The 144,179-nt window shown below is 35.6% G+C and overlaps 1 long non-coding RNA gene across 1 annotated transcript; it reads left to right on the forward strand.

Moving 5' to 3' along the window:
* The first annotated feature begins 18,267 nt into the window (after positions 1-18,267).
* Positions 18,268-102,759, forward strand: LOC119540343. The gene is made up of 3 exons (XR_005218073.1): positions 18,268-18,432; positions 21,202-21,359; positions 102,672-102,759. It is a non-coding gene; the product is annotated as an uncharacterized LOC119540343 (long non-coding RNA).
* The last annotated feature ends 41,420 nt before the right edge of the window (positions 102,760-144,179 follow it).

Genomic DNA, 144,179 nt, shown 5'->3' on the forward strand with positions numbered 1-144,179 from the left:
CCAATATGACTGGAGTCCTTACAATCAAAGGAAATTTGGGCATAGTAGTAAAAGTGAGGAGAAGATAGAATGGGATAGATCACCATACAACAGAGGCAGAAATGGAATTATGGATCACTGGCAAGCTAACAGCAGAACACTACAGACTTCAGAGAAAGCATGGGTTTGCCTGCCAACACTTTGATTTTGAACTTCTAGCCTCTAAAATTTTGAGAGAATAAATTTCTGTTTTTCAAGCAAACTAGTCCATGGTATATGTTTTTATAGCAGTACTGAGAAACTAAGGCAAGGAATTTGTGACTAATGAGGAATGATTAAAAATATTTGTGATTCTTGCACAATCACATTAAATATAAATGCAAATAGGGCCATGTCATAGTCATAGTTTTCTATTGTCACTGTATGTCTTGATATAACTAAAGTGAAACTGATGGATCTAATGACCTGATTCTCTGTGCCTCAAGAAACATATACATGAATATATGAATATTTAAATATTTTGGGTTTTCAACAGTTCATATAAATAATACTTTTTTCATGTTTTATGTAAAATGATTACATATCTATTGTTCCATATGATCTTGATAACAGTTCAATGTGGTAGGAATTGAAGATATTATTAACCATATTTCTCTAAAGAAAATAAAACTTCTGTTTTTACACAAGTTAGTGGTGGATCTAGACTAAAATTCCCTGTTGTTTCCATTAGAGATATCCATGTAATTCTTAAAATTTATGCTGATTACCATCTTCATATATATACATATTCCCTGAAAATCAAAGACAGGTGGAGGTTTGGATAGACAGAGTAAGTGATCTGACCTTAATACTTTAAATCAGTAGTGATAAAGAAAGACTTACGTGTGGAATGGTGAAATAAATAAATGTCTTAGTTTGCCAGTTCTGCTCTAACAAACTCCCAAAGACTAGTTGGCTTAAACTACAGAAATGTATTATCGCATGTTATGTAGGCCACAAGTTCAAAATCAAGTTGTTGGCAAGGCCATGCTTCCTCTTAAAGGGGAGAATATGTTCTATTCCTGTACCCCAGTTTCTGTTGGGTAGTCAGCAATTCAGGGTGTTCCAGGCTTGTGGCATGGCTTTATCTCTGCCTCCATCACTTGTCCATCTCTCTCTGTGCCTCTGTCTTCATGTGTCCAAACTTCCTCTGCTTATAAGAGTACCAGGGCATCTTAACATTGTTAAAAATCCCATTTACAAATATATTCACATTCACAGAATTGGGTGTTAGGACTTGAATAAGTCTTTTGGAGGGACACAATTCAATCCAAAATAATAGATAAATAAAGAAAATACGTCCACAAGTAAGAATTGCTCAGATTTCTATGATCCAGTAGTTTTGCATGGGGGTGGGTATCTGGGAGGGTGGACAGGTGTGTGGAGGATGGGCAATGGAGTAGTATCTCCCTCAGGAGGCACTTTCTGACTCTCAAAACGAACAGGGGTACAGTATTGTGTTACTGGGTGGGATCCCGGAACGCTCAACTTCCTCCAATGACTGGGGCAACTCCCAACCATAAATAGTTATCCCACTCAAATTCCCCAAAATATCTCAAAATTGGCGTCATTTTTCCTAACAAATTTTAAGGGATGTGAATAGTCCATGGACTAGGAATTTTTATAGAAATTATTTTACCCTACATGTTTTTTGTTGTGTTCTTTGAAATCTTCTTCACTCTTCATTAGTCACCAGTAGTTTTCACAAGCAAATAGGAAACAGTTTGCTTAGGAGTTAATTTCCTCTGATTCTTTTGGCAACTCAAATAACTGGCAACCGTTTCTGCCTTGATGGCCATTCTGTAATTGAACTAAATAAAAAAAATTGTGTACTAGAAAGAGTTCTGTGGAAAATTATAGGATCTATAACAACATTATCAGAACTATTTTTATCTGAGTCACCACTGCTAGAATAATGTATCTGTTAAGTGTTGTGCTGGACTCTAAGTAACAGAGAGCAGATGATAATATTTACAATAAGATGTGGGCTCATATTTCCCTAAAATAATAAAATGTACAGTTTGGTGTTCCAGGCCTAATGCACCTGCTCAGTGATATTATCAATTTCCCACTTTCTTCCCCACATGCATTTTGTCATTCTTGGGCTTCTGTCTCAAGCTGTCCTCACGGTTATAATATGGCCACTAGGACTCTCACCATCCTTTATGTTTTATAGACAGTAACAACGGGGAATGAAATATAGCACATCCAATTGATTCATCCCTTCTTTAAAAGGAGATTTCACATTTGCTTTCACCATAATATACGATTAAAGCTCCTTGGCCAGGACTTAATCACAAGCCATTCCTATTTGAAAAGGGGGTTAGGAAACACAGTTCTCTTTGCAAGGCACATTCTACTACCAATAAAATCAGCATTTTGTTGTTAAGGAAGAAAGTGAGAATGGGTAAATGATTGACAAATTAGAGTGTCTACCACAGGGATTAATGCTGTAGGGATTAAAGGCAATAATTAGATAATTCCTAGTAAGTGATTTAAAAAATTGTGGGATAGGATAAAGGAGATCAGGTCACTAGGCATGGAGCACAGGCCTCTGAATGCCAGAAGGCATGAAGGCCGGGCCATGGCAGTGACTGTTCAGGTCTGCCAGTTTGTCCACATGATCCAGTCAGGCAGGGCATCTGGCAGAGGAAATACTGGCTCTATAAAAGAGCAGGTCTGTCATGCTAATTGTGAGTAGTTGGTAATTTGAATTATAAAGATCTGGCCGGCCATAGAATCTGATTCCCAGTATACACAGTAATTTACCAAGCAGCTACAATTATATTTTTAATTTTATTTCTTTTAATTTTCCTCCACTGGAAGTTCCATAAATATAAAACAGAAATTTTCATTCAAGAGACATATTAACATCGTTGCTATAATTTTTTTTCCAATGTCTGTTCCAAAAATAAAATGAATTTAAAACATCTGAAAATATTCTTCACCTTTTATAGACATATAAAATTCCTGGCTAATTTCAGATAGCTAAGTAACAGAGTCAGAATTCAAACCCATTTCTATCTCAGACCAAATTTCATGCATTTAGCCACTATATTATACTGAAAGCTCTCTAACACTTGGCTGTACTGTTATATTAATGGAAATAAAATGACCAGATGATGAGAGGTGGTCAAACTGCACTACTCATGCAACAGAGCATGAAGAGAACTGTGTTTGAACCTGGGCAAAGATCACTGTGAGTGTTATAAGCAAGTTGCTGGAAGACTTAGATGCAGGGATTTAAACCTATTTAAGGTACACCAATTTAAGGGTTATGTATTAAAGAAAAGAGCTTATTTAAAAAGAAAAAAAAAAGGCAGATTTTTCTGTGAAGAGGGATTACAATTATTTGGGCTCATCCTAAAGCACAGAACTAGGTCTAGTTGGTAGAATCTATGGATAAATTGCCTTGACTCATAAAATCACCAAAAGTACCACAGGGCATCAGAAGTCCCCTATTACTGGCGTTGCACAAATTCTAGGTAATTATTTGTATGAAATTAACTATAGCAAGAATTCTTATAAAGGGTTAGATATTGGCCAAGTTCCTCACATTTTTACTGGTCAAATGCTATATCATTTCAATAAATTATCTAGTTGCTTGCCATTTTCAATCCTCAAGGGAAAATGAAAAGTTTGTTATAAAGAACAATGCTTTGAAAATGTCATTAGCATTCCACTGGTGTTAAATTTGCATGGAAGCTTGATATAAATATCTGTTAGTGGCCCTATCCCAATCCTACTAAATAATTTCTGGGAATGGATGCCAGCAATCTGAATTTTTATGAGCTTACAAGATGACTCTTGGAATACTAAAGGTTGAGAAATGTTGGTATTGAGGATTGTCATTCTTCTATTGCTTGTCCATTGCTATCATATAATAGCAAATATGTGACATTCAGTCTCTTTCTTATTCTCCCATGCCAATAGGTCAGTGTCGCTAACATGGCACTCTACCTACTGTACCCAGATTAGTCTTGGAATCCTTCTCAACACTGTATGCTACACAACAGTTCCTACCTTTGGGTACATGATTTGAAGAAAGATAGACAATGTTGGGCCCTGGAGCTCTGGAATAACCAAGAAATTGGGGAGAGGATATGGACTTTGGGAATCCAGAGTCTTGTACAAACCAGACTGTTGTAGGGTAGATAATGAGGGTGTTCTGAGCAAAAGTAAATCTCAACAGGTGACGCTAACTAAAACCATTCCCAACTGAGTGACAAACAAGAAGTTAAGATGGGGTTGCCATAAGGTCCTGCAACCCATTATTAGGTATATACCTGGAAGAACCGAGAGCAGGGATACTTATGTTCATTTGCACACTGGTGTTTATGGTGGCAGTATTCACAGTTTGTAATGGATGGATGTGGCCTAAGGGTACACTGACTGATGAACAGAATAGTGAACTGCAGTGTATGCATACAATAGAATACTGAGTGGCTGCAAGAAGGAATGAAGTAGTGAGGCATGCAACTAAGTGAATGGGCCTTGAGGCAGCATTTTAAGTGAAATAAGCCAGAAATGAAAAGACAAATATCATAATGCCTCACTAATATGGACCAACTATAATGTGCAAACTTTAAGAATTGAACCTTAGAGAACAGGTTATCAGGAGAAAGTTTTATTGTAAAGTTCCTAGATTGTAAGCTCTTACAGCAGTCCTGAGTTGTAATGGTTATCTCTAAATTCAAAGATGCTGAGATCTTTGTGTACAACCTGGTCGATCTCTGGAACTTTGGGTATCTGTGTGACACCTGAGGCTTAGAGCTAGAGTCGGCAGCTATGAATGTCAGTATTACCTCATAGAGCAACTGTTAAAACACCTGAAAAAGAGTTCATACTTCAATTAGAGATATGAAGGAAGTTGCTCTGGTTAGGACTAAGGTAAATCAGACTAAAGGGTGAAAGACGATTCTGACAGTGTTTTAAAACTTCAACTTCTGTGAGACCAAAGGAAGAGTTATTTATTTGGTGCAAAATCTATATTTTCTTTATCACACTAAGTAATTTAACTTGCATGGCCAGTTTATTCAAGCACCTTAATTACATGGGAACTTCAATGGAGTGTGAGATCTTGTTGGTTTGTACAGGTTAGTGTAAAGCCCTGATACATCCTAAAGTAATTTGGGCAGAGAATAAAAATGTATTTGCCTAGCCCCCTTGATGGACTGGGGAAAAATGTGGAAATTTTAAACTTCCCCACCTGGGGGATTACTGATATTCTCACAAGTGTTGGGGGCTACGAATTTAGAAGCCAAGCCCTTGATTTAGGGGCTTGCCCTTATGAAATTTGTTATTGCAAAGGAGAGGTTAAGGCTACTTATAATTGTGCCTCAGTCACCCCCAAGAGAACCTCTTTGTTTCTCAGATGTGGCCTCTCTGCCTATGCCAACGTGGCAAGTATTCTCACTGCCCTCCTGCCACGTGACTCCCAGGGGTGTAAATCTCCCTGATAATGTGGGACATGACTCCTGGGGATGAGCTTGGATGAGCTTGGGACTGAGAAAGGCTTTTTGACCAAAAGGGGAGGAGAAATGAAACAAAAGTTTCAGTGGCTGAGAGATTTCAAATGGAGTCAAGAGGTCATTGTGGAGGTTATCTTATACATTATATAGATAACCCTTTTTAGGTTTTAGTACATTAGAATAGCCTGAAGGAAATACCTGAAATTGTTGAACTGCAAACCAATAGCTTTGATTCTTAAAGATGATTGTATAACTATGTAGCTTACATGATATGATTGTGTGATTGTGAAAACCTTGTGGCCCACGCTCCCTTTATCCAGTGTATGGACAGACGAGTAGATAAATGGGGACAAAAATTCAATGAATAATAGGGGAGGATGGGATGTTTTGGGTATTCTTTTTTACTTGGATTTTAATTCTCATTTAAAAATTTTTTTGGAGTAATGAAAATGTTCAAAAATTGTGGTGATGAATATATGATGGTATGTGAAAACTGTACACTGTGGATGATAGTATAGTATGTGATTATATCTCAGTAAGACTGAATTTTAAAAAAAATGAGTGAAAATAAACCACCAGCTCTAGGGATTCTGTGAAATGACTTGACTTTACTTCACATTATACTTCATTTCATGTACTTGGATGCCCATAAAAAAATACCCATAAGGTCATTTAAAAAAAAAAATTCAATGCCTCAATACTTCTGTCTATATGCTGATTTGAGACGATTTTTTTGTTCCTTGTTACCAAACATGCTAAGAAAAAGAAAACAATTTCATATTTATTGAAGTAAACTAAAGCTATATAAAAGTAAAAGGTCTTTAGGTTTCAATGTAGTTAGGTAATTTCCTTGCCACTGAAATGGAATACATATATATGTATGTATACATGCACACATAAATATCTGAAGTGGGACATATTAGTATTTCACTTTCATGCTTTGCGGAGATGTTACTCAAATGGTAAACTATGTAATTTTGAGATCTAGATAGTAGTTATATTATTTCAAAGCACTTTAAAAGCCTGGAGTAAATAACATAATTCTTCTCAACAGATCATTAAGCATGAAAGCTTCACCTAGCTCTCCTAAGACAAGTCAAGATCAACCACTGATGTGAATTATTTATTACCATCTATATTTTGAGTAGAAATAATCATATTGGTCAATTTCTCTTTATAATAACTGCATTTAATTTTAAGAATAATAAATATTTAATAAGTAAAATTTAAGAAACTTCTAACACCTGCATGTACATTGATAAAAGATAGTAGAAACACTCTTTAAGAAGTGTAATTTGTTTGAATGACTTGAAAATAACTTACTTTACAAAATGACAACCAAAATAAAAATTTTTTCTACAATTCTGGTGAGTTGTAATATGTATTTGGTTTCATTAGTTTTCACATGAATTTCTCTGTTAAGGATATAATTTCTCAAGGTTTGGTCCTGAAACCACTCAATATTAATTTACACCAATTTTTTGGTTTTATTTTGTTTTTCTTTTCTAAGCCAGAATATTTTGGATCACTTTCTTTAACTAATACATTACAACTAACAATGTTTTTAATTATGAAATGATAAGTATTCACTCTGAGAAATCACTCAGCGAAATATTTTGAAATAGGAATATAGAAGAATATACATACTCTAGCCATCCAGAAATAATTTTTTTCTCTCCTGTTTCGGTTTGCTAAAACTGCCAAAACGCAATATACCAGAAATAGACTGGGTTTTAACAATGTGAGGCTATTAACTTACAATTTATGGTTCTTAGGCCATGGAAATGTCCAAATTAAGACATCAGCAGGATGATACCTGGACTCTGAAGAAAAGCTGCCAGCATCTAGGACACCTCTGTCACATGGGAAGGCAAATGGCTGGCAAATGCTGGTCTTTGCTCCCTGGTTTCATTGCCTTTAGCTTCTAATTTCAGTGGCTTTCTCTCTGAGCACATGTGGGTACTCTCTTAGCGTCTCCAAGGCTTTTCTCCTTCTATGAGCTCTCTCTCTCTGGGTATTCTCTTCCTCAGCACCCTCAGCTTTTTCTGCCCTCATAAAGGACTCCAGTAAAAATGATGAAGACTCACCTTGAATTGGGTGGGTCACATCTCAATTGAAACAACCTAAACAAAAGGTACTACCCACAATAGGTCTTCACCAATAGGAATGGATTAAAAGAACATGGCATTTTCTGGGGTACATAACAGCTTCAAACTGTCATACTCCACCCCCTGGACCCCTGTGATGGTTGGGTTCATGTGTCAACTTGGCTAGGTGGCCTAGCTGTCTGGTCAAGCGGGCACTGGCCTGACGATTGCTGTGAGGCTATTTGAGGCTGGTTGGTTTGTCGGATCATCAGTCAATTGACTGCAGCTGACTGATGACTCATCAAGGGGCGTGCTTCCACAGTGAGAGAATGCAATTGGCTGGATTTGGTCCGGGTGATCAGTTGGAGGCTTACAAGCCGGACGGTTAGAGAACCTTCACTTCTTCTTCAGCTGCTCAGTGAAGCTTTTCCTGGGGAGCTCGTCGAAGTTGCCAGTTCGTTTCCTGAGGAGTTCGTCAAAGTTGCCGGTTAGTTTCCTGAGGAGTTTGTCAAAGTTGTCGGTTCGTTTCCCGAGGAGTTCGTCGGACGTCTTCCTTGGAGTTGACAGCTTGTTGACGGCTCTGCAGAATTTGGACTTGTGCGCTCCCGCAGTTGCGTGAGTCACTTTTACAATTTGATAATAAGAGACATCTCTCATTGATTCTGTTTCCAAGGAGAACCCTAACTAATACAACCCCCAAAATACATGTTCTTTCCATATGCAAAATACATTCATTCCATCATATTACAAAAACCTTAAATCATTTCATCAAAAATATTAAGTAGAAAGACTCAGCAAAATCAGTTACAGGCAATGTCTGTCCTAAGGCAAAATTCTCCTCTACCTGTGGATCTCTGAAACTTAGAATAAGTTATCTGCTTCCAGTATACAAAGAAAGGGCAGTCATAGGATAACTGTACCCATCTCCATAGCGAGAAATTAGAAGGAAAACAGGGGTCAAAGGTACCAAACAATTCCAAAAACCTGCAGGGCAGCTTCATTAGATTTCCAGATCTAAGAGTCATCAACAGAATGACATTTTATCCTCGGGGCTTGAGAGAATAGCAGTCCCACCCTTTCCAAGGGCTTGCACAGCAGCCCTGCTCTCTCCAAACACTGAGGTGAGTGCTTCAGCATCTCTAAGCACTAGGGAGAATGGTCCCACCTCCTCAAGCATCTGGGTGGCAGCCAGATGCTCTGCCATCTCCGGAACACAAACTCAGCCCCTTCAGAACAGTGGGGTGGTGGCCAGGCTCTCCCAAATCCCCAGTGAATGTTCTCCACCCTCTCTGAGGGCTGGGGTGGCAGCATTCTTCCTGAACAATGGGGAGGAAGGGCCACTCTCTGCAAACTCTGAAGCAGACTTACCCTTTTCATGTGCACGGGAGGGTCTGCACTCCTGGCCCAAGGTTTCTTTGTTCTAGACCTTGGTTTCCATGGTTCTACCTTTGAAATCATTTTTCCTTTAATCTGTCCTTTTTCTGTCCCTTTTAGTCCAAACTGGCAGTGGTTCCCTTTATACAGATCCTGCAACAAACTTGTCAGTTTTGCATGCAGCACACAGGGATCCCAACCATCTGGCTGTAGGACTTCCACAAATCCTTTCTGGTTAACTCCATCTCCAAGCCTGGCTCACTCTGAAATGGCTCACTGGTTCTTCCATGTTTGGTTAAATCCTCACATGTGGCACTAGCTTTGGGGTCTCACTTTCTGGAAGCCCAGAATTTTCCAAATCATCAATTTCTGGTTTCTTTGAATCTAAGAGTTCAGTTCTCAGCTTATCTCGTTCCTCTCTATAAGCTTTGAGGAGATGCCAGGGTGCACTTTCCACACTTAATTTGGAAATCTCTTTCGCTAAGTATCCAAGCTCATCACTTTCAAATTCTGCCTTCCATCTGACATCAGGATCAATTTTGCCAAATTCTCTGCCACTTTAAAACAAAGGTTGCCTTTCTTCCAGTTTGCAACAACACATTCATCATTTCTGTCTAAAACCTCATCAGAAGTACTTTTACTGTCCGTATTTCTACCAACAGTCTCTTCAAAGCAATCTAGGACTTTTCTATCAAGAATCTCACTGTTCTTCCAGAATCTTCCCCTTATCCATTTATAAAGCTGTTCCAGTATTTTTGGTATTTGAAAATCACAGCACCATCCCACTTCTTGGTACCAAAGCTGTATCAGTCAGGGTTCTCTAGGGAAACAGAACCAACAGGAGATATCTGTGAAGAGTATGATATTTTATAAAAGTGTCACACAATTATGGGGATTCATGCATCCAAATTCCATAGGGCAGGCTGCAAGCTGGCAACTCCGATGAAGGTTTTTGATGAATTTTCCAGTAGAAGCTAACTGGCTAAAGAGAGAACTTTTATCTTTTATAACATCTCATCCTATTTACAAATATCTCCTGTTGGTTCTGTTTCTCTAGAGAACCCTGACTAATACGTCTCCCATATCTCTTCTCCATGTCAGAAATATTGCCACATCTATTTAACTAACAAAAGGGAAATCAAGCCTGCCACATGTGAGACAGTATACCATGACAATGGTTAGAGGAAGAAAGTCACACAGTCTCAAATAAATAAATAAATAAATAAAAAGATATATCTTGAATGTTCTACTGGACAGAACTTTTTAATTCATAGCTCTAGCATAGTTTTCAAATAGACTTCTTAAAAATAAATTTATTGAAAAGTCTACTTTCTCCCCTCTCCTGCTGAGTTACATGAGGCCTTGCTTGCCATTGATCCTTAATTTTCCACCATGGCTGACCACAAAGTAATTCTTTGAGGGTGAGTATGCTCCTCATTCCTTCTTAAAAGACCAAACAAAAAGCCTCCTCAAATGGTTACAGCATTGGTCATTGGCTGTCCTTTCAGCTGGACTCCTATGTTCTTTAGACAGGCCCCCATCTTGTTTTATTTATTTGTTTTTGTTTTGTTTTGTAGAGCTTCCTTCCTTTCTGGAACCATAAGAAGTCCCAGGCCCATTGTTAAGTCACAAACTGTGAAGGGTCTTGGATGTTACCCCACTTCCATGATATATATCAGGAACAAGAAGAGAGCTTTATTTTAACCACAGCATAGTCAACCTCCAGAGTAACATTGCAGCATCAATCCCCTCATACTCAACAACCCTACAAAGAGATGCAGGGGGAACCAGATGGAAAAGCATCCTAGAGATTGGTGGATTCACTTCTTAGGCAAGGGATGAAAAAATATGAATTTCTCCCAGTTATAAAGGGAAACTAGATCATTCACCCCCCTCACCCCTCCTTTCTGAGAGAGTCTCCCAAGAAACAGGATGGAAAGGATCCTTACTGTAACACTCTGATATGTAGATGTATCTCTCCAAAAGAGAAGATGAGCCCAGTATCTGCAGCATTTACAGCCTGGATGTCTTGATGTTTCTAGGTTCCAGCCCTTTTGAAAGATAATGCTATAACCTGAATGCCTACCCCAGAATACAACTATTTGGGTCTTTGGAAAGTAAGAGAAGATTTATTGAATGGAAGCAATTTCCCTACCATCAGGGGAAAAATGGCTTCCCATCTAATCATCATGGTATGAAAAAAGTAAACAACTTTTGGGGAAATGAAAGCAGACAGTCTCTCTCTTTATTATTTATATTTATCAATGGCTCAGGAAGCTGAGACCGTCGCAATAACACTGAGGAGTCCAGGGAAAATTTATTTTTTCAGATTCAGTTTGTAATTTCCCTGTCCTGGGCCTGGATTCAAAGAGCTCTCTAAGGAGCTCTGGCAACTTTTATTGGATGATGGTAGTCAGACACCAAGATGGGCACCAGGTGTTCTCATTGCTACCATATTATCTAGAGTGTCATTTCTTCTGGATGCTCTCAGAAAACAAAGTATTCCCTCTTTGCTTCCTTGCAATTTCTTTCTCTAACAGTGAGAAACCTGTCTCAGGGTATGTGTGTGTGTGTGTATTAATATGGACACTATACATATTATACACAAACATATTAATATGGACACACTTCTTTTCATTATGACTTTTGAGCATAACTAACATGTTTCCTCGATTAAAACAGGACTTACAAAAAATGACAAGTAACTATTAGTCATCATTTTTGCCAATTAAGTATAATCTATTCAAGATATTCAATTTGAGTTTTAACTCCCTAGTTAGCAATTTGGTTAGCAATTTTTTTTGTCAAGGGAATATATAAATATTATGGTAGGCAAAATAATGACTCCCCTCCCCCAAGGATGCTCACAACCTAATTCCCAGAACCTGTGAATATGTTACTTTACATGAAAAAGGGATATTGCAGATGTAATTAAGGTTACAGACTTTGAAAGGAAGAGATTATTTTGGATTGTACAATGGAACCAATCTAATTATGGGAATACTTAAAGTTAGAAAAATTTTCCCAGTTGTAGTCAACCAGAGAGAAATGTGACCACTGAGAAATTGTAAGAGTATTGCTGGCATTGATGATGGAGGAGCAGAACCACAAACCAAGGAATATAGATAGCCTCTAGAAACTGGAAAGGCAAGGAAATGGATTCTTTTCTAGAGTTTTCAGAAAGGAATGCTGTCCTGCTGACACCTTAATTTTAGCCCATTGAGACCTTATCAGACTTCTGACCTTCAGAACCATAGGATAATCATCTGTTTTGTTTTAAACCACTGTTTGTGGAATTTATTACAACTGCAATATATATGTCATTAGCCACAGTTCTTAATATCTGGAGCAAAATTATATTATCATTACTTTAAGTGTTCATAAAAATTGAAAAAGCATTAATTTGAAACCTAATGCAAGATATGTGCTTGCACTACACTTCATGTTGGAAAGCAAAGCTGTATGAATACTGGACAGAAAAAGAAAAGATACATCAGATATTTTGGGGGAGGCTATCAAGCCTCTGCATATTTCCGTTAAATCCATAGGGAAATGTGGGTACAGTGTCTGGCCTTCAACTAGAGAATACTAACTAGAACATTGTTCCTTTTCACAGCATCTGCACCCTGGAAAGTTTATAGCCTTGGGAAGCTGTAGATGAGCAATGCAATGGCTAGTGCTCCAGAAAGAACATCACACTCCAGTGGCACGGAAGACAATATGCACTAGGGGGCCATCATCCTAAACAGACTCTTGGATATATGTTATGTCTTTTGATTTGTGTCTCATGTCTGCAACTGGATAGTCAGATAATAGATTCTATTGACTTCCTTATAGATTTCCAATGATTCTTTATTCCAGCAGAAGTTAGAGAACTTGTTTTATGTTTTTGGTATTGAGAATGCTAACTGGAACATTTCTTCCCCCATCCTACCAGAAACCCAATGTGCCCTGTCCCTAAATCCAGCAGTGAGCCTTAATTGTCTTATATCAATTAGTAAATCCCAGGTTGTACCATGGTGATTTGTTAGTCTATATATGTATGGCCCAAAGTGGGATGTATAGAAATTCAGCAGGTTGGAGGTTAGTATAACTGTCTTTGTTACCTACGACTGTAACACTCTGAAATGATGAAGTTTAGGAAAAAAATATAATATTCATCATTTGAGGGATGAAATAGAATGTCTATAACTTTATTTTGGAGTCATAAAATCCTGGATTATGTACCCTTCAGTATTCTAGATATGAGAACAAACTGTACACAAAATATGTGTGCCTGTGTGTTAATGTAAAATTACCATCAAGAACCTAATGTAAGGAGGTTTTAACAATAACCTAAGTAAAGCAGTAATGTATGTTTGCAATGGGAAAAGATATAAAGAAAATAAATGGGCTGGAAAAGGATACAGGGAGCACAGTTGGCATTCAACATAAAATAAGATGATAGTAGGCTAGGTTAGGTAATAGCAGACCAAGAATCTTACTATAGTAACCGATAAAATAAGAGAATAATTTGCAAGAAAAAATTTTGTTTGTAAGGACATCAGAGACCAATGGAAGAACAAGGACCAGATGAATTAAAATCCCAAAGAGAGAAAAGCTCTTTGAGATAAGCTAGTGGTTGTTAGCTATTTTATTGACTCTGGGCATGTGCCAGTTCTGGGCACAAGCTATGTTTCTATTGGCTCAAGAAGAAAGACTCTACAGGGACAAAAAAACAGCAGAGATTTTGGCAGTCTTATGGCTGGCACCATATACTAGAAACTAGATGTTCTAGTTATCTATTTTCCTGTAACAAATTATCCCAAAATTTAGTGATTTAAACCAACAGTAACAATCATTTTCTTATGTATTATACTTTCTGTTGGACAAGAGTTCAGAAAAGACTCAGGTGGGTGACATTTCTGGCTCAGTCTCTTCGTTGGCTGCAATCACAGATGTGACTGGAGCTGGAAAAATAGAGGAATAAAATAGCTGAGGTCTATATGTGCATCTCTCTCTCTATGTGGACTCAGAGCTTCTCCCTGTGTAGTCTCTCTGCATAGAATTTCCTCTCAGCATGATGGCCTCAGGGCAGTTGGACTGCTTACAGAGGAGCTGAAGACTTTACAGGTGACCATTCCAGGAAGAAAGGCAGGAGCTGAATCATTTTCTGTGACCTAGCCTTGGAAGTCACATAGTCACTTTCATCATACTCTGTTGTTGAAACAAAGCCTGCCCAGTTTCAAGGGGAGGAGACATAGATCTAACTACTCAATGGAAAGAGTATCAAAGTCCATTGCAAGAAGAACATGTTAATGGGAGATATTGTTTTGGCATCTTTCGAAAGCACAATCTGACACACTACTTAAGCCCCAGACACAAAGTGGCTTTTCACTATGAGGAAATTGCTAAGTCCTGGGTCAATGAGGAAGGGTAAGAAACCAAGACAGAAATATGAAGTAACATTTCCCATAATATTACAGTGCTTTGAAGATAAGTGCTAGCTAGAGGGAAAGGATTTGCCATAAATCCTAGAGAGATATATCCTCAAGTCATTCATCAGGTTTTTAATCTATTTGGGGAGTGAAGTTAAAAAAATTTCAGTTCAGAACTTCTGAAGGGCAGAAAGATCAACATCTTACCCTATCTTTCCAACAAAGGAGATGATATGCACCTGCTCCTAGAAGATACCATGTAGAGTCTCTACAGCCACTACTATGCACTGTTCTTGTTGCTTCTACATGCGAATACGTAGTAGGAATTGATAAGTTAAATGCATGTATTTCCTTACTATAATACGAGAGGGAGTTCTCCCAATGGGAAAAAACTGCATGTAAAGAAGTACTAGAACTTTTGTGACTCCACAACTCTAATAACTTCTAAATACAAGACTCTGTTCCTGAAGATTTTGCTAATTGGAACCTCTGGCAAAAGAACACAGCCTCCTCCTTGATAATTTGAACTCGTCACCCCCTTAGCATGGCTACCAGGTACATTCCTTTTGAATAGGTCTTAGCACAAGGCTCTTGAAGAAACTGAACATATGATGCAAAGATTATTCAGTCAAATACTCCTATTTTGGGTGGGCCAACTCAAACTTAATGACTAATAAGGTAGGAAAGGCCCAAGAACTCTTGCTAGTCAAGTGAAAAAGTTATATTCCAGCCCCAGTGGCTCCTCAGCTTTATATGAAAAAAAGTGGTAACTTTCTCACTGGGGAAACATTGTTCCCCACTCCACTGCCTAAACAAAAGCTACTGGCTCAATGGGATCTCATTCACAGAGATTCCACTAAATGCTTGTCCTGGTTCATTGATGAACAAGATAAAACTTGTTGGTGCCTACTATTCAACTGCTTCAAGCAGTTCAAGCAAAACTGAAATGGTCATTCTGTTTAGTTGGTGGAACCCAAGGAAATTCTTATTTATCTGGCCAATACTCCGCTTGAAGAAACTTATGTTTTACTGACTATGGGGCTATTGCCTAAGAGTTTGGACTCTTGTTGGGCCTGCCACTTGGAAAACTATAGACTGGTACATTAAAAACAACATTCTTGGGGAATGCAAACAAACTATGGTACTGATCAAACTGGGTCATACTCATAGATATCCACAGAAATGTTCTTTTCTCTGAAGAGACTAAAGGGAATCAAGCTGGTGATTGAGAGACTTCAATGCCCAGATTGTCACCATTACTGCATGTATCCACCATTAAACTGGACATGACAACACAAACATAATCCTAGAATAGGCACATAGCAAGTGACTCTGCGTTTCTGATGAAGAGGCCACAACTGCATGCCAGATTTATGAGTCCTGAAAAAAGTCAGCCCATTTATTTCATGATGAGGGAGACCACAGGTGCAAAATGTGGCCCTTCCACTCCTGACAAACTGACAATATCAGAACTTTGAGCTCTCTCAGGACTACCGGTGGTGGTACATTTGACACATTTTCATGTTATAGTGCTGCTGTTCTGGGCTTATCAGCTGATTCTGGTGAACTTGTTTGTGTCTTGAAACAAATCTTCAGATTTCTGGACCATTTGCCATCTAATAATGATGGATCTTTTTTCACAAAAGCCACTTGACAATGAGCTGGTAGTCAACATTTTCCATGACTTTTCACACACTCTAACATCCACAGCCATCCGATATCACTGAGTATTGAAACATAAAAAGTGACCCCAAATGATTTCTGATTCTCCCTTCCTCACCTTCTCCTGGTGCACAAGAGGCCATCCTTAGATGGGAAAATCTTGGTCATTTCCTGGATAATGATCAGAATGAAAGGAGTGGGGATTTTATATATAGCTCTTCTGAAAATTTGAGATTTCTGTCCTGATCGTTCCAAGGTATGATATTTTTTTCTGTTCCCTAATATCAACCCCAGATTGGACAGTTTGGTACACAATCCAGGTAGCAGGCTGACAAAATGGTGGTGGGATAATTCTTGTTAAGTAATCTGGATATTCTTAATGGCTGGACATGATACTAGATCATAAAATAATGGCCACTTGGTTATATACATGATTGCTGAGTTCCTATACAATGGCCCACATGGGCCAAAATAAAGGACAAAATAGGTGTCTAAATTTTATAAAAAGTACTTTTTTTTCATTTTGTACCTTATCTTCTAGTTGAGACATCTGGTTTCTAAATAAGCGATGATTGGGAAGGAGAAAAAATAAAAGAAAAGTTATGGCTACTGAAATAAGACATATGGATTTGAGGGCAGTAGAGGGAGAGTAAAAAGTCCACTTCCTGGGGAGGGAAATGCTTCAGACTCCAGTAGGTACCAGAAAGAGAGGGAGGGACATTAATGGTATTTCTTTTATAATCATGATTGAAATCCTATCCACAAATAAAATGTCCTTTTGAAGTTTTCCCAAACCATTGCAAACTCCTTAAATGTAATTGATTGCTTGGTCTGCCATCCTCAACCAGACAACTCTGACCATGGTTTGATCACCATTTCCCTTAAACTATCAGACATGTGCATTGGAAATAGGAGGAGATGGCCCCAGCTATGACACATCCCAGGCAAAATACTCATCAACACATCCAGTTGTCTTCCTCATTCCCATTCCCATAGCCATCTCCTAGTCATTCTAGGGGAGGAACAATGATACCTGGCTGATGGTTGTTGACAAAGAGGATAGGTTGAAATGAAAGCCCTTGGGCAGTCAGTCCAAAAACAAAGTAAAACAAAACCAAAAGACTGGACCCAGTTATTTGAATTGAAATGGAAATCTTAAGGTTTACCAGTCAGTTGGGAGGCCACATGGAGGCATGTAAACCTGTGCCCTGATTGATAGAGACCCCTCTAGGTGGGCACCAAGATTTGTCAGTATTCTCTTCCAGGTTGAATAATGCGTACCCTTGGAACTGTATTTTCTGTGTAGGACCAGACATTAACTTGCCTCCTTTCCAAAAACATGCTGATTTGCACTTTAGCAGTATTCCTAAGAGATTTGCATGTGTTTATTAAAACACTACCAGTAGATCATATATTCCTCAGGCAACTGGGAAATTCTGTCCAAAGTGAAACTAGACTTGGTTCCTCAGGGACGACCCCCAGAGGGATAACTAACTCATTTTGTGTACAGACCCCATAGGCTGTTACCCCTAACGTGGGAGACATCCAATTAGAAAAGGTGATAAAAAAAATGTGTCCCTTATATTAGATGAAATAATCAATGATACTATCTTAACCCTGAAGGATATTGAACTCAGCCTGAACTCTCTAGCCTGTGTTTTTATGGAGAATTGTCATAGACTGCTTTCTTTCTGGCCAAGACAGAGTCAGTGTGATTACTAACACATTTTTCTATACCGGGATTAGTGCCTCAGGCCAAGTGAAAAGGTCATTAGAGAAACTTAAGTAGAACACCAATTGCCTTTATTAGGTAGATACTGATGATTTATGGAATTCGTATACCTGGCTGGGTCTGGAAACCTGGAAAACATTGGGGAGGTTAGTACTGCTCCTAGGAGACCAGCTGGGAGTATCCTTGATTAAATACTGTAAACAAATTAAACAGATTTGGTCCCAGTCCCTGTCCATCAGATTAATCATAGTGGCCAATAAAGTGGTATATTCATAGGACAACTCTCCAGAAGCCAAAACGGTATAAAAATAAAGGGTAGACTTTTTTTTTTGTAGACTATTTTCTATGTGTTCCTCACATTTCAGCATGTCTTACAAGCAGAGGCACTGATGTGTTTTATTATAGTCCATCTTTCCCAGGATATTGTGTAGCGACATGCCTTGTGATATAGTCTCCTTCCAAAACAAACAGCAGATTTGCTGATAGTCTTGGTGGATAGAGAGCGTATCTTCCTCTGGAGCCACAGGCTGAATTGCTCACGGCGTATTCTAAAACATTTGAGCTCCCTAATCTCAGGGTTCTTTATCTGTTACGTAACCCGTTGAGTTTATAGGTGTCTGCTGGCTTTCATCTTGTTGCCCTTTGGGAACTGGAACTTCTGGAACCACCAGGTAAATGATGATTCTCTGTCTACTTCTGTTGCTGTGAGTAATAAAATGTCTTTTGTCACTGACCCTGAGTCTTACGCCAGCTGCATAAAATTGACAAGTTAACTTGTAAGTTTGCAGGTAATGTAAAATCTCATGTACTTCACAGTTGTTTTTTTAATGACATTCCAATCCTAATTTTCCAAGTTGCTGTTAGCCTTTTACTTTATTAGTATTATAATGGGAAGTTAAAAGAGATTGCATCAGGGAGAGCTAAACCCCATTTTAAACCATACGTTTCTTACTAAAGATATACATTTATAACATAATGAATTATAGTGTCCATGAAATCTGCAAGAAATGGATATGACATTTTTCTACTAATGGGAAGATATTACTTTTCTATAAAACATCTTGCTCATCCAGGCGAGCTTGTTAAAATTCTCATTAATATTAATGTTTTCTCATATGTCATAAAAATAAAATATGTAATTGAAGCCGAGTAAAAATATTTGAGGGATTACAAAAAGCATTTTGTATACAGAAAGTAGCCTAAAATTAAAATCACTCACTCAAAATAACTATAACAACTTTGTCATAGAAGTTTCTTGCATTATAGTTATTACTTATCAATAATCATCTGAATGTTTACACATTTTGTAATTAGATTGCCATAGTGACCTGAGAGCTATATAAGTCAGATATTATCCACCCCATTTTATAGAGAAGAAAACTAGAATTGGGAGTTGTTAAGTGAATTAAAAACCATACAACTAATACAATATATTAGAGCAGTGATTAGAATCAATTTCAATTCTAATTCTAATTCTAATCTAATATATACTTTATATATTAGATTAGATTATTCTAATTCTAATTCTAATCTAATATATACTTTATATATAGTACACTTTATATGCTATAGCAACATATAAAATGCTCTCTATGACACTGAGTTGCCCTTCAAGAAAATCAGTGTTATAGTTATTTTATTTATTTTCCTAATCCATAATTTGTAAAAGTTTCCTTTTCTTTATAAACAATCTGTCAGATTTGGAAACAGAAGCTGATAAAATAAAATCCATTGTCAAGTCTCCAAACTGAATAGCTGACTTGGTAGAATCAGTCTAGAATAATTACATTAATATATGTGTCTGTGTATGGATGTATTTGTTTCTGTGTGTGTGTACATTTGTAAACTTCAATCTCCTCTTCCACCTTCCAAAAAAAATCTTAAAAATGACTTACTTGGAGCTCAACACTCATTTTCCATAAAAATAATGCCATTAAAAATAACAAAATGCAAGACATGTATAGATTTAACTGGGCTCTAAACTGATAGCTGGCAATCTGGTTTTGGGGTTCAGGGAGTCCAGTGGCACAAAATGGAGGAAGAGGTAGAAAAGGGTATCATCAGCTCTCTGGGTCCAAAACTGGCCACTGAAAACATTTCAAAATGCATACAGCTAATCTTTGGCACTCAGGACCAGGGCTATGGTGAAGAAAGTAGGCTCTCACTTCAGGCACAAAATTTAAGAAGGCACCAAAAGAACTCAGTAACCTAGATAAATAATCTTTGACACAGTCAATTTTAAAAATCAAATTGTTAAACCATCTCCCCATGGCTGGATATTTGCTTTTATAAATAGCATTTTATTGGGGTACCCTCCCAGATACATGTATGCATCTCTTTCTGATATCCTGGTAATGAAATTCTACACATTTCAGGATCTTACATTGCTCTAATATTCCCATGAGGAACAACTATTTGGAAGAGGGAAGGCTGAGTAAGGGGTTTTGTTAAAGATCATAATCTGCATACCCCAAATGAATATCTTATACTTTGGGCTTCAAAGAAAATAAAAAAGAAATGTGTTTATTATGGCATTGTCAAAGGGAGATAGTTTTCCCCTGTCACCACCCAGAATTTGGATTTGGACTCAAGAATGTAAAAAAAATCACCTCTGTCTTTGAATCTGCACTTGCTGCTGTTACTGAATTCACATATTTTTTGAAACTTGGATTTCATGTGTGTTACTTCTTTGCTCTCTCAGTACTTACCATGACAAAGGTAGCAATATCTCTGACATGAGGAACAAGGGAGAGAGTATGATATGAGTCATGGTTAGGAGTGATAATTAGTAATTTAGGAGTTTATTTGGGTAAGGTCTAAATACAGCATGAATTCCTACTGTGGTCCATCGGAGCTGAAGGAGTGTGAATTATTGGATAGAAATCCACTTTGTTATTACTTATGTGGACAATCTGGCAATTGCAGGTTTGCTGTGCAGCATTCTTTATAAAACTGACAATTCCTCCATGAGTAATGGCACAGGTAGGGAAACTGAAATGCTGCTTATTAAACAAGAGTGAGAGCCCTTAAATTTTTCTGTTACTCAAGATTTGTTACCTTCAAGGCTAAAAGAGTTCCGATATTAATATTAGTGAAATAATATCCTTATAAGTCCTTATTTCCTAAATTGTGAAAGCCCTACACATTCTTATTCAGATTATTACATTTATGTTGAATTGTAAAATAACCATCCTAGAGACTAGTGGTAAACCAATTTTTAAGCTGCGGAAATTTTTATGTCGAGTGATTATTTTCAGGAAGCAAAAATCAAATTCTATCTGGTATGCAGCAGGATGGTATTTTATGATAGTTCAAGACACTGGCAAACAAGTCTTACTATAGTTTTAAACATTAGCTATTTCTTTACTTATGAACATCATTATAAATGATCCTTTCTCCCCACTTCTAACTTCACTGTCTCTTTCTCATTTTTTTTTTAGTCCAGATGTTTATGATACTTAAAGGAACTAGAGATGCTGAAACTCTTAGAAGCTGACATATTAAGAGCACCAACTAGAAGAACTCACATCTTTAAATTGCATCATTTTGCCCACCCTACTGCAGCTGTGAGAAGGATAGCAGTCCAACATCTTTTCAGGTTAGAAAATGTCTTTTTTTTGTTTGTTTGTTTTTGTTTTTGTTTGTTTGTTTTTGTATTTTGTTTTTTTTTTATCCCTGATTCTAGAAAATATTTAAATACTTAGCACTTCAGAAAGAGGGAGAAGAGACACAACTGGAGAAGTAGGGGTGCTGCATGTTCCCAGAAACTACAAATTTTTTCCAGATTAAAGAAGAGTGATAAAGAAGCATTTGTAGTTTAAAATGAGAAAGAACAGGACTAGTATTGAATTGAAACAGGCAATAAGATAAGGTGAAGTACTGCTTGGAAAATTTATCCTTGTCTGCCAGAGTTACTGTGGGAGTGGTCCACAGAAAACTGCAAGTGAGGCTTCTTCATAATAAAAGGAGGAAGAATGAGAAAACATGGGCTAGCACTGGGAAGGAAGATCAGACAGCCAGGCTAGGATTAGCCTTACTCAGGAAGCTGGAGTTGATGCAGATATGACTCAGTCTATCACTTCTTCACCCTGCCATCCTTCTACAAGCAATGTTTTCCCACTATCAGAGTTCTTAAATTAAGCCTGGCATTCTGGTGTGTGTGTGTGTGTGTGTGTGTGTGTGTGTGTGTGTGTGTGTGTGTGTGTGAAAGTAGATAAGGCCTCATAATTTTTGTAATTAAGAAAACTCTTCTAGCTTTTTTAGTGACAGTGAAGATAGACATTACGAGGCAGCATACACCAGTGAATTCTTTCATAGTCCTACAGAAGAGGAGTTAAGGAGTTAGTAGGACATGTGATTCTGACCCACATAAGAAAATACTCCGTAGACAGGCTGTGCCTGTTTGAGTGTATTGTGTCCCCCAAATGCCATTATCTTTGTGGCTTTGTGTGGGGCAGGTGTTTGGTGATGGTTGGATTTGCTTGGAATGTGCCCCACCCAGCTGTGGGTGATGACTCTGATGAGATATTCCCATGGAGGCATGGCCCCACCCATTCAGGGTGGGCCTTGATCAGTGGAGCTATATAAATGAGCTGACTGGGGGGAGGAAAGAGAGTGCAGCTGGGAGTGATGTTTTGAAGAGAAGCAAGCTTGCTAGAAAGGAACGTCCTGGGAGAAAGCCGTTTTGAGGCCGGAGCTTTGGAGCAGACGCCAGCTGCCTTCCTAGCTAACAGAGGTTTTCCGGACACCACTGGCCGTCCTCCGGTGAAGGTACCCGATTGCTGAGGTGCTACCTTGGATGCTTTGTGGCCTTAAGACCGTAACTGTGTAGTGAAATAAACCCCCGTTTTATAAAAGCCTGTCCATCTCTGGTGTTTTGCATTCTGCAGCATTAGCAAACTAGAACACAGGCATTCCACTCAACAATTTATTGAGAACTTAATATGTGTCAGGCATTTTTCTAGTCCCTGGGATTTGACAAAGGACAAAACAAACAAACAAAAATCTATATATCATGAGAATTTCCATTCTTATGGAACAAGCAGTCTCTACAGTAGTACTTTCAGGACAGAATTATTTGCATTTGAAATAAATTCCTTAACAAGTCCATTTGGATTAGAAGACAAATTGTAGATGTATGCAAGTACATCTGTGGGAAAAAAAGGAAAGGGAAGTGAGCACAGGTTTCGCAGAAGACTGTTTGCTATCCCTGAGAACTCTTCAACATCTAATTAAGTAAAGAATTTATAAATTTTTCTGGTTGAGAAGACTTTCATCATGTCAATGTTAGGACAACACTTTGGATCTGGATGGCATAAATAAAATCTGAAACTGCAGCTGCCAGAATAGACTTGAGCAGGTAAGGAAACATGAGTGTGGAAAAGTACCACAGTTAGATGGAAGTCCGTGTGCCCAAATAGCAATATCAGCAACATGATCTCCACCTGCTCCCCCCTCCAATCCCCACCCCTGTCCCAGTGTGAATTGTGTTGACTCAGCAATCAAGCACCTTAAAGACAGATTAGGCCATCTCTGATTGCCTTATCCTACCTAGAGTTTCCCTTCTGCCACCCAATCACCTGCTTTCTTCAGTAATTCTTGAACAAGTGAAAGCATTGAAAGCGAATTTGTTCCTGTCTTTGGGGACAGAAGTAACACTCACACTTAGCAACTTTTACTCTAAATAACTACTTTTTTAAGTTGTGAAGCTATTATTCCCAAATAGTAAGTCTACCATTTGCTCCACCTTGCTTTTGTTGATACAAGTGATGGAACCATTTAAATAATTTCTGTGGACTAACAGCATAGGTGAGTTTTTAATCTTCTCAATCAGACAAATCTTTTTTTTGGGGGGATAAGACAACTTTTTAAAGTTTATATATATATATATATATATATTTCAGAATAATTGAACATGATTTGCTCACTTTGTAACTGTTGCACTTATGTTTAATTTATTTATTTTTTTATTGCCCCTGACATAAGACTTGAATATGTCTTTTATATTAGTCAGGGTTCTCTAGGGAAACAGAACTGAAAAGAGGAATCTGTAAATATTATAAGCTTTTTATAAGAATTGTCTCATATGACTGCAGGGATGTGCAGGCCCAATTTCCATAGGGCAGGCCATAAGCTAGGAAATACAATGAGTATTTTTGATGAATTCCTCTGGAGAATAAGGCTAGCTGAAGTAAAGATGGAAATTTTCTCTTCTGACTACTGAAATTATCACTTCTTTTAAAGCCCTCAGTTGATTAGATAAGACTTCTCTCATTGTTGAAAGCAGTCTCCTCAGCTGATTGTAGCTGTAATCAGCCATATATGCAATCAATTCATTGACAATTTAAGTCCACAAAACATCTTCACAATAACTACCAAGCCAGTGCTTGCTTGACCAAACAACTGGACACAAGAACCTGGCAAAGTTGACCTTTAAACTTAACCATCACATCTTTTTTTTTTTTTTAATGCATTTTTATTGAAATATATATTCACATACAATATAATCATCCGAAGTGTACAGTCAGTTGTTCACAGTATCATCATATACTTGTACACTCATCACCACAATTTTTGAACATTCCATTACTCCAAAAAATAAAAATAAAAGTAAAAAAGAACACATAAAACATACTATACCCCTCCTCTCCCCCGATTCTTCATTTACTTTTTGTCTCCCATTTTTCTACTCATCTGTCCATACACTGGACAAAGTGAGTATAAGCCACAAGGTTTTTGCAATCACATGGTCACACTACATAAACTATATGGTTTATATATATATATATATATTCTTGATCATCTTCAAGAATCAAGGATACTGGATTGCGATTCAATAGTTTCAGGTATTTCCTTCTAAATATTCTAATATACTAAAAATTAAAAGGGATATCTATATAATGCATAAGAGTAACCTCCTGAATGAATTCTCAACTCCATTTGAAATCTCTCAGCCACTGAAACTTTATTTTGTTTCATTTTTGTTCCAACTTTTGGTGCAGTGGGCTTTCTCAATCCCATGATGCTGGGTCCAGGCTCATTTCTGGGAGTCATGTCCCATGTAGGGGGAGGGAAGTGAGTCCACCTGCCAAGATGGCTTAGAGAGAAAGGCCACATTCGAGCAACAAAAGTATCAAGCTTCATAAGGGCAAACCCCAAGACCAAGAGCCTGGCCTACTACAATGGTAGTCCCCAATACTTGCGAGAATATCAGGAATTCCCCAGGTAGGGAAGTTTAATATTTCCACATTTTTCCCCAGTCCCTCAAGGGGGCTTTGCATATACTTTTTATTCTCTGCCCAAATTACTCTGGGATGTATCGGGGCTTCACAGTAACCTAGACAAACCTACCAGATTTCACTTCCTATTCAAAGTTTCCTGTAATTATGGTGTCTAAATAAACATACAAGTTAAATTATATACTGTGCTACAGAAATTTTAAATTTTGCACCAAATAAACATCTCTTCCTTTGGTCCCACACACAAGTTGAAGTTTTAAAACACAGTCAATATTGCGCTTTACAACCTTTAGTCTGATTTACCTTAGTCCTAACCAACTCCATTCTGTTCATAGCTCTAATTGAAGTCTGATCTCTTTTTCAGCTCCTTTAACATTTGCTGTATGGGGTAATGCTGACATTCATAGCTGCTGAGCTCTGGCTATGAGTCTCAGGTGTCATACAGATACCTGAAGTTCCACGGACCAACCAGGTTATACACAAACAACTCAGCATCTCAGAAATTAGAAATAACTGTCACAACTCATGAATGGATATGACTGTTTTTAAGAGCTGACAATCTAGGAACCTTTACAATAAGCCTTCCCCTGATAATCTATGCTCTCAGATTCAATTCTCAGAGTTTGCACATTATAGTTAGTACATATTAGTGAGGCAATATGATGTTTGTCTTTTTGATTTTGGCTTATTTCATTTAATATACTGTCCTCAAGGTCCCATCACCTAGTTGCATACCTCACAACTTCATCCCTCCTTGCTTCCTCTCAATATTCCATTGTATGTATACACCATAGTTCACCATTCCATCTATCAGTCGATGTACCCTTAGGCCACCTCTTTCCATTGAAAATTGAGAATATTGCTGCCATAAACACCGCTATGCAAGTGTTCATTCATGTCCCTGCTCTCAGCTCCTCCTAGTACATACCCAATAACAGGGTTGCAGGACCATATAGCAATCCCATGATTAGATTCCTGTGGAACCACCACACTGCCCTCCAGATGGGCTGCGCCATTGTACTTCCCCACCACCAGTAAATAAGTACATCCCTGTCTCCATATTTTCTCCAGCACTTGTATCCCTGTGTTTATTTTTTAAACATAGTTTTGTTCACATACCATATAATCCTTCCTCAGTAAACAAGCAATGATTCCTGGTATTATCACATAGTTATGCATTCACACAACAATCTATATGAGGACATTTCCATTTTTCCACAAAGAGGAAGAGAAAAAGAAAAAAGAGGAAGAGTTAAAAAAAATTAAAAGAAGAAAAAATAAAAATAAAATAAATTAAAATACAATGAAAAGGTCAGACAATAACAACACCACCAAGAATTCCATACCACTCCCTTACATCCCCCTCTTACAGACAGTTAGCTTTGGTATATTGCCTTCATTACAATTAATGGAAGCTAATTACAATGTTACTGTTAACTATAGACTCTAGTTTGCATTGACTGTATTTTTTCCCCTATACCATCCAATTTTCAACACCTTGGAATGTGCCTTCCCACATGACAGAGGTGTCCTGGATGTTGGCAGCCTGTCTTCAGAGTCCAGGCATCGTCCTGTTGATGCCTCGGACTGGACATTTCCATGGCCTAAGAACTCTAAATTGTAAGTTAATAACTCCCCATTATAAAAGCCAACCTACTTCCAGTATATTGCCTTCCAAAAGCTTTAGCAAACCAAAACACCAGGATATATTTGAAAATTATCCATCATACTACAAAGCAGGAAAATCACAACTTCAATAAAGAATATCAGTCTTCAAATGCCAACACTAAAAAGAGTCATCTGTTGGAATTATCTGACAAGGATTTTAAAGTAGCCATCAAAAGTCTTTCAACAATTATAAATTTTTGAAACAAATTGAAGCATATAAAATCTCAGTCAGAAGTAGAAATTATAAAAAAGAACCAAACTGAAATTACGGAAATCTACAGTTGTACATTATCTAAAAAACCCAGATAAAATAAAACTAGGAGAAAATTGTGTGTGCAAAAGTTCAAATTTTGAAACACTTAGTGTTGGAAAAGGCAGCATTGTATTCTTCTGGGTGAACAAAAGTTACAAGCAACCACAAACCAAGAAAAATATACCCGTCTGAGACAAGGAAGAGTGCAATCTGAAATCTCAGTAAGTTGCCCTCTGGTCACAAAGCATCACCATTTCAGAGCTGAAAAGGAAGAATCGCTTTTCCACCTCCACAATTAGGAGACTCATGCTGAAAGGCTGCATGATCACATTTCCTGGAGTTCTGTTTTTCTCATTCAGTTAACACATTGAAGAAATAGCTGATAGATTTCTGAAGCCAAAGTTGTAGTGTATTTGTGCTTTCTTTCATCTATGAATTGTATCATTTTCAGTCCCATATTTCTTCTATATGTATTCTGTTGAATGATTTATAATATATGGTAGCTACACCTATCTCCACCAATGTTCAATACCATGCAGCACTATCTGTTTTCTATAAGGAATTATGCTACAGAATTCCTGTGGTTTTCCTGTAATATTTTTTAAACCCTGGATTTAGAAATGGATATTCTTTAATTCAAGTTCAATAATAGTTTGTTCTATTAAAAAAACTGTTCTGCAGTGTTTGTAACTGAAATTAGAGCATGGACTTTTTATTTCTCTGTGTAACAGCAAATGAAAATATATTAGCTTCTCTTGAAAAATTTAGAAACATCCTTAATAATTTCTGCAATACAGGTTCAGAATGAAGAGAAGGTCATGAATACAGTTTTGCTATGCCCTTAGAGTAAGTAATTATCTACCTGCTTATATATCTATTCACTTTCCTGGCTATGGCAGTCAATATATAGTATGTTCATATAGTTAAGATTCTAACAATAAGACAGGTGTATCCAGACAAGGATCATGATTTGTGTTTTATAGTCCAAAATCCCTTCCCGTTTCTTTTTAATTGTAGTAAGCAAAATAATGATGTGTAAAAACTAGCAGCTTTGTATTAAATGTTTATGAAACTCAGATCATGTAAGACAAGTTTTAGAAAGATGGACTCAATATCAGAAGAGGAAACTGGATTATGTTATATTATGTTATCAAAATTCCCCCACCTTTGCCATCATTAACTAATTAATGTTGTCAAGTGCTGATTGGATGGGGATTCTCTACTCCCACATTAACCTTCTTGCCTGAGTGGGGGCTTCCATCAATGTCCCAAACACATGTGAAACTAGACTGAAAGCATTGACAGTTTACTGAATGCTAGGGAATAAGAAACAGCAAATAACTTCTGGAAGACTAGGCTATAAGGCAAATGACAGATAACCTGATATTTAGGTCTCAGAAGTTCCCTTCTGTCCATGTAAGATGTCAGGATGTGTTCAAACTGTGACAGAGAAAAGTAGCTTCTCCTATACAATAGAGTCGTTTTTCAAGTAGTTGCTTAACAGGAACTACTTTTCCAAGCTTTGCCTCTAGGCGGGGCCATTTTAGTGAGGTTTGGCCAAATATATGTACCGCTTCTGTTCCTGGGCCTACAGACATCTTCCACATTGGCTTCTATTCTTTCCCTCTTTTTCTCATCTGCTGGCTAAATACTGATACCTATTCAGGGAGACCTTAGAAGGCACAGGAACAAAAGTCAGAGTCTACCTTAATTGAAAACTTAATGCAGCAATATCATCCTTTTCCTCTGCCATTGATTAAACTTGAACAGATCAAGAAAATTAAACTTCTATATAAATAACATGTTTCTTTAAGTTATTTTATCATAACAACTAACTAACCTAATGTGTCAATCCATGTTTTTCAGTGCAAAAAAAAAAAAAAAAAAAAAATCTACATTATTTATTTCCTGCAATAACAAAGTCACTAGGAGAAACAACTTGTCTAACCCTCCTAGACATTCTTAATAGTAGATGAACAAATTTGCAGAAAAACCAAGTCTTCTCAGTCTTTATCCTTCTTTGACTCTACCCAGGTCATCCATACTCTCTTCTAGTTAGACCCTGAGTGAGTGTTCCCTACTTGTAAGCCCGCCCTTACACAGCCACCACCTCCTTGTATGATCAGGTCATTACAAAATGGGGGGTGGTTTGGTGTCCTTATTTAACTTGCTTGCAGCGTACTCAGAAATTCTTGAAGATAACTACAAAACACAGTATACACAAAACATGTTAAGCTTCTGTGATTAAACTATGCTAAGAACCAAATCTTCACATTTTATTATGAAGATGCTGTTAATTAACACATCTTCTTTTTCACTGCTCTTGTACTTGTGATTTTGGGTACATGTATATATGTAATATGTGTGTTTACACATGCACAGGCAATTTTGCCAATCAGTGAAGTCAGGTTTCTTATAAACACTGTTTCAATGTGAATATTCTAATACCTTTTTTGTTAATTTTACAATCATTTCACAGTCCCAACCTCACACACACGTATAACTATCAGTAATATAATTAAAGTTGAATTTTACCCAAACCATTTTGTTTCTCTTTGCAGTTCCCCCTCTAAGAAAAGTGGAAATTATTTCATCAGATCTTTATATACATTTCTGAGCATATATTCCTGAAAGACTATGAACAGAAACAGGCTAGAAAAAGGAAAGCATCTCACAGGCTCTCACAGATGTGTGTGTGCATAGCAGTGTTGACCATGTCAAACAGGACCATGTGCATGAAGACTATGTAGGCATTTCCATTCCCAATTTACCTGTTAATATCAGTAGAAATTTAACGTTCCCCAAAAGCCAGATATTCTGAATTCTTTAGATAAAGTGTACTTCCACATGTTTCATTTGCAGTTAACAATTATTCGTTTCCATCTTCTGTTTAAATTTTAGCAACATAGTAAATAATACCATCATAATTTCTAGGTGAAAAGATATAAACCCCCAAGCAATAAACTAAAGAAGAGCAATACTACCAAAAATAAATAAACAACATGTACAACACCCCCTCCATGCACATGCACACACACACACATACACAGTGTCTTCAGAGATAATGCTCTACCTACATAATGATAGAAAACTTTTCCAGGCCACAAATAACTGTTTAACTTCTTAGATACTCAAGTTTTCAAACAGCTGGTTAACTAAGGTAAGACTTGTCCTTATTCAAATAATACCCTACCACAAATGCTACCTAAAGTGATTCTTTAGGTCTTTGGCTTATATTTGTGTTACTGAATGGCCCATCCAAGTGGTTTTAAAAAACAAGGGACATTTCTTTTTTAACAAAAGGGTAATCAAGTCCTTACATATTTTATACTTCAGAAAAAAATGCTAGCCATTTGGAAACAAATTGTTTTTTTTCAATTTCACCACTCTCCTGATGATGTAAATACACATACATGTTTGATTTTGGATAAGAAATTATATTTCTGTGAAATCAAACTCATCATGACACAGTTCACATTCCTTTGAGCATTTTCTGCCATAATTAAGCAGCTCTCTGTAGGTGGACTGGGGTTTTTGTTGGGGAGGATGATTGTCAAAGATTTGAAGCAGCCTCTTTTCACCATTTTTTTCCTATTTCACAATATGTTGAAGATGACCTAATCTTTTCCCCATTTCCTTTTTATTTGTAACTAAGTGTTTTGTGAAGTTTTGCCTGGTCCATTGTGAACAAATAAGAATCTGCCTTGCATTTTCTGATACTTCTATCACTCCTCAAGACAGTATTCTCATATTAAGAGCAAATTTTAAAGCCAGCTCCTAGTGCCAACTTAGTCACTGCTTTGCTCCCACTGACAGGTCCTCATCTCTCAAACTCTATTTGCTTTTTCTTAGATCATTTCTCCTGCCTCAACAGCACAGAGCTTTTACCAGAGTTTATTCTTAAAGCCAGATCCCTGAAATGACATTTCTATGGCATAAGTATTGTGACTAGTTTCCTCTTAAATATTTGCTCTTTGATTATATGGGAATAACAAGGTCATTTTTTTTCTTTTAATTTTTATTCTAGTAACATATATACAACCTAAAATTTCCCCTTTTAATCACATTCACATCTGTAATTCAGTTCTGTTAATTACACTCACAATGTTGTGCTACCATCACCACCAACCATTCCAAAACCTACAACCAAATCTTATAGAAATTCTGTACAATTTAAGCATTAACTTACTATTCCCTACCACCAACCCAGCCCCTGGAAACTGATATTCTGAATTATAAGTCTGGAGATTTTCTTATTCTAATGATTTCATATCAGAGAAATCATGCAATATTTGTCCTTTTGTGTCTGACTTATTTCACTCAATATAATATCTTCAAGGTTCATCCATGTTGCCACATAAATCAGAATTTATTCCTTTTTAATGTTAAATAATATTCCTGTGTGTGTGTGTGTATGTGTGTGCATGTGTGTGTTTATACCACGTTTTGCTTATCCATTCCTCAGCTGATGGACACTTGGTTGATGACAATTTTTGGCAACTGTGAATAATGAGGTTATGAACATTGGTGTGCAAATATCTGTTTCAGTCCCTGCTTCCAATTCTTTTGGCTATATACCTTGTAGGGGGATTGCCAGGTCATGTGGTAATTCTATACTTAACTTTCTGTCTTCCATAGAGACTGCAATATTTTACATTCCCAAAAGCAATGAATGAGTGTTCCTATTTCTCCACATCCTCTCCAATACGTGTAATTTTCTGTTGTTTTTTTAATAATAGCCATTCTAGTGGGTGCGAAATGGTATCTCATTGTTAATGCAGTCATTTTTAATAGTGACAAATGTTATTTTTCTTTATCTTGACCAAGCTATCGCCTTGCTCCTTAATCACTGCTACCTGCTCCCTCACCCACCCTGACTACCTGGAAACTAATCTAGCAGTTGTGGAACTGGAGGAAAAATCAACCAGCACTGTAGGGGAAAAAAAAAAAATAGATGGGGAGAGACAATTTCAGATACCAGCTATTCCAGGTTATCAACCTTGACCCAGCCTGCCTGCCCTTCTTTGATCAGACATCCTACTGGTACTTTCCCTCTGCCCTTGTCCTGAGTATAAAATTCAACCACCCCCTTGCCTTCCTCAAATTGAGTTCTACTTTCTCTCTCCTACCACATTAGCTATGAATAATGGCATACTCGTCTGGTTAACAATGTCTGGTAAAGTTTTTCTCTGACAATAGAGTAGTATTCCATTGAATTTTCATGGAGAATAAATCATTTGGGCTGAGATTCTCTAGCTCACCTCCTCAGGATAACTCCTGTGGAGACTTGAATTGTGTAACCCAATTTTGAAGTGTTCTCAGTTTTGATATGCATTCCTGGGGGTGTGAACCCATTGTAAATAGGCTCTCTGGAAGATGTTTGTTCAGTTAAGGTGTGGCCCAACCTAATGAGATTGACCCTCAATCCAGACTACAAGGGTCCTTTATAAACAGGAGAAATTCAGATGTGGAGAGAGAAAGCCATGGGAAGATGCTAAAAGCGAAGAGAAAGGAGGGGACATGCCATGTTATGCGAATACTAAGGAACCTAAGGATTGCCAGCCAGGCAGAATTCCTTCCACAATTAAAGGAATCCTGGGAGGAAGTAAGCCTTCCAGCCTCTGATCCATGAGTGAATACATTCCTGTTTTTAAAGCCAAAACCAGTTTGTGGTATTTGTGATAGGAGTCTAGCAAAACTAATACATCTCCCAAACAAGTTGTGACTCTCCAACTGCTACTAGATTAAATGTGGCAACATTTGCCAGGATAGGGAAAATTTGTAAAAGAAGAAATTTGATTGGACAGAATTTAAAGTCCAATCTGGGTGTATTAATTTCCAATTGCTACTGTACAAAACTACCACAAACTTAGTGGCTGAAAATAATGCAAACTTATTATCTTAACTTACAGTTCTGGAAGTAACAAGTCATAAAACAAAGGTATTGCCAGAGTTGTGTTCCTTCTGGAAGCTCTAGAGGAGAATCTGTTTCCTTTTTCCAGGTTCTAGAGGCTGTCTGCATTCCTTGGCTTGCAGTCTCTTTCCAGAAATGACATCACTCTGACCTCTGATTTCTTCATCACCTCTCTTTCCTGGATACTGACCTTTCTGCCTCCATTTTTAGGACCCATATAATCCAGAGTTATGTCCCTATGTCAATATCCTTAGCTTAACCACACATGTTGTATCCTTTTTTCCATGTAAGGTGATACATGGGGATTTGGATATAGACATTAGGTTGGGGGCATTATTCTGCCTATCAAACTGGGGATTATTAATTGTGGGATATCTAGACACCCAGGAAGACATGCTGCAAGGTAGTTGGATATACAACTGCTTATTTTACTGAACCTAATGAGTTCAAGTTCTTCCATGTTGCAGCATGCCTCATAATTTCATTCTTTCTTATGGCCCAATAATATTCTATGATATGTTTGTACCACATTATCTGTTCATTTGTTGATGGACACTTGGATTGTTTCCACCTTTTGGCTATTGTGAATAATGTTGCTTTAAATATTGGTGCACAATCTATTTGAGACACTTTTTTCACTTTGAATATTTATTTAGAAGTAGAATTTCTGGGTCATATGGTAATTCTATATTTAATTTTTTGAGGAACAGTTATATTGCTTTCTACAATGGCTGTACCATTTTACATATTTTACATTCACAGCAACAATGTACCTGAGTTCTAATTTCTCCACACCCCCACATCCTATCCAATACTTGGTATTTCATTTTTTTATTATTATTATAAATAGATATCCTTGTGGGTGTGAAATGGTCTCATATTATGGTCTTGATTTTCATTTACTTAATAGCTAACAATGTTGAACATCTTTTCATGTGCTTATTGGCCATTTGTATATCTTCTTTGGAAAAATTTCTATTCAAACACTTTGCCCATTTTCCTTCTTGTTCCACTGTACAAGTTTTTTGAATATTCCGGATATTAAACCCTTATCCAATATATAGTTTGCAACATTTTTCTCCAATTTTATAGAAATTGTACAAGAAGTTATTCATGTTCAAAAGTTGAAAGTGACAACACAGGAAAAAGTCTGGACAGTATGAAAAAGTACAAAATAGAGAGTACATTTTCTATGGAAATATAGTCCAATTATGAAGCATATCTGAGAGCTCTTTTGAGGTTATAGCCATAAATTTAAAGTTAAGCTATTTAACAATGTTGACTGTTTTTATCCAGGCAAATTATTTCAATGTTAGGTAAAGAGTAAGCATGTTTTTTTTTGCAATTTTTAATGCAATTTTATTGAGATAAATACACATACCATACAATGATTCAAAGTGCACAATCAATTGTTCAGAGTATCATCATATAGTTATGCATTCATCACCACAATTAGCTTTTTTAATTCAATTTTACTGAGATATATTCACATACCATGCAGTGATACAAAGTGTACAATCAATTGTTCACAGTACAATTATATAGTTGTGCATTCATCACCAAAATTAATTTTTGAACATTTTCATTACCACACAAACACAAATAATAAGAATAAAAATTAAAGTGAAAAAGAACAATTAAAGTAAAAATGAACATTGGGTGCCTTTTTTTTTTTGCCATCATTTTTCTACTCACCCATCCATACACTGGACAAAGAGAGTGTGATCCACATGCCTTTCCCAATCACATTGTCACACCTCATAAGCTACAATCGTCTTCAAGATTCAAGGGTTCTGTATTGTAGTTTGATAGTTTCAGGTATTTACTGATAGCTATTCCAATTCATTAGAGACTAAAAAGGGTTATCTGTGTTGTGCATAAGACTGCCCACCAGAGTGAACTCTCAGCAATTTTTGGAATCTCTCAGCCACAGAAACTTATTTCATTTCATTTCACATCCCCCTTTTGGTCAAGAAGATGTTCTCCATCCCATGATGCCGGGTCTAAATTCCTCCCTGGGAGTCATAATCCACATTGCCAGGGAGATTTACACCCCTGGGTGTCAGATCCCATGTAGGGGGGAAGGACAGTGATTTCACTTGCCAAATTGGCTTAGGTAGAGAGAGAGGGCCACATCTGAGCAACAAAGGGGCATTCAGAAGGAGACACATAGGAACAATTATAAACAGGCCTAGCCTCTCCTTTGCAGTAACAGTCTTCCCAAGGACAGGTCCCATGATAGAGGGCAAAGCTCATCAAACCACCATTCCCCAACATCTGTGAGCACTTCAGCAACCATCGAGGTGGGGAAGCCCAACACCCCTGCAGTCTTCCCCCAGCTTCTCATTGGGGCTCTACATATTTTTTCATTTTCTTTTTAATTAACCCCTTTTTAAAAAATTAACTATTAACTAGATCAAAAAAATTAAAAAAAAAAATACAATTAAAAAAAAAACATTTCAAGCAAACCATAACAAGGGAGTAAGAAAAAGACAACTAACCCAAAATAACCACTTTACTTCCAACATGTTCCTACTCTACCTCAAGAAAATAGCCTAATATAGCAGCATTTCTGTGAACTTGTTCCTGCCATACCCACCAGGAAATAACAAAACCATTGTCATACCTGGGCATTCCCAGAACGTTAAATTACCCATGATAGCTTATCTGTTCTTATTGGCCTATCGTTCCACCTTCATTAATTGCTCTCTATCACTTGTTCCCCTACTTTCTACATTAAAAAACATTTATTTTACATTTTTCAATGTTCACATTAGTGGTAGCATATAATACTTCTCTTTTTTGTGCCTGGCTTATTTCACTCAGCATTATGTGTTCAAGGTTCATCCACATTGCGATATGTTTCATGACATCATTCCTTCTTACTGCCGCGTAGTATTCCACCATGTGTATATACCAACTTTTATTTATCCACTCATCTGTTGAAGGACATTTGGGTTGTTTCTGTCTCTTGGCAATTGTGAATAATGCTGCTGTGAACATTGGTGTGCCGATATCTGTTCGTGTCACTGCTTTCAGAGCTTCTGGGTATATACCAAGAAGTGCAATCGCCGGATCGAAGGGTAACTCTATAGTAGTTCCCTAAGGAACTGCCAAACTGTCTTCCAAGTGTCTGAACCATTCATTATACAGTCCCACCAACAATGAATAAAGTTCTAATTTCTCCAACATCCACTCCAGCATTTGTAGTTTCCTGTTTGTTTATTGGCAGCCATTCTAATTGGTGTGAGATGGTATCTCATTGTGGTCTTAATTTGCATCTCTCTAATAGCTAGTGAAGCTGAACATTTTTTCATGTGTTTCTTGACCATTTGTATTTCCTCTTCAGAGAATTGTATTTTCATATCTTTTGCCCATTTTATAATTAGGCTGTCTGTACTATTGTCATGGAGTTGTAGGATTTCTTTATATATGCAAGATATCAGTTTTTTGTCAGATACACGGCTTCCAAAAATTTTTTCCCATTGAGTTGGCTGCCTCTTTACCTTTTTGGCAAATTCCTTTGAGATACAGAAACTTCTAAGCTTAAGGAATTCCCTTTAATCTATTTTTTTTCTTTTGTTGCTTGTGCTTTGGGTGTAAGGTCTAGGAAGTGACCACCTAATACAAGGTCTTGAAGATGTTTCCTTACATTATCTTCTAGGAGTTTTATGGTACTGTCTTTTATATTGAGGTCTTTGATCCACTTTGAGTTAATTTTTGTGTAGGCTGTGAGGTGGGGTCCTCTTTCATTCTTTTGGATATGGATATCCAACTCTCCCAGCCCCATTTGTTGAAAAGACCATTGTGTCTCAGTTCAGTGGCTTTGGGGGCCTTATCAATGATCAGTCGGCCATAGATCTGGGGGTCTATCTCCAGATTCTCAATTCAATTCCATTGATCAATATGTCTATCTTTGTGCCAGTACCATGCTGTTTTGACAACTGTGGCTTTATAATAAGCTTCAAAGTCAGGGAGTGTAAGTCCTCTGCTTTATTTTTCTTTTTTAAAGTGTTTTTAGTAATTTGAGGCATCTTCCCTTTCCAAATATATGATAACTGGCTTTTCCAAGTCTGCAAAGTAGGTTGTTGGAATTTTGATTCAGATTGCTTTGAATCTGTAGATGAGTTTGGGTAGAATTGACATCTTAATGATATTTAGCCTGCCTATCCATGAACATGGAATATTTTTCCAACTTTTAAGTTCCCTTTCTATTTCTTTTAGTAGAATTATGTAGTTTTCTTTGTGTACATATTTTACATCTTTGGTTAAGTTTATTCCTACTTACTTGATTTTTTTAGTTGCTATTGAAAATGATATCTTTTTCTTGTGTCTCTTCACTCTTTAGCTCTTTCTTCCTTTTTAATGTATGCATTTAGTGCTATAAATTTCCCCCTCAGTACTGCTTCTGCTGCATCCCATAAGTTTTGATATGTTGGGTTCTCATTTTTGTGTATCTTTATATATTTAGCAATTTCTCTTGCTATTTCTTCTTTAACCCACTGATTGTTTAGGTGGATGTTGTTTAACCTCCAGGTATTTGTGAATTTTCTAAGTCTCTGATGGATATTGACTTCTAATTTTATTTCATTGTGGTCAGAGAATGTGCTGTGAATAATTTCAATTTTTTAAAATTTACTGAGGCTTGTTTTATGGCCCAGAATATGATCTATTCTGGAGAAAGTTCCATGGGCACTAGGAAAGAATGAGTATCCTGCTGATTTGGGACATAATGTTCTATATATGTCTGCTAATTCACATTCATTTATCAGATTGTTTAGATTTTCAATTTCCTATTGCTCTTTGGTCTGTTTGATTTATCTATAGGAGTGAGTGATGTATTGAAGTCTCCCACAATTATTGTGGAAACATCAATTGCTTCCTTTGGTTTTGCCAATGTTTTTCTCATGTATTTTGGGGCACCTTGACTGGGTGAAAAACATTGATGATTGTTATTTCTTCCTGTTGAATTCTCCCTTTCATTAGCATGTAGTAGCCTTCTTTGTCTCTCATAACATCCTTGCATTTAAAGTCTATTTTATCTGAGATTAATATTGCTACTCCTGCTTACTTTTGGCTGTAGCTTGCATGAAATATTTTTTTCCATCCTTTCACTTTCAGTTTCTTTATGTCCCTATGTTTAAGATGAGTCTCTTGAATGCAACATATTAAGGATTCATATTTTTGGACCCATTTTGTCAAGCTGTATCTTTTAATTGGGGAGTTTAATCCATTTACGTTCAGTGTTATTACTGTGAAGGCATTTATTGAATCAGCCATCCTATCCTTTGGTTTATGTTTCTCAGATATATTTTTTCCCTCTCTCTTAATGTCCTTTAATGTACCCATACTGAATCTCTTTAGTACTAAACCTTTCTCCATATCTCTCTCTCCATTCTTTCTCTGTCTGTAGGGCTCCCTTTAGTATCTCAAGTAGGACAGGTCTCTTGTTAGCAAATTCTCTCAGCATTTGTTTGTCTGTGAAAAATTTAAGCTCTCCCTCAAATTTGAAGGGGAGCTTTGGTGGATAAAGAATTCTTGGTTGGCAATTTTTCTCTCTCAGAGATATCATGCCACTTCCCTCTCACCTCCATGGTGGCCACTGAGTAGTCACTACTTAGTCTTATGCTGTTTCCTTTATTTAAGTAGTGAATTGCTTTTCTCTTGCTGCTTTCAGAACTTGCCCCTTGTCTTCAGTATCTTACATTCTGATCAGAATATGTCTTGGAGTAGGTTTATTTGGATTTATTCTATTTGGAGTTTGCTGGGCATTTATGCTTTCTGTATTTATGTTGTTTAGAAGGTTTGGGAAGTTTTCCCTAACAATTTCTTTGAATACTCTTCCTAGACATTTACCCTTCTCTTCCCCTATTGGAACACCAATGAGTCTTATATTTGGATGTTTTATATTATCTATCTTACCCTTGAGGTCCATTTTGATTTTTTCAATTTTTTCCCCATTCTTTCTTTTGTTCTTTCATTTTCCATTCTGTCTTCCTCGAGGTCACTGATTTGCTGTTCAGCTTCCTCTAGTCTTTTACTATGAGTATACAGAATCTTTTTAATTTGGTCAATAATTTCTTTTATTTCCATAAGATTGTCTATTTTTTATTTACTCTTGCAATTTCTTCTTTATGCTCTTCTAGGGTCTTCTTCATGTCCTTTACATGCTGTGCCATGCTCTCATTGTTTGTCTTTAGTTCTTTGATTAATTGCTCCAAATACTGTGTCTCCTCTGATCTTTTGATTTGGGTGTTTGGGTTTGGGTTATCCATAACATCTCGTTTCTTCATACGCTTTAAAATCTTCTGTTGTTTTTGGCCTCTTGGCATTTGCTTAACTTCATAGGGTTCTTTTAGGGTGTGTAGCTTATTCAAACACTTATCTCTAATTTGTCAGATCTACAGCTTGGTGGCATGCACTTTTTCTAACTAACCAGCATGTGATGTTCACGAGCCACCTATTCCCCTCAAGCCAGTTCTCCCCAACTTTGTTTTTGTTGTGAGTGGGGGTCTGAGTCTTGTGGGGGTCCAATTGGTGCACCAAGTTTACATGTGTAGTTGGTGTTGCCCGCCCTGAATGTCAGGCATGTATCTGTGCAGTTAGGGAGGGAGGGTGGCTTTAATAATCAAATCTCACAGGTGTTCCTGGAGATTTAAAGCTGTTGCAAGAGTCTAAACCTTAAGTTCAGTCTTGCCACAGTTTGTCTCTGTAGCTGACTCACAAGTCCTTGTTACTGGCTTATGGTCCCTGGGACTTCGGAGTGGGTCCCTTGTCCAAGCTGTGCCCTGCTAGGGCCTCTGCTGAGGGAAGACTGTGCTGCATCACAAGTGAGCACTGTCCCTGAAGGGAAGTTCTGGGCCATAGGGCCATGTAGGGGCTTTCCCAGCCTGCTGAAAGGATGACTGTATTGGGCATGTTAATTTCCCCCTTTTCACATAGCTCTGCCTTCCCAGCTCCAGGACAATTAGCTGTGGATGTGTGAAAGGCTATTTTCCATGCCAGTTATTGTTGTGTGCATGTGTTGCTGGAAACATTTCCCATTGTGCTGGGTTTTTGGCACTGCTCTGTGCTGCAGTGCTGGTGCTGAGCAGGAGTATTCCCAGCCTGCCAGGAAGATGGCTGTAAAGGACATGGTTATTTTCCCCTTTTGGCTAACCTCTGCCTTCCTCACTCTGAGACAATTAGCAGCTGGTATGCAAAAGGCTATCATCCACACCAGATATTGAGGCATGCCCACAGGTTGTGGGGATGCAGTTCCTGCCATGCTTCACTGTGCAGTTCTTGCTGCCATATCTGCAGCCACTTTTGGGTTTTTAAAACTAGCCTAACTCTAAACACCAACCCATGGTCTCCCCAGACTGCAGCATGGCTGCCAGTTATTCTGCAGGCTTACTCACTCATTTCAGAATGCAGACTCTGGGTTTCACCAAGTGCACCGTCCCTGTGGGTTTAGCAGACCTTGTCCAGTTGGTGCATCACTGGAACTGGTGTTCTGGGTCACTTTCTGTCTTTTATCTAGTATTTGTCATGGTGGTGTTTTTTTTTTGGTTTTGTTTTGTTTTGTTTTGTTTGTTTGCCTTTTCTCTCCTAACTGCCATCTTCTGGAAGTCATAGGCATAATTTTTACAAACATGGTTGGGATATTTGAAGGCAATAAAAATAGAAAAAATGGACAAAGGGATTAAGGACAGCTGCAAAAGAGCAATTATATTGATGTGTGCTTCCTTGTAAGAGGGGTAATGAGGGAAGTGATATGAAGGGAATGATGGATAGTGAAAAAATGATAGGGTTAAGAGCTTATATTTCTGATTTGTGTAGTAAATTTGCTGAATAAGCCATTCTAATCTTTGATTTTTCCTTTCTTTTCCAACTTCCTACCCCTTTACCTAAATTCTTTACTGAATCTAAATCTTTTATTACCTCCACTCTCCCAGAACAAGATGACTTTCATTCTCCTCAAGGGACATCTCATGTTCTTTTTCTCCAAGAACTTCTTCCATGAGTTATTTCACCTATTCTTTTACAGTATCCTTCTCTCCATGACCTTACTCTTCTTTTAATATACATGTTCATGTATTTTCATTCCTCCTCCTGCCAAAAATTTAAGTTCTGTTTTTAGCCAACTTTCTTAACGGATTGTTTTTATAGTCTGATTTTACTCATCCCATATTTACTTTTTCACACATCAACTCAGCTCATGGTGTCTTCTAAATTTTGCATTCCAGTAATACTACTTCGTCAATGCCTTGAATTTCCTTCTAATTACAAAACCTAATGGCAGCTTTTAGTCCTTTATGTTACCAGAATTCTTTGATGACACAGATAACACTGTTCCTGTCTTCACTAAGCTAATTGCTTCTTTTTCATCTTTGATCCTCCATCATCTGGTTCTCCCTTTAACTTTCTGACCATCATTTTTATTTACCTTTGTGGAAATCAAATCTATTTTTCTTTGGAGCTTTGTAGTCCTCCATGTTTGATCCTTGGCCCACTGTTTTTCTCTCTTTATAGTCTCAATGACACTCCTGTTCACTGAGCTTTTTTTTTCTATCATACTTTTCTAATTCTAGAAGATAATATATATACATGGAAGTGATAAATTTCCAAGTGTAATTTAACTAATATTATTGGTAACAGTTCCACAGTTTCAGCTATTTACTTATTATGAAATATACATATATATATGCACAAAAAGCTTATATCTTTCAAAAGTATGTTTAGCAAGTAGATATATAGGAAATTTCTGAAGTTGTTATGAGTTATAGTACCATAGTTTCAGTTATTTCCTTATTCTGAAATATATCATATATACAAAAAGTATAGCTTTCAAATTACAACTTAACAGGTAGCTATAGAACAAACTTCAAAGATGCTGTGTTACAGCTCCACCACTTCAGTTCTTTCTTCTAGCTCTTCTAATATCCTAGCAACCAAGGAAAAGAAAATTATATAAAGATTCAGTATTCATAATCCTTTGTTGTGCCAGCTTGAATGTATTATGTCCCCTAAAATGCCATTGTCTTTGATGCAATCTTGTGTGGGCAGACATATTAGTGTTGATTAGATTGTAGTTCTTTGATTGTTTCCATGGTGATGCAACCCACCCAACTGTAGGTGATGACTCTGATTGAATATTTCCATGAAGGTGTGACCCCACCCACTCAGGGTGGGTCTGAATTAGTTCACTAGAGCACTATATATGCTCAGACATAAGGAGCGAGCTTGCTACAGCCAAGAGGGACACTTTGAAGAATGCATAGGAGCTGAGAAGAGAGGAGCTGCAGATGAGAGACAGTTTGAAGATGGCTGTTGAAAGTCGACTTTTGCTCTAGAGAAGCTAAGAGAGGAAAAATGCCCCAAAAGCAACTGAGAGTGACATTTTTGAGGAACTGCAGCCTAGAGAGGAACATCCTGAGAGAAAGCCATTTTGAAACCAGAACTTTGGAGCAGATGCCAGCCATGTGCCTTCCCAGCTAACAGGTTTTCTGGACACCATTGGCCATCCTCCAGTGAAGGTACCCGATTGTTGATGACTTATCTTGGACACTTTATGGCCTTAAGACTAACTTTGTAACCAAATAAACCCTCTTTATAAAAGCCAACCCATTTCTGATGTTTTGCATCCCAGCAGCATTAGCAAACTGGAACATTTGTTAAATTCCATCTTGTCTAGTTTAATCATTTTCCTTAGTTTAATCACCTTCCTCTAGTTTAATCACTTTCCTGAACTTCAGGAATGTCTATGCAGTGACCACCCTAATATGTTCATGTTGAAAAGGGGTGCCAGTTTATGAGCAAAGGGGACACATCTAGTTGATGTTCTTGAAAAAGCTGTTGCCTCTGGGTAGGAGCTCTCTGAAGGATTTAAATTTCTGAAGAATAAATTTAGTGAGTGAAACTGTTATAGGGGTTCAAATAGGGATACAGGTATTCTTCAAGGTTTTCAGGACTACTGTTGACTTGGGCTTATCATATTGTCATTATTTGGCATATCTAGCTGAAGCTTGCATAAGAGTACCCTCCAGGACAGCCTCTTGACTCTATTAGAATTACTGTAACTGCTAAAACTTTATTTTGTTGCCTTTCTTTTCCCCCTTTTGGTCAAAAAGGCATTCTCAATCCCTCAATGCCAGGATCAGGCTCATTCCTGGAATCCATATCCCATGTCTCTAGGAAGGCTCATTCATCTTGAGGGTCCTGTCCCATGTTGGGGGGTGGGTGATGAATTTATTTGCAGAGTTAGGCTTAGAGAGAGAAAAATCCACATTTGAACAACAAAAGAGATTCTCTGGAGGTGACTCCTCAGCATAATTATAGGTGGGCTTAGCCTCCCCTTTACAAACATAAGTTTCACCCAAGCAAGCCTCAATATCAAGGGCTTGACTTATAAAGTAGGGGGATCCTAAGTTCACATAACATTTTATGTCCATAATAATCCATCCATATCTCACATTATCATCACTTTGTTGTACAATCCTCATCATTCTCCATTTTAAACAATTTTCATGACCTAAAACATCTTGTAGCTCTTGTCAGCCCTTAATTATATGTCCCTCGTATTTGTGTAATACTAGCACAGTATTCCTATTAATTATAGTCCCTAGTATGTAATATGTAGATTTTTCCCATATATCTTTCTATTGGCAACTCTCTGCATTAGTATCATACTTTAAAAGTATATCATGCAAGCACCTATCTATATTTGTGGTTGCGGATCTGTATGAAACATGCCTTTAAACAACCCCTTTCAATCCTATTCACCTTCAATAGAGCTCTGATACTTATAGTCCCATTAACAAACAATTGTCACCCTTATCCATTACCATACCTTTGAATTCACCATTGTTAACATATCTGAACATATTAGATTATCATTCCCCCTCACTAGCTACTATCCATCACTAGGTCCCCAATATTTTATATTATAAGACATTGATTTTACATTATTCAGATAGTTCATAGAAGTGGCAACATACAAGTCTCCCCTTTTGTGTCTGACTTATTTCATTCAGAATCATGTTTTCAAGGTTCATCCATGTTGTCATATGTTTCAGGACCTCGTTGCTTCTTACTGCTGCATAGCATTCCATCAAATGTATAAACCACATTTTGTTTATCCACTCATCTGCTGAAGGGTACTTGGACTGTTCTCATCTCTTGGTAATTGTGAACAATGCTGTTATGAACATCAGTGTGCAAATATCTGTTTGTGTCACTGCTTTCAGATCTTCTAGGTATATACCAAGAAGTGAAATGGCTGGATTGAAGGGTAACTCTATATCTAGTTTTCTAAGGAATCACTGGACTGTCTTCCAGAGTTGCTGTACCATTATACGGTCCTGCCAGCAAAGAATAAGAGTTCCAATTTCTCCACTTCCTCTCCAACATTTGTAGTTTCCTGTTTGTTTATTGGCAGTCATTCATATTGGTGTGAGATGATATCTCATTGTGGTCTTGATTTGCATCTCCCTAATAGCTAGTGAAGATGAACATTTTTTCATGTGTTTTTTAGCCATTTGTATTTCATCTTCAGAGAAATGTCTTTTCATATCTTTTGCCCATTTTATAATAGGGCTGTTTGTACTATTGTCATTGAGTTGTAAGATTTCTCTATATATACAAGGTATCAGTCTCTTATCAAAAACATGGTTTCCAAATATTTTCTCCCATTGCATTGGGTGCCTTTTCATCTTTTTGACAAATTTCTTTGAGTTATAGAAGCTTTTGATTTTGAGGAGTTCTCATTTATGTATTTTTTCTTTGGTTGCTTGTGCTTTTGATTTAAGGCCTAAGAAGTGACCTCCTGATACTATGTCATGAAGATGTTTCCCTACATTATCTTCTAGGATCACTGAGCTTTTTTACCTTCTGAAGATTTTACAATGTATCTCCAGCTTGACCTCTTCCTTGATCTTCAGACATATATACACAAAAGTCTTCTGGACATACCAATTTAAAGAACTCAGAATCCATACCTTTCTTAACTTGCAGTTATAACCTATTACATATCTATGTTCATGATCTAACAAATCTCTAAACCAGAAATGTTAAGGGTACTCATGAGATCTGTTATCATTTCTCCAATTATTCAACATCTAATATATTCCAAGAGAAATGTGTCCTGAATATTTATTTTAATGTGTAAATTTCTTCCTTCTATTCTTTCTACTGTCCTAGTTCATATCTTATCATATCTCTCCCAGAATATTTCAATTGCTATTTTCTACAATATATAAAGTTCAAAGAAGTTACTATGAAGAAAATAAAGTCTAAGTTCCTAAAGAGAGAAGTGAATATTTCTACAACCTGCTCTATATATGGCTCCTACAATTTCTGCTCCAATGACGCTGAACTGTATTTGGTTCTTTAACACAATGTAATTTTTCCTCAGCTACACTTTTAATCATGTCTCCCTCTTGCTGGAAGGATATCGTCAAACTTCCTTTACTTGGTCACTTATAGTCTTCATTGTTCATTTCAAAAAACACCTCCTTCAGGAAATCTTTCCTAAAAACCTGGTTCACGCTAAGTGTTCTAGAAATCTCACATAGAAATTTCTGTTTATGTATCTCTCTTCTCCCTAGTACTGATCATACCTCTTTGGCAAAAATATGCCATTCCTATTTGTACTATCAGTATCTAGCATAGTACGTGATTCATTGTATAAATATAAATCAAGCTGAATCAATTTTATTTGATTATTCTTCTAGGACATCTCTGGTAAAAGAGCTGTCCCCTATCAGTAGTCAATTATATTATTTCTGGTTATGGTAATTGTTACTTTTTCCTGAATATCTTATATATGCCAAGCACTCTTCTCCGTCTTTCGCTTGAATCATCTCGGAACAATGTTCATTGTTATTATCCCTATTCTATAGCTGAGAGAACAAAGAAAAAGAGAGTTTGAGTTACGTAAACCATGACCACAAAGATAGTAAGTGATGGAGATTAATTTCAAATCCTAAGAGCCTTGCTTCAATACGATTGCTCTGTTCTGCTATCCTATTATTGTATGGGGAATTTTGACTTTCAAATTTCTGGACAGAGATTGAAAAAACATATGTTACTTATATTTACTTATATAGAAGTCAAATCAGGTGAGTGATAGATCTAGATTTATATATTTATGTATTCATACTGATATTGAAAAACATAGTTATATCTCTCTATATAGATAGAGGAATAGTGATATTTTACCACTTGAATTTCAAAGGCAAAATATCAAGGAATGTGTGTCCAAGCATAATACCAAGTCTGCAAATGGCTGTTCAGAGGTGGCATCTCAGCAGAGCAAGCAATTCAATAATACTCTTGCATTTCTTTGTTGCTAAATGCGGCGTGTTGTCAAGTATAAGCTGATATAAGACCTGCAAGAGAAGAGGCCAGGACAAAAGTACTCAGGAATGGAAGGTGCACTGACAAAAATAAAATAAAATAATATAGGAGGATGGCAAAGTAGGTCCAGGGGAATCTAAAAGGCTAGGCTTGTGTTATACATCAGCATGTGGAAATGCTCAATGCCAGTGCCCCAGACGCAGTATAATCTTTTCATTATAATTACTATTACAGTTTTAAATCAACTGTTTGTGGGTATTCTTTTTGATCATCTAAAAAATTTGGGTCCTTCAGAATCACATATTTCCTTTAAGGAAAAAAAAAATGTATTTTCTTCCCTTGTAGCAGATATCTTCAGCTACCTGATATACAATACTCTCAATTCCGGCACCCCAAAAGACCAGATACAAAAATCAAAGAACTCACGTTCAGTTCAGTGTTTAACAAACAAAAAAAGTCAGATTCTAATATGTGTCAGTTACCTTATGTTCATGCAAAGAGTTTTTTATTGCAGTCACAGAGTTGAATACAGTCTCTGACTCCTGTTTTGTAAGCAGAATCTTGAAAAATTGCCTGTTGATAGAGAGAGAGATAGACCTCTGTTGACAGAGAGACTGAGAATCCTTTGGAGGGATTTGAAAGCACATTGTCACCTCATGTATCAGTCTCTGAGCTAAAGGTCTGTAGTGGAGTAGACCTGGGAAAGTGAAATTTGCATGGGAATTCCTAAGTGCCACAACCCATTCCACTCAGCTTCTGTGGCTTTTCCCTATCTCCTCTATGTAATTAAAAGGACAGAACAAGAGAAGCCCTTGTCCAGCAATTTTGGAATCTGGAGGTTAAACAGAAATCACCCTTAGTTTAGGCTTACTCTGTGAAATGTGAAGACTATAAGTCTGAATACTCACGTTCTTCATTTAAAAAAATATGTGGAGATCTCTAAATTGTTCCCCAATTCCACGTTTTCTTTACTGAATATATTGGATGGGGTGAGACAATTATTATTACTATTATTATCATTATTATTATTATTATTATTTTGGCTTCTTAGGACAATACTCTTTGACCTTCTTCACCATATTCATATCCTAGTCCAAACGTCTATCACTCCTCTATGTCATGGGATTATAGAGAAAATGACTACAAATGTCTAGTTAATATTCTAGTGATGTTGCTTGACAAAACATCTTGTGCATATTTTCCAAATACTGTATATCATAAGATAGATATGTTTTCATATTTATCAAAACTTTCTCCAAGTGGTCTATTCTATGTTAACACACCTTGTATTTACTCACTCATCCAAATGCTTATTGAATACCTGCTGCATGTCATTTTTAATACATGAAGGCTTTATCATGAGTACTTCTGCTGTTCAGCCAAAGGTAGCTGCTCCCAGTAGGTTTTTGCATCAAATAATAACACTGATAATGATAATGATGATGACCAGCATAAAGAGTCCCAGAATAACCCAGTAAGTGTTTTGACATGTATCTTACCTCAATCTGAAGTATATATTATCAAGTTACTAAAAAATGAGAAAACTGAGCTTTATAGAAGTTATCTTGCTCAAGTCACAAAGCTAGTAAGCTGCAGAATCAGAATAAAACTTCAAGTTCTTTGATTCCAAATCCAAACCTTTAACTCCTATAAAACTGCCTCCGTAAATCCAAACTCCTTAATATATCCTACAAATGTACCTACTTCCCTTGATTGCATTATATTTTCCTCATTTTTCTTATACCCCATGCTCTAATTAATTGATACAATGTGCACACGTCTTTAAATTGCTAAATTAATCATTGTCTATAATTGAATGACTTATATTCTTTTTCTCTTTGACTTCCCCTTCCTTTAATCTCCTTTCCTCCAAGAAGCTTTAATTGTTCCAGGTTTGGATTATTCTCAAAACCCCAGAATACTTGGTTTTTGGTTGTGTAGCAAAATATTTATAGAGAGGGAAAAATTCTTTAATTTTGCCAGTGAAAATCTGGGTTGAGGAGTCTCCCAGTTTGCTAATGCTGCCTTCATGCAAAATACAAGAAATGGATTGGCTTTTATAAAGGGGGTTTATTAGGTTACAAATTTACATCTGAAGACCATGAAAATGTCCAAATGAAGGCATCAACAAGAGGGTACCTTCACTGAAGAAAGGCCAATGGCATCTGGAACACCTCTGTCATCTGCGAAGGCAAGTGGTTGGTGTCTGCTGATACTTGGCTCCAGGGTTCTGGTTTCAAAATGGCTTTCTCCAAAATGTCTCTAGGCTGGCATCTCCAGACATTTCCAAGCATCTCTAAGCATCAGCTAGCATCTGTGTCCATGTCAGTTCTTAGCTTCTCTTTTAAATACTCCAGTGAACTAATAAAGACCCATCCTGAATGGGCAGGGCACACCCCCATGGAAATAATCTAATCAAAATTGTCACCCAAAGTTGGGTGAGTCGAATCTCCATGAAACACTCAATCAAAAGGTTCCAACCTAATCAAGACTAATACTCCTGCCCCCACAAGATTGCATTAAAGAATATGGCTTTTGGAGGGACATGGTATATCCAAAATGGCACAAGGTACTAACCAGAAAGGAAGGGTAGGAAGACGCTCTTCCAGCTAGGGTTGTACTAGCCTCTGCCCTGTTCCTCACTCTGCAATATTTGACTGCTGTACCCAATGGGAGAAAAATGAAATCAACTTGCTTCCGGTCAATTCCCTAGGCCTAAAAGCAGAGGAAGAAGGAAACCAAAAAGATTTACAAAAAAAGCTTAGGCTACAGTGACATATTGTCTGAATGGAATTATTTAACTAGTTGAGAAGGTTTTCTATGAGGTCCAGAGTAGAAAAGTAGAAAAAGTGGTACTTTCTCGCTGCAGAAGGAGTGCATTTGGAATGTTAAAGCAGCAGATAAGTTTGGCTAGATGCAGTGTACCCTTGGGATAGCAAGGGCAGGTGCCAATAGATAAAGAAAGCAATAGAGAATCAATAGCATTAATGGAAGTGACAGCCCTGGAAAAGCACAAGCTCGGTGGCAGCAGTGTTGCCACAGTGTGACACTTTCCTTGGTAGTGGCAGAATTGGAGATTAGAGGCCTCCGGTTACTTTGAAGTTCCAGACTCTTCCTAAGCATCCTGGTATCTAAGAGGTCATGAGTATGTGAAGGATTCTGAGTTTACTTCCTTATCTCCATCCTCTAGATTTAGAATTTGAATTGGACGAGGTCCAGCTGACATTATGCTATATTTGAAATGGTTTATTGCTACTTTCTATCTCAACTCTTCCTTCAGCCTGATGGAGTCTGTCAGAAAACAGGACAAGACAAAACAAAACTTGTTACCATTGCTGATTAAGTATTTACATATTTTGAATATATTTATCCCTCCAGTTATATATGTTTTAAATTTTTCTTGTAATTATAATCATATTTCATTTATTTATTTAATAAATATTGATTGAAATCTCACTATACTAAAAGCTAGGTAAACATTGGTGAATTTAAAATAGACATACTCCTTGTCTTTTTGGATATTAAAACCTAGAGAACAGCCATATAGAAAACAAATAAGCAAGTCAACTAATATATAATTACAAGTTGTGATAAGACAAATGAAGGAAATAGAGGATATTGGGAATGCAGTGAAAATAGAGATATATGAAGTGGAACTTGGATAAGAAGGTAAAGGGAATGAACTCTGGGTTGAGACCTGATGAATGAGAAAAGCCCACAAATCATATATGGAGCAGAACGGTGATTAAAAGTGTTAAAAGCCCTGTAGTCAGAAGGAATAGGTTAAATGAAGGCCCTGAGGCAGGAACGAATTTAGAGAATTTGAAGAGAGGAAAGAATCTGAAGTGGCAAAGTGGCTGGGGCATCCTAGACACTGAGGGAAGCTGAATGAGATGAAGGATGGAAACAGGGAGGTGCTAGATCATGCCCAGGCCTTTAGGGCATGGGGAAGACGCTAGATATAAGTTGGGTGGCCTAGTGGTTAAGAGAACAGACTGGAACCATACAACATGGATAGAATCCAGTTTCTAGTACAAAGTTACTGGGTGACTTTGGAGAAGTGACTTACAACTTCACTTTAGATTTTTCATCTGTAAGTATGGAGATAATAAAAGCACCTACTTTCTATAGTTGTTTTGAGGAATATTTGATTTAATATACATGAAGTTCTTAGGACAGTGTCTTGTTCTATATGAGAGTTTTATGTAGGTGTGTGTATTTGCATGTTTATGTGTTTGTGTGTGTGATTATCAATGAAGAGTTGTAATCAGGGGTGTGATATGATGAGATTTCTATTTTAAAGAAGTAACCTTGACTGCTGAGTGGAGAATAGACAGGAAAAATGGAGAATTGAAATAGAGAATATAAGCAAGATGACTAGGGAAGGGAGGAAGTCCTGATAAAGTGCTTTGATATAAAGTATTATTCAATAATTCTTAAATATAACCCATTTATCTTACTTTGGTTTCTCTCTTTCCTTTTGTTCTTCTTTCTTTGAATTCCTTTTACCTTCTTGGGTTAGTATGAAGGCCATACATAATGGAAATAATACAGTGGCAAAAAATATCTTGAATCCCTATGTCATCTCTAGGAGAATAATTGCAAAGCATATTCTTATTTTACCAAAATGAAAACATTAGGAATATAATTGTTCTTCATTCATTCATTTATTCAGCAGATACTTATTGAAACCAATTACAAGCAAGATATTCGTCTAAGTGTTTGGAATACAGAATAAAACAAACAAAAACCTGCCTTATAAAACTAATCTTGTATTTGGTAAGGCAAAGTAATGACATGGCATAGTTCAAATTCTATACTTGAAAAACAGTTGTCCAAAACTATAAAACAAATATTACTTCTATTACTGTATTATCCAAATATTCTGGTTATATGTGTATATAAAGCTATAGCATAATTTGCAGATAATTGAAAGCATGTGATTTTTTGAGAATTTCAATACAATTGCCTAAAGAAGAGAAAGTGTGTGTGTGTGAAAAACCTATTGTAACACGCAGTATCAATAGGAGCAATAATTATTATCATTGAATTAATATCTGAATAGTCTGCAATGGAAAAAAAGGAAAACTTCAGAAGCTTTATTGTCTAAAATAAGATACATATTTTTCCAAGAATCATTAAAAACTAATGATTTAATTAATAATGTCTGAAAAAATTAAATACAAGAAAAAATGAAATAAAAAAGAGAAGAATCTTAACAATACATTTGTCTACATGGTTTATGAAGAAAAACTCAAAGGCTTATCTCTCTAAATGTGAAGGTACACCAAAGTCTATTGAAATTGTGCTGTGTAAATTATGCTAGACTGGGAATAAAGAGTCTCTAAGTAATGAGAGTAATTTAAATCAATGTAATTGTCCAACAATGAGCCAATTGGGAAATTTAATTGTAAAATTCATGCTTATTATCTTAACGCGAATTCTATCAACTAGTTTGAGCCAAATTACCATATATATTAGACCTTATTCACATGGTAGAGAGAAAGTACATTAATTTGTGCTTTGGGAGATAATTTCAGGATCTAACTTTTTTAAGCTCAAGAAAGAAAGAAATTCACATCTGTAACTTGTATCCTGAGTGATGCTGGGTAAATAAATTCCAATGTCTTACAAAAAGAATGCAGGTCTTAGAATAGCATCCATCATCTTGCATACCCAGGCAGTTGTGATTAAGTTCTTATTAGCTAAAGTAACAAAAATACACAAAAAGAGTAAGGAGCCAAGATTTCTTCTTTTTGAGTTAGGTGAGATGACTTGGCATTTGGCATCAGTGATTTAATATCTAACAGATGTTTTAGTAATTCAATTATTTATCCCATATATCATTGAAGAGTAGAAAAATGAATATACATACCATCTGCATGACAGAGATAGCACACAAGTCAATTTCTGTGTCTATGACAAGAGCAGGAAAAAAACTCTTTAAAGCTGAAATCAGTCATTTGTTTAGTCTAATGTACCTGAAAAAAATGTGTTCATTTAACTGGCTTGGTTCTTTGTTCTGGAGACTTCTTTGAATTAAGATGTAACAGAAAAATTTTGTTCAAATATTTCCACTTTAAATATTTTGTGTTCAGATGTTTAAATGGCATTTAGAAGTACCTCAAAAGCAAACTGAGTACCTATTTAAGAGAACAAAATATCCATGATATCATAAAGAAATTATCAAGACAGGCTACAAATTTTAACAGACATTCTTTGAGAAAGAGAAACTGAATATGACAATCTGTACAGATGAGAAAGTTAGGATAAGAACTTACTGCTTTTGGCCCCATCCATTAAATTTTTCAGGGTTGCATTTTGCCAGATTTTGACAAACTTGTTCCATGTTTATCTTAAGTTAAAGTGTATGCTAGGCTGCTATGACAAATACCACACAACGATTTGGCTTAAACAACGAGAATTTATTGATCCATGGTTTTGCGTCTAAGAAAAGTCCAAAATTGAGTTTTCCACAAGGTGATTGTTTCTCCCCAAGGTCTATAACATTCTGGTGCTGCCTGCTGGGGATTCTTGAGGCTCCCTGGCTTGTCTCCTGGCCTCACATCACATGGCTATGCCTTCTACTTTCTCTTCTGGGTTCCCACTGACTCCAGCTTCTTGTTCCTCCCTGTAGCTGTCTTTCAGTCTCGTTTCTGGTTTCTTTCTCTTTATAGTCTCCAGTAATCTGGATCAAGACACATCCTCATACATTGGGGCCACATCTTAACCTAAAATAACATCTTCAAGAGATCCTATTTACAGTAGGTTCACACCCTCAGGAATGTGGATTAAGATTAAAAACATGTCTAAATTGGGGTACATAATTCAATATACTATAATACTCTTATGCACTTTTTTCAGCATTTTTTAAAACTTTCTAAAGTCCACCTGAAAATATTAAGCTATAACTTCACAATTGGCTCTGAATTGAATTATTTTTAACATTTCCTAAATTTATTTAGTTGCACACAAGCTAGACATTGAGACTCTAAGGCTTATCATGTTAATTTTAATGTAGGGGAAGAGGAAAGGACAAATTTAGAATTTCAGGAATTGCTTTGGAGGTATGTGCTTCAATAGTGGAATGGATAAGTCGGAGCAACATAAAGACAGATGACCTAAGGAAAGCAAGGGAGCAAGGAGCAATTGTTTGGGAAAATTGACCAGAATCCCGAAAGAAGGTGAAGGACGGCTTCACAGATAAACTTGACTCACTTAAGATGCTTAATTGTTTTCCACAAATTTTTCCAAGATTATTGTCTAGTTAAGACATTTTTAACTTTCCTGTGTTTGTTTGCATATTGTTCTTTAGAGAAAATCTGTAATTTATGAAATGAATTAAGAAACACTGGCTATGAAATATATGGCTTCCTTCAACATTAGTGAAAGAGATAGAAGTTGTCTGTGTTTTTGGCAGAAAGAAGTATTAGGAGTAGAAATGATTCTCCCCAGAAGCTTAAAAATATTATGATTGGTATTTGCATGGCTGGAAAATCCCAGACAAATTCTTTCTGGCTAGAGTCCAAATAGGCCTAAAATAAAATATTATAAACAGTTCTCATATAAAATGCATAAGCTGTTCTAATGAAAGTAGACAGTTAAGACTACTATCTTCCTTATATTGTACTAAGAAATGGAAACAAAACTATAGAATGAACACTTTATTGTTGGTGATTGGTGTCAGTATCAAGATACCTATATATATTTTTTAACATATTTTTATTGTGAAATTTAACATATATACAGAACAGCGATAACTTTCAAAGTATGATTTAACAAGTAGTTAGAGAGCAAACTTCAAAGAATTTATGGGTTACAGTTCCACAATTTCAGTTATTTCCTTATTGTGAATTATATATGCAGAATGGTGGTACTTTCAAAGTACAATTTAATGAGTAGCTAAATTTCAAAGAATGCTATGGGTTACAGTTCCACCATTTCAGTTATTTCCTTTTAGCTATTCTAATACTCTAGCATCTAAAAAAATTTATATAAAGATTCAGTATTCATAATCCTTTGTTAAATACTATCCTGTCTGTTGCTACCCCTTCCTCTCATTTAATCACTTTCTCAATCTTCAGGGGTGTCTAGGCAGTGACCAACCTAACTTGTTCACATTGAAAAGGGGTGTCAACATTATGAGGAAGGGGTCTGAATCTGGTTTATGTTCTTAAAGAGGCTGTTGCCTCTGGGTTTTAGGACTTGTCTGGCATAGGAACACTCTGGAGGATTTAAGATACTGGGAGATAAAGTTAGTGAGTGAAAGCTTTATATAATCTCAGATTGGGACCTTGGTATTTTGGCGCTACTGTTGTTTAAGGCTTGGCATACTGTGTCCATTTGGGATGTCTAGTTGGAGCTTCCATAAGAGTAACCTCTAGGATAGCCTCTTGATTGAATTTAAATCTCTTAGACACTGTGTTCCAGTTAGCTAATGCTGCCTTTTCGCAAAACACCAGAAATGTATCGGCTTTTATAAAGGGGGGTTATTTGGTTGCAAAGTTACAGTCTTAAGGCCATAAAGTGCTCAAGATAAGTCATCAACAATTGGGTCCCTTCACTGGAGGATGGCCAATGGCATCCGGAAAACTTCTGTTAGCTGGGAAAATATGTGGCTGGCATCTGCTACAAGTTCTGGTTTCAAAATGGCTTTCTCCCAGGATGTTCCTCTCTAGGCTGCAGCTCCTCTTCAAAATGTCACTCTCACTATAATGCCTCACCGATAGGTACTAACTACAATGAGTAAACTCAGAATTGAATCTTAGAGCACAGCCTAACAGGGAAATGATTATTGTAATGGTCCCTAGATTGTAAGCTCTTACAGCAGTTAAATCTATTCCTGAATTGTAAGGGCTATCTCCAAACTCTGAGATGTTGATTCCTCAGTGTATAACATGATTGGTCTCTGGAATATTGGGTATCTGTGTGACACCTGAAACTCAGAGCTAGAGCTTGGCAGATGTGAATGTCAGTATTAACACATACAGCAACTGTTAAAAAAAAAAAAAAAAAAAAGCTGAAAAAGAGCCGGACTTCAATTAGAGATATGAATGAAGGAGATCTGGTTAAGACCAGGGCCAAAGGGTAAAGGTTGAAACTGACTGTGTGTTAAAACTTCAACTTCCATGTGAGACCAAGGGAAGAAATGTTTATTTGGTGCAGGATCTATATTTTCTAAACAATATAACTTCTGCAGTCCATTTGTTTAAACACCACAATTACATGGAACTTTGAACAGGAAGTGAGATATGGTAGGTCTGTATAGGTTACAGTGAAATAGCAACATTCCCAAAGTAATTTGGGAGGAGAATAAAAATATATATTTAGGGCCCCCCCTGAGGAGCTGGGGGAGGATGTGGAGATGTTGGACTTCCTTACCTGGATTGTTGCTGATGTTCTCACAAGCACTGGGGACTGACAGCTTGACATGCTGAACCCTCCATCTTGGGGCTTGCCCCTATGAAGCTCGTTACTGCAAAGGAGAGGCTAAACCTGCTAATAATTGTCCCTAAGAGTCTCCCCCTGAGTGCCTCTTTGTTGCTCAGATGTGGCCCTCTCTCTCTAACCAAGCCACCTTGGCAGGTGATCTCACTGCCCTCCCCCCTATGTGGTACCTGACTCCCAGGGGCATAAACCTCCCTGGCAAAGCAGGATATGACTCCCAGGGATGAATCTGGACCCAGCATTGTGGGATTGAGAACATCTTCTTGACCAAAAAGGGGATGTGAAATGAAATGAAATAAAGCTTCAATGGCTGAGAGATTTCAAATGGAGTTGAGAGGTCACTCTGGTGGACATTCTTATGCACTATATAGATAACACTTTTTAAGTTTTAATGTATTGGAATAGCTAGAAGTAAATAGCTGAAACTACCAAACTCCAACCCAGTAGCCTTGACTCTTGAAGATGATTGTATAACAATGTAGATTACAAGGGGTGACAGTGTGATTGTAAGAACTTTGTGGATCACACTCCCTTTATCCAGTGTATGGATGGATGTGTAGAAAAATGGGGGCAAAAACTAAACGAAAAATAGGGTGGGATGGGAGGGATGATTTGGGTGTTCTTTTCTTATTTTTAGTTTTTATTCTTATTCTGATTCTTTCTGGTGCAAGGAAAATGTTCAAAAATAGATTGGGGTGATGAATGCACACCTATATGATGGTACTGTGAACAGTTGATTGTACACCATGGATGATTGTATAGTATGTGAATATATCTCAATAAAACTGAATTTTAAAAAAATGTCACTCTTAGTTGCTCTTGGGGCATTTGTCCTCTCTTAGCTTCTCTGGAGCAGAAGTCTGCTTTCAAAGGCCATCTCCAAAATGTCTCTGTAAGCTGCAGCTCCTCTCTCAGCTCCTGTGCATTCTTCAAAGCATCCCTCTTGGTTGTACCAAGTTCGCTCCTTCTGTCTGAGCTTATGTAGTGCTCTAGTAAAGGAATCAAGGCCCATGCTGATGGGTGGGGCCGCACCTCCATGGAAATTTTCTAATCAGAGTTATCACCTACAGTTGGGTGGTCACATCTCTATGGAAACACTCAATCAAAGAATTGCAATCTAATCAACACTAATAAGTCTGTGTACACAAGATTGCATCAAAGATAATGGCATCTTGGGGGACATAAGGCATTCAAACTGTAATCTTATTTTGTTACCTTTCTTTTCCCCCTTTTGGTCAAGAAGGCATTTTCAATCCCTTGATGCCAGGGCCAGGCTCTTCCATTGAAGTTGTGTTCCATGTTGCCAGGGAGATTCACCCCCCTGGGAGTTATGTCGCATGTTGGGGGGGGGTTAATGAATTTATTTGCCAAGCTGGGCTTAGAGAGAGACAGATGCTTATACTTTAATACTTAAAATTGTTCAACTGTTTTTAAAACAGTAAGGAATAATTTTCTATTATAGAAGTATACAGTGTTTGCTTTATCTTTAATTTGACCATTTTTTGTAGAAATACACTTTGGTTAATATTTGAATACAGAGTTTGTAATTTATTTTGTACATATAATTTTAGTATACATACCCAGAATATCTCTCATAGGCTACTAACTTTGAATAATCATCTAAACAAAGCTCACTTTATCCACATTTTTCTATTATCTCCATTACTGGAATGAGAAAACTTATGGTCTCCTAGTTAAGTATATCTTGAAAATTTCAAGGATCTGGTCTAGTTTAAACCAAATGCTTTCCAAAATTCCTCCAAATGCTAACTTTTCAAAGTATATATCTAGAAAAGTTATTTAATGCATAGTGAATTACACTTTGTAAAGCTTATGAAGATTTATTCATATAAATATACCGAGAATATATTATTGGAGACATAGACAACTCACTGGTATCATCTATGAAACTGACATAATTAGGCTACAGATCTGTGTTTTGACTTGTTTTTTAATTTAGTAAGGAAAGTCCTGTTTGACAATGAAAATAGAAATTTCCAAGGGGAATAAATTAGATGAGATTAAGTAAAACAAAATAAGGTAATTATTATTCTTAGTAATAAAAGAGGAATTTGGAATCTTTGGGCAACTGGAAAAACGTGGTGAAAGAAGGAAGCAGGAGACATGAAAACTTGTAGTTTGGGCTCTATAGGAGGGAGTAGGTGAGAAATATTCCATGATGAAAAATGGTCAATAAAATGTAGTTTAGGGATGGCTAATATTTTACTTTTAGTTGCTGCTTACACAGCAAAATGCTATTAATTTCCATCATTTTCCTAAAACCTTCAGTAAAATATTGATCCATACTCGTTTTAATCATATTTTGACAGGTTTGAAGTATGAGTAACATCCATTGTTGATCACTTTGGTCTAGGGGCATAACACCAAAAAGAATCAAAAGCAGAGATGGTGAATTTAGTGTAAGTTGAAAACTGAAGCTAGGGATAACAAGGAAGAAGCAGAAAGGAGCCACAACCACCCCTAGCTCCAACAATCCCAGAAAGAATTAGGTATTGTGCTCGATTAGGACAAGGCTCAAGCAGTTGTAATTAAAGAAGAGTGTTATAGGACTAGGTTGAAGGACTTTGGTAACCAAAGGCAGCTGAAATCTTACTTACATCTCTCTCTTGATACATAGATAGATAGATAGATAGATAGATAGATAGATACAATCTATTAAACACACACACACACACACAGATAGATAGATATAATCTATTACACAAGGATTAGTAGGTGACCATTTGGGTATCCAGTTCCAAGAATAATAATTAATAATAAAATTTTATCTTTGATGAAGTTTGATTATTTTATCCTGGCTACTAGTTATAGTTCTTCCTATATATATGTAGATAGAAAAAATCAAATAACTTTCTAAAGTAATATTGATAAAAAGTATCAAAAGAGTTAAACTCTGAAATTATTTCATATATTGTATATGTCCCCATGAAATTTCACAGGGGCCTCTCAAATACCAATTGTTTAATTTTTAAATAATTTTATCAAATGATTTCACTTGAAATGTTCATTCATCTGTCTGCTTAATACCCATTCTTATGCCAATATCTGTATTGAACTCTGTGAGGAAATTTTCCAAATTTTTTTTTTTAACTGTTCCACAAGTAAGCAGTTGATCCACACTTCCAAATAAAAGATGCAAATAACCCCAATTTTGGCATTTGATTTTGGAATAAAAAGCACTTCCAAAGCTTGGTCCAAATTTGCCTAACACAAGAACAGATGAATTGCAAATCTGCAAAATTTATTTATTTATTATTCAAATGTGTCCCCAAGTAATTCAGAAATTGTTCAGATTACTTCTTGGTATTTCAAGTGTGTAATGTTTTTTGTTTGATATGCATAAAGAAATAAATTCATGCAACAATATTTAAATGGGTAATACTCATTTTCAATGTCAGATTCACTTTAAGCACAGCACATCAAAAATATAGATGTCTCTATCTACTTGGAATGAATACAGTAAAAACACATTCTTCATTTTTTACAAAATATAAATACAATAAATTAACAGCATCTTTGTAAAAATGATGTTAGAATTTGGGCACATATTTCTGCTAAGGGCTATGGCAGTAATATATGTTGTCATGTCTGTTGCCCTGGCATTCACATTCCATGTAGGGCCACTCATGTTATAAGGTATTGTAGTCTTTTTATGGAAAATACAAAAAGTGCATAATAACCAGAAGATTCTGCAAATTCTTATATAAAAGTTATAATAAAACTGTGTTCTTTAAAGGTTATCTGATTATTTTACAGGGAATTAATTTCTAGATGAATTATACTTAGCACTGAACCACTATGAAAAGGTGTATTTGTCATTGGGGTTGCTAATAACCTCTCATAACAATCTGAGTCATGTATAAATGAATACAACAAAAACAGTAATTATAGGTAAATAAGGAAGACAACATCTGAATGAATTTTAGATGGAAATTTTAACCTTTCTTGAGTGACACTGCTATGCCAAGGATGGGACACAACCCGTATTATAAAGCTCATTATGATTACCTAATCAGTACTTTCATTTCGAACCATGATAAATTAGTTAGGGTTTGTGGGCCTGATTCTTCATCTATATATTTAGTAGTAATGCTGAATTTGGAAGGCGATTGTAAGGATAAAGTGGCATACAATGTGAAAATGCTAACGACAGCATGAAAAATATCAGGTACTTAAAAAACGTTCATTTTATTCATCCTCCCTCTCTTTTTTTCTTCTGACAATTTTGATTGTTTTTAAAACACATAAAATATTTTCATACTCTTTCTGATATTAATGGAACTGATTTAAACAATGGTGATTCTTATTGAAATTATCCTCCTAAATGTCATGAATCTTAATATATACATAAATTATTTTATTTTCGTAAGTTGAAGTCAGGGATTCTGAAACTAGGACTTGAGAATATAAGATTTGTCTCAGTAAAATGGAGGCTGGCTTTCCTAATAGTGGAATATTATGAGTGAGGAAGTGGAAATATGACCTAATAAACAGGGTATCTAGTAAGAAATAAAGATATCTGATCAATTGAAACAGATTAATTTATTGGAGTATAGGAAGAAGCAGTGTCTGACACGTGCAGCGGCATGAATGTTAAGAGTAAGGATACTTAATATTAGGTTTTAGGAATATGATTGTTTTAGGCAGCTTTTTAAAAGTCACATTTATCAATGTATAATTTGCATAAAGCAGAACTCACCCCCTTTGGTGTACAAGTAGTTACAGGAGTTTTGAAAAATACATAGTGCTGTAACCACCAGTATGATCATCTACATAGAGGGCATTTCCAGGCCACAAAAGTTTCCTTATGCCCCTTTGTAGTTAAGCCCTTTGTCTTCTGTCCCCATAAGTTTTCTCTCTTCTAGAATGTCCTATACATAGAGTAGTTTTACTCATGAGTAATACAGCATTTTAAAAAGAGAAGAAATCAAAATTTAAAAATGATTCACATCCAGATTATGAAGTTCCTCGAGCTCCACTTTAACAAATCTAGAAGTGAATTCCAACCTTGTGTTGGAATCAATATAATACGGTATGAAGAGTAACAACCTCAGGTTTTAAAGTCTGAAGTTCTCAAGAAGGAATGATAAGTCTGTGGCTTTGAACATATTGTGTAAGCTTTCCAACAATGATATGAGAAATGGAATAACTGTTTCAGATATGTTATATATATATATATATATATATATATATATATATATATATACACATATAGATACAGATAGAATAATTTTTTATAAAACAAATCAAACTAAGCAGATAATTAAGCAAATGCTACAATCAGTATTAAATTGTATCAGACAACTGAAGTTTTTGAAGTGGAAAGTGATCTGATCAGAACTAATCTTTTAATGGTGAATTGATTTAATGTTAAAATAAGATAATACATTTAAAAATAAACATCATGCAAAAGAAAAAAATAGCTGCAATATTTATCATTGATCAAACAATGATCTACTTGGACAGGTTAACCTGGAATCATGGAAAAAAAGAGTTAAAATCAGAGACATGATGAAAGCCTGTGGGGAAGTCCATGAATAAGAAAATGAAGAATTGATTTTTTTTTAAATAAAGATGAAGAAGTTCAACTGAGCCATGTAGAATTTGAAATTACATGCCTAGATTTTCTTAAGTATGGAATAGGTCTGTGGGAGAGAGATGGACAAGTGAGGGTTAAAGACCTACAATACAGTGAAATGTCAATCCATTTTACTTTGGAACCAGAACACAGTGTCACAGAAGCCAAGGGAACAGAGATTTTCAAGGAGGAGTTAAGAGTCAAAGATTTAAATCGGAAGAGAGCTGAGATGGGCAGGATCAAAAAGGGAACTAACAATAATTGTTGTTTTATTGTATTGGGTGTTTTCAGATATGTTTTTGAATTTTCTCTTACAACTAATCTGAGAAGTGAAAACCTGAGGTTCATAAAATTTTAGTATGTTCACCAAGGCCATACAACTAGTAAAAGATAGAACCAAAATTACATCCTAGATGTTGGAGAAAGAAAGAATTATGAAGCCTTTTGAAGTAGTCATAGGAGGTTATTGGTCACCATCAAGAGAGTTATTTCAGGAAGATTGTGGAAGCAAAAGGGAAATCGAAAGAGATTAAAAAGTGAGCAGATAGTAAGAAAATGGGGCACTAATCTTTCAAGTTTTAAGAAAGAGAACATAGGGATAACTAACTCAAGGGATTGACAGTGTCAAAGGGGAAATCTCCAGAGATAGAAGGAATTAATAGCACTAGTAGGCAGGTTGCAAAGAATAATGCTTCAAGAATTATAAAACAATATGTCTCTGTAATGAGTTGCTGTTGCTGAGAATTGAATGATACCTATTTAAATGTTTTTGAGGGTTTTAAATACAGTGGGGCTACTATTTGAGTTGTTAACATAGTTTGATGTTATTTATTATATTTCTATTGAGAACTTGAATTCCCTTCTGAGATTAAACAGATCCTTTATAGTGGAAAAATGCTTTAATATTTTGGCAAAGATTCCTCTGTGGAATGGTGAAGTTTGAGACACTCAGGAAACAACTGGTTTGCCTAAATCTGTAAAACGTTAATTTCATTGTGAGTAGAGTCACCTCCTTAACTTTTTCCTTCATATCTGTCAAATGTTTGTTGTATTGCAAGTGTGTGTGTGTGTGTGTGTGTGTGTGTGTGTGTGTGTCCAGGCTCATGCCTTTGTTTTTGTTCTAACAAAACCTTGCAGGAGCAAAGAATAAATGAAGGCAGAAAGAACATAGAGGCATATCATCACCTCTCACTGTCAAGGAACAATAAAGGCATCTGACCTAGATATGTACAAGTCCTAGAGAGGAATTTTGAATACAAGTCAACATATGTTGAACATTAATCAGGTGCAAGTGCTTTTGCTTTGCTTTGTTTCAGGTCACATGTATTAAGTTACTTGGTCCTCTTAGAAATCTTCAAAAATAGGCATTACTATGAAATCAATTTTACAGATAAGGAAACTGATGAAGAAATGGGTTAAATAATATGCCCAAGGTCTAAGAACTAGAAATTGGAAGAGCTAGGCTTGAGCAAAGGTCTTAGGAGTCCAGAGCCCAAGTTCTTACAAGAAACTGAGAAGAGAACTCATGATCTTATCCATTGTTGTTCTGGGAGGATCTAGGGCAACACTGTTCCCTATGAGTGAGAGATTTCTTGATATGTGAGTGTCTATACTGGATAACTTGGAGGAAGGAGGGCATTGGGTTGAACACGAGATTTTTTGGGGTCTGGATTCCATATGATCATGACAGATATGTGGACCATATGAATATGGCAGGATAGTGTAATTTCAATAGAGATGATTTTAACAAAGTTCCATACTGTAATATTCCTTAATCTGTGTTTGACCTGCTAGGTAGGGACAGTAGTCACAGAGGAAAGAAATATTAAATAGCATTTTTTTAAACCTTTGAGTTAAAATGGCTCAATCTATGAATAAGACAGAGAATATCTGGAAAGGGTCCTGGTTGAGCAAGACTATTTTCCCTTTCCCCTTGCCTTTAGGCTAAGAAAGGTGGGGAGAAAATAGTTTCTCTTTTTGATATAGGAACTGAGAATAGAGGGGACCTAGTGCCCTACTCAACAAGAACTTCGAGAGACGTCAAGTTTAGAGGTATTCCTCACCACAGAAGCATGCCAGCATAATGGAGATAGCCTTGTGGGATGCCAGGGACAGGTCAGCCCTGTTGAAGCCCACTTGATTGCTCTTCCATGGACTATTTTGGAGTGCTTTGGCAGGATGGTGATTTTTTTCCCCCATTTCATCAGCAAGGTATGAAAATTATACAATTGGGGTGGGGCAATAATCCAAAGAGTTCTGAATATGTCTTCAGTATATGACACAAAGGTCATTCTCTCCTTGATACACTTCCTTCACTGGGACTCTAGAACTTTGTTCTCTCTTGTTTTTACTCCCACTCTACTTCACTTGTCCCTTTTCATTTTCATTTGTTGAATTCTCTTTATTTCCAACATCTCAAAATATTGAAGTAACCCAGGACTTCAGATCCCATATGGTCCCAAGGCTTTATGGACCATGTATGTGCTAATAGCTCCCAAATTTTATCTCCAGCTTGATGTCCAAGCAAGGCTATTCACCAGCTTCCTCAGCTTCTTTGCTTATATGTTTAATAGTCTTTTCAAACTTCAAATGTCAGGAACTAATGTTTGATCTCTTTCCCCAATCCAACCCAAACCTGCTTTTACCAAATCCTTTTGTCATCAGTAAAACTCAATTTTTCCATTATTTCAGGCAACAAACCTTGACGACATCATTCTTTCATTTACTTACTCAGGAAAGCTGTATTAACACTTCCCTGTACCTCACACACACTGTGGTATGCAACTAAACACCAGTGGAAAAAAGCAAATATCTCTGTCCCCATATGTTTCCAATACAGACAATGGAGAGAGACAATAAATAATACACCTATTAAAGAAGCAGATGATTTAGTATCTTAAAAGGTGACAAATGCTGGGAAAAAAAAAAAGGAAGAAAAATGGGGCAGAGTGAGGCAAATTAAGAAGAGGGAATCTAGTTATAATATTAAGTGAGAGGTCAAGGTATGTGTGAAGGTTAGGTTTATGTGCTACAAGCACTGTCCTAACCATTACTGAAAAGACAGAAAAGAAAACCAGACTGGTAACAGAATAATAGATTTTGAAAGACTTTCTAGGCCTTTGTAACAACTCTCGCCTTTTACTCTGAGTGAATTAAATGCTTGACATAGTATGTCTTAAATTTTAAAAAAAGATTACTCGGCTACTCTGTTGAGAATAAACATTGGAAGGAGGTGGTGGACAAGTGTACAACAGGGAGAAGTGGTAGAGAGCTTTGGCATTAATCCTCATGATTGATGGTGATGGTTCTGACCAGGATGGTAGCATGGAGGTGATTTGGAGGGGTTAGATTTGGGATATATTTCTTTTATCTTCTATACCAATCCATCAGCTCATCTGCTAACGCTATCTTAAAATTATATCCAGAGTCTGGCATTTCTAATCAACTTCACTACTACCATCTTGACCCAAACACCATTATCTGTGCTCAAACCAATGCAGTAGCCTATCTGGTCTCACTTCCTTCCACTTCCACCACTACTCCCGTTCCAGTCTTTATATGGCAACCAGACTGATCCTTTCAACATGTATATCAAGTCACATCTTCCCTCTGCTTAAAACTTACAGGATCTTTCCATGATATTTAGAGTAAATGGGCCAAAAGAGGGAAAAAAGGTCTGATCCCTCATTTTTCTGTTTTGCCTCCTCCCCTGCCACTCTGCCAATTGAGTTTCTAATCTAGTCCTCTCTAGGCTACTCTAGGGTATTCCAACTTACTTTTCCTTGTGCCTAGATGTCTCTTCCACAAGTGTCTGCATACTTGAGTCCCTCATATTTTCCTTTTATTCTTTGCTGAAATTTCACCTTATCAGAAAAGACTTCCTTGATCATTTAAAAGAAAGAGAGCATAAGCAGGCAGGCAAGAAAGAAGGAAGGAAGGAAGGAAGGAAGGAAGGAAGGAAAGAAAGAAGAAAAAAATAGTCAACAGTATATCTGTTTATCAAAGGAATTTGAACAGATTTTCTAATAGTCTTATGAAAAGCAAGGTATGGTCAGATGGGATTTTTCCAAGTATTACCCAATATGTGCATAATAATATGTTGTATTTGCAAATGATTCAGTATCTAGAGATGCTTCCATATAGTCATAAATAACACAAAACCTATGGGTAACATCTTCTCTTTAGACAACATGATTTTAATAGCATCTTAATTTATGAAAAGGAAACAAGTATAATACATGAATTATATGATATAATGATTTTTTTTACCCCAAATGCACACACACATGCACACACACACACACACACAAACATATACATACACATATAATTTCATTTATTGCTACAAACAGAAATGAACTTTTGTCTAGAGTATGGTTTTACTCATAAGTATTTTAAAATAGTATTATTTTTCTATCATTATAAGATTAATGAAATACATTATACACACACCTACTGTAGGATCAAGTATAATGCAATTGATTTATTCTTAATTTAGTAATTTGAAAATCTAAAGATAAAAGTAAGGTAAGCATTCCAATAGAACTGCAGAATCAGGATGTACTAATAGAATCTTAATTTGACAAAACTCTAAAGCATCCAGTAATTTTCACTCTCTCTATAAACTCACAGATGGAGGTGAGATTTCATTTATTCTACCTTTCAATGGAATAAATTCCTTGAGGCCTTCTTATTATAGTCCCATAATTCTTCTTTAGAAAAAGACAGAGTCTGCATTATTTCTTTTATAGAGATCATCATAGAATCAATAAGTAACATTCTAAATTCATTCTTCGCATCAGCAGGCTCCCTTTCTGTTCTCTTATCCTGACAGCCTTTGCTGTACAACCCGATCTGAGGTTGTCACTAAACCTTCAGCATCAGGTTTCCCTAGCAACGCAAGGCCTCTTTCTTTTCCCCACTGTCTGCATCTGAATTAAAAAAAAAAAAAAATTCAGTTTGTAATGATCCCGGAAAACACAAGAAAGCATTCATTCTGAGACATATGAAGTTAGAAATGAAAATGGTGTGTTACAAATGAATTTGGAAATAAGTTGTATAGAGATGTATTTTGCTTATGGATTTAAGTAAAGAGCCAGATGGTGACTGGCTGCATTCATCTCCTGATTAGCTAAATAAAGGCCAGGACTTATGTCTGCCTGCACATGCTTAATGAGTTTACCTTTATACTGCAACAGGTTAGTGATTTCAGTGCTATGTTTCAGGAGCCACATACAAAACAAGCTTTATTTGATTACAGTTTTGAGAAACAAAGTGACACACACAAGGCATGTGCAGACATTAACAGTAATCAGAAGCCTCTCAGGGTTGCAAGCTTTCTTGACTAATGGTCAAAATCGGGGGTAAATTGTACTTGATTCCACCTAAAAATTATTTTTTTATTACAAGATAACACTGCCTAACTGAATACAACCACAAAGATCTCTACTAGTCATCATAAGTAACTGTGAGTTTCTGTAACCAAGTATTTTTGTCTGTTCTCTACAAAACCTTTTCACAAAATGTTCTCTGTCATGTACTTATGGATATTCATTCTTTGTGAATCAAGGAAAAATATTGCTTTACGTTTTTTGGTTCTGTGAACAAAGAATATAATTTTTACCTCCTCAGAGGAAAGAGACTGGAGGATTGTTAGAGACATCATTTATTCATAAAGTATTTATGATTGCTTGAGATTTTTAAAGTTTCTCTCCATTTTCCAGCAACCCAGAGTGCCAAGCAATATCAACTGCAAAAGAAATTGTATGGCTTTCATATGATGTAAAAAAGATCTTGACCATAAATCTAAAAATACCTCTACCAGAATTTTGGAAGTGTTTTTATGCAAATTTTACTGTTCACCTAATTTTTTCCTCTTAATGACACTTGAAAGATGCATTCCCTTTTTATACTGTTGTTGTTCACTTAATTTTTGCTATAACTTTTTGGATATGATGACTTATTTTTAATAGCTATATTGTGATGCTTTAGTTTTTAGAAGAAAATTTAAAGGTGTTTTAAAAGTCAAACACTCTTGTTTATGAACACTCTATCAATCTTGTTTTATTTTCTAGGTGATTTGTATCTTAATAAGATTCATCAGTACTATTTAACTCTTATGATTTTAATTAACTTAAAAATCTTTGGTTAATTATTTAAATATTTCTGAAATCATGCATTTGAACCATTTGTAATTATTTAGTATGTACTATTAAAATGACTTAGACTATTTCTTAAATTAAGGGTTAACCATACTTAAAAAATAAACCAAATAGTATTACAAAATGTTGGCATATGGGCCAATATGACTATGTGCCTTTCTATCATTCTGCCTAAAAATTACCAAATGTTGAAATTCTTAAAACACACATGCTATTGAATATGGATATGTGTATACAAATTTATCAATACACTGTTGTTAGCAATATATTCTATATTGATATTATCTCCACTAATAGATTGTTTTTATTTGCAACCTAAAGTGTAGGTAATAATGACATCAGAGGTTGTATTATTTGCAGGATTCAGGAAACACAATATTACTAATAGGGGAAATATGTTTATACTACCAATGAAAATTGAAATTGTTAAAAATTCAGAATTTTAAGAAATTATTAGGGAAATCACTTAGTCTTTTTATCTTCTACAAATTTTAAGCTACAATTACAATTTTAGTTGAGCTAAAAATGACTTTTTTAAATAAAAGAGATTTAGAACACTTTATCACTATTTAGAATGGAAATGGGTTCCAGTCAGTGACCTTCATTTAATCTTGACTAAAATACATCATTATGTAATTATTACAATGCATTTCATTCAATATTTAAGAACTAGAACACCTAATTATGAAGAAACTTCCATGCTGCAGCAGCCAAAAAAAAAAAAAAAAATCTACTTGAAAGAGCAAATTTTAAATTTTTTTGACGTTATAACTATCTAGAAAATGAGCTTTGGAAAGGAAACCATCATAACTCCCTGCTTTACCCACTGAATCCCTAAAACCTAACACAGTGTCTGTCATTTGGAGGCATTCAATAAATATTGTTAACGTTTAAAAAAACACCAGAAATGCAGTGAGTAACTGCTTACCACTTTCCACTTCTATAGCTGCCTTAAAACAATTAGTATACCCTGGGAGGGTGGGGGAAGAGGAAATAAACAAAGGAAGGAAAACATATTTCTGGTGGAGAGTTCCCAAGGAGCTCTGAGCACATCAAGTTAGCCTCAGCTATTGCAGGCATACATTTTCATTTTATTCCACCCAGTTCTTCGACATCTGCCAGGCTCTTGCCCTAAAAAGCAGCAACCAGTGAGCAATTGTTCCCCAAGAGTGCACCAAGTTGCCAGAGGATTAGTCACCTAATAATCTTAATAATAATTTTGTGTGCTTGTAGAGGCTCTGTAGAAACTTTAGTCGTGTCCATGCAACCCTGGAAAAGGCAGTCCAGTCAAATTTAGGTACATTTGCTACTCTCTACTGCAACTGAGATAAGTCTATGATTTATTGCACTTCTCTATGTAAAGCCATCCAAAACGTGGAAAATAATAGAGTATACCATTTCACATAAACTGTGTTTAGAAGTGATTCTATTTTTAAAAATAATGTTAACACTTGTGAAGGCCTTTTTTGAAAATAATATTAAAGAAGCAGTCTTCAGCTTTGAATAAACAGACACTCTGCTAATTAAAATTCCTGGAGAAACAGAAGATGCCTATCCTTTGGATGTTACATTTTTTCTATTTCAGAAAGCCACTGAGAAATCAAATGTAACTGAATGTTAAATCATAACTTATGTCATTTTATTAATGTACAACAAGAAATAGAACTGCAACAGAGTCTAAAGAAATATGTTCTCCATGCAACACATGCTTTTCCTTTGGACAAGAAAATGTAAAGCTGAATTATAATCATAACTACACTTGTTGAATTTAGAGTCTGACTGTAGGAACTATTAGCATGGTAGTTAAGAATATGGTCTTCGAAATCAGACACATCCTGTTTACCCTCACTTCCTTACCCATTAGCTCTGAGATCTTGAGAAAATTAATTTTGTTAATTCATGAAATGGTGATAATCTTGCATATCTCATCCAGTTGAACTGAGGATTAAGTAAAATATTGTATGTAAAGTATTTAGCACGGTATCTGTAAATTTCTGTGAATTAAGAACTCACCACATTCGGGATTAGATCTGAGTTATTTTGTGGTTTCCATGCCTCATGATATCACACTAAGAAGGCCTGAACTCTTACAGGTAGAGTTTTTAATATCAGGATTTACACTTCAGTAGGCTGTGTTTGAAGGCTCTGCCTAGAGTTGACTCCAGAGTTCTGTTTCCCAGTTTCCTTCTCAACAACCTCTACTTCTAGTTCACTCAATCATTCTAGGTACATGCTACCACTGTCTTTATCAGATTAAAGCCAGGTCTGACAGGCTCGGAAGCCATCTTTAAAGTGACATCATAGCTCCATGCCAATCCAACACATGATGAATTCACACTTTATTGCACAGAATTCAATTCATTTCTCTCTTTTCAAGGTCTTGGGGAGAACCTCAGATTATTGCCAAATATCAACAACATATTTTAATCACAATAAGGTCAACTTCTCAAAATTTTAGATCAGCACATGTATCAGAACTCAGAGAGCTTTCTTTTGTTACCTCTAAAGACATCTTTAATTTGGCATACATAGAGTTATTGTTAAATGTAAATACAGATGATAGATAATTTTTATATTTTTAAATATGAATAGAAGCTCTTAGAAATAGAGTAGAAAATAAATACACATAGAAACAATACACATTGCTTACTCAAATTCTTGGATGTAATATATGACATTATGAATGAAAATTTAACATACTATTTACCTATTTTTAAATGCTAAGATATACAATTAAACTGGTTTATTAAATGTTTCATTTGCATTTGTGGACATAAATTTGGAAGTGACCAACTGACATTGTTACAGTGACAGAGATCTTAAATAAGCTAAAAATCTTCATTCTTTCTCTCTCTCGCTCTTTCTCTCTCTCTCTCACTCTCTCTATGCATATATATGTGTGAGTGTGTGTGTGTGTGTGTATATAATCTCTCTGTATATTTCTCTGAATCTCTATCTATATTTTGCCTTATATATTTGACAAGCTAATATTTCCTCAGTTATCGCAAATAATAATAAAACCAAGCATATCTAATCAGCATAAATCCTGCTCCACGAAGCTCAAATGGAAATTTCTCATTTATAAACTACGTTTGTTTTGAAACTGTCCAAAAATTAAAATAAAATAAGTAGCCCCAGCAAATAAAAGTAAAATATAATAAGGGGAAAAAAAGATCCTTTTTCCTTTTGAAGATATAATCAAGGGTAAACAATTACAAAAAAAAATGCTCACTTCAGGTCAGAAAATGAACAACTGACAGCCAATGAGGATATGATGGGGAGTAAACTGTTCCTAATCTTCTCACTAACCTGTGGAGATGATGGCTTTTTATTTTTTTTTTTTTTATTTTTTTTTTTTTTTAATCATCATTTTATTGAGATACATTTACATACCATGTAGTCATACAAAACAAATTGTACTTTCGATTGTTTACAGTACCATTACATAGTTGTACATTCATCACCTAAATCAATCCCTGACACCTTCATTAGCACACACACAAAAATAACAAGAATAATAATTAGAGTGAAAAAGAGCAATTGAAGTAAAAAAGAACACTAGGTACCTTTGTCTGTTTGTTTGCTTCCCCTACTTTTCTACACATCGATCCATAAACTAGACAAAGTGGAGTTTGGTCCTTATGGCATTCCCAATCCCACTGTCACCCCTCATAAGCTACATTTTTATACAACTGTCTTCGAGATTCATGGGTTCTGGGTTGTAGTTTAATAGTTTCAGGTATCCACCACCAGCTACCCCAATTCTTTAGAACCTAAAAAAGGTTGTCTAAAGTGTGCGTAAGAGTGCCCACCAGAGTGATCTCTCGGCTCGTTTTGGAATCTCTCTGCCACTGAAGCTTATTTCATTTCCTTTCACATCCCCCTTTTGGTCAAGAAGATGTTCTCCATCCCACGATGCCGGGTCTACATTCCTCCCCGGGAGTCATATTCCACGTTGCCAGGGAGATTCACTTCCCTGGGTGTCTGATCCCACGTAGGGGGGAGGGCAGTGATTTCACCTTTCAAGTTGGCTTAGCCAGAGAGAGAGGGCCACATCTGAGCAACAAAGAGGCATTCAGGAGGAGACTCTTAGGCACAAATACAGGGAGGCCTAGCCTCTCCTTTGCAGCAACCGTCTTCCCAAGGGTAAAACCTATGGTAGAGGGCTCAACCCATCAAACCACCAGTCCCCCATGTCCGTGGTCATGCCAGCAACCATGGAGGTGGGGCAGGCGAACACCCCTGCATTCTCCACAGGCTCCTCAAGGGGGCACCACATCGTTTTTTTTTTTTTTTTTTTTTTTTTTTCCTTGTTTGTCTTTTTTCTTTTTTTTTTTTTTTTAACTTTCCCTTCTTTTTTCAAATCAACTGTATGAAAAAAAAAGTTAAAAAGGAAACAAACATACAATAAAAGAACATTTCAAAGAGACCATAGCAAGGGAGTAAGAAAAAGACAACTAACCTAAGATAACTGCTTAACTTCCAACATGTTCCTACTTTACCCCAAGAAAGTTACATACTATAGCAACATTTCAGTGAACTTGTTCCTACTACATCCATCAGAAATTAACAGACCATAGTCATTTCTGGGCATCCCCAGAACGTTAAATAGCTTATCTGTTCTTCTTGGATTATTGTTCCCCCTTCCTTAATTGCTCTCTACTGCTAGTTCCCCTACATTCTACATTATAAACCATTTGTTTTACATTTTTCAAAGTTCACATTAGTGGGAGCATATAATATTTCTCTTTTTGTGCCTGGCTTATTTCGCTCAGCATTATGTCTTCAAGGTTCATCCATGTTGTCATATGTTTCACCAGATCGTTCCTTCTTACTGCCGCGTAGTATTCCATCGTGTGTATATACCACATTTTATTTGTCCACTCATCTGTTGATGGACATTTGGGTTGTTTCCATCTCTTGGCAATTGTGAATAATGCTGCTATGAACATTGGCGTGCAGATATCTGTTCGTGTCACTGCTTTCCGATCTTCCGGGTATATCCCGAGAAGTGCAATCGCTGGATCGAATGGTAGCTCTATCTCTAGTTTTCTAAGGAACTGCCAGACTGACTTCCAGAGTGGCTGAACCATTATACAGTCCCACCAACAATGAATAAGAGTTCCAATTTCTCCACATCCCCTCCAGCATTTGTAGTTTCCTGTTTGTTTAATGGCAGCCATTCTAACCGGTGTTAGATGGTATCTCATTGTGGTCTTAATTTGCATCTCTCTAATAGCTAGTGAAGCTGAACATTTTTTCATGTGTTTCTTGGCCATTTGTATTTCCTCTTCAGAGAACTGTCTTTTCATATCTTTTGCCCATTTTATAATTGGGCTGTCTGTACTATTGTCATTGAGTTGTAGGATTTCTTTGTATATGCAAGATATCAGTCTTTTGTCAGATACATGGTTTCCAAAAATTTTTTCCCATTGAGTTGGCTGCCTCTTTACCTTTTTGAGAAATTCCTTTGAGGTGCAGAAACTTCTAAGCTTGAGGAGTTCCCATTTATCTATTTTCTCTTTTGTTGCTTGTGCTTTGGGTGTAAAGTCTAGGAAGTGGCCTCCTAATACAAGGTCTTGAAGATGTTTTCCTACATTATCTTCTAGGAGTTTAATGGTACTTTCTTTTATATTGAGATCTTTGGTCCATTTTGAGTTAATTTTTGTGTAGGGGGTGAGGTAGGGGTCCTCTTTCATTCTTTTGGATATGGATATCCAACTCTCCCAGCCCCATTTGTTGAAAAGACCATTATGGCTCAGTTCGGTGACTTTGGGGGCCTTATCAAAGATCAGTCGGCCATAGATCTGAGGGTCTATCTCTGAATTCTCAATTCGATTCCATTGATCTATATGTCTATCTTTGTGCCAGTACCATGCTGTTTTGGCAACTGTGGCTTTATAATAAGCTTCAAAGTCAGGGAGTGTAAGTCCTCCCACTTCGTTTTTCTTTTTTAAAGTGTCTTTAGCAATTCGAGGCATCTTCCCTTTCCAAATAAATTTGATAACTAGCTTTTCCAAGTCTGCAAAGTAGGTTGTTGGAATTTTGATTGGGATTGCATTGAATCTGTAGATGAGTTTGGGTAGAATTGACATCTTAATGACATTTAGCCTTCCTATCCATGAACATGGAATATTTTTCCATCTTTTAAGTTCCCCTTCTATTTCTTTTAGTAGAGTTATGTAGTTTTCTTTGTATAGGTCTTTTACATCTTTGGTTAAGTTTATTCCTAGGTACTTGATTTTTTTAGTTGCTATTGAAAATGGTATCTTTTTCTTGAGTGTCTCTTCAGTTTGTTCATTTCTAGCATATAGAAACATTACTGACTTATGTGCATTAATCTTGTATCCCGCTACTTTGCTAAATTTGTTTATTAGCTCTAGTAGGTGTATCGTTGATTTCTCAGGGTTTTCTAGATATAAGATCATATCATCTGCAAACAATGACAGTTTTACTTCTTCTTTTCCAATTTGGATGCCTTTTATTTCTTTGTCTTGCCGGATTGCCCTGGCTAGCACTTCCAGCACAATGTTGAATAACAGTGGTGACAGCGGGCATCCTTGTCTTGTTCCTGATCTTAGAGGGAAGGCTTTCAGTCTCTCACCATTGAGTACTATGCTGGCTGTGGGTTTTTCATATATGCTCTTTATCATGTTGAGGAAGTTTCCTTCAATTCCTACCTTTTGAAGTGTTTTTATCAAAAACGGATGTTGGATTTTGTCAAATGCTTTTTCAGCATCTATTGAGATGATCAATTGATTTTTCCCTTTCGAGTTTTTAATGTGTTGTAATACATTGATTGTTTTTCTTATGTTGAACCATCCTTGCATGCCTGGAATGAACCCCACTTGGTCATGGTGTATGATTTTTTTAATGTGTCTTTGGATTCGATTTGCAAGTATTTTGTTGAGGATTTTTGCATCTATATTCATTAGGGAGATTGGCCGGTAGTTTTCCTTTTTTGTAGCATCTTTGCCTGGTTTTGGTATTAGATTGATGTTAGCTTCATAAAATGAATTAGGTAGTGTTCCATTTTTTTCAATGTTTTGAAAGAGTTTGAGTAAGATTGGTGTCAGTTCTTTCTGGAAAGTTTGGTAGAATTCCCCTGTGAAGCCATCTGGCCCTGGGCATTTATTTGTGGGAAGATTTTTGATGACTGATTGGATCTCTTTGCTTGTGATGGGTTGGTTGAGGTCTTCTATTTCTTCTCTGGTCAGTCTAGGTTGTTCATATGTTTCCAGGAAATTGTCCATTTCTTCTACATTATCCAGTTTGTTGCCATACAGTTGTTCATAATATCCTCTTATAATTTTTTTAATTTCTTCAGGATCTGCAGTTATGTCACCTTTTTCATTCATTATTTTGTTTATATGGGTCTTCTCTCTTTTTGATTTTGTCAGTCTAGCTAGGGGCTTGTCAATCTTGTTGATCTTCTCAAAGAACCAACTTTTGGTGATATTTATCCTTTCTATTGTTTTTTTGTTCTCTATGTCATTTATTTCTGCTTTAATCCTTGTTATTTCTTTTCTTGTACTTGGTTTAGGATTGGTTTGCTGTTCATTTTCTAGCTTCTTCAGTTGATCCATTAGTTCTTTGATTTTGGCTCTTTCTTCCTTTTTAATATATGCGTTTAGTGCTATAAATTTCCCCCTTAGCACTGCTTTTGCTGCATCCCATAGGTTTTGGTATGTTGTGTTCTCATTTTCATTCGTCTCTATATATTTAGCAATTTCTCTTGCTATTTCTTCTTTAACCCACTGATTGTTTAGGAGTGTGTTGTTTAACCTCCAGGTATTTGTGAATTTTCTAAGTCTCTGATGGTTATTGACTTCTAATTGTATTCCATTGTGGTCAGAGAATGTGCTTTGAATAATTTCAATCTTTTTAAATTTATTGAGGCTTGTTTTATGTCCCAGCATATGATCTATTCTGGAGAAAGTTCCGTGAGCACTAGAAAAGTATGTGTATCCTGTTGATTTGGGATGTAATGTCCTGTAGATGTCTGTTAAATCTAATTCATTTATCAGATTGTTTAGGTTTTCAATTTCCTTATTGGTCTTCTGTCTGGTTGATCTATCTATAGGAGAGAGTGATGTGTTGAAGTCTCCCACAATTATTGTGGAAACATCAATTGCTTCCTTTAGTTTTGCCAATGTTTCTCTCATGTATTTTGTGGCACCTTGATTGGGTGCATAGACATTTACGATTGTTATTTCTTCTTGCTGAATTGCCCCTTTTATTAGTATGTAGTGGCCTTCTTTGTCTCTCAAAACATCCCTGCATTTGAAGTCTATTTTATCTGAGATTAATATTGCTACACCTGCTTTCTTTTGGCTGTAGCTTGCATGAAATATTTTTTTCCATCCTTTCACTTTCAGTTTCTTTGTGTCCCTGTGTCTAAGATGAGTCTCTTGTATGCAACATATTGATGGTTCATTTTTTTTGATCCATTCTGCGAATCTATATCTTTTAATTGGGGAGTTTAATCCATTTACATTCAACGTTAAAACCGTGAAGGCATTTCTTGAATCGGCCATCTTATCCTTTGGATTATGTTTGCCATATTTTTCCCTCTCTCTATTAATATCCTTTATTGTACCCATACCGAATCTCTTTAGTACTGAACCTTTCTCCAAGTCTCTCTGTCCTGTCTTTGTTTCTCTGTCTGTAGGGCTCCCTTTAGTATCTCCAGTAGGGCAGGTCTCTTGTTAGCAAATTCTCTCAGCATTTCTTTGTCTGTGAAAAATTTAAGCTCTCCCTCAAATTTGAAGGAGAGCTTTGCTGGATAAAGTATTCTTGGCTGGAAATTCCTCTCACTCAGAATTTTAAATATATCGTGCCACTGCCTTCTCGCCTCCATGGTGGCTGCTGAGTAGTCACTACTTAGTCTTATGCTGTTTCCTTTGTATGTGGTGAATTGCTTTTCTCTTGCTGCTTTCAGAACTTGCTCCTTCTCTTCTATGTTTGACAGTGTGATCAGTATATGTCTCGGAGTGGGTTTTTTTGGATTTATTCTATTTGGAGTTCGCTGAGCATTTATGATTTGTGTATTTATGTTGTTTAGAAGATTTGGGAAGTTTTCCCCAACAATTTCTTTGAATACTCTTCCTAGACCTTTACCCTTTTCTTCCCCTTCTGGGACACCAATGAGTCTTATATTCGGACGTTTCATATTATCTATCATATCCCTGAGGTCCATTTCGAGTTTTTCAATTTTTTTCCCCATTCTTTCTTTTATGTTTTCATTTTCCATTCTGTCATCTTCCAGGTCACTGATTCGTTGTTCAACTTCCTCTAGTCTTGTACTATGAGTTTCCAGAATCTTTTTAATTTGGTCAACAGTTTCTTTAATTTCCATAAGATCATCCATTTTTTTATTTAGTCTTGCAATGTCTTCTTTATGCTCTTCTAGGGTCTTCTTGATTTCCTTCATATCCCGTACTAGGGTCTCATTGTTCATCTTTAGTTCTTTGAGTAGCTGCTCTAGGTGTGTCTCTTCTGGTCTTTTGATTTGGGTGCTTGGGCTTGGGTTATCCATATCGTCTGGTTTTTTCATATGCTTTATAATTTTCTGTTGTTTTTGGCCTCGTGGCATTTGCTGACCTTGATAGGGTTCTTTTAGGGTTTGTAGACCAGTTGAAGTCCTTATCTCTAATTTATCAGATCTACAGCTTCGTGGAGTACACTTTCTCTAACTAACCAGCAGGTGGCGTCCACGAGACACCTGTTCTCCACAAGCCAGATCTCCCCTGCTTAGCCTTTTTGGTGAGTGGGGGAGTGAGTCTTGTGGGGCCCAATTGGTGTCCCAAGCTTGCGTGTGTAGTTGGTGTTGCCTGCCCTGTATGTGGGGCGTGTTTCTGGGCAGTCGGGGAGGGGGGGTGGCCCTAACAATCAAATCTCCCTGATGATCCTAGAGTTTTAAAGCTACTGCAATAGTCTAATCCTTCAGTTCAGTCCTGCCACAGTTTGTCTCTGCCACTGACCCACAAGTCTTTGGTATTGGCGTATGGCTCCTGAGACTTGCAAGTGGGCCCCTCTTCCAGGCTGTGCACCCCGGGTCCTCTGTTGAGGGATGACTGTGCTATGTCGCAGGTGAGTGCCGTCCCCCCAGGGCAGTTCTGGGCTGCTGGGCTGTGTTGGGAGGCTCCCAGTCTGCTCAAATGATGGCTGAATGGGGCTCTGTTAATTCACACTGCTCCCCCTTCCCAGCTCTGGGATATTCAGCTGAGGTTGCAGGGAAGGCTAATGTCCACGCCCAGTTTTGTGGTGTGTGCCTGTTATTTGAAGCACTTCCGTCACACTGGGTTGTCTGGGGCAGCTCTGGGCTATGGGGCTGGCGATGGGCAGGAGTGTTTCCTGTCCACCAGGATGGTGGCTGTGAGCGGACACCCCCCTTTTCTTGGGAAGTTGTGTTGTTTAGTGAATTTTCTCAGCCACTGGATTATTGCCTTTTGTCTCAGAGCTCTCTTAGTTCTGCTCTTTACTTGACGTGCCCAAATTTCAATTCTTTGAAGCTTTCTGTATTGAGCTTCTTAGAGTAATTGTTTTAGAAAAAGCAAAAAGGATTTAAAAAAAAAAAAAAAAAAACGGCCCTCCTCAGAGATCTAATGGGTTATTGAAATGCTAATAGACAAAGCAACCAGGGCCATTAAGGAAAAGTGCCCAGGGCAGAGAGATCAGCCTTGCTTCGGGATTTGCATATGCGCCTCAAGGCCTGATCTCCGCCCTTCCCCTTTCTGTGTTCACCAGAACTCCAAAAATCCTCTGCTTTTATTTTGGAGTTTTTCGTGTTGTTTTTTTTCTATGCCTGTCTCCTCTCTGCTGGGCTGGCTGCTCTCAGAGTCTCTGGTGTCTGGCCTCAGTCTATCTATGGTTGGAGTTTGAATCAGTAGAATGAGTTTCCGGTAAGAGCAGCCACTGCAATTCTCCCTTCTCCTTCCTGGAGCTGACAGCCCCTCCTCCCCCGGGACTGAGCCTGGCAGGGAGGGGCGCGGGTCCCCTGGCCGCAAAAACTTACAGATTTCGCTGATCTCAGCAGTTCCACGTTTTCATGAGTGTTGTATGAAGTATGCCCAAAGACAGATTGCTCTGTGGTGTCCAGTCCACGCAGTTCCTGGCTTTTTACCTACTTTCCTGGAGGAGTAACTAAAACATACAGCTCACCAGTCTGCCATCTTGCCCCGCCCCCGAGATGATGGCTTTTTAAAAACGTCAGTCATTAGCCTGTAGGGCACAACATGTTGAGATTAGCTTGTTAAATCTGTATTTGGCCTCAATTTGGAGATTAGATGTCCAATATCGCCTTTATGAATTTACACAAGAGTCACAGAAATCTGTTTAACTATTAGAGAATTGCTACCAAACACCTTATAAAATATTCCTAGACTGATGAACTTGCAAAGACTTCTTTTAAAAAGAGATACCCCCAAATATGTATTTATCTGTCCACCCATTTATTTCTCCAACAAGTCATTTTCAGCAGCTCTTAAATTCCTTGTATAAGTTGTAGTAGGGGAGCTAGAGAAATGGACAGAACTTTTCTTGGTTTCACTCTTGATTTTTCTCAGTTATTAACAGGATTTCATTTCATTTCTTTTTATTCTTAATTTCCCCAAGTCAAATGGTATACCTATAATTTAATCTTTAGTGAATGCCGTAATAATGATTAGTATGATTTAAGCAGGATTTGTTCAACCATGCCAGTCCTGGTTAGTTTTCACGCATTTCCAATCTTTGGCTACCATAGACAATGCTGCATTAGACAGCTCTCCCTTTACACTGGTGCAATGTTGTGATAGTATGGACTGCAGACATGGAGAACTGGGTTGAGAGATATGTGTATTTTTATTTTTAATAGATATTGTCAAATTGGGTTTAAAAAGGCTTACTAATTTAAATTCCCTATAGGAAGTGTGAAAGTGGCCCTTTCCCAAGTTCCTGAGAGCAGTAATATTTGCCACTGAGGAGTAAAAAGTGATTCTAGCCATTTTATTTGCACATCCTGAATACTGGTAGAGAGTATTTTCCTACATTTGTGGAATATGTTGACATAGTTTCCTGTGACTTGACTATTCAATTCCTTTTCCATTTTTATTGGGCCTTTTTTTCTTTACTTTTCTTATCAATAGTATGCCTTCTTTGAATGTGATAGGCATATTTTACCCATAATAGTGATATTCTAACTATCATCTATTAAAAATATTTTTCTAAACTTGTATTCACCTCTGACCTTGTTAAAAATTTGTTATATACTCCTTTTACATGAAATTAAAAATTAAGTTAAATAAGCCCATATCTTCCTTTATAATTTATAAATATCTTGTATTGGTTAAAGATTTTGCCAATATAGTCATATTATATTCCTTTCATGAATTTTTTTAGACTGTTTTAATTGCTCTTTTTTTTTTTTTTACTTTCAAGTCCTTATCCAGCAGCAATTTTTAAATATGCTTAATAGAGGAAGGTATGCTTACTTATTTTTACAGATAGATAGCCAAATATGCCCATACTATTTACTGAATCATTTTTTTCTGAACTGAAATATTACTCATGTATTATTTTAGATTCCAATATATACTTGATTTATCCCCAGAGTCACTATTTGGGTTCACTCATACTTCTCTATTTCTACGCCATATCATGTTCTATGGAATAGCTTTACATTTTAACACCTATTACTGTGTACTTGTATATTTTTAGTTTTCATATTTTCCTTGTCTCTTCAAAACACTTAATTAATGTGAATTTTATGCTTATATGATTACATTAAGAAATGATTAGGACTCTTATTGAAATTAATTTCATTTCTTTTTAATGTGTGAATTTTTTATCCATCTGGAATTTATTTTGGTGTAAGGGGTAAAATAAACATCCACCTTATTTTTTGTATTTAGCTTATTGCCCCAATGGCATTTATTAATTAATGGATGGATGATTTTAAGTATTTTTTATATCCATAATCAAAAGAATTTTCCACTACTCTTTGAGGAAAAAATAGAAAATCATGGGCAAATATTCCACTACTGGATACACACCCTGGAGAAATCTTGTAAAAATCCATACAAAGATATTGTTTATGGTGACAAGGTATTGGAAACAACCTGTGTATCTAACGCCGTGAGAATGAATAAGTAAAAATATAACAAATCACAATATGAAATGCCATTCAGCAATAAGAAATAACAAACTAGATATATGGCATTGACTGGTCTCCAAGCAAAGCTGGAAGAAAGAGAAAACTAGGACAGAGAAGGGATTTACAGTACCTTTAATAGAACTGAAAACACACCAAAACCCAACAATATCCTATAAGGATACATCTATGCTTAAGAACAGAAATCGAGCACATCATAAATGGTTTTGTTTGAGGGAAGGGTAATGCGGTAGGGATTAGGAAAGAAGGGGAACACTTCACAAAAAAAACAAAACATGAAAGGGGCCTTAAGCAGAAGAATGAGGGTGATGGGTTAGCAGTGAGAAAAATCCCGTATTCTGTCAATAAGGCACCATTGACTGTAACATGCTTCCAATTTCAGACCTGATGGAAACATAAGTAGGCCCTAAATTTGATAAAATAGGGTAAATATTATAGTTCAACTTCATGCACCAGAAGTTTATTTTAAAATGTGAGACAGGAAAGGGAAGAACTTTTTAATAAATACTACTGTAAAATAAATGGTTTGAAAGTTAAAATAATTAAAGTTTAACAAGGAAAAATCAGCATATGCATAGCCACAATTTCCTTTTTAAGTTTAAGATAGTCCTGTTTTAACCTACTAGATTCCTGGATCCATTGCTTTCCAATTGTCATCAGCTTTAGCAGACTCTATCTCCTGATACTTACCATGTAAATGTTTTCCTTCCTTTCCTTATCACTGCCACAGCTTTAGTCCAAGTCATTATTGTCTCTTATTTGGATTATTGCAGTAGTTTCCTAATTGGTCTCATAGGGTCTGATTATGTCTGCAGCTATAATGCTGTGTGAACTTCCAAAAATGCAAATGTGATCACTTAATTTCCTTTCTTAAATTCTTTTGATGTTTTCACATTGCATTAAGGATAAAATCCAAATTCAGCTTGGTTGGCACATGACCTTCAATATTTGGTTTTTGATTATCTTCCCCTTCCAATATCTCACCATTCACCTCCCTTATTTCTCCATTCTCCAGTCATTTTAACTCCTTTTTAGTTAATGCCATTTTCTGAAAAATACCAATTTCCATCTTCCAACCTTCCACTGATTTATACCTAATCAATTAAAACATCTTAATTTCTTTGGAGCCGTTGATAAATCATTCAGTTTGTTTAACGGCTACTCTACATCTCATATGGGACACTCTATTTCTATGAAATTGATTTATCTTACTCACATGTGCTCAGATGTATATGCTCATTTGTTTTCCCACCACATTGTGCGTTCCTTCAAAGCAAAATTTGCATGTAGTTTTTTCTCGTAATCACCAGTGCCTTGTGCAATGAATAATATAGAGTAGCAGTCAATAAATATTTATTCAGTGAGGACAATTCATAATTATTTTCAATTTCCAATGAAAAATGAAATGAGGTTTCAGAATGAAAAAGAAAATGACTTGTAAAATACCAATATAAAACTTTGGAAAATTGTGAAAATATATAATTTTTAGAGGCATTAAAATGCATGGAGATTCAACTTCAAAACAAGCACAATAAATTAACCAAAATATAATAGCAACCTTCATTAAAGATTGTAACAACAACAAAAATTAAGTATGATGTCAATGAAGAGGTATACCATTAGAATATAATAAATTAACTATTTTTCCCTGGAATAAATCAAGTCCATTGTTAATGTTGACAAAAATGTGAGAAAAATGAAGGAAACATTGAACTAGGTAGTTAATTTAATCCATGAGTAGCATATAAAACCTGTGATGAATCAAAGTCAAGAGCTCTGGTGATTTTTTTTACTCACTTGACTAGTTGGAAGAAATATATGTTATGTTTGTGTCCCAGTTTAGAAAACAATTTGTAAGAAGTAATGTCTTTTGAAAACTATCAAAAAGTGCTTATTTCTTAGTGATCTTTATGATGAAAGAATCAGTTTAATGCTTTTGGGGGGGGGTATTTTATAAAAATCAAATTTTGGAATTAACTAGCAAAGACTGCTGATGCAAAGGTCATAGAATTTCAAGTAAGAAAATATAAAATAGGATTTCAAAAGATATGACATATAGACATCTGAAGTTTTGTAAACACTTTAACTCTCCAGGTAAGGAACTAGTAGGTGCAGTGAAATTCATAAAAGTAATAATGTATGTGACAGCAGTTGTGGGAACATGCTCAGATGCAAATATGAAGCAAACATCATGTAACTTGCCCTGGGTTAAATGTAATAAAAATAATAGATGTGTGTTAACTCTTTTGGACATATTGAAAGTAATTGTGGGTCATTTGATTAGTTTCTATCTCCTGTAGGTTCATAATTAGAGAAAAAAGTCACATATTATGGTTATAGCATAGGCTTTGAATTTATATTTGAGTACAGATTACAAAAAAAGCCTACAGATATTTTGAGTTAGCTACAAATTCTTTTATTACAAAATGTTGGAGATATTTACTGCATTATGACAAATGCTTCCTTAAATCAACATTCTATCTGTTATATTCAGAGATTATGTTTCCTTATTTAAGCAATAGAAGAAATTATAAATTTGAATGCAAATCAACTGTTCATATACAGGAGACAGATATTTCTTTTTTTTTCTTTCTGAGTCAGTGTAACCATTCTTTATTTATAAGGACATGCCTTTGCAAAACAAATAAGTGTTCTAGATATGCTACTTGAAGTATTATTCTCCCCACTCATAAAATGACTTACACACCAGTGCCTCCCTCTCCACATAAGTATTACATTACATTATATAAGGAACTCATGTGATGGATAAGTCTTTAAGCAGCTCTTTGTATAGTGTAAGTCATGTGTGTTACTTGGTATCATTTACATTAATTGTGGTAATGCAACATCTGTGAAATGTCACATAATGGCTTGTTTGCAAGCTCTGAAGTTGTGGGGTTTTTATGCTTATTTGGCTGTGTTCCCCCCAGCCACCACCCCAGAACCTGTGGCAGGGGATACAATTTATTAGGTACTGGGCATATATGGACAGGTTGTCACTGAACAGATGAAATGACATGATGGATTCATGTCTTTATTAATACATGCTTGTTGTTGGTTCCATAGCCTAATTTTGTTACTTCATGAACTAGGCTCTTTCACCATTTAGATTAGCTGTTTTTAAATTCTAAATGCCTAAGATGGCAATCTTCTGGTAAAAATTCATAAAGGGGAAGAATGGAGCTGCTTCTTTCTTCTATTTAAACTTGAAGGGATATCAAATAGAAATACAATACATAGATGTACTGTTTTCTCTGTAGATTGGCAAACATTTACTTATTGTGTTTACAATGAGTGTCATAGCATTAGCAAATCAAATTGACTGATGATCAATGTCAGAACTATTGACAAACTGCCTGTGCAAACAGAACACCAGATCAGACCCCAATCACTCACTCAAACCCTGATGATCATGTCTACGTCCTAAAGCATGCCTACGATAAAAACTTACTGTAAAAGTCACCTTGTTCTGAGAATGCACTTAACATGAACTTCACATTAGCCAGGGAAAGATGCTTTTAAAACTGTCTAAAGTACATGATGAAGCAGCTATTCATAATGAAAAATACACTCTAAACATTGATTTTTTCTTGTATCATTTTAATTACCAGCAATTGTTAACATAATAATTTTTAAACTAAGAGGTTAAGGATAGATTTTTCTCCAAACTGAGTTCATTGTATGGATGCTGTTTGAATTTTTTCACTACCCAATCGTCTCATGCCTTTGTGAACTTCGTGTAAGTCAAGCAAAACTTACCAAATTAAATCAAATCAAATTTGGTTTATTTCTAAAGTAGAGATATACACTATTCATTAGATCTTTGTTTGGAAAGGGGAAATATAGAATTTAATAGAAACTATTATTCTATGAATTCTTGGAAATTTTTCAATTTGTTTTTCTTTTGTTTTTTGAGATGCAGTTTTAATCATCCACTCATTTTCTAATTACAAGCAATATATGTTAAAATAAATTGCAAAGTTAAATATTTTGTTTACACAACCTTTTAAATGACCTTTGAAATGTGCAAGATTCATGTATCACTTTATATTTACCAATGAGAAAACTCATACCATACCTTTATGTATTTTCTAAATACTTGAAAATTAAGGAAAAACTTCCATATTCTTAATTCTCCACACTTTTTCTCTACTTTTTATTCTTTCAATTATTCAACTTATCAAAAATAAGGAAATGATTTGTCCTACTGGTAACAGCTAAGAAAATGAAGACTGTTAAAATACATTACACAAAATGAATATGTATTCAACAACTAGATTACTTTAAGAACTAATTCTAAAAATGAGATCAAAATTAGCCACTTTGAGAATTTTTTAATAGCCTTATAACTTATCTATGTAAGATTTAGATGTGGTTTGCAATTTAAAAGCACAGAATTGTATAGTAGCTCCATTTCTTGTTAGCTATATGCCTTCTGAGAGTTTTAAATATTTTGACTATGAAGTAAAATATTTAAAATAACAATGTGCTTTTTTTAAATCAGTTTACATTCTTGATCAAATATGGTAATGATAAAGATATTCAGATAAATAATATAGGGTATTTTTTGTGGCTAGTTTTAGCAGTAGCATGACATACTTTAATCCATCTCTGAGAATCTGCCTGAAACTCTTATAAGAACAGAGACATGTTCAGTGGTTTTGAATAATACAATAGGATCCTTAACTTTCATCTCCATATTCACTAATGCAGGCAAAAGGAATCTTTGTTTCTTCGGATCGCTGAGTTAGAAAGAGACCCATTAGGTTATATTTTTTAACATTCTCCTGCAAAAACAGGATAGATCATTCCCTTCCAGGATAATCAGTGTGCACTGTAAAATGGAACCCTTTTGAAATTAATCCTAGCTGAAATCTAGGATTTCATGTTGTTTTGGATGAATATTTTAGACCAAATTTAACAATGCACTGCCAAAATATGTAGCCTAATTTGCCAGTTTAGAATATTTTGTATAAATACAGACCCACATGTGGTGTGTGTGTGTGTGTGTGTGTGTGTGTTAATATTTAAGGGAAATAGATCAACCTGATTACTACTTTATAATTATGTAATTGCATTCATATAGCTACATATTTTGACTATGAAGTAAAGATTGTTTTCCGTGAAAGTCAAGAGAAGATCAATTTCTTGGGAGTCATATCACCTGTGTGATATATGGAAATAAACGGCCACATCTAAACATGATATTGGTAAGGTACAAGGCCAAAGCATGAAGATTAACATTTACCTAGTTAACTTTTTTTGTGTGCACACTTAATATTGCTGTAACTCATGTTCCTCTCCTTTTCTCCCTCAGTAGCTTCTACCATCTTCCTGTTTTCCTACTGAAAAACCATCTTATCGAACGATATAAGAAGAGATATTAAAAGGTTACATTGTACCTGAGGTATATGTTAAACCAGAATCCAACAAATGAACGAAAATTCCTTAAAATCCCTGAATTGAGATTATCAATATGGAGTTATATAAAAATACATGTGGTTTGCAATTTAAAAGCACAGAATTGTATACTAGCTCCATTTCTTACTAGTTATATGCCTTCTGAGAATTTTAAGAAATATTATTAATTTTATATATAATAATATGCATTATAATCTTACCAAACAAAAAGAGGAATGTTATAAGTTACCTCCTTTCTTCTAATTTTGCAATTTATACTTAACGTTGTCACTAGGGTGATATTTTTACACATACAACATAACTCCCTTGTTGAAATTTCCTCAGTCAGGCCCAATTACCTCAGGAACACTAATATTTCTAAGTACCTGGCCAGCCTCTTTGCTCTTGCATACCTCACTCCAGCACTACTAAGAAATGCACAGCCTTCTTGTAAAACTTAGATTTTGTACAAGTTATTGCCTCTGCTTTCTCTCAACTCTACTCAGATTTCAGGTCTCACCTATTTTCTCCTTAATTCTGAAACCTTCTCAGGCTTTTTAAAGGGATTAAGAAATTTCCCCTTTATACTGTCATTATACCAAATTTTATATTTTATTAAAATAATTCTCATGGAAGTCTGTCTCTTTCTAATTTTGTAAACATTTTGAGAACAGGAAATATGCAATTTCTTCTTTGTATCCCCAATCTCACATAACAGAACAAACTATTGAAATAATGAATAACTAACGGCTTTACAAAGTTTTTTTTAAACTTCATAACAACCCCAAATGGCTTACCTGGTTAAGTTGCACCAGTTCATTGATTTGCAGAATGTCAAATAAAAAGTCAGTGTCAGATCCAGGATTCAAAATAAGGCAGTCTGACTCCAGAGTCTGCAATCTTAACTGTTTAAAGTTATAGGTAACTGAGTTATACTGTCTCTTCTGTACTACTGATTACTAAATGACAATCTCTGTTTATAAATCAAGACCAAGAGGTGAGAGTTATTTAGTCTAGGTTTGCAAATATTTCTCTTTTAATACATGGGGTGTTCTCTTTCAACAATAACTAAAAGGATGAGATTTGCATCACAACTTCAAAAAAACAAAAGAAATGGAGAACAACGAAATAACACTATGGTCGCTATTTAAACTCCATAAAGCTTTAATAAAGTTAAAAATATTTAAATACCAATATATATAAAACATATAGGTTTTATTGTACAGACATGTTTCCTTTTTTTCTTTTTTAAATAAATACTTTCTAGCCCTGGAACAAAAACTTCCATCCTTGTGTTGGTCTTAGACATTGTCTTCCTATTCATCCTCCTTGTGAGGTTCCTATTAATAGGATGACCAGAGCACCTAAATCTGGACATTCTTCAGAATAATAAATACTAAAGCAATTGGAACAAAGTAGTTGGTCAACCAGTGTAAACCAGTACTGTTCCAGGCAAGCCAGGACATGAAGATATTGCACTGACCATTTCCACAGTTTCTATGAGCCATTATTACACTGGATGCATGGGATTTTGTAGATTTCATTGCATTTTCTTAGCATCTTTGTTTTAAAGAGAAAAAGGGCTTTCTGAACTCAGATGCAGAAAGGCAAGTGGTTACCACCTCTATTATGTTTCCTAATTTTATCTCTCATCGTATTTGTACTTACAGACTCCAGCATGTCTTACTCTAAGAGAGTTTTTTCCTTATAGAACCTCATTTTAAAAATCAGAATGGTACTAGCAAAAGTGTCCTTCAAAAGCCACACATCCTCCTTTCTCTATCATCTTCTGAACTAATTCTGCTGTAGTTTCCCTGTAACTGTGGCTCAGATTTAAATTGAGAGCCAGAGCTCTCAATTCCAACAAATCATTCTTAACTTTGGCAAGGTTACATGAACTGTAATTCAAAATTATGCAAACAACCTATGTTCATTGTATACTATACAAGGAAGAATGGAAAGATGAATGGAAGGTAGGAGGTAGGTAGACCGAAGAAAAATAGAGGGAGAAAATGGAAGGAAGGGAGGGAGGGAGGAAGGAAGGAAGGAAAGGAAGGAAGGAAGGAAAGGAAGGAAGGAAGGAAGGAAGGAAGGAAGGAAGGAAGGAAGGAAGGAAAGGAAGGAGGGAGGGAAGGAGGGAAGGAAGGAGGGAGGAAGAGAGAGAGGGAGGGAGGAGGGAGGATATAATGAAGGAAGGAAGGGGAGTTGCTTTTATCATGTTGATGCCTCTCTTTCAGAACATAGGCATTTATTTGACCATGAAATACGAGCTAATATAATAACAGTGCATACGATAGATTATATGTGAATATATTACTTCATTGTTGTCTCACGTGTAGCCGAGTCCTTTGACTTACTTGCTTTGATGAATACTTTATTTTGTGTGATTCACAGAGTTCTTAATGTTAGTTTAAGAATCATCCTTGAAATAGTTAGGCCTTCCCTGGTCCCTTAAAAGGGCCTGGCCCACCTGTGTTACCTTACTGGAAGCAAGCACATGACAGTTGGATAACAGGTCATGTTTCTCTACATTGTTCTTACCTGCTCTTTTGCTGGCTTGAGTTGTCTGGCTAAGTCCTGCTTTCATCTCCCTGGCTTCTTGATCACCTAAATTCTATTCTAGTTCTCAATACTTGAGTCAGACTGTCTCGTTCAGTGACCTAATAGGGCCATTCCTCTAGATTTCTGAGTCTCTGCTTCACCATTCAGTTTCTGTGCACTAGGAGTTTTTGGTAAGAGACATTGCTCCTATGAACCACTTCCCAAAAGGAACCACCCTGGCTAGGATGCACTGATAGAGATAGAAAATTTGATGGAAAAAAAACAAAAAAAACAAACAAACATGCTAAGTGAACGTGATGAAGAGCCAAATAATATAGCAGCTTTAACACTGTGCTTACATTATCTTCCTATAAATCAGATTCAATGATGCATTGCCACATTAAATAATATTATTTTGCATAAGAACAAATTTGTGAAATCTAACGCTCATATAAAATAGGGTGTTTTAGAAGGCAAATTTTATATATTTCCTTTGTATTTTACTTAGGTTTAGTTTCTTTATACAACTCTTTAGTATCTCAAACTGAATAAGTGTGGAATATTGGAAAACAATAATATGCTACATTTTTTATATCTCATATAGCTACACAATTTTTGCAAATTTTGTTTTGTCTATTCTGTCATTCATCAGCAATGCCATTTTTATAATAGAAAATGCTTGTCAACCTCCTTCATTATGTCTGACCAAAATTATATTTACTGCATTAATTATTAAAATATTAGGATGGAGTAGGATGGAGTAGGGAACTTGGACTCTAGCATCAAGTAGATGCAGGTTTGTGACTTTAATAAACACTGAGCTATGGCATTAATCTTCATAGTTGTGATATGGCATCAACATACAAATTCATAACTTCTAATCTCATCCAGTCAAAATATGAGATCCAAAAATATGTTATATTTGACTTCTTGTTATTATTGGAAATGAGATCAGCCATTTTATATTCCTCTTTTCCATGTCCCTGCTTCTCATGGATCATTTGACAAAGCTATGTATTCTGTTAATATTTACCATCTCACCTTGGTGTGTACTGCACTTATATATATAATAGTTGTCTAAGAATCTAAATATCTTGGTAGCCAAGACTCATATGAAAGGAGGGAAACAAAACTTACCCTGAAATCAATGTGATTTGTTATACTTAAATTTCTGAAAAGAAAACATGAGGCTTTTTATGGGTTGAAAATTTGCCTGCATTATATTTCTTTTAAAAACTTACTATGCAAAGTATTCAAAATAGTCTTTGGATTATTTTTTGAAAACTTGAGAGTTCAAAAAAACGTATTAAATCATAGATTTTTCTATCTCCAGAACTGGATATTTCCACATGATTATAAATATCATAGGTTTTGTAAGCACTGAACAATCATATTTTTCAATTCCTTTGTAGTTCTTTATGGAAAAAAATTCTTATGCCTGATTCATCAGAAAACATTATTTCTTATTTGGGTATCTATCATTACATTGGCGTCTTTCACAATTATAATATCACAAGGAAAAAAATCTCCATTTTCACTTGAAACTAGGACACAGTTTTGATAAAATAATCTTTTAATAAACCAGGGAATCCTAATTAGTATTTAATTTTTTCTATGAATTATTTTCACTTGTTCTATATTTGATTTTTTAGGAATAGATTTTTTTAAAGAAGATCAATAGTAGATCATCTGGAGTTGGAAACAGTACTGTAATAAAATTCTGATGTAATTATTCAACATTTAAATATATACATCTCTCTCCATATATAAAGCAAATCAAAGTTAAAAAGGGTAGCAATATTTTCCTATTTTATACTCTAATTTTCTAAAAAACACATTTATACATTTAGGTTGTTCATAGGTATAAGTCTGTTTAATGCTGGGAAAATAAATCAGTAATTTATTACAGAAAGGTAGAAAAGTTGTGGGGATTCTTAACTGATATTTGCCTAAATTTTTCAGATTTTTCATTGTAATACACTTCAATATATTTTATATGTAACACTAGAAACTTCCAACTGCTTGCAGACCCTGAAATCTTGTCTTTCGCCTTGCATATATAACCTTACAAATTTTAGTAAGTAATTTTTCAAATTGTGTTGCATTGTTTTTAAGTAGTCTTAGTGCTACTGTTCATAAATTATTCAGTTGCAATGTTTATGCTTGAAAGATTTGCACATTTAAATCTGAATTTCCTTGGTTCCCAAAACACAAGAACAACGATATGATTAATGCATCATTTATCACTTATCTATAGTATTTGCCAAGTATAAATGTGTAACTAAAGGATAAATCATCCCATTTATTTCTAAAGAATAAATGCACTTCTTTAATATTTTAAACTAAAAATAATATATTCTTGGATTTTATAATTCAATAAAATTTATTAACAGTTTATAACACGAATAAATTTACTTTCACTTATTCTTGTTGTCACCAAATCCCACCAATTCTAGCTTCAAAATGTCTCAAATGAGTCCCTCTTAATTTCTGCCAGTGTCAACACCCCACTTCAGGTAGTCATCATCTCTCTCCTATCTGCTATTTACCTCTGAATTGATCCCGAGGATATATACATCACACTGCTGCTACCTGCTGATTAAAAATAGAATTCAAGTGTTGTCGCTTTTTTTTTTGGCTTTACATACACCACATTCCCTAAAGATAAGTCAAAATTCCTTAGAACAGAATTTAAACAAGTTTATAATCTAGATTCATCCTTCATTTTCCAGTTTTGATAAGAAATACATGAGTTATGCTATATTTAACTCCTTTCTTTGTTTTTGCATGTATTTATGTTTGTGTGCATATGTATATTTATGTGTGTGACCAGTCACAAGCACACACACAGCCACACAGTAACATAATCACACCATCTCTAGTATATAGGCTTCCTTACTGTGTGATCAAGGAGCCATCACAAAACCACAGAGGAGATAAATATTGTTTTAAAATGTTGAACTAAATGGTCACTAACTTAGGAAAGGATTTGCTTTAGATCTTTTCTTTTGCTGGTTGAATTCCTTAAGAGGCCAAGATGGATATTAGTATGCATTAAGTGTTCTAAGGCCTATTTGCAAGAAGCACTGCTAGCAGCTGGGGGAGTAAGTTCTTTAGTCCTGAACGTGAATCTGGATAGCATATTACAGGTTTCACTATACCTATCTCACACATGCACTGAAAATACTCTGGGTAGTTTTAAAGATCAAAATATTAAGCATTTGAAATATTAATGCTCCTAGAATGAGAATATTTACAAAGTATAAAAAGAGAAGAGATTACAAAGGAAAATATGAATATTTATACATATTAATTTCCCCCCTCATTTATACATGGGCACACACAATCTTCAGATACAACTAAAAGTAAGGTGAAAATGCATGAAGACAAAAGGAAGCAAATATTGTAAATGATTAGTGCCCTTTCAACTGGTATACCAAACAGAGTTCAACTCTATGGGATATAAATAGGAAACTGCCTTACTTTTCTCCAGACTCTCCCTTCAATCTTTCCTTATTAAATTCCCTTTGTTCAACTCTAAATATATCCAATGGCTTTCTAATCAATTTCAATTGTAAGGAAAATCTTATTAAGGTAATTCTGACATATTCAGTTGTTAAAATGTCTAGTTCCTCTTAACAGTATGTTAATCTGACATCATGTCTCTATTTTGCCTCTCCCCCAGCACAGGCTTGATCCTGAATTCTAGGATTAGGGACCTGCAGAAGGGAGGGGTAAAGGGATTAGAGGAAGGAGGCTCAAATCCCACGTTGCGTATGCTGTTGAAATATGGCCATTGATGTCTTTAGGTAGCCTCCTTCATGGATGCTTGCTCTTCTTTGGAGTCACTTGAGGAAATTTGGCCCTGTAGAGATTATATAGATATATAAATATTCTACACCCTCGCCTAGTAACCTGTGCAGAAACCGCACCTCCAGACCTTACTGCTCCGAGCCGGTACCCTTTGGGAATGGGAGCACAGAAAGAGAACACAGCCCAGGTATCACCTGCATTGTCCCCAGAGTCTATGAAAATCATATATAGCCTAATCCTTCTGAATGATGTAAATATAGGAATTTGTTGGAATGCTGACTCCTTTTCCTCACCCTGCCCTTGAAAGATTCTCCAGACATCTAGATGCCTGCCTTCAGATTTCTCCATCAGAGAAGTGTCTGTAGGTTCGTGGGAATTCCCAGACTTCTTAGAACACATACCAAACTTTCCCCCAAACCCTGACACTATGCTTCATTCCTGTACGGTATAGGAGCTATAAATTTGCAGCTCAGCATACATTTTGATGGGAAAGAAGGTGTCCTGCCAGCAGGCATCTTCAGAAATTTCTTTCAAATAATCTATTCAAAACTGTTGTCTTTTCTTAGATAGTTTGGAGAGATGAGAGCCACTGGTAAGGATTTACTATTTTTTAATAAATCCTGTGTGAATATGTCTTGCGTCACCCTTTAGAATAGAGAGAAATGTATCACCTATTGTTTTCAGGATTGGATTTTTATCAGAATTTGAAACAACAAAGCAATCCTTTTCAATAACCTGTTATATCCTGAACAACTTGCTTATAAAAAAATTGATTTTAAAATACCATGACTTCAATTAATTTAAAGGTAATGAATATTGACAGATAATTCATTAAAGAATAAATATAACTCAAACCAAACAACCCTTCCTCCCTTTTTTAATGGTGGTGATACCCTTTTTCAGCAGAGATTGGCTGAAATTAGTGTTATTACAAAGGAAAGCAAGTGAAGATTTTGGACAGTGGATTTACAACATACTTGCATTTAACTTAACCTGATTTCAAGTATACATGGTAGAGTGAGAATAGATAAATTTAAATAGCATTGGGAATGTTGTCCAACATTTTACTGCATGTATTTTCAAAACCCAGTGGGATATGGAAGAAAATGTGAATCTGCTATTCCTTCAATCCTTGTCAGTCCTGGGTTGTGTCCCTGATAAAGTGAGCTTTGATCAATACTGAATGTGCTGCTAATTTTTAAAAACACAGTACTTATTTTCATAATATATGGGCATAAACACAAACCAGCTACTTTATCTGATATTTCACTGAGGAAATCATAATCTATTTCAACATGGAAGAAAAAGCAGCATTGTGCATTTTGAAAGCCAGAATGTGGATCTTCAACATAGCACCTTCTACAGAAACTTACCAGGGTAATATTCCAAAAGTTAAGCTCGTTTTCATTAGATATACTGACTAAAACCAAACTCTGATTAAGTTACGACTCTACTGTAAATTTTTTTTGGAAGCAATTTGTTAATTTGTATCAAATATCATAGAAGTACACCAAATATATTTTAGGAATGAATGTATCATGGGAAAATAGGGTTTGGGGGTTTACAGCCCCTAAATTTATCTACAGACTGTGACAGTTTGTAATTGCACTCTCTATGTTGAGTAGTCCTCATCTAATTCAATTTTCCATGGCTGCCAGAGTAATCAGTCTAAAATCCAAATATGATCATGATACTCCCTGGCTTAAAATACTTAAACAGTACCCTACCCCATCACCTACCTACAAATAATGCCCCTAGTTACTTATAGTGGCCCATCCTCCCCTCCTTGATGTGACACCCATCTGCTTTTCCAGGTAATTCCAGTCACTCTCACCCAATAGTTGCCGTTCTCCCAAATACTTCATTCTAAAGCCATTTTACCTTGTTTTCCTTCCCTCTTCCTTATAGATATGCCCTCCCCCATTCTTTGGCTGGCAAACTTTACAACATTGTTTCAAATGTAACTAAATATTACAGGCAGAGTTTGTAACACAGTCTCTGCATTATTTGAATGTGGTAAATAATCAGCAAGCTAATTACTTAGTTACTGTATCGGAGTTCTGCAGGGCATGAACATTCTGTACTTCAATCTTGTAACCTCTGTTCAGAATATATGTCACATATTAGGCAATCAAAAATTATTATTGAACACATAATTGAACAAATGAAAAAAATATGTGAATTAACAATTAATGAAAGATATCTGAATATTAATTTCAAAAAATGAAAAATAAATACATTTTTATATTTCTCAATATGTATACATCAAATGAACACACCACTGATTTTATACATTGTAGATTTAATGTCTTAAATATAAAATTATCTATCAAATATGTTCTGGGATAGTAAACAACCTTGGAAGATAGTGAAAGGGTTTCCATCTGTGGTAGAGAGCAGATTTGTTACCTGACCAGACTAATAATGATAGTTTCCTTCCCGTTCTGAAACAGCAATTGGGCAGATTTGCTAGTAGCTCCCCTATAACAGTGGGGTTTCCTAAACCTATGTTTCCTCAAGCAGTAACTGAAATCCCTTAAGAATCAGTATCTATTTGGGCTGTTCCTAATTGCCCCCATGGGACATGGAGTACAAGAGGTATTTAAGTAAATTTAAAGTTGATGCTTCCTGCTGAGCCATGCATAACACAGCCCTTTGACTCTAACCCAGGGGTGTCATTTTTTTCCTGCCTGCTTCTATTAAGCTGTGGTAGGCAAAAGCATTAGCTTGAAAGTAGGGTCAAAACTCAGACCCTTCACAGTTTTTGGGAATATGTTTGCATGCATGTTGTTCATCTCTAACAAGCCAATTTGGATGAAGACTTGCAGCCTACCATTGGAATTTATTTACAGTATTGCCTAAAAACCATAGTGAAAGACAAAATGTTAGTGCCCCTGCTAAATTCTCATTCTCGTTCAGGCTTTACATGAAAATTTTAATGAGCAGGTGATTTGAATTCTTTTTTTTTTTGTAAGGGAATAGATGAGTCTTTGGCATTGAAGACTAATTACATTAAATTAATAATGAAATTCTCTTCATAGTCAGTAAAATTAATTGTAAATTTTGTACAACAAGAAACTACATAAAGAATAAATATAGATCAGCATTTATGATTTGACAAGTATTTGTTATCAGGTCATTTACAATAGAAGATTGAAATTGAGTTCAGCACATTAATTTGAGTTCATCATGCAGCAAACCTAGAGATATTTCAGTCTTTAAATCTATAATTAAGGGATTTCAAACTATTAGTTTAGCCATAGAAATGATCCATTTTTTCTTGAAACTTAGTAGATAGACTGAACCAGCTTATTATGCTGCTAATAAGAGACTTTCCAGCTTTTAGATTATTTTCTATAAGACAAGTAAAAGTATGATGATGTTTTTAATAAAGTGAAACACCACCATTATTTGCTGTTCAAAATTGATTTTCCCCCTAAGGTTGAAAAGTAACAAAGTATAACCATCAAGATTTTATTTAATGCAGAAATGGAACTTCTGAATCTATTTCATAATGGTAATGATATGTAAGTAGCTGTACTTATCTGTCTAGAGGTGAAGATGGTATTGATCAGCAAATGAGATCAGCATGGTTAGAAGAACTCAAGGAAGATATGTGACACACCTTTTTAAATTCAAAAGCCAGAACTAAACTATTTATTTAACATATATATATATATAATTATGAATACTAACATTTGCTTTGTTGCATGTGAAAATTTGGAAGCTCAAAAAATTAACATGAATACAAATTAGTTTATATAAACTAATGGCACTCAAATCTTTGCATGCATAAATTCCACCTAGAAAGAATATTTAAAAATGTAGATTCTTGGATGCCCATTCACCATGATTCTGACTCAGTAGGTCTGGGAATGTGTTCAGAAAGCAGAGTTTTTCTTCTGATGGAGCAGTACTATAGACCACACTTTGGGAGAAAATGGTAGAAGAACTGAATTGCTAATGTAAAACTTGGGAGTAAATAAAAAATCTCATCATGTTCCACAATAATTCATGTCTGTTTCAGGATCAGGCTCCCCTCACTGCGGTCTAGTTCTTTTCATATTGAAAGTGGACATGTATCAGAATCTTCTGAAGAGACTTTGCTTTCCTCCTTATTCTTCCCTCTATTTTAGCCCAGAGATTTTCATGCAAACTGGGAGGAGATTTAGGCACAGAAAAACGTGTACTTTGACATCTGACCACCAACTCTACCATATAAATATCTGCTGCAATAAATAGGCCAGTTTTGGAAATTTTTAGATATATCACTTTGAAATATTTGTAATAATCATATTAAAGAGTAATTTAGAGTGAAGAAAATGTTTAGAATACCATTTAGAAAGCCATGAACCTTTATATATAACCATGGTTGAATGGCAGTTACACATTTGTAAACACAAAATTCCCTCTGTGGTTTTGTGACTTTTTACATATTTTATTTTTAAGAATAATTTTGAAATATATATGTATATATTCTATGGATATTAATATATAATTTTTTATGTCATATGATAATAAGTAGCAAATGATTTCAAAACTCAGTATAGGAACCACATTACTTAATTTGCTTTTGCTGTCTTTGATTTAAATATAGAATTAAATTGTTAATATAATGATAAGTTGCTATGTTATCCCCTGTCTTTGTGATAAAACAGTATGAAACAGAATCATGAAAATGTAAACACTTAGAACTGAAAAAAAAAAAAACAGAAAACATTGAGACAATGACTTTCAAGTGTTTTTTTTTTTAAGGCAGCATTCTTCTGCAAAGTAAATCTTAAACAGGATTACAATATGTTAAATATTTTACAGCAGAAATGCTTTGTTTAATTTATGATGGAGACCATGGCAAACAGGACCTTTTCCTTTCTCCCCTCTTCTATTGCTCTTGGAATACCTGAAAACCTAGAATTTCCTTAGCATGCAAGTTAAAGCTACAAATTTAGTCCAACTCACTTACTTTGTACAGAAAGTATATGACTATCCCTATTGTTAGCCATAAGTAAATGTCAATATTTATTCTGAATATGCAAATACATGCACTAATTAATCAATCAATTAATTAATGCAAAGAATATAGAATAGTCTCTGTTTTTCATGTTCATTCCCTCAGCCTTGCAGTCTTCAAAGTTCAAGACATAAACAGAGGAGAGAGGAGGTGTACTTTAACTCTGGAATGTATCAACCTGGCTATTCATAGTGGGAGGTTAACCAGTATTATGGAATTGTGTAGCTCTCAAAAGCTCGACCAAGGAAGTCTATCCTATATCCTGCTTGAGTTTTTCTCTGATGTCATCATGTGGGACTGTCTCCCTCTATCCATCTAAATAGACATGAATATTGTGGAACATGATGAAATTTTTTATTTACCCCCAAGTTTTACATTAGCAATGAATCTGGCCTAAGTACAAAAATGTTGTCATTAAATGCTTGTTGTTTTACCTCTTCTTGTTCTATCAGGTAACACAAATAAATATAATGAAATTAATCCTACATCCCACCTTCTCTGCCTGTATCTTATCCATAGTGGGATGTGGAAGGAAGGATTTAGTTATGGCTGAAACAAAGTCGTGTAGGCACCCGAGAGTTTGGGTTTGAAGCACAGTGTAAGAGCTGGCCCTCGGTGGATACCCTGGCACAACACAAAGAAGTAAGTAATTTGTTCAAGGGCTCAGTGGCATAGCTAAGAATGAAAACGACTACTACTATACTCCCTGTTCTTAAAATTATACTGCCAACTTGAAAATTGTTGTTTCAATAGTAATATCATTTTGTATAATTGCTCTGTACTTTTAACACATAATAATTTATAATATAATATTTCATTACTAGAAGAGCACTGTGAAATAGAACAATGTATTCCCATTTGAGAGATCAAGACAGTGAAGCACAATGACTTCCAGGTTATTGAGACTGGAATTAGAATTGAGCTTATGTTTCTGTTTCATTTTTGTTTGTTTGTTTGTTGGATCTTCACCCCATTCTACTTCAAATATGTGGATAATGAGAAATTTCAAGTTAATGATGACTGTTTGCTTAACATAAACAAGTTTTATTAATAGGTTCACACAATTATATTAATAATCAGGGATTGGAGGTATCCTTGCTTCTAACTTTGTCACACTGCAGAACATATGTTGATGGAGTTTTTATTTGATTTCTTTTGTAAGAAGAAATCCTATCATAATTGTTTGCCCAATAAGTTAGGTGGAAAGTAGTGGTATTTTGCATTAATTTTTTTCTGTTCAAAATGTAGATTATTATTTAGACATATTTTTGGTATGCTATATACAAAAGAAGAGTTTTAACCAATCAAACTTTAGAAAATTAAAAGAAAAATTATAATTCACTGATAAAATTTTTTTTTTAATTCCAATTCTTTGTTCTCATGTAAGAAAATAACAACCAGAATAGAAACATTCACAACTTCGATCATTCTGTTTCATGATTGAAACAGAAATGAATTGGTTTGAATTTAATGATGATACTGCCATCTGGCATTTGCAATTTTGTAATCTCCACAGATGCCATGGAATGTGGGAGGACTGGACACAAAAAAACAGAAAGTAGATGCATAAAATTCAAATATAATTTTCCATAGAATCTTAAATCTTAAGCAAGCAATTACTACAAAAAGGACTACCCCAAGATATAATTAGTAGAAAAACTGAGTTTTAACAACACTTGAAAAGATATTTTTCCTAAGATTTTATGCTTCAAAAGATGAATTGTTAAAGGTACCTTGACAAAGGGAAATATAGGTCCATTTCGCATATAACTATATTTGTCACCTATGGGACAGCTGTAACTTGGTCCAAGGAACCAAAGATAGTAATCCACTTTTTTTTGTTATATTAAATGAATATTATTTCTAAATATGTAATGATGAAGAGAAAATATTCTGGTATTGAGTATTTGGGATAGTGTTTATTGTGGAAAAGCAAATAAATTCGTTCCTGAGATTAGCAGCAAGTTTATGTTCATGAAATACAGATCTGATCATATACTTCCTATTAGTCTTCAGTCATAATTCACTGCCAATTGCTCCAATATCTCAGTGCCTGGCATGTATTAAGTATCAATGGAGTTTGAATGGTTAACACATCCTGAAACTGTTAGCCTAGAACTCCTATGACTCCATGAACTCCACAGACACCCGTGTCAGTCATGGTCCTGGCACTAAACAGAAGCACATGCAAAAGTGTTTAAATAAAATATTTTAATGAAGGAACTATTTGCAGAGATGTGAGCAGAGTAAGTAAACCTATACAAAATGACAAAGCACCTGAGAGGCAAGAATGGGAAAACTTTACCACTTCCAGACCCAAATAGGCAAGGGGAACCAAAAGCTGGATTTGTTTTAATGACAGAATTTTTGCATCTTCTGGGAAAGATACAGAAAAGAGCAAGAGGTTAGACAATGAATAGAAGGCATACAAGAGGATAGAGAGAGAAAACTGGCCTTGGATAAGAAGCCAACACCTCTATTTCAACATGATAGGAGAGACAGAAGTTATGGACCTTAATCTTATTGATTTGCTTCTACTATCTCAGGCAAAAGAGTATCAAATGGGTTAGATTTTTGAGAATGATGATAAGGATGTAAAGGAGGTTCATGGTGACTATATATATATATATATTTTTTTTATTAAGAGTTTACTATACAAGGTGCCATTGATGCTCCCACAGATATATGTTTTGAGTTTTACTATAATTATCATTTTGCATGAGAGAAAATTGAGTACTGGATAGTTTAATCCATTTTCCCAGAGAAACACTGATCCTATGTGGCAAAGCCATCATTGAGCCATGTTTGCTAACAGGGCAGGTTGTCAACTATTCTGTTTTGCTACATAGTTTTCAACTAATTATAGTACTGAAAGAAATGAAAATTTGACTATAGAAAAGAAGCAAGGTTGTCTTGTTATATTGAGGACTCATTTGATGGTGATGACCATTATTTAATGTGGTATTAATAATATGCTTCTCTCTGAGATTTGTGTCCTATAAATCATAGCTGCCTGTATATAGGCAAAGAGAAGCTGCCAGGAAGTTTTTTCAAGGAGACAGCAGATTGACCAGTGAGTTAAAGCTATTGACATCAGGAAGAACAAAGCAATCTCTAGCAATTGGTATTTTTTTTCTAATCTTAAGCCATAGCTAAAATTTTTGAAGGGCCAAAAAGGCCAGAATCCCTATTACAGAAGGGAAATTTTCCATCTTTTATAATCCTTACTGTAAAGAGAGATTGAATCATTTAAATAAAAAAAAAAAAAAAAGAATTTCTTTGCTTCTGGTAAAAGGCCTCAGCCTTTTTTAGCATGACTATATCAGCAAATCATATGTATACGGGGATTCACTAATGAGTTCACATATTCATTGTCCGTAGATATGCTTTGGGAATAGGGCCTGGAAGAGCATATATTTACCTGGTACAGGTTGTTAAAATTTTAAATTTTGTTTGCTAAATAAGAGGTTTTCCTATCACCATGGGTGATGATATGTAGTAATTAATAATAAAAGTATTTTAGATAAATATCACAACCTCACACCTTCATATAGATATAATAAACTTAAAATTCCCTTACAGTCTTCCATTTTTAACTGTGCATGCACTAAGTCAACAGCCTGTGTACTGTATCTGAGTGTAAGAGATGATTTTTGTTTCTAGGCCAAAGTTAATTATAAATGGCAGTAATTGTTCACCACTTTAGAAGCCCTAATCATTTCTCTGAAAGCTTAAAATAACAATCTACTGACTTACCCTGGCTTACCATCTTCCTCCCAAACTAGGAAACTTGTTAATACACAGTTTTATTAAGAAACTAGTCAAAGCAAAGTAATCTCTGCCAATGTTTAAAGGCTAGTAAGAGAGCTCGAAAGGTAATCTTTATATTGCATGGGAAGAGAAAGGGAAAGGTATGTCTTTATAAAGCTGCCACAGGAAAATGATTTAAAGATTATACAGTTTTCAATATCTACAAAGCAATGTATTAAACCTGGAGCCAAGCAACTTTTTCTGAAAAGGACCAGATAGAAAATGTTTTTGACTTTGTTGGCCATTCTGTGCCTGTCACAGCTACTCTGACATTGTAACATTAATGAGTGTGGTTATGATACAATAAAACTTTATTTACAAAAAAAAAACAGGCTGACAGTGGCACATACTTTGCCAAATCTTGAGATAGAACAATGAAATATTGTTAAATTATTGCCTATTTAATGTGATGATGCAGTACTTACGAAAGACATTTTAGAAAGCAAAATGATGATTTCAGCATAAAGAAATTTTTTAGACCACTATTTAATACATATATGTGAATAAGCATATTGATTATAAGGGAGAGATTTTCATTGATCCTTGATTCACCTTTGCAAAATTCATATTTTAAATTCATTACCTAATTATCAGAGAGAGAGGGATGATGAGGGCCTAAAATAAAGAAAGCACATCAAACATGATCTAGAAGAAGGACCAAATGTTTTGCCTATAGAAGAGTTAAGGCATACACAATTTAGTGATGTCTTGGTTGCATGTACTATTTACCTGTTTTAAAGGTGCATTTTTTGATACCTCTGTCAAGCCTTTTCATATTAATCTGTGAAGGGTGTGATCTCCCCACCCTTCTTTCTGTCATTGCTTATCTTTTCCCAATTTCTTTTTCACAAATTTATTAAAGATATCCTGTTAGAACGTTGGTACTATGTTTAATCGATCAATAAATCTGGAAATAATCACCATCTTCATATTAACTAATCTTCCCATTGGGGAAAAAAAAGTCTCTAATTTAATTCATATCCATTTTTCTCAGTCATTAAATAAATACGTGCTGTGTTTCTGCTATTTAAGACATATTATTCTGGGTACTAGAAATATAGCAGTGGAGCTTGCATTCATCAGGCAGACAAATGAGTAGTAAAATAATTTCAAAGAGTAATAAATGTGAAGACAATACAAGAGAGTTGCAATTGGCAATGACTGAAGTACACAGTGTTGGGATTGAAGTTTACACTATATTTGGCTCGGTAGTTGGGAAGGCCTCTGAAAATAGGTGTCATTGAGCTGAGGTCTGAATTATAAGAATGTGGTAACAGTGCTGAAATTCAGGTCTAGAGTTTCCCAGGCAGACAAAAAAAAAACAAGTACAAAGAGTATTTGCTGGGAATGAACATAAATGTGTTCCCTGAACAGAAATCAAGTTATGTGTGAAGCCTAATGAACTGGGAAGAAGGTGGTATGCACTGAGGTTAGAGTGTTAGGCAAGGAACAGATCACACAGGTTTTAAACTTGGGTGAGGAATCCAGATTTTACATTAAGTTCAATGGAAGCATTTGAGGAATTTTAGCAGAAGAGTCACATATGTTTCATATTTTTCAAAAGGCACTCTGGCTACCCTGAGGAGAATGGAATGCAGAAGGGCAAGGACAGAGGTAGAACAATGAATTAGGAGCTATGATAGTAGACCAGGTAAGAGATTTATTTTATGTGTTTTGTCTTTTTTTAGTCATTTTGTCTTACTAAATGTCTCAACATTTTTATTAATTCTATGAAATTTTCAAGATTTCCTCTTAATCTCTCTTGGTTTAATAATAGGAAAAAAAAATAACAGACAAAGAACTTTCTTTATTCTAGGATTCCAGAGAAATGCATATGGGATGCCAAGATAACTATTTTCACATATGGTTTCTACCACCTATGACACTTTCAGAGTATTTTAATACATTTAAGGGAAATAAAAAAATTACATATTCTATTTATTTCACTAAAACAAAATTTGAAGATTATAACTATTAACAACCACAACTTATTCAGCATTTGCCATATGCCAGGAATTTTGATAGGAACTTTAGTTACCCTAATTTATTTAATTCTTATAACAGTTATATAAAAATATATATATTTTAAAATTATATAAATAATACAAAATATATATGATATACAAAATATATAAACATATAAATATATAAAATATTTAATATATAATAAAAATAAAATATATTTATAAATATAAATATATGAGATATATTTTACAGTAGGTTCTGCAAATTATGTAGCCAGTCCTGTCCCCAGCTATAGCAGGAACTTTTTTGCATGTCTGGTCAGTTCACAGAAGTTCCTTAAAACTCAGAAACAGCTTCCATACTTAGGGGTGGACTCCCAATTTCTCTTACATACCATGTGATTCTGGCTTCTTGCCTACAATAATTTTGTTAACTATAACCTAATGTTAAATTATTTAATTAATGGACCACCTAAAAAGAATAAAGGAAGTATACTATTTATTGTACAGTAAGGGAACATTGCACATAGAATCATAAATCTGTAAAAATACTTGTAAAAAAATTTTGTGAACACTGCATTAGAAAGAGAAAAAAGAAGCTGAGAATTCAGTGAAATATTTTTTCATAGAATATGTGTTTAAGGATATTTATTACCTTCTACATTCAAGCATTTCTGATTCTCCTCATGATCTTTTTAACTCTAGGCAGTTCAGAGATTTCTAAGAATTGACCAGGAATAGTATGCATAAACCAGTAGTAAATTCCTCAACAACCTGATGATGAGATTTTTGAATTCTGACAGGAATCCAAGTTCACAGCCTTAATCATTGAGATCACCACAGGTAGAAATTTAAAGTGGGATATCTAGTCTTAAATTTCAACATTTCACTTTGTAGTATATTTTATAATATTTTTCCTTCATAGAGTGATGGACTCCTGAATATGATATACATTGATTTCAAACAATTTCTATATGTCAAATAGCACTTTGTACAGTGAAATATGACTTGAACAAAATTTTCTTTCAATTTTAAATTCTAAAATAGTAACATAAAGTAACATAATAAATGATGTTTGTGGCAGAAGAAAAAAAATTATCTATAAGACTTCCTTCATTCTAGAAAAGACAAATCTAAAAGAACATTCTCAAGCTGTTCAGCAGGTTTATGACTGTTATACATTAGCAGAGTCAAGGGAGATAAAAATTAGTCTACAAACATAATAAGGTCTAGATGAATCAAAGTAAAAATAGAATCTGCAACTAGGATAGGTGGAAAAGCAGAGAGGGAAACACTCTAGGGAGTGGGAGGATAAACCTAAATGAACTTTTAGTCCTTCGGGCAAAGAATAAAAAAGTTTAAAGTAAGTTTCATAAAGCTTGTGTGCTGGTTTGGATGTATTATGTCCCCCAAAATGCCATTATCTTTGATGCAGTCTTGTGTGGGCAGGAAACGCATTGGTGTTGACTGGTTTGCAGACTTTTGATAGGATGTTTCTTAGAGATATGATTACTCACCTGTGGGCGAGATCTTTCATTGGATAATTTCCATGGAGGTGTGGCCCCACCCATACAGCATGGGCCTTGATTAGTTTACTGGAGCACTGTAGAAGCTCAGACAGAAGGCAAGAACTTGCTACAGCCAAGAGGGACACTTTAAAGAATGCAGGGAAGCTGAGAGAGGAGCTGCAGCTTACGGAAACATTTTGGAGACGGCATTTGAAAGCAGACTTTTGCTCCGGAGAAGCTAAGAAAGGAAAAACACCCGAAGAGCAACTAAGAGTAACATCTTTGAGGAACTGCAGCCTAGAGAGGAACGTCCCAGGAGAAAGCCAGTTTGAAACCAGAACTCCAGAGCAGACGACAGCCACGTGCCTTCCCAGCTAACAGAGGTTTTCCGGACACCATTGGCCATCCTCCAGTGAAGGTTCCCGATTGGTGATGTGTTACCTTGGACACTTTATGGCCTTAAGACTCTAACTTGTAACCAAATTAACCCCCTTTATAAAAGCCAATCCATTTCTGGTATTTTGCAATCTGGTAGCATTGGCAAACCAGAACAGTTTGCTATATGAGGTATGAAGCATTCTTTTCATTTACCTCACCAAGGCATTATCAGTAAACACAACATGACTTGCAGTGCATTTGGAGTTTGATTAGTGTTGAGAGTGGGATGTAGAGGGGTGGAGAAGTCCCTTATCAAGTGAAGTGTGAAGGGAGAGAAAAGCCTGTGGCAGTGACCCAATACCACACATGTTATCCACATATTATAATTTAAAATTTAGTTTTATGCATTTGCCTCTTGGTAATGTTTAACTCTTAAGCATGCCTTCAATGAAAAAGCATTAAATTATATATATACTGCATATATGAGTGGCTTAATCACTCAAAATACAGTCACATTGTTCATAGCTATTATTCATTTATTTTTCAGAGAGTTTGTTGTCATTTTATGATATAATATACTAATATGAGTTTTTTTAAAATAAATGTATTTTGGAATAGTTTTAGATTTACAGAAGAGTTGCAAGAATGTTAGAGTGTTTCCATATATACAACTTATAGTTTCCTCTATTATACTATGGAACATATGTCATGACCTATATGAACCAGTATTGACGTTATTAACCCAAGACCATACATTATTTAGATTTTCTTAGTTTTTACCTAATGTCCTTATTCTGTTCCAGGATCCAGTCCAGTTTACTACAATACGTTTACTTTTTATGTTTCCTTAGGCTACTCTATACTGTAACAGTTTCTTAGACATTCCATCTTTTTGATAATCTTGACAACTTCATTGATCAAGTATTTTATGAAAAGTCCTTCAATTTTTTTGTCATGTTTTTCTCATGATTACACAAGGATTATATGTTTTGCAGAGGAAGAACACAGAAGTAAAGTCCAATTTCATCACACCATATCAAGTGTAAATGCTATCAATACGGATTTATCACTGACAATGTTAACCTTGATCACTTAGATTAGATTAAGTAATGTTTGCCAAGCTTCTCAAAATTCTCTAAATTAACTCATTTTCCACAATTTTCATACTGTATTCCAGAAGGATGTCACTATGTGTATGCTACATTTAAGAGGTAAGGAGTAATGCTCCATCTCCTTGATGTGGGAGTATCCACATAAATTATTTAGAATTCTAATTATTTGGAATTCTTCTATGAGTTTTTAATCTTGTCCAGGAACTTATTTCTAAATTAATTTTAATTTGCATTGTATCAAATCAATAATATATTTTCATTATAATATAAAATATATTAAGATTTATCATGTGTTCTTGGTAAAGTAGGAAAGTAATCCTCATAAGGATATTTTGTCCCTGATATATCAGTCTTGGATGAGCACATTTCAATTTGGACATATTTATATGTACAGAATTTTTCCTTGACTACCATTTTTATCATTTCTTTTAAAAACAAATAACTGTAATGCCTTGCAACTTAGGGAGTTGTTCCCTGACACCACTTTGTATCTCTCCGTGGTGCAATATGATATCACTTATTTTGGTTATCTCACTTTATTCTCAGTTGGTTGTCTCAGACGATTCTTGGGAACAGTTCAATTTCTTTTTTTCTTGTATTGAGAATTTCTTGACTCAATTCAGTGAACAATTGTTGCAAGAACAGAACTGAGTGGGCTTTCTAATGGACTCTCGCCTGTTATAGAAATGTCACTGTAACCTTTTGACATTCAGTACTATGTAGCTCAGAACCTTTAACTCTTTTGATAGAATTACTGATGTCTCTCAGTTTTGAGGAAAACTGAATTCAAACCTACAGTAGCAGGTCAAACACTAGGAAGATATTACCTCAAAAGCTATAAAAGAAAAAAAAGTTTTCCACTGGAGAAAATAAGATAATAGTGCAATTATGAACCATTAGGTAAAATTTTGGGTTTCCAGAGAATAATAGCCAAGCCCAAGAGGTATATTTTTCTCACATAAAGGATTTCACATGTAAATTCTTATTCATTTTAAGTTATAAAATAAACCAATCAGTAAAGCTCTAGTCTGTATGTAACTGCTACAGAAAACAAACAAACAGAAAAATACCACATGTATACGCACACACAATCCATTCACAGGTTATTTCTTGCTGAAAGAGTTTACATGCTGCCTTTTGAAGTAGACTTCCACATTTTAAGAAAATTGTCTTAAGAATTAATACAGAAATGGAGAGAATAAAGTCATGTTTTTGTCCTGTATATGCATGACTGACTCTTAAGAATCTTGGTGGAATGCTAAAAAGAAAATTTCATTCATAAATATAAATATTTCTAATCATGCAGTGATGTTTTATACCAGTGAAACTTATTTCTTTAGAGTGTGAGGGACTGTCAGCTCTCCAGGGCACAAACTGATCGTGAAAACCCATGAGTTGCAGTGACTCTGTTGACCTCAAGTATGAGGGAAGATGATATGGGCATGTGTTTGCTGCTGGAAGTTACCTTCTTGTGCTTTTATAAAAGACACTAAAATGATGAGGGAGGAAGTGGTTCTTTGGCTTTGCAGAATCATTAAAGACACTGGTATTTGGTTATTCCTGAGAAAACTGTTTAAAATAAGGGGGGAAAGGATTTTGGAAATTCTCTTTTCTTCAGCTATGTCTGAAGTCTGGCTCTCTGCCTGTCCCTAACACACAGTGCTGAGCATAAATAGATCCTGGAATGGAAGGGGGATTCACCAGTTCAGCTCAAGACTGGGCTGCTCCCATTTTAAAGACTCACATAATTAAGTAAGATTTAAAAGTTGAACTTCCCAGAATCAATATAGAGATTGAGGATACAGAAATATTATAGGATCTGAGCTGAAGCAGGTACCTATATAGATCTTAATGGGTCCCAAAGGTAATTTCCTTAATAGCATTGTCCTTCTAAGGGAGCTCTGAAATTACAGCATGTATCAAAGGTAGGGCTATGCAAAATCTGTTTGGTGGCAGTTTTATCTTCATTTTTAATTCATACTTCTAGACTCACTGTGTGCCAGTTTGAATGTATTATGTCCCCCAAACATCATTATCTTTGATGTAATCTTGTGTGGGCAGACGTTATCAGTGTTGATTAGATTGTAATTCTTTGAGTGTTTCTGTGTAGATGCGCCCCACCCAACTGTGGGTGATGACTCTAATTGGATAATTTCCATGGAGTGTTGGCCCACCCATTGGGTGGGGCTTGATCAATGGAGCCATATAAGTTGAGCTGACGGGCAGAGGGAACTCAGTGCAGCTGTGAGTGACATTTTGAAGAGGAGCCACAGCCAAGAGGGACACTTTGAAGAAAGCACAGAAGCTGCAGATGAGAGACATTTGAAGACGGCTGTTGAAAGCAGACTTGCTCTGGAGAAGCTAAGAGAGGACAAATACCCCAAGTGCAACTAAGAGTGACATTTTTGAGGAACTGCAGCCTAGAGAGGAATGTTCTGGGAGAAAGCCATTTTGAAACCAGAACTTTGGAGCAGACACCAGCCATGTGCCTTCCCAGCCAACAGAGGTTTTCTGGACCTCATTGGCCATCCTCCAGTGAAGGTACCCAATTGTTGATGTGCTACCTTAGATACTTTATGGCCTTAAGACTGTAACTGTGTAACCAAATAAACCCCTTTTATAAAAGCCAATCCATCTCTGGTGTTTTGCATTCTGGCAGCATTAGCAAAGTAGAACACACTGGTTTCATCAAATTATTTAATGACATTGCCCACTTATGTATAAAATATACTCATCCTGAATGTGTTTGACCTATTCTTTGTTCTTCTGTTCTGCAATGTGGAACAAGAGGGATGAGCCTACATTTCTCAGGCACTCCTGTGATCTGTGTCTGGATGGTTTTTACCGATGGAAGGCACAGATGAGAAAGAATGAAATAGATGGAGAAGACATTCTCTGCCTTTCCTCTCCACATTGGGCAGTATCCACCTGCTGTATTTCCTCTGTGGCTTCTTCTCCCTCAGGACATGTTCACATGATGACAGCTTCTGTCTGTTGATACTGGCTCATGATTAAGTTCAACCACCTCTTCATTTTGATAATGACTTCCTGTTTGTTTTTTTAGCTTTTCCATCATCTCTGTAATCTAATTTCTGACTTAAAGTCCTCTTGTTGAAAATACTTGACATTGTTTCTATTTTCTGGATAACTAATTCAAAATGTGGTTATTTATTGTAAATAAAGTCTCATGACTCACATAAGTAGGCTCATGTCAAAGTATGGAACTGACATCTCATCCAGGTCCTCCCTGCTCCAGAAATCTAAATGGCATTAGTTGAAAGTCTAATGGCACTGTTATGTCTCCCTAAGACATCTTCAAATATCTAGGGTTGTCATTTTGGCTGTGACTTCTAGCTCAGGGCTCCATCTTCTACTGAATTATTTAAACTTATTAATTTTCTCTCTATGGAGAAGGTGTAGTCCATATTTGTATTAACTTCCCAGATAGAATCAACTCTTTCTATGACTTGTGCATGCACACACAAACAATTTTCAAAAATATTCAAAGAGTGGTGAGAACTAACCTTCTAATCCCTATCCCTTTATCTAATCCCTATCCCCTTCAGGACATTCTTTCTCCCTTTCTTCTTTTAATTCCCTCTCCTTATTTTCCCTAGCTTTAACATATTTTTTCTTCAGTTGCCTTGGAAAATATCTATTTCTTTTCATTCTATTTTTTCCAAGCAATGCAAACTTCCAAAGTCAACTATAATACTATTTTATGACTGTAACTCAATTCCAGTATTCAAGGAGCAGAAAAATGTAAGCAAAAAACCTTTCATTTCATAGTATCTATATACTTTAGTGAACAATTTTGGTTGCAAAAATATTTTTTTCTTCCATTTCACATGAATCAAATTTTTCATTCATTTTTCATTCTCCTTCCTCAAATTACTCCAGCTTCTCTCCATTCTGAGCCAGAGATTTTTTTCTATAGCTGTTTTAAGTACTTATTTGTTTCCTTCTTTAAATTGTATACACAGCAACAAAATGAGGTTTCTATTTCACCTAATTTCATCCAAGTGAGATAGATGGTGCTAAGGATTTAATGCCAAATACAATATCTTTAATCTCTCCAGGAATTTACAATCTAGTGTATTAGTTACTTATTGCTGTATAACAAATTACCTTAAAACATAGTGACTTAAAACAAGATTTATTATTTTATAGTGTATGTAGATCAGGAATCCAGGTCCCAGCTTAGCTGGATTTTCTAGGAGTTCCTTTACAAGATTGCAGTCATCTCAAGGCTCACTTGGACAAGGATCTCATTCAAGCTCAGTCATGTGACTGTTGGCAGGATTCATGGGATCTTGGACTGAGGCTTCCATTTCTTGATGGATGTTGGCTGGAAGTTTTCAATTCCTTAGGAAGTGGGTGTCTCCATAGGTCAGTTCACAATATAGCAGATAGGTTTATCAGAGTGAGTGAGTGAGAAGAGTCAGAGAGAGAGAGAGAGAGTACCAGAAAGACATAAGTCACAGTATTTTATATCCTAATCAGAAGCAACATCCACAATTTTTACCATACTTTATTAGATCCAAGTTGCTAGTCCATATTACACTCAAGAAGAGGGTAGGGAATGAATCCAGGAGACAGGATTATCACAAGCCATTTTAGAAGCTTCCTACTAGAAATGCATTTAGAAGTAAACCAAAAATTACAAAATGATATGATTATATTATGCCAGAATTCAATACAGGGTGCCAATGTACCACAGAGGCAGAATATCTACCCTTTTATGGAGAAAGACTGGAAGAGGAGTGGTTCAAGGGAGGCTTTCAGACATTTGACCTATTTCTGTAGTTTGCATGCTCTCTTGTGTAATGATTTAAAATTAATATTGCTTTTGGGGAACAGAGGAAGTCTAGGTGATCAGATAAAGAGTCTTTGGGTTTCATTTTTATATATCTGTAATTAAAATAAAAATGTCATTTTATTTTTTCAACATCACAATTGTTACAGCACACGATAGACTTTGGAGTAAGAGTGTGGTTAAAGATACTGGTTGCTCAGCCACAGCAGAATTTCCAGCTGGATGTTAGAAAGGTCTGATTACCTTTCTATTTTGGTAATTTTCATGGGAAAGAAGAGAGGTAGATAGATTCAAGAACAAATTAGAAGGCAAGGACTTGATGAGATGGAGAAAGAAATCAAGCAACTCTTCCAAGTTTCTGTCCTGTGTCCACAAGTGCTTGCTATCTCTCTCATTTTATTACTAAAACAAAGAAGCAGCAGGCTTGGGATTGGAGAATGAAATAGATGAATTATAGCTTTGAAAATTTGTGTTAGAAATATCTACAAGACAGCCAAATGGAGACATAATAAGAGTTAAATATAGGCCTAGAACTCAGGGGATGTAGTTTGAAGAGAGACATATGTACAGAAACACTACTTTATAAATTCCACCTTTAAAGAAATTTATAAACATTATTTTATTAACTCTACCTTCAAAGAAAATTCAATTTCCTTATTTCTATACCAATAATTTAATTTTTCTCACAACTTGGCATTTTATGTTAGCAACATTAAAACACAAACATATTTTAGTTCATTCGCTAAATTTTTCTGATATAATAATTTAAAGACTTCCCTTAAGTAAAAGTATGCAAAGTCTTCCATAGAAAATGATCTGACTTCTCTGATTTCTACCATGTTCTCAGTGCTTCCCTTCAAGAAAAGTTGTAATTTTTTAGATGTTCCTGAATTCTTAATAAATTGTTCCCATTTTATATTTCTTAATGACCATGCAGACACATTTATTACATAAAAAAGAGGTCTTCATGTTTAAATATTTTGGGAACTATGCTATTGTGCTGTCTAGTCTCCATATTGTTAGAACATATCTGAACTAGATCCCATTTTCATGGGGATCAATTCTCTGAAGCAAACTAATATGATAAAATGATACCTGCTAATGTGTTAATGAATGATAATTAAATAAGTGACACCCACATTTGGGCAATATATTTTGCATTTTTAAAGGAGCATCTTAGAGACAAAAGATCTTAAAAAATAAAATAACTGAAAATAGATTGGTACTTGCATGAAATACTTCTGGGGTGTGACACTAGTGCAGAGGATTGACAACAGAGTGGTGTATGGGAAGGGTCTACCTATTGCATACTAGGGACTATAGTTGATAGGAATACCTTACTAGTTGTATTAGTTAAGGTTCTCTAGGGAAACAGAATCAACAAGAGATATCTATGAACATAAGATTTTATAGAAGTGTCTCACACAACTGTGGGTATGCACAAGTCCAAATTTCATAGGGCAGGCAGCAAACTGGCAACTCCAATGAAGGTGTTTATGAACTCCTCGGGCAGTGAACTGGCAACTCTGATGAACTCCTCAGGATATGCTTCACTGGCTAGCCAAAGAAGAAGTGAAGGTCCTCTATCTGTCTCACTAAAAGTCTTCAACTTATTGGATTAACTCCAGGTGTTTACATTCTCTCATTGTGGAAGACATGCCCTTCATTGATGGAATCAGTCATAGTTGCAGCCAATTGACTGATGATTTAATAAAACAGCCTTCTGATTTATTAACCAGCCATAAATGTCCTTGAAGTAATGGATAGGCCAGTGCTTACTTGACCAGACACCTGGACACCATCACCTGGCCAAGTTGACACATGAACCTAACCATCACACTAGTAAAAAAAAAATGATAGACAGGCAAATGAGAGAATAAGTAGATAATAGGCATCATCAGGACATGCTGGTCTGTCAGCATTTTGAGCTGTTTATGATCTGTATTACAGCCTGGACTGTTCTGGCCTTTGTTTCCCCAGAAGGGCACATGAACCAATATGCAAGAACAGAGGAATCAGAACTATTCATTTATATTTTCTTGTCAATGTTACTAGTCAACAGAGGATCCTGCTTACTTTTAGTAATGAAAATGAAGCAATACAAATTATTCTGTAATAATCCCTGCAGTATTTCCAAATCATGGAACTGGCAATACATTTTAGGTTCAGGATCAAAGTGCATTATATCAGATATGTGGCTACTGTATTGAGTATGTGACTACTGTATTATAAACCAGCCTGACATGTTAAATACGGTTTATTTCTTCAAGCCTAGATTCTACTTTAATTGTAAGGATGAGTACCTATTAGGAATATAGCATAATATCCTTCAAGCATCAGAGACAGGATTTCTATGTTAAGTGTGAGAAGCCATTTGGACCCCTTATTGGGCCTATGGATATTTAATAAAGAGCTATGTTTTTTACATCTAATATTACAAAATATATATACTCAGTGATTCCATTCTTTATATTTTGCCTTCCTTCGTTCAAAGAAAGTTACGAACACCATGAGAATATACAGATGAAACATTGAGACTATTCAGGTAAAACACTATGTTCCCTTCATTAAGCAAATGCTATGTAGGCCATAAAAATATTCAAATAAAATACTACAATTACAAGCATACAATTTCTGCCAAAATGGAGTCATTTCCATATAATTATTGCAAATTTTAAATGCTTCTTGAGTTAATATTGTATATTTAGTGAATGTTTTATACATTTTCTCTTCATTTTAGGACTACTTTTTAAAAACAAGATTGCATTCATATAGCTTAACCCTTTGAACTTTTCCCACATTCCTGTGTTGTCTTCTATCAGGTGATTTTTGGTCCATTCTTTTTGTCTTAATGCCATTAAATCAAAACTGCCTACAAATACAAAGGAAAAACAACCATTCCTCAATCCTGGATTTTCAAAAAGTCATAGAGAGAAACTAAATAGTTCTGATTAGAAGAAAGGACAGAACCCATCATTAGACTCATCAAAAATGGGTTATTATTTTAAAGAAATAAGAAATGGAGCTCACTTTGTATGTATCAGCATTTCATGGATCAAACCAGTAGCTGCCAATTACTAATAAACATAAGACATATCTTATGGCATCATTTCTATTTTATTCAAAATTTAAATGATATTTGATGATAATTACATGTTTAGTATTTAATCGAAGAGTAAATAGGGAGGCTCATAATATTCATAACAATCAGCTTCTTTTAGATTTAGTTATTGAAAATGCATGCATGTGTGTATACATGTGTGTATACATATTCTGCAATGCACATAGCATAAGTTCTTTTCTAAAAATGTGTCTAATCTTTTTCTTAAAAACAAAACAAAACAGGACTTCTGGGAAGATGGTGGATTAGGAGAGACAGGGTAAAATTCTCCCTATGAAAAGTACTAGATAAATAACAGAAAGTGCTCCAGAGCAGCAGTTCCAGGGTTCCACTGACTGGGCAGGGACCTCTACCCATAGTGAGTGGGTACTTAGAGAAGCCAAGAGACTGTGTTTAAGACTGGCAAGTGTTTGGCCTGGAACATTGCAGGGGAATGGGAAGCTGGAGCAGGCTGACAACTCTGGAGGGGAGCAGCCTTCCATGTGCTGGGCAAACTCCTCAGCTCTTGGCTTGGGTGATAACCCTTGGCAGACCCATGGCCAAGAGCCCCCATGCCAGGGACTGGTGTGGAACAGGCAGACGAGCACGGAAGGGGGCAGCTTTCCACGTCCTTGGCAGCGATCTTTGCAGTTGGCTGGGGAGACGACCCTTCACAGCCCCACAGTGGAGAACTTCCTTGGGGGAATTCAGGATTCAGCAGGCTGGTGATGGCAACCACTCTTACTCCACAGAAGCCCATGGTGTGCACAGCCTAGAGGCAAGGGCACTGCATGGAAGTGCCAGGAGCCCTTCTCCAATCCCAGGGACTCATGGGTGCATGACAAATGGGGACTGTAGGTCATTTGAGTTGGAAGGTGAGAAGTGCAGCTCTGCAGACACTCAATACTCCACCAGCAACCTGGGGAATGGCAGGGAACACTTTGCCCTAGAGTGGACTCCCTGTCAAACTGTGCAGGGCATGCCCCCTGCCAACAGGGCTGGCAGTCCCCAATGCACATGGAAAGTTGGTGCAGTGATTAGACTTCCACAGGGTTTGGACCAACACTCACTGTATAGATGAAGGTGAGGGAGAACTGGCTTGAGGGTAAGAGATGACTCAAGAGCACCATCTACTGGTAGTTCAGGGAAAGTGCATTCCACCAAGCTGTAGCTCTGCCAAATTACAGATAAATGCTCAAATAATCCTGCATATCCTAAAAGAACCCTATCAAGATAACCAAATGCCAGGAGACCAAAAAACAACCAAAAATTATAAAGCATATGAAGATACCAGAAGATATGGATAACCCAAATGTTCAAGTTAAAAAGCCAGAGGAGACACAGACTTGGAGCAATTAACTGAGGAAGTACCCACAAATATCAATGCCATGGCTCAGGATATAAAGGACATGAAGAAGATCCTAGAAGAGCATAAAGAAGAATGTGCAGGAGTAAATAAAAAAATAGCAGATCATATTGAGATAAAGGATACTGTTGATCAAATTAAAAATATTCTTGAGACATGTAACAGCAGATTTGAAGAGGTAGAGGAACAAATTAGCAAACTCAAGGAGAGTGTGATGGATTGTGAAAGCACAAGAGAATAAATGGTGAAAAAATTTGAAATAGATCTCAGGGAAATGATGGACAATAAAAGTATGCAAATATAAGAGTGATTGGTGTTCCAGAAGGTGAAGAGAAGACTAAAGGGCTAGGAAGAGTATTTGAAGACATTGTTGGGGAAACTTCCCAACCTCTAAATGTGCAAATCAAAGATACCCAATAAACTCCAAATAGAATAATTCCAAATAAACCCTGAGACATATTCTAATCAGATTGTCAAATGCTGAAGGGAAGGAGAAAGTTCTGAAAGCAGCAAGGGAGAAGCAATGTACCACATACAAGGGAAACAAAATAAGACTAAGTACTGATTACTCAGCAGGCACCATGGAGGCAAGAAGGCAGTGATATGACATATTTAAAATTCTGAAACAGAAAAATTGCCAGCTAAGTGTTCTTTATTCAGCAAAGTTCTCCTTCAAAATTGAGGGTGAGCTTAAAATTTTCACAAACAAATGCTGAGAGAATTTGTTAATAAGAGATGTGCCCTATGAGAAATACTAAAAGGAGCTCTATCCACTGAGAAAAAAAGACAGGAGAGAGAGGCCTGGAGAAGTGCACAGAATTGAAGAGTAATAGTAAGGGTAACTAAAAGGAAATAAAGAGAGGGAGGGAAAAAATAGATCTGAAAATAAAAACCAAAGGATAAGATGGCTGATTCAAGAACTGCCATCACATAATAAATTTGAATATGAGTAGATTAAAATCTCAAATTAAAAAGATGCAGATTGACAGAATAGATTTAAAAACATGAACCGTCAATATGCTTTTTCCAAGAGACTAATCTTAGAACAAGTGACACAAAGAAATTGAAAGTGAAAGGATGGAAAAAAAAACATTCCATGCAAGCCACAGCCAAAAGAAAGGGATAGCAATACTAATTTCAGATAAAATAGACTAAATGCAAGGATGTCATAAGAGACAAAGAGGTCATACTAATAAAAGAGAAAATTCACCAAGAAAAAGTAACAATAATAAATATTTATTAACCCAGTCAAGGTGCTCCAAAGTACATGAGACAAACATTGGCAAAACTGAAGCAATAGATGTATCCATGATAATCATGGGAAACTTTAATACACCACTCCCTCTCATAGATAGATCAAACAGAGGACCAATAAGGAAACTGAGAACCTAAACAATTTGATAAATGAATTAGACTTAACAGAAATATATAGAGCATTGCATCCCCAAATACCAGATATACATTCTTCTCTAGTACTCATGGAACTTTTTCCAGGGTAGTTCATATGCCTGGGCATAAAACAAGCCTCAATAAATTTAAAAAGATTGAAACTATTCAAAACACATTCTCTGACCACAATTGAATGTAACTAGAAGTCAATAACCATCAAAGGTCTAGAACGTTCACAAATATCTGGAGGTTAAACAACACACTCCTAAGCAATCAGTAGGTCAAAGAAGAAATTCATCTACAGATGAATGTAAATGAGAACACAACATATAAAAACTTATGGGATGCCGTGAAGGTGGTATTGAAGGGAAAATTTATAGCTCTAAATACATACATTAAAAAGAAGAAAGACTTAAAATCAAAGAACTAATGGAACAACTGAAGAAGCTAGAAAATGATCAGGAAACCAATCCTAAGGTAAGTAGAAGAAAAGAAATAAAAAAGATTAGAGCAGAAATAAATGATATGGAGAACAAAAAATAAGAGAGAATAAATAAAACCAAAAGTTGGTTCTTTGAGAAGGTCAACAAGATTGACAAACTCTTAGCTAAGCTGACAAAGTAAAAAGAGAGAAGACCCAAATAAACAAAATAATAAATAAGAGGGGGGCATTATTGTGGATCCCAAAGAAACTTAAAAAATCATAAAAGGATACTGTGAACATCTGTACAACAACAAACTAGACAGTTTAGAGGAAATGGATAATTTCCTGGATACACATGAACAACCTAGACTGACCAGAGAAGAAACGGAAGACCTCAACAACCAATCACAAGCAAAGAGATCCAATCAGTCATCTAAAAGTTTCCTAAAAATAAAAGCCCAGGGCCAGATGGCTTCACAGGGGAATTTTAACAAGCTTTCCATAAAGAACTGACACCATTCTTACTCAAACTCTTTCAGAAAATTGAAGAAAATGGAGTATTACCTAACTCATTTTATGAAGCCAGCATCACTCTAATACCAAAACCAGATAAAGATGCTACAAGAAAGGAAAACTATAGGCCAATTTCCCTAATGAATACAGAGGGTAAAATTCTTAACATAGTACATGGAAATCAAGTTGAAAGACACAGTAAAAAAAATCATACACCATTACCAAGTGGGGTTCTTCTCAGGCATGCACAAGCATGCAAAGATAGTTCAACTTAAGAAAATCAATCAATGTAATACAACACATTAACAAATCAAAAGGAAAAAATCAAATGATCATCTCAATAGAGGATGAAAAATCATTTGACAAAATTCAGCATCCTTTTTTGATAAAAAAAAAAACATTTCAAAAGATAGGAATTGAAGATAACTTCTTCAACATGGTAAAGGGCATATATGAAAAACCCATAGCCAGCATAGTACTCAATGGTGAGAGACTGAAAGCCTTCCCTGTAAGATCAGGAATGAGATAAGGATTCCCACTCTCACATCTATTATTCAATATTGTGCTAGAAGTTCTAGCCAGAGCAATCTGGCAAGACAAAAGGAAAAAAAAAGGCATCTAAAATATTTGCAGATGATCTTATCTTATATTTGGAAAACCCTGAGAAATCAATGCCATAGCTGCTTGAGCTAATAAAAAAATTATGCAAAGTGGTGGGATACAAGATTAATGCACACAAGTCAGTAATGTTCCTATACACTAGAAATGACCTAACTGAAGAGACACTCAAGGAAAAGACTCCATTCACAATAGCAACTAAAAAAAATTAAGTACCTAGGAATATGCTTAAATATCATTAAGATGTCAATCCTATGCAAACTGTCTACAGATTCAATGCCATTCCAATCAAAATTCCAATAACCTAATTTGCAGACTTATAAAAGTTAATTATCAAACTTATTTGGAAGGGAAAGAGTCTCAAGTTGATAAAAACATCCTAAAAAAGAAAAATGAAGTGGGAGGACTTACACTTCCTGACTTTGAAGCATACTAGAAAGCCACAGTAGTCAAAATGGCATGGTATTGACACAATGATAGACATATTGATCAATGGAATCAAATTGAGAATTCAGAAATAGACCCCAAGATCTATGGTCGACTGATTTTTTATAAGGCCCCCAAATCCACTGAACTGGGACAGAACAGTCTCTTCAATAAACAATGCTAAGAGAGCTGGTTATCCATATCCAAAAGAATGAAAGAGGACCCCTACCTCACACCATATACAAAAATTAACTCAAAGTAGATCAAACACCTCAATATAAGAGACAGTACCATAAAACTCCTAGAAGATAATTTAGGGAAACATCTTTAAGACCTAGTATTAGGAGATCACATCCTGGACCTTACACCCAAAGCATAAGCAATGATAGAAAAAATAGATAAATGGGAACTCCTCAAAATCAGAAGCTTCTTTACCTCAAAGGAATTTGTCAAAAAGGTGAAGAGGCAGTCAATGCAATGGGAGAAAATATTTGGAATGCATGTATCTGATAAGAGACAGATATCTTGCATATAGAAAGAAATCCTATGAATCAACAACAATAGTACAAATAGCCCAGTTAAAAAATGGCAAAAGATATGAAAAGATATTTCTCCAAGGAGGAAATACAAATGGCTAAAAAAACCCGTGGAAAAAATGTTCATCTTCACTAGCTACTAGGGAGATGCAAATCAAGACCACAATGAGATATATCTCACACCAATTAGAATGTCTGTCATCAAACAAACAGGAAACTACAAATGCTGGAGAGGATGTGGAGAAATTGGAACTCTGGAAGACAGTTTGGCAGTCCCTCAGAAAACTAGACATCAAGTTACCTATTGTTCTAGTTTGCTAATGCTGCTGGAATGCAAAACACCAGAGATGGACTGGCTTTTATAAAAGGGGGTTTATTTGGTTACACAGTTACAGTCTTAAGGCCATAAAGTGTCCAAGGTAACACATCAGCAATCAGATACCTTCATTGGAGGATGGCCAATGGTATCCAGAAAACCTCTGTTAGCTGGGAAGGCATGTGGCTGGCATCTGCTCCAAAGTTCTGGTTTCAAAATGGCTTTCTCCTGGGACATTCCTCTCTAGGCTGCAGTTCCTCAAAAATGTCACTCTTAGTTGCTCTTGGAGTGTTTTTCCTCTCTTAGTTTCTCTAGAGCAAAAGTCTGATTTCAACGGCCATCCTCAAACTGTCTCTCATCTGCAGCTCCTGTGCATTCTTCAAAGTATCCCTCTTGGCTGTGTCAAGCTCACTCCTTCTGTCTGAGCTTATACACTGCTCCAGTAATCAAGACCCACCCTGAAGGGGTGGGGCCACACCTCCATGGAAATTATCTCATCAGAGTTATCACCTACAGTTTGGGTGGGTCACATCTCCATAGAAATACTCAAAGGATTCCAATCTAATCAGCACTAAAAGGTCTGCCCCACAAGATTGCATCAAAGTACATGGCTTTTTCTGGGGGATATAATACCTTCAAACCGGCACACCTATGATCCAGCAATATCATTCCTTGGTATATACCCAGAAGATCTGAAAACAGTGACACAAAGATACTCACATACCAGTGTTCATAGTGGCATTGTTCACAATTGCCAAGAGATGGAAGCAATCCAAATGTCTTTCAACATGAGTGGATAAACAAAATGTGGTATATACATATGATGGAATACTATGCCACAGTAAGAAGGAAGGAGGTCATGAAATATATGACATCATGGGTGAACCTTGAAGATGTAATGCTGAGTAAAATAAGCCAGACACAAAAGGAGTGACATTGTATGTTACCACTAATGTGAACTGTGTGAAAAATGTAAAATAAGATTATAAGAGATAATGTAGAATATAGGGGACCTAGATATATTAGAAGCTAGTGAAGGGAAAGTGATAATCTAATAGATATAGATATGATAATAAGTGTGAACTTAATGGTATGGGAATGGTCAGGTGTGACTATGGTTCATTAATGGGATTATAAGTATCAGTGATGCACTGAAGGTGAATATGTTTGTAAATGGTTGTTTAAAGGCATGTAACCCACAGAGTAGAACCACAAACCTAAATAAGTGTTAGCATGATATACTTATAAGCTATGGCACTGGTGTGGAGGGTTAATGACAGAGTGGTATATGGAAAAACTACCCATTATATATTAATGATTATATTTAATTGGAATATCTTACCAACACTACACTAATACTAGAGATGAATAATTAGCGGCTGATAAGAGCTCTGGAATGTATTATGTTATCATAATTGTTTAAAGTTGAGAGTGATGAGGATTGTACAACTAAGTGAAGATAATGTAAGAAACTAACTGTTTAGCTTGGGATATAATATATATTAAGTGAAATAGGAACCCACTACTTAATAAATCAAGCCCTTGACTTGAAGCTTGCTCTTGTGAAACTTAGGGTTCTAAATGGGAGGCTGAGCCCTCCTATAATTATGCCTAAGAGGCACCCCCAGGGAACTTCTTTTGCTGCTCAGATGTGGCATTTCTCTCTCTAAGCCCAACTCAATAAATAACTTCACCCCCATAAGGGACATGACTCCCAGGGGAATGCATCTCCCTGGTGATGTGGGAAATGATGCCCAGAATGAGCCTGGCTCTGGCAGGGTGGGATTGAAAATGCCTACTTGACCAAAAGGTGGAAAAAGAAAAGGCAACAAGCTGAAGTCACAGTGGCCGAGAGGCCCCAAATAGAGCTGAGAGGTTATTCTGGGGGTTTGTTTTATGCATGCTCCAGCTAGACATCCCAAATGGCCACAGTATGCCATGCCCTTACCAAAAGTAGTCCCCAAATACCTACGGCCATAGCTGAGATTCTATAAAAGATTCACTCACTAAGTTTTATCTCTCAGAAACTTAAATCCACTAGAGTGTTCTAATGCCAGAGAAGTCCTAAAACCCAGAGACAACAGCCTCTTTAAGATCAACAATCAGATGCAGCCCTCTTCCCCATACTGTCATCACCCCCTTTCAATATGAGGAAGTTAGGGTGCTCTCTGCCTAGACACCCCTGAAGATGTGAGAGGAAGCGGTAGTAACAAACAAGGTAAGATTTAACAAAGATCTGTGAATAGTGAAACTTTACATATCTATATCTATATCTGTATCTATCTATATCTATATCTAAATCTATATCTATATATATTTAGATACTGAGGTGTTGGAATAGTTGGAAGGAGGTAAATTAAATAGTAGAACTGTACCCTATAACATCTTTTGAAATTTGTTCTATAGCTACTTGTTGAATTTTCCTTTGAAAGTCTTCAGCTTTCTTTATATAACCTATATTGCATAATAAGGAAAGAATTGAAACTGTGGAACTGTAACCCATAACAATTTTTGAAATTACCTATATAACTGCTTGTTGAGCTGTACATTGAAAGTTAACACCTTTCTCTATGTGTATTTTATAATAATGAAAATAGCTGAAGGTGTGGATCCATAACATTCTTCAAAATTTGCTCTCTGCTTGTTAAATCATACTTTGAAAGTTATCACTGTTATGTATACATATTAGAGTTAACAATAAAAAATGCATTAAAAATGTTAAAAAAGTAAATGCTTTCTTACAGGTAAAAAGAAACTCTTGCTAGTATGACAGGATTTAGTAGAAAATGTTGCATCTTTTAATTAATGTCAATTTTATAGATGAAATCAGTTTTTAATTTTTAATTTTAATGTGTTATACAGTCCTATGCTTTATCTTTTAATTTTTATTCTAGTGGCATATATATAACCTAAAATTTCCTCTTTTAACCTCATTGACATACATAATTTTGTTAATTAAATTCAAAATAAAGTACTACCATCACCACCATCCATATCCAAAACTTTACAGTCAACCTAAATAGAACAGAAATTCTCTACTAATTAAGCATTAACTCCCCTTTCTCTACTCCCAACCCAGCCCATGGTAACCTATATTCCAGATTCTAACTCTATGAGTTTACTTATTCAAACTATTTCACATTGGTGAGATCACACCATATTTTTCCTTTTTTGTCTGGCTTATTTCACTCAGGGCAATGTCTTTAAGGCTAATCCATGTTGTCACATGCATCTTCCTCTTTATTAGTATGGCTTATAATATTCTGCTGATATCTGGGCATCTGATCATCTTAATGAGTTTACTCTGAAGGTCAGTTTCTCCCTGTTCTCTAGGGATTTATTGTTAATTTTCTTTGTGTTAAGGCTCTTCTTTTATGCTTGGTCCAACTTATTATAGATCTTTACAGTTTGCTCTTGTTTAACTCTTCAGATTTTCTAATCACTTCTTCCTCTGATTTTTGCCCCAGATATATGGCACAATTTTTATGATTGCACTTTTTGTGCAATTGTTTCTCCTCCAACAGAAAGCTTCCTTTCTTTTGTTCCTTCTTTGGGAATATTGATCTGTTCTGTTTTTTATGTGTTTGCAGAATTTTCTCCCCAGCACTTACGATTTATTTAAATTCTGCTCCCCCCTCACTCAGTGTCTCCTTTTCCTTTTCCTTTTCAGTTCTGAGTCATCCTATCTTATAGCAGTTTAGTTTAACTTTCCCACCCACCTATTTTTTTCTGTGAAGTTTCCTGCCTCTGGTTTCTACCCTGTTAGGTTATCCTGAACTGGCAAGCCAGATCAGGTTAATCCAGAAAAGTGAGTTACTTCAGAAAAGTCTGTTTTGTGTTTAGGTGGTTCAGCCAGCAGTAAAGGTATTTAGTAAGCATATCTCTTTCTCACAGTTCTGTTGAGGTTTGTCTTTCCCACTCCTTCCACCTGTGGTCCCTTTCATGTGCAGCAAGACTTAGAGGTTTGTATTTCATCCTGGGTGTCTGAGAACTTGGGTCCCTGTAATTGAATATACATGAGGTTATATTTTGCTGCTGTGAGTGGCTCTAGTGGCTCTATAGTTTGTGTCCATGGCGGGAGGGACTCAGGCCATTGCTCTATGTGACTCTCAAGGTGCATGGGATTGACTGAGGGTTAGGTGGTATAGACAGATGTGTCCAGGACAGAAATAACCTATCTGCTTTTGTGATTATTTTTATTTTTGTTTGATTCAGCATTTGTGTAGTCCTTCTCCAGTCTTTATTGTCCTCCAAAGTTCTAAGCAAGTGTGTTGTCCTTTTATTCGCTGATTCTGAGGGAAGTCTTTTCCAGGGGATGTCTTATGTCACCATGTTGATGACTCCTGCCATGTCAATAACATTACTCTTAAATCATTCTTGAACATACTATTTAGAGACTCTTTTGTTCCTTTAATGGAAGTTCAGGTTATTTGGACAAACCCTTCTACTGAAATTTCTAAAAATATGAACAAAGTATATGTTTAAAATGTTTTTTTAAAAGCACTGACAATCACATAAGGAAAGAAGCAACTACTAGGCCAAATTGAAGGAAAAACTGGAACCTAGAGAGGTACTTGCAGATTGTAGAAAATGTGAATATTTATTTTTACAGATTTGTGGAACAACGGAGATACCACACAGCCAACGCTCTATGCAAAGGAAGGAGTCTAAATGGAGACTATCTCACATTAAAATGCAAATGAAATAATACTCCCTTGGGGCAAGGATGAACAAGAAAGGGACTAGGTTTCTTGCAGAATTATGGCCTAGTTTTAAAAGCTTGTATTGTCAGGTCACCTTAGGCATTGAATTTTAGTTGTTTGAGGACAATTAGTGCACCCTAGTGATGAGTTGAAACCAACAGAAATCCTCTCTGGATGAAGTGCTTCCATCCCACCCCTCAAACTTTTCCTATAAATGCTACTCTCTTAAAGTGCAATGATTGTCACAGTAAAAGATAGCTAGGTACACAAAGTAAAGTACAGCAAGAGCATGAACCACCAGAAACATGAGTAACAACAACAAACAGTCCCAGTGATACCTGCAACTGGAATCATCAGCATAACACATACCTCTAATTTGTGGGATATTTGGTCATTCAATAAATATTTATTAAATATCTTTTAGGTGCCTATATGTCTTCTAGGCACTACAGTCTCCATGGTAGAATAAATAAGCAAAACCTTTTCCTCAAGGAGTTTGCATTTTAGAGAAAAGGAAAGACAGTGAGCACTTATTTATTGTTTAACAACCAGTCCAAGGTCCCTCAAATAGACAATGCTGGGCAGTTTCTAGCTCAGTTCTGTCTGAATTCAAAGTCCATGCATTTTGCTTGTTGTTACTAAGTATCTAGAGGCTTATATAGGCTCAGAATTAGGCCAGAGAGGCCATTTGAACCCAGGAGATCAGGGCACAAAGTTAATCTTCTCAAGTTGGAGAAATAAAAGATAAATGTAATGCATACAGAAACAAGAAAATACAAAAGGTAGCATAGCAGATGTGAAAAGAGAATGTAAAGAACAGGCATTGCTTAAAAATTCAATAAACAAAATTAAAAATTAAATGAATGGGCCTCTTAGTGATTAGATAACAGTAGAAAAAGAGAGTTAGTCAACTTAAAAATACTGCAGAAAAATAGTATCTATAAAGTAGTATTGTACATTCAGGGTTTAATAAAAGCCATTATGAGTATTATAGAATAGAACATTTTTATAGGAATAAAATCTTACACAATTACATAAGATACTGGAGAAATAAGGGTCAGAATATGCAACTTAGAGGAACATAGAAAAATCACTAACCTCTGAATCACTGGCATGAGTGGACAGATAAGTGCTTGCCAGAGAGCTTGAAAGCTAGCTGTAGTTAGCTACCATAATTAGACAGTGAAGGATAGCTGGTGGAGGAGTCTATGCAAGGATACTGTTTCTGCATCAGGGATGGTTTAATATCACTGTTAATCAGCAGGGTCAGTAAGTCAACAGAAGACACCTTTGAATGCCAGGGAGGGAAAGTGTAGTCAAACTAGGGTCTGCTGGCAACTCCCCTCATAGCCTGTAGATAGCCACAATGACCTTCAGAGCATGAAGGATATTGCTTCCTTTCACCTTCCAAATCTTGTCCAAATTTCTCCTTAGGTCACTTGGAACCTGGACCCATACAAGGAAGGAGATTCTGGGAAACATATTTATAGTTTAGCCAAGATGACATAGTAAAAAACTACCTACATATGGCAGACAAAGAGATGGGAAATACAAAATAAAATATAAAAGAAAGAAAGGACAGAGTGAAAAAATATAATATGATTTCAATTGAGGTCCTGAAAATAGAGAAGCAAAATAATTTTGCAGAGATGATATTTGAAAAATTGGGGGTTGATAATTTTTTAGAAATGTTCATTGGCAAAACCAGAGTCAAGAATCCTAAGCAATTTCAAGAAAAAGAAATAAAAATAAATCCATAGTTAGGAACACCATAATCACAATGTATCTCATCAAATACAAAATTAAATATCTTTAAAAATTAAAATTAGTTTAAGGAAAAATATTAAATTGAAAGGTGACTCTTCAGTAACATCAATAAAAACCAGAAGAGAGTGAAATGATGTTCTCAACATGCAGAAAGAAAGAAAGAAAAAATGAAAGAAAGAAAGAAAGAGAAAGAAAGAGGAGGGGAGGGGAGGGCAAGGGGAGGGGTGGGAAGGAAAATCACAAACAACAAATCATACAACATTGAATAGAACATGCCTTGAAAGTATCCCACAAGAATGAAGATGAACTAAAGTACTTTGAGCATCTGATACTTTCAATGGCAATTTGTGAAAAATACAGAGTTTATGAATGACCTATAGTATTAAACCGAAAAAAAACAAACAAACAAAAAACACTTCTTATGGAGGTATTCTTAAAATTCAGTGAGGAGTTCTGTCATAAAACCTGTATTACTATGCAAATAATAGAAATATAAACCAGCATATAATTTAAGAAGTTCCTACCTTGTTAAAATCATTTTATGGGTCCACTGGTTTATGGCTGAGCTTTAATTAATATTTCTTTTGGGTACAGCATTTGTGAAAATATATTAAAAACAATGAAATGAAAAAGCATTAACCTATAAGTAACAATGTACTATTTTATTATTTGGCCTTATACCTATTTTTAATATATAGAATATTTGTATATCATATTACTAGTTAAGTTTTAAAATTTTTAATTTTTCTATGCAAGGCTTTTAAAAAGCTACTTAAAGTTGTTTTGCCCTTTTTAAAGCTTCAGTGCCACTCCATTTGTTATTACTCCCCCCCCCCAAAAAAAGTGGAATTATAGCTAAGGGCAGATTACCTGCTAGTTTGGAAGGAGGGAATCAGAACCCTCTACAGGATGTGTTGATACGGAGAGATTATGGATGACGATAAGAAATTGAGATAGACAAAATGATTTTCACGAACTCTCCCTGTTTTCAGCCTTGTATCCTGTTCCCTTCCTTCAGTTCTACCTGGGATTCCCAAGTCTGGGGCCTCTGCTTCACGTTTGTTAATTAAATAAAACACTACTATCAAGAAGAGAGTGAACCTGGATATTTGAGGTAAAGATAATCATTGTGAGGCACTAAGCCGGTTCGATGTTTTGAGAACCCTGCCTCATCCGCTGCTTTCCAAGGCAACTTTTGCTTCTAGGTTCAGAGCTTTTCTAGGTTGGTTAGTATCCCACTCTAAAGAATTCCAGATTCCATCTTTCTTTTTCTACTAACTGGTTACCACTTCTACACCACTTAGGTCTTCTAAAAATGAGATGAAATGTCTCAACTGATGCTTACAATTATATGAGTTTCCACATTATTTGCATTATTTTGCCATTGTTTTTATTGGTGTCTTAGGAAGATAGAGGCCTTTGATAATCCATTCTCTCTATATGGAAGACTTGAATGCCTGCTTTTTTGAATGGATATATAAACATACACACAGGTGGAACTGTCCTCTGGAAATGGCCCTTTCACACTTCCCTGAACAACTTCTCTTATTTTTATGAGCTGGAAAATTCTCCCTGACACTTCTCTTAATATAATTCTTTTCACCCCTTTCTTTTTACTCCTCCTCACAACAAAGCTTAAATGCCATGTTTTCTCATATTTACTTTGTTAATCAAGTACATGTTTTCCACTTTTCTAATCTCTACTTTCTATCACGATATTGCTGATTTTCCTCTTGTATTTGGCAATTAAGAGAGTATTGCTCTTAAATAGTTTGATATATATTTGCTCCAGTATCCTGTCCATCTCAATTTCAATCTTGTTACCAATTTTCTTGCCTGAATTCCGTTCTTCATAGCACCTAGGAGAACTATTGAGCATTGTCATTAATAGGATCTTCTGTCATTAATAATGATCCTATGGCAACATTACTCACTGGCTGTGTGACCAATAACAAGCAATTTAAGTAGAGTAAACCTTAGTTTATTCATTTGAAAGTTGAGATAATAACTACTTACCTCATTAATATGTGAGGATTAAGTGAGAAAATGTATATTAAATTGCTTTGTCAGTAACCTCTTCAAAGCTGTAAGATAATCTATAAATAAAACAAAACTCCCTGCTCTGCTGCCCTAGAAAAGCTTAAATTCAAGTTGAGAGATATGCAATATATAATAATAATAAATAATGAATTATATAGTATTATAGAAAGAATAAAAGCTAAGAGAAAGATAAAGTAGTTCTTCAGTTTAGTGTATTCTAAAATACATAAATAATACATTATTTAAAAAAAAAGGAAAGCAGAAATATTAAAGCATGAATGAGCAGTACAGAATATAGGGAGTGTAGATAGCAGGAGAAGGTGATTAATAGTTGCAATTTTAAACAAGATAGGGAAGACCACACACAGATTAAGTTTGAGCAAAAATTCAAAGGAGAAGTGGGAGATAGCCATGTGGCTATTTGTGAACAAAGGGAAGAATCAGAACAAAAACTCACAAGCAGCAGAATTCCTGGTATGTTCACAAGAATCCCTGTGGTCAGAGCATAGTGAGTGATGGAGAGTATATGAGATGAGGTCAGGGAGGCCACAGTCTAAGGGTAGAGGCAGGGAATAGTCCTGATTGCAAAGTGCTTTGTAGGTCATTGTCAAGATTTGGCTTCTACTTAAGTAGTATAGCAAATCATTAGAAGGTTTTAAGTATAATGAGTCAAGGGTAGAGGGAGAGAGAAAGTTAGGAGGCTCTTGTAATTACTCAGGCAAGAGATGATGGTGGCTTGGAAATCGATGATAGTGGAGGAGGTGGTGAGAAGAGCTGTGATTCTGGATATATTTTCAAAGATTGCCAACTAGATTTCCTAAAATATTGAATGTAAGGTGATAAAGAAAGGGAGGAATCAATGATGACAACTTAACTAGAAGTATAAACTGAACAGTAACTGGAATGGAGAAATTTTCAAGAGAATCAGTTATGGACATATCCAGTTAGAAATGCCTCCCAAACATCCATTTTAAGGATCTATATTCATGAAACTATATAAGATCACCAATGAAATGGGTATAGACAGAGGAGTGAAAAAGCTAAACCTTAGAGAGATTCAGTATCAAGTGATCTTAACATAGTGGCCGACACATGATTATGGTTCAGTAAATGTTAGTGCATCCATTAGTAATGTCTTCCTTTTTAGAAACAAACCACCCTACTAACACTGTTTTAAACACATAGGGAATTCTTTATATATTCAGGCAGTCCAAGGCTGGTGAGTTTTTCAATAACACAACTGGGGACCCATGCTCTTTTCTTTCTTCTAACCAATCATCCTTTGTTTGTATGCTTGTCTCTTTATGGATATAATTAGCTACTGCATCACCAGGTGTTGTGAAAGAAAGTGCAGGAAATGAGCAAAAGAGAGAAGAGTCATGCCAGTCAAGTCTACCATTTTTAAAACACTTTCCTGGAAGTTTTACTCAGAGACGTTCGCAACTTCTTGTAGAATTTGCTGCAGGGGAGTCTGGGAATGTGAGTTTTAGTTTTCTATGCTCTATAGCAGTGGACAGCAGATTTTTTCTGTAAAGGGCCAGGTAAATATTATAGGCTTTGCTGAACATACCATCTCTCTTGCATCCATTCACTTCTGCTATTGTAGCAGGAAAGCAGACATAGGCAATGTGCAAATGAATGTGTGTGGCTTTATGTCAATAAAACTTTCTTTACAAAACCAGGGAGCACTCCAGACTTGATCAAGGGCCACAGCTTGTTGACTCTGGGTCTATAGTAATGTAAAGAATGGGGAAGGGTCCTGTGTGTGTGGGTCTGCAGGAGCTTTTCATAGTGTCTGTTCTGGTAGCTACTACTAAGTAAGGTCTCTGGTCTCAGTAAGCTCTAGTGAGAAAAAAAACACTGAATAATAGAAAAAGTAGGTTCCACATTCAGTTCTACCACTTAATACGTATGTAACCTTGGGCAAATCACTTAACCTTCTTATGCCAAGTTTTCTCATCTATGAAACAGCTGTAATACAGCCTGTGCTCCCTATCTCTCAGATTGTTGAGAGAATTAAATGAAATAACATTTGTGAAAATGCTTTGAAAATCTTCTGGTCTTCACAATTTTATGTGATACTCACAGGGAGGATAAAAATCTATTCTGTCAAGTACATTGAGCTTTTTTTTTAAGTTTAGTTTTCATACAATTACAAAATGAAATATAACACACTGCAGGGAGGTAAAATGTTGCCTTTGTAGCCTAAACCTGCTGAGACAAGTGATACAAAGAAAGTGAACTCAGATATGAATTATTGGAAGATCTAGGTGAGAAAAGAATAGATATAAAAAGCAGGAAAGAAAAACTTACTGTGGATAGTTCAGAGAGAACATAACCCTAATTATATAATGGCTATATAGTAGTTTGAGGGAAAAATAATGACATGGTACCTTTAAAAGACCTTTTTTTACCTCTTCCACTTAATGAATTTCAATATATTGAGATGATTTTCTGTGTAACGTCATTGTTTTTCTTTTATTAACTACACAAGCTTGCTGGTACATGGACTCAGGTGCCTTAAGCAAGACTTATCCCTCTGCCCTAGCATGCTCTAAAAACCTGGGTAAATCATTTAACTTACCTTGGACTCAGTTCCCTCACCTAAGGAGCACAGAAGTTAAATGACAAGTCATATGATATACTCTATCTCTTCAATTCTATGTTTCTACTTGAAAAAATACATAATTTATCTGGTGGCATACGTTAGATTCTTACAGTAGGCAAGCAACTTAACAAGTAATTAAAGAGTAACTAATATGTATCTAACACTTCACTCAGAATGCTTATCCCATCCCTTCCTCTTAAAATTAATACAAACAGCAACACTGACTTTTCAATGGAAATCTAGAATGGTATTCGATATCCCAACTTGGAGCATCAAATGCTTCAAGAATATGATGAATATAAATAACAGCATGCTAATTTGCACTAAGGCAAGTATATATTCTACTATATACACTCCAGAATGTATTAATTTACCAGGTAGAAATCAAAAACATTCATCTGCCTTTCGGTGAATGGACAGACAAAATCTGGTATCTATGGAGCATCCAGATGAATACATAAACACAAAGAAGTACACAACATGTGTTTAACATTTAGCATTGTGGTAGGCACTTTCATAAAGTCCTTATTATTGATTTATAGCTCTAAAAACCTGGTAAATCATGCAACTTACCTTGGACTCAATTCTCTCACCTATGGAGATGAGGTTTTATTGTTGCTGTCCATAGAACTTTTGAAGAATTCTTTTAGTGTAGGTAGAGGTTGAGTGTCAAGGCTCTGAAACTAGTTTGAACCCCATACTTTTTCTGTAACTAAGTTTCCTTATATGTTCAGTAGGAAAAAGTCCCGAGTTGTCAGAAGGAACCAGTGTGTGCCATATTGTAAATATTCATTGATTTTAGCCATTCAGTCATGACTTTCTTTTCATCCATTACTCAATGTTATGCCTGGGAATTCCAACAGCCACATTGGACTTTACAAACTTTGGCCTCACAGTTGGTTGAACACTTTAAATTTAGTAAATTTCACTTCCATTCTTTTAATTACCCGTAGGCACAACCACACACTGGAAATGCTAACAGAATCTTATTTACATTAATATAATTTTACTCTATCTCTTTATGGAGAAAGACCTGTGAAGTAGAGAACAAGAATGAAAGAAAAAAGTCAGGACTCTATTGTGGTTAATCAGGTCAGAGATGATGGTGCTTACTAGATAAGTCATAATGAACTTGATGATAAATAGTAAAATTCAGAATATATTTTGAAAGTAAACCTTATCATCCCCACCCCATCCCCACCCCACAAACACATGCAAAAATAATAAAAAATGAGGAAGAGCAAGTTTGAGAGTGAAATTATGTTGCAGTAACAAGGAAGAGCAAGTTTGGAAGTGATACTATGTTGTGGTAATAAGAATTCCAAAATCTCAGTGACATAAAACAACAAAGGTTCATTTCTTCCTCATGTTACATGTATGTTACATTTCAGTTGGGAGTCTCTGTTACAGGGTATTTGTCATTCCCATTCAGGAATGAAAGCTGACAGAGAAGCCCCTTTCTGGAGACTAACCAGTCACAGTGGCAGAGGAAGAGAGGAGTCTGGAAGACATCACGATTGAATTGCTTTGGTCCAGAAATGTTGTACATTCCTTCACTCACACACCACTGGCTGAACACACCACATAGCTCCACTCTCTAAAGGGAATTCAGGAAACAGATTACTACACTGTTCCCAGAAGGGGTTTGGGGAACTGAAATGGAATATTTGCTAACAGCATTAATAACTGCCATATCTTCCTTTATTATCATAAAATATTTGGTTCAACCTCCCTTCTACAGATATCTGCCATTTATTACAGTGATTTGTTCCTGTATTTCAGAGTTTATTCATGAAAACACTAATAGCCAATTTCTTGACATTTTTAAATGGGAAAAATTATAACAAACTCTATATCCATCAAATATTACAGCCAATATTCCTTTTAAAAGGACACTAAATTATGTTCATTACAAATGATTGTAATCATCATTTGATTTCACTTCTTGGGAGTAGCAATCCAGTCCTTGGTCCTCTATGGGCCTTGGCATCACCCTTTGGGAGTGTCTTAGTTTTCTATTATCTTCCTCACTAATATGTAAACAGGAAATTGGGAATATGTCATTTCTGAAGGCTGAATAGATTAATACTTTGTACCATATTCAGAAAATTGGGGTCATTTTTAGTCTCAATCAGTCATACTATCTTAGCCTGGAGTGGTAGATCATTTAGTGGAGAAACTTCATTTCTTTCTGATTCCAGTGAATTCTGGTAACCATGCCTAGTTTTCTATTATTGATGACTCTAACTTTAGACTTAATTTAGGGTAACTGAACTCTTCCAAGCTTCCATAGAACAGACTCACTATCAGTTTTTTCTGCCCTAAAGAATTTGTCCAATTGTAAGGACTGACTGAATTCCAACTTTATCTACTCCATAGTTTTAACAGTGGGTATGATAGCCACAATCTTGATTTTGCCCTGGCTGTGAATCTGAGTTTAAATTATCCTTTGTTCAAAGTATTTCTCAATTTTACCATTTACTATTTTTTATTAAAAAGCAGTTTCTTCTTCCAACCCTACAAGTCCCTCATTTCTACACTCTATCCCATTATATACCTGCTTGAAAATCAATTACTTGCTAAGCCCATCTCTTTCTTGTAGAATCTTTACAAATGCAGCCATTTTAAACTATTCTTATTAGTATTATAAATTTTCTCCAACCATTCTGCTTAAAGCTACAAGCTCATTGAGGCAATTATTTTCCCTTACCATTTATCACAAGTGACAGTTTTACCATGTGTTTCACTGTTGCATAATACAAATTGCCATCCTTACAACCTCCAATAAGATTTTCCTTGTGGCTCATTGCCCAACACCAAGGTCAAGGCCATGAATTTTATTGTTATAAAAGCAGCAACAATTTTTAGGTATCATATTTGCATCAGGATAGACTGAGATAAAGAAAAAAAAGAAAAAGACTTGAATATTAGTGGCTTATAATAACAAAGGTTTCTTTTTCCATCCCATTTTATGTCTATTTCTGGTTAGCTACAGTCTCTGATTTCATGAGTCAATGTAGAAAACTGCCTAGCACACTATAAGCAGTCAATATACACTAACTACTACTACTGCTACTACTACTATTATTATTATTATTAATTTCAACTTCAGGACTGGGATGTTTGTTACTCTCTATCTTTGTGTTTGTTATTTTCCAAATTAGTCACTCCTCACTTTTCTTAAGTTTCTGGTCTCTTCATTCTATCTCTGTTCTGTAGATTCGATCTGCTTCATATTCAGAGCCATATATTTCCTTGGCCTGTGGTAGCTTTTCACAAAAATTTGGTTGTTCTTGTCTGATGGGCTAGAGGAAGCAGGAGTCCTTTTTAGTACTGACTCAAGCATAGAAGGAATGGATTAAGATTCTGTTTATTCCTTTTTTCTCTCCTTATTAAGAATATCATTCTTATTAAAGGGACCCATGTGTTTCTACAGCACCTTATCCAAGTGTTCACACATTCTATACATCCAAGTTTGCCAGGTTGCTATGACAAATACCACACAATGTGCTGTGTGTTGGGTTAAATAACTAGAATTTGTTGGCTCATGGTTTTAGCAGTCAGAAGTCCCAAATCATGCATCAGCATGTCCATACTTTCTCCCCAACAACTGTAGCATTCTGGTGGAGTCATCTGCCACATGATGTCCTTGGTTTCCTCATGTGTCTGCTCTTTTGGTCTCTGCAGATATCCAGCTTCTGGCTCCTCTCTGAGGTTTTCCTTGAATAAATGCATCCAAATTTCTTCTGCTTACAAAGGACTACAGTAATACCGATTAAGGTCCACCCTGGTTCAATTGGGCTGCACCTTATCTAAAAGTAACATCTTCAAAAGGTCCTATTCACACAAGAGTTCATACCTACAGGAAATTAGATTAAGTTTAAGAATGTGTCTTTCATTGGGGCAGATAATTTAACCTACCACAAAGTGTTATAAAATTACTAATGCATATAGGAGATAACAGTAACAACAACAAAGCAAATTTGTATGATGTTGGCTTAAGAATTTGATCAAACTCTTAAGTAGTGATACTGTCTTACCTCCTAAAGAGTTACATGGTCTGAGCCAGAACTTGATTTCCAAAAAATAACGATTACTTATGTCTTGCCTAACAACCAGTAATGGTACAGGATAATCTCTGAGATCTCAGACCTCAAAAGTCTCTCAGGACTAAACAGCCTGACTACAAGTGGTTTGCATCACAGCTTTAGGAAATTCCAAATATGTACATGAGATGATCCATGTGAAATTCCTTATGCACCACCAGACATTTCAAAGCCTCAGTAATTTTGACTATGATTGCTAGCATGACATCCAGCCTCTATATGCAAGCTGAATTAGAGAAACCTCCAGTAAAGGGGGGAAGTAATAATTTTAAGACATACTCAAGAAACTTCAGTAAGTAAAAGCTAGTTTGGTAACCGACAAATGTTAATACATTTGCAAGTGGTTATTTCATTGTAGAATTATAAGTGCAATTTTAAATAAAGAATTGGCACATTCAACTTCTGGGACTACAGCAGAACATTTGTTTTTTTAGAAAATTGTCATGTTTAATGGTTTAAGAGTTAAATGGAAATTGTTAGCAAATTCCAAATTCTAAATTCACATATAAAAATCGCATTTTTTTCAGGAACTTTTCCCAAACTCTTTACTTTGATTTATGCATTAAACATAAAAGTATGAAATACATATGTTATAATTTTATGAGACTATTTTACAATTTCTTTTGTGCTCAAAATACACCATATTACATTAACATATTCATGAGCCACAGTTTTTCTTTTGTTAATTGAGAAAAGTCACAAAATTATTAACTTGTATTTGTTGTTCATCCTGGATAGATGTGAAAGAAAGCAAATGAAATATATAATCATCTGAGTTCTCTATTATACCTGTACTCATTTTCTATTGCTGCCATAAAAAGTACTACACAATTGGCATGTTAAAACAACACAAATGTATTATCTCAGATTTTCTACAAGTCAGAAGAAGTCTGATGAGCCTAGCTGGTTACTCTTCTCCAAGTCCCACAATGTGGGAGGCAAGGTATCAGTTAGACTGCATTCCTTTCTGGAGGCTTTAATGAGAAATCCATTTCCTTAATCACTGAGATTGTTGGAATAATTCAGTTCCTTTTGGTTGTAGGACCAAAGTCCCTATTTTCCTATTGGCTGTCAGCCCTGGGTTGTACTCAGCTTCTAGAGGCTAACCACATTCCTTCTTTCCTGGTCCACTTCCTCCATCTTTAAAGACAACAACAGTGGATCGAGTCCTTCTTAGGCTTCAAATCTCTCTTCCACCTTCCACTTCTACTGCATCTCTCTGAATTCTGCTGGGAAAGGTTTTCCTCTTTTAAGGGCTCATGTTATGAGATTGGACCCACGTGGATAATCCAGGATAATTGCCCCATCTCAAGATCTAGATACTTAATCATATATATAAAGTCCCTTTTACCATCTGAAGTAACGCATTCACAGGCATATCACTAGGAGGCAAAGATTACGTAGGTCAACTCCTGCCTACCACAATATCAGGCACCCTAAAATAAAGGTCTAACTTGAACATTTTAATTACTAATAACAACTCTGAGAGGATCTTCCTTCATCTTGTAGACATTGAAATGTCCATAAAGCCACCTGCTTCTTTTCCATTCCTATGTTTTGATTTTGGAAAAGTACATTTTCTCAAATTCTTAAACCATACTATGAGATATTCAACACATTACGTCATAAATTTGAGGACAATTTTTACCTATATATATAAATATCACTCACTTATCTGAGATTAGTATATTAGAAATATTAAGCATTAATTCCTGAAAGCAAGCAGAATCTTTCCATAATCCTTCTGTCCCAGTCAACATAAGTGTACATTCAAGAATGGTGAATTTTGCCAGCTTATTCAAGAAATGGAGAAAGGTATAAACTCTCCTCTGCTCCTCTCTACTTCAGGATTAAACAAAATGTGCTGTCCATAGCTCACTGAATGTCTAATGTGTGCCAGATATTCTTCTAAAGGATTTATATATGGTACTTTTAATTTGAATAATAATTACATGTTTTGTCAATGAGGACTCTAACGTGTAGATTCAAGATCTGAAACTAACTAGTAAAGCCAGGATTAAACTAGCATCAAAGCCCATGCTCCCTCCAATTACTCTTTCAAAAAGTATTTACTGAATACCTATTATATGCTAGACCCTCTTCTTGGCACAGCAAAACAGTACTAAGAATCAACAACTTTGAATTCATGAAAGTTAATTCTATGAACTTTGCCTTAAAGATATTTGAGAATTTGATTTAAACAACTGTTGAAAAAATATCACAATTATTCTGAACTGTAGAGGCACCTGAAAGACTTTCATAATTTTTTTTTATTTTTTTATTTTTTGCAGTTTTATTGAGATATATTTACACACCATGCAGTCCATCACAGTATCATCACATAGTTGTGCGTTCATCACCACAACCAATTGTAGAACATTTTCATTACTCCAAAAGCAAACAAACAAACAAAACAAAACCTCTCATACTACTTATCCCCACTTATTATTGACCCCTAGCATTGGTGTGCTACATTTGTTACTGTTGATGAAAAATATTAAAATATTGCTGTTAACTATAGTCTACAGTTTGTATTTGGTGCATTTCCCCCCATATGGCGCTCTATTATTAACTCCTTGTTATAGTGATGTATGTACATTTGTTCTAGTACATGAACAAACATTTTTATATTTGTACCTTTGATCACAGTCATCATTCACCACAGGGTTCACTGTGTTATATAGTCCCATGTTTTACTTTCTAACTTTCATTCTAGTGACATATATAACTCTACATGTAATTTTAAGATGACTGATTTCAAAGGATCAGCATTCATTTACAAATAGAGGATTTAAAAATTAAGGTGAGTGCTTTGTAAATAAGTACACTAATAGTCTTTTTTATTGGTTATTCATGGACAATCCCTTGCTATTCTGCTTTCCAACAAGTTTCTTTGAGCAAAGGATACTGAGAGAAAATACGACTATGTCTTAGGAAGTTACCCAGCAGGTGATGTAGTAGATAAACCACACCAGCTCATCAAGTGCCCAGAGCTCAAGCTCGTTCTTTCCTTCCAGTTCCATGGTCAGAAGCAAGGCTCACTGATAGCTAGTCCATTATCCCACAGTTAAGGTATTAGAAGAGGGATCGATTCCTAACTCATAAAAGTCATTCATTAAAAATGAGGCCTATTCTCTGTTAACTCAATATATCAACAAAACTGAAACAATCTTATCATAAACATCTGCTAAGTTCATCTTTCTCCCATGCAAAAATTCAAACCAGGAGTCCAAATATTTTTTCCTACTATTTCAAGGAAAGATAATTCAAACATCACCATCTCATGAAATGTTTTTTTAGAACTTAAATAAGAAAAAAATATTTAAAATATTTACCACAATGAAATAACATATAGAAGGTATTTAAGTGAATTTGAAACAACTACTACCAGAATGACTACTATCACTACTACTAATTTGATGATGGTGATGATGATAAATACTCTTAAGGACAATAGGCTAACATAGCTTAACTAATTCTGAATACTCTACATCAGAAAATTTATAAAAATCACAATGTATTTCAAAATATGTTAAGTTGGGGCCTTAAGTTACAGGTAACTTATGCAGGGTAAATATGTTCAATCTGGGCTGTAGGAATGAAGAAGGAAAAAAGTCAAAACAAACTCTGAATTTCTCATCTCCAAAGGTTCTCCTTCTGTTTACAACATATAAGGAGAAAACACTCGACTGTCCTATTGAGGAAAGGGAAGAGAGGACTGGAGAGAGCCAGCAGAGAAGGACAAATGATTCTGCCTCAATCCTTTCTCAATTTAGACTTCCCTTTATTGCTGACATCAACTTTAAAAGTTGAGAAGTTAAATTTATAGGCCCCTTTCTTTCTGTACCTAGAGACTTGAGAACTGCTTGCTTTTTATATTCCTTCTATAGCTTGCAACAATATTTGCCACACGGGGAGATAAATGACAGCATAATAACACCACAGCTTTATAAATATCTGTTGAGTAACTCACTGAGCATCTCTTTGCTTAATGTTATAATTATCTGTAACTAGTAATTCATAATATCAGAACTCCGTAAAGGAGACATATTGAGGAAATATTTAAAAATGAAAATCTTAAAAAATAGCCTATTAATTTATATAGGATACACTTTGCTAATTTTATTTAATTTTAACACAGATGCTATTAAACATTTACTGACAGTCATATGCTAGATTTTAAGAATGAATAAAATATTTTTAAAATAATAAAACTTTTTAAAACAATAAAAATAATTTAATTTTGTTTTATTTAATTCTGACTTCTTAGTGCCATTAGTAAATTGGATTTTTAAGCCTCCTATAAAGAAATTAATAGTTTCATTCTCAAAACCATAAGTTACATTATCACCCTGCTCTATTAATATCAAACTTGGGTCAAAGGTAAATCAGTCCAAGTTAACATTTCTGAGTCACAAATAGGTTTCTAATGTTTTTGAAAATGAATAAATATTTGCTGAGCCAAGCACATAAGTTATTCTATTCATCTGAAATAAAGGTTATAGCACATGAAAAAAGTCTTTCTTTTTATAAAAATTCCATATTCTAATATTAGATGTTATTTCTTGCAAGTCTGTGCCAGTTTGAATGTATTATGTTCCCCCAAATGCCATTATCTTTGATGTAATCTTGTGTGGGCAGACCTATCACAGTGTTAACTAGATTGTAATTCTTTGAGTGTTTCCATGGAGATGGGCCCCACCCAGCTGTGGGTGATGACTCTGATTGGATAATTTCCATGGAGGTGTTGGCCTGCCCATTGGGTGGGTCTGAATTAAATTACTGGTACACATATTATAAGATCAGACAGAAGGAGAGAGCTTCCTACAGCCAAGAGGGACACTCTGAAGAAAGCACAGGAGCTGCAGATGAGAGACAGTTTGAAGATGGCCATTGAAAGCCAACTCTTGCTCTGGAGAAGCTGAGAGAGGACAAATATCCCAAGTGCAACTAAGAGTGACATTTTTGAGGAACTGCAGCCTAGAGCGGAATGTCCAGGGAGAAAGTCATTTTGAAACCAGCAGTTTGGATCAGACACCAGTCACATGGCTTCCCAGCTAACAGAGGTTTTCCGGACACCATTGCCATCCTCCAGTGAAGGTACCCAATTGCTGAAGTGTTACCCTTGGACACTTTATGGCCTTAAGACTGTAACTGTGTAACCAAATAAACCCCCTTTTATGAAGGCCAATCCATCTCTGGTGTTTTGCATTCCAGCAGCATTAGCAAACTAGAACAAAGTCCGTATGATGTTTTTAATTTTTTGTTTTAATATTTTACATTTCCAAAATTTAATTATTATAAATATAGCCATGAAATAATGACATTTTTAGAAGTCCATATATATTAATGAATCATAGGTCAGTCAACATTTAAATTTAAAATAGTGTGAAAAGATAAACATGTTTCTTTTTCCTTTGTTTTATTAGAAAATGAAGGCCTATTTCTTAAACCATAAAGGCAAATAATGTCATGCTAAAACCTCTGACTATTGGTAAAATTAGTCTTAACATTAGTCTAACTTGTAGCTTTTTTATCCGAAGCAAACAAGGTTGATTAACGCATCAGTTACCCTAAATCCTGCTCTGATTATTTACAAGAGTAATGAATTTCTGGAGAGGGAGTAAATAATTCTGAGTGAAGTAAAACAAAATCAAAGAAGACTTAAACACAGGGAGGAATTAGTGAAGAAAGTCACAGAACAGAGGCTTTTCATATGACCATTACCAATAGAAAAATACCACTACATTAGAAAAACAAGTAAAACGTGCAGATTAAAATCTGGCTTTTTAGGTTAGATAATTTCCAATTTTACTGACAAACAATTTCATAAAATAGACTATTTGAAAATGAAAGGAATGTAAAAGTAAATCTTTAATACTTGACACTACTATACTAACCTGATCTTGTTAACCCTTAAACACATTTCATGTCAAGGAAATTATGTGAAATTAATTTCTGTTGATACTATTTTGGGATGATTTGGTCAAAGCAACCATACCTGATACCTATTTTTAGAGATGCCATGGGAGAAAAAAAGAAGATTAAAAATTCAAATAAATATATATGATCCACAGGAAGCATAATTTTTAAAAAATCTAAAAATCTTATTATCCAAAATGTGGTAAACAATATGCTAGAGTAAACAGTTTTTAACATTCTGCCAATAGACAGATTATAATGGATTCTCTAGAGATTTTTGCCATGAGCTCAGTTTTGAGAGTAAAGGAAGAAATAATTTCCTCAGGAGGGACATTCATTTAAATTGGCCAATACTCATATAACATCTTCTACTTGCATCACTGTTCTAGGGAAGAAAACTCCAAAGTAACCTAGACTTTGTCTCAGCAAGATATTGATTGACCAATGACAATGCAGGATTATAGTTAAAATGAGGAAATAGTATTTTTGAAGTTACTTTGTAATAATTAATTGAATTCAATAAAACAGCCTACTTGCAATTTAGTTACTAAGCAACACTTTTTAAAATAACCAGTTGGATGACTGAACTTCACATTTGGTATATTCCAGACAGTTGTTTTTATGATTCTGCGTAGCATACTAGTATACATGTTATCCAGTGGCCTTGAATAAACAATGAATGATAAGAAATAATGAGCCTACCTCTCTTCTCTCTTTCAAGGACTAGTATGTATTTGTGTGTGTTTATGTGTATACCCAAATGTTTATGTAAAAAATCTTTATTCTTTAGTAGAGTGCTTCAATATTTGTAGATTGTATGTAAAAGGCTGGCATATAAATGCTTGCTGCAAGTAGCTCATTAACCATTTTACCACTAGAGGATTTAAGAATAATGATAGATCAAAAACAAATACTGCCATTTATTTGCTATAATTGATGCAATCACTCCTTCTATCTTATCATATAAATGTTTTTCTTGCCATGTAAGGTAAATCTCACTTGGATCAATTTTAAGTACACCCAGTTCATTTTCATGCATTTTATCACAGATATACATTTGTACTGTGACAATTAATGATCATCTATGGGGAACAGAGTTTACTGCACATTCTTGTGAGTCATGACATTCACTGGACTACAACCAACTTCTATATAACTTGTTAGTACACCTTATTCTGGATCATTTCACAAGCACAGGTGTGGCCACATGGCAATCTGTTCCGGAAACACATGCAGATATTGTGATTTTCACAACTATGCAAAAAGTTAACTAAATGAAGGCTTTTACTCCATACAACAGATTCATTAATTAGACTGGGATTTTTAGGTATGACTGCCTGTAACAGTTGGAGCAGTAACAATTAAAGAAATATTGTCTAACTTTTCAGCAACTCACCATCTATTTGTAAGTCCATATTTCCATAAACAATTCATAATGTGCATTTAGATATGATTGCAGATTCAATGGTGAATAGTATAGGTAATCTTTGTGAGATAAAATAAACATCAAGTTAACAGAAATTGAATCAAGGAGAATTTTAAGACATCTCTGTGCATTCTATGGGATGACACTTCATTAATGGTTGGATTTTGTACAGTCAGGGGATCCAAGTTCTCTTTAGTGATTAAACTGATCTTGCCACTTTTCTAAATCAGAAAAGTTTGTAAAAAGTGCAGACTTCATTAATTTAGTCTTTTATTTCATGGTCCAAAGAACTATAATCCATCTGAACAAGAAACATCAACAAATAATTCAGTTTGAAGATAGTAAATTAGTGTGCCGGTTGCAATGTATTATGTACTGCAAAATGCCATTATCTTTAATGTAATCTCGTGTGGGCAGACATATCAGTGTTGATTAGACTGTAATTCTTTGAGTGTTTCTGTGGAGATGTGGCCCATCCAAGTGTGGGTGATGACTCTGATTGGATAATTTCCATGGAGGTATTACCCCACCCATTCAGGGTGGGTCTAAATTAAATCACTGGAGCCATATAAATGAGCTGACAAACAGAAGGAACTCGTGCAGCTGAGAGTGACATTTTGAAGAGGAGCTACAGCCAAGAGGGACACTTTGAAGAATGCACAGAAGCTGAGAGAGTATCTGCAGATAAGAGACAGTTTGAAGATGGCCATTGAAAGCAGACTCTTGCTCCGGAGAAGCTAAGAAAGGATAAACGCCTCAACAGCAACTAAGAGTTACATTTTTGAGGAACTGCAGCCTAGAGAAGAATGTCCTGGGAGAAAGCCATTTTGAAACCAGAACTTTGGAGCAGACACCAGCCATGTGCCTTCCCAGCTAACAAAGGATTTCCGGACACCATTGGCCATCCTCCAGTGAAGGTACCTGATTGCTGATGTGTTACCTTGAGCACCTTATGGCCTTAAGACTGTAACTGTGTAACCAAACAAACCCCCTTTTATAAAAGCCAATCTATCTCTGGTGTTTTACATCCTAGCAGCATTAGCAAACTAGAACAGTTAGAAATCAAATTACAAGTGGAAATATATTAAATGAGGGGCGATACAGTGTTTTTGTCAATCACTTCCATGATCATCTGGGGCAAAGATTCAATTAAGATATAGGATTACAATAGTCCACATACTGTTGCTTGCAGTCAAAGCAAGGATATCTGATATTTTTAGTGACTATATCTTTGTGAACCCACTTAATTTGAATAGATTTAAATAAATTCTGTTTGGCTAGTAATCAGATCATTCATTTGATGTCCTGTTAATGTTCATATGCAGAGTCTTCTTGGATTTAGTTCTTTCTCACTTTACCACTTAAAAATAATCTCACCCAAGCATATCAGACATACATCTGGTGCTTCAGATACAGGTTTCTAACCTTATGGAGATTTTCTTCTTTTTAATATGTATAATCACTATAGTGACAATCAATTAATGACCTATTTACTTGATGAATATTCATAGAATAGTCTCAACTATTTTACCCCTGATCTTTTGAGACCATCATATTAAGTAAGGAAATTAATTCATTCAACAAATATACTAATATTATAAACATCTATTGTGCACCAGCAGGCACTTTTCATTTATTACCTCTATTCCTCACCAATTTTTAAATAATATTGCTTTATATATATTATTACATACTAAATAAAGGTAAGAAAATGAAAGTGATGAGAGAACAGTAAATAGTTGAAGACTTACATTATTTAAAGCCAAATCTGTTCATAGGCCGAGCTGCATTTCTCCATATTTCTTTCAAGGGAATTTCTGGGATGTTTTGAAATAAACATCAAGTTACAATTGTTATTCTCTTTACATATTATGATCTTGTTTACACCATAAAATTCAAGGAGAGTCCTCATCTAAATAGCTCTGATGGTTTTGGTAAAAATTGATGGAATTTTCTTCTAATCAGTAAAAGTTAAATGAGTAAAGAGAAGAATTTAACAGGAGAGGAACTATATGAAAAATTTTATTAATTTTT

The sequence above is a fragment of the Choloepus didactylus genome, chromosome 7 (genome assembly GCF_015220235.1).
Source record: "Choloepus didactylus isolate mChoDid1 chromosome 7, mChoDid1.pri, whole genome shotgun sequence".
Lineage (NCBI taxonomy): Eukaryota > Metazoa > Chordata > Mammalia > Pilosa > Megalonychidae > Choloepus > Choloepus didactylus.